This window comes from Halichoerus grypus, chromosome 1 (genome assembly GCF_964656455.1).
Source record: "Halichoerus grypus chromosome 1, mHalGry1.hap1.1, whole genome shotgun sequence".
Lineage (NCBI taxonomy): Eukaryota > Metazoa > Chordata > Mammalia > Carnivora > Phocidae > Halichoerus > Halichoerus grypus.
The window spans coordinates 144567641-144691702 of NC_135712.1; the positions used below are offsets into that span (position 1 = coordinate 144567641).

General features: G+C 43.2%; 4 protein-coding genes and 1 pseudogene across 24 annotated transcripts in view; 2 read left to right on the top strand and 3 right to left on the bottom strand.

Annotated features, from left to right (window-relative positions):
* The window catches only part of ZBTB47 (zinc finger and BTB domain containing 47), a 17459-nt gene extending 14264 nt beyond the window's left edge, over positions 1-3195 (bottom strand). For 3 of the 10 annotated variants that reach the window (XR_013448139.1, XM_078073002.1, XM_036080258.2), the window contains exon 1: positions 2975-3189. Coding sequence is in view for 8 of the 10 variants with exons in the window: in XM_078073002.1 (XP_077929128.1) it covers positions 2975-2977 (3 nt within the window). In the remaining 2 variants the exon portion in view is untranslated. Of the gene's footprint in view, positions 1-2974 lie in introns of all 10 variants that reach the window. The other 7 variants (XM_078073009.1, XM_078073011.1, XM_078072978.1 and 4 more) reach the window with 5 other exon arrangements.
* Positions 3196-8509: 5314 nt separating this feature from the next.
* On the bottom strand, positions 8510-62249 carry NKTR (natural killer cell triggering receptor). 7 transcript variants are annotated; one of them, XM_036080252.2, is made up of 17 exons: positions 62120-62249; positions 61854-61934; positions 40685-40759; positions 39850-39957; positions 39320-39364; positions 37469-37556; positions 28838-28867; positions 28164-28309; positions 27005-27227; positions 26471-26626; positions 21662-21749; positions 21061-21206; positions 16913-19783; positions 14230-14325; positions 13434-13490; positions 12814-12915; positions 8510-11324 (listed from the first exon to the last, which is right to left on the bottom strand). In XM_036080252.2, the coding sequence occupies exons 2-17, from the start codon at positions 61909-61911 to the stop codon at positions 11237-11239; spliced, it is 4377 nt and encodes a 1458-aa protein (XP_035936145.1). In that variant the 5' UTR covers positions 61912-61934; positions 62120-62249; the 3' UTR covers positions 8510-11236. The 7 variants fall into 7 exon arrangements, 5 of the variants coding, with proteins under 5 accessions (XP_035936145.1, XP_077929163.1, XP_035936147.1 ...); XR_013448150.1 differs by having other exon boundaries at positions 11278-11324; positions 12814-13120; XM_078073037.1 differs by lacking the exons at positions 39850-39957; positions 40685-40759.
* Positions 62250-62456: 207 nt separating this feature from the next.
* On the top strand, positions 62457-110830 carry SEC22C (SEC22 homolog C, vesicle trafficking protein). Of its 6 annotated transcripts, XR_013448172.1 has the most exons (8): positions 84745-84877; positions 97503-97711; positions 101411-101574; positions 103648-103827; positions 105988-106106; positions 107520-107585; positions 108903-109137; positions 109486-109560. XR_013448172.1 is itself a non-coding variant. In XM_036080282.2 (7 exons), the coding sequence occupies exons 2-7, from the start codon at positions 97530-97532 to the stop codon at positions 109684-109686; spliced, it is 912 nt and encodes a 303-aa protein (XP_035936175.1). In that variant the 5' UTR covers positions 62457-62474; positions 97503-97529; the 3' UTR covers positions 109687-110830. The 6 variants fall into 6 exon arrangements, 5 of the variants coding, with proteins under 5 accessions (XP_035936175.1, XP_035936173.1, XP_035936172.1 ...); XM_036080282.2 differs by lacking the exons at positions 84745-84877; positions 108903-109137 and adding an exon at positions 62457-62474 and having other exon boundaries at positions 109486-110830; XM_036080280.2 differs by lacking the exons at positions 84745-84877; positions 108903-109137 and adding an exon at positions 84438-84528 and having other exon boundaries at positions 109486-110830.
* On the bottom strand, positions 74049-78917 carry SS18L2 (SS18 like 2). Its single transcript, XM_036080288.2, has 3 exons — positions 78714-78917; positions 78345-78421; positions 74049-74588 (listed from the first exon to the last, which is right to left on the bottom strand). The coding sequence occupies exons 1-3, from the start codon at positions 78780-78782 to the stop codon at positions 74501-74503; spliced, it is 234 nt and encodes a 77-aa protein (XP_035936181.1). The 5' UTR covers positions 78783-78917; the 3' UTR covers positions 74049-74500.
* Positions 75577-77554, top strand: LOC144381923 (heterogeneous nuclear ribonucleoprotein A1-like; annotated as a pseudogene).
* Positions 110831-124062: the final 13232 nt, after the last annotated feature.

The following is a 124062-nucleotide window of genomic DNA, read 5'->3' on the forward strand; positions in this document are numbered from 1 at the left end:
TGGAGGAGGCTGGTGGGATCTAGCCAGCCCCTTCCTACTGGGCCAGGCGGCTGCCCATGGCCTCGGGCCTGGCTGCCGGCAGCTCCCCCCTCACACAGGGGTTCTGTGGGGGTAGAAGGACAACTGTGTTTTCTGTCCACCATGCTTAGAGACAGGAGGCCCCCAAGGACCGCCCTAGACCCTCTTCCCTCTAGGCCCCCAGACCCCAGGTCACGTGTGGTCCAGGCGCAGAGGCTCTGGGCCCCATCTTGGAAGCCACACTACCTGGGGCCTTTGGAGCCCCAGAGAGGCCCTCAAAGTCTGATGGGTCAGATTATCAGGCCCTTGAGCCACATCCAGCACCTGTGAATTGTCCAGAATAAGGGCTGGCTTAATCATTCCTGGCTCCTCCGCAGCAGCTTTCCCAAAAGGTGGACGGCACCGAGAGGCAGGCTGCCCACTCCCTTGCCTGGGTCCGGGGCACAGATGTTCAGTTAATATCTATCGATCAGCTGCCTGGCTGGACCAACCCCGCAGGTTCCAGTTTCTGGCCGTCCTCAGGCCCTGTCGAGCTGGGTCAGAGCCTCCTATATTTGAGGGGTACCTTGCCCCACTGCCACAAAGCCATCAGCTCTTCTCCCCCAAGCACCTCCCTGCAAGCCCGGGATGAAACCCCAGTTCCGTCCATCCACAGCCCACCCCAACCCTCCATGCTAGTCCTTCCACTGCTGGGGCAGCAGTAGGGGGCCCAGACTGGGCTGGGGCGGGGTGGGGGGTGGTATCTATGTTCAACTTCTCAGTCACCTGAATGAGAAGCAGCCCGGGGCCTCAGGATGAACCTCGAGGAGCCACAGGGGCAACCTGCTTCCAGATCTGCCCCTGCGCACCCTGCACCCCATCCCCCTCCGCATACCCAGCTACTCGGGGGGCAGCGCCCACCCGATGCTCTCTCTGATCCCAGGCTGGCCAGACTCTTGACCATGGACGCCATCTTCCTTGAGTTCTCCCACACCTCCTTCCCCTCCGCCAAGAAGCCAACCATCTGCCCCCTCTGTCTCAGGGCTGCTGGCCTGTCCAGGGCTGGCCAATCTAACAGGGATATGGTGCCAAGTCCCTCCCATCTCCCTCCTCTGACTCATTCTGATTCATCTTCTGGGACCAAACTCTATTGCACAGATGGGGAAACCGAGGCTCGGAACGGGAGGGTCGCACAGTGGGCAGGAGCAGAGCCCCTGGACTCCCAGCTCTGCTAAGGCCACCCCTTCCCTGCTGGACTGGACTGGACACTCCCCACAGATGGATTTCTTGGCTCTCAATGCCTTACAAAGCAGGAAGAGGCATCTGGGGAACCTCTGACTCAGGGGACCCGCTGTGCTTGCCCAGAACCCCACCGTTACCCCCTGCCACCTGCAGCCTCCTCCCCTGAGCTACTGCCACCTGCAGGTCAGTGAGGGGGCAGGATGCAACTGCGGTTGTGACAGGACCCCTAAGGGCCACCAGGGGCCAGACAGTGGCAGAAGTGGCTTGGATAAGGGCTCGTTAAAGCCAGGCCTGTTGAGGGGAGCACATCCGAGGCCACAGGGTCCCCAGTCCACTCTGCTCTCCCCTCACAGAGTGCCCTCCAGTGCCTACCTGGCATTGGAAAAGAAGGGCAGTGCCTGACCTTCCCGTGTGCAGATCTGGTCCCAGGGCCCTCTGGCCTCAGCAGGGAAGGAGGGGTTAGCCTGGAGGATACTGGTGCCCCAAAGACTCCGTTCCCACGGCAGTAAGCCCCAAGCCAGGGCCACCCTGCACCCTGGAGGGGCCCAAGAGTCTCTGCCAGGCACCCTGGCTGGACTTCCTTGACAGGGCACACCCATGCTGCCAGAGTTCATAACCCGTCAACCACCTCAGCAGGGCTCAGCCACCCCTCTGCCTGGCACCTCCCATGCAAGGCCCACCAGCTGCGCTGGCCCCCCTCCCCAGCCAGATGTGCCAGTTCCCTGAAACTGCACCCATCCCTCCCTATCGGCTAAGCCAGCTGCAGCCATACACCCCACCCTCAGGTGCAGGCCAGGTCGGCCTATCTAAGATGCAAGACCAGGGGAGTGGTCAGGCACTCCCGTTGCCAGGGGGTTTCAAGCCCTCAAACTATACCTGCAAGCCACATTGGGGGTGGGAGTGAGGTGGGGGGGGAGGCCAGGTGCCAGGGACACCTGCCGAGACTGCTCTCCAGGGCCAGAGCCTTCTGCATCGGAGGGGTACCCGGTCTCCATGCCATGAAGCCACCGGCTCCCTAGCCTGTCCCAGTGCCTCCCTGGAGGCCCTGGGATGAAACCTGGGCACGCATCTGCAGCACTCCCCCCCCCCCCCACAAACACCCACGCCAATCCTCACTGCCGGGCAGCCGGGGATGGGGCCCACACTGAGCAAGGGGACACAGGTTGATGACTTCCAGATGCCTCCTTTTGGAGAGGGGGTGTCTGTACCAGCCTCTTCTGCACTCATGGCCCCACTCCCTTCCCAGGACACAGGCCCAGAGAGGGCAGAGGACTGGCCCAAGGTCACACAGTAGTTTGGACCGGAGCTGCGGACGTCCCGCCCCAACACACCCCGCTTGGCCCAGTAGCCCCAAATCCCCAGGCAGGGCGGCTCCAGCGCCCACGTGGCCCAAGGCCCAGGCGGGAATCCGACCTCCCCCCTCCCCCCCATCACCCAGTCCGAGGGCGGCGCCGTCCCAGGCTCAGAGAAGCGCCCCCCTCCGCCGGTGCCTAGCAAGACCTCAGCCTCTCGCTCCCGGGCCCCCACCCCAGGAATTTAACCCCCTCCCCGCCGAGGGCCGCACCACAGCGCCGCATTCCGGGCCCGCGGAGACCCGGGAGAAGGGGCCGGGGAGACCCGGCGAGGGAGAAGATCCCTCCAACTCCTCCACCCGGAGCCGGCGGGCCGTGCGCTCGGGAGGGCAGAGCGGGCAGGTGGGCGGATAAGCGGGGGGACAGGCAGGGCCTTTGCGTACCATGGTGCCGTGGCGCTGGGGGCTCACAGGGCCCCGCGGGATCGCGCTGCCCCCGGCGGCCGGGCCGGGGCCGCTCCATGAAGCGCCGCGCTGGGGGCCGCCCCCGCGCAGGGCCCCGCGACCATGGCCCCCGGGGGCGCGGCCGGGCGGGCGGAGGCGCAGGGCCGCGGCAAGTCCAGCCGCCGAGCAGCTGCGGCCCCAGAGCCTCGGGCGCGGCGGGCGGGGGGCGCGGGGCGCCGATTGGAGCCCGCGCGTCAGCTGGGGCCGCCGTCTGGACGCTTAAAGGGCCAGGCCGCCCTGCGTGCCGGCGGGGGGCGCGGACACGCGTGGTGTGCGCGGTCCCAGTGCAGTCTGCTCTGCCTCAGGCCGCCGGGGCCCCCAGCCAGGCCCCACCGCTCCCATCCCAGCGGATGGGCCCCGGCCTCACTGTCCCGCGCCGAGCCCCCTTTCTGCCGGGAAGTTCGTCCCAGAGTCTAATCTCGGTGCCTTCCAGCTGCGCCACAGAGGCGGGGTCGGAGTAGGAGGCGGCCCTGAAATAGGGAAGCTGGGCGCGCCCACTCCCCAACCAGCTGCAGAAAGCCTTCCACCCGCTCCCTTGAGACACCGAACCCCCGGACCCTAGCCTCGCTCAGCACCCCCACCCTCTGGCCTGGGCTGCTTTGACCTGAGGGTGACTCTGGGATCTCCAGCTAGCCCGCGCCGGCCTACCCCAGGACAGCCCAGGGCTCATTTTGCTCCGTGCTGGGTGACCCACACCTACCTGGTGGCCTCCTCTGACTGCTCACGCCCGCCCCAGGGCAGGAGGTACCAGAACCCAGACCACAGCTGCAGCAGCGACCAGGCCTTTAAGGTGACCGGCCCAGGCCCTGGAACAGGCAAGATGAGAGGAGTGGGGGGCCAGAGGCCCGGGCCGCACCGTGCCCCTCAGCCGGCTGACCGGACCACTGCTGGGGAGAGGCCTCCCGGCCTGCGGAATGCTGCTCTGGCATGGGCACCGGTGGGGGCAGGGGGCTAGCCGGGCTGGCAGGAGGCTGCAAGGGCTGAGCGGGCAGCAGCGTGGAGAGGGGGCCTCCGTGGGCCTCTCATGTGGCCCATGTCAGCATTCCGATGCCCTCCTGCGCCCCCACCCCCACCCCAAGCTGGCCTCTGCCCCATCCTCGCTCCCTCTGATAGTGCCCTCATCCCCGGGGTACCCGCACCCCTCCCCACACGTGGGCCCTTGTGCTTACACAGCAGCCCCCGCCCCTGGGTATGTCACCTTCCTCATGAGAGGGCAGGGGCTCTGGGGCCTGCTCAGAGTGACTTGGTTCTGGGTGCCAGGGGAGGAAATGGAGCAGAGGTGAAGATCCCAGGCAGGCGCCATCAGAAAGTCTGGTGGTCTGTCCTGTAAGACGGCAGGGCCTCCTGACCCCCGGGGCCAGGGAGAAGACATCTCAGGGGCACAGATGGCGGTGACCAAAAGAGTGCCAAGACGAAGGGGAGGAATACGCAGAGCTAGATGGAGCGTGGGGAGAGCCCCTGGTGGATAAGGGCATGGGAGGAGAGTGGGGGCGCAGCCGGGGACATGCCCCCAGAGGCGGCCACTGCAGACATCCTGCCATCCTGCACCTCCGTGGCCGTGGTGAGTACACACAGACAGCCGGTGCAGATCCTGGAGGCCTCAGGCTGAGGCCAGGCCAGAGTGGCCAGCATGCCTGACCAGTGGGTCACCTCAGTGCTGCTTTCTGCCTCGTCCTCCGTTCCAACCCACCTCATCTGACTCAATGGATCCTTGCAGTGAGCTGGGAGGTGGCGAGGGAAGGATTGCGTACCCATTAGTTGGACACAGTGAGGCCCGGAGCAGGACAAATCAAGCAGCCAGGCACCAGTGTCAGGAGCTGGGGAAAGGAGAGGTTGGGAGAGGGTGCCCCCCCGCCCCCCGCCTCGAGGCCTAGGAGGAGCCTGGCAGAGAGGACTGCACGGGACACTCCTGGGCCCACTTCCAGCCAAGGCTTGGCAAGGGGGTGTGGCCAGCGTTAAGTAACCAAGGTAGGGCTACTGGCCTCCTTGGGATTGGCCTTGGCTGCAGCAGTCAAGCCAAGGAGGGGCTGGAGGTTGGGGTGAGAAAAGAGGGAATAGGGGTCTGTCTCCCTGAAGAGCACAACTGTTCCCCTGCTTGCTTCTCTGGTCTCTAGCCCATCTACTAGGGGAGCCTGGGGACAGAGGCCGCTCTGGGAGAGGCTACTGGCACTTGAGTCACATCACACCAGGCAGGACGGGGCTGTTTGAAGAGCCCAGTATGGTGGGCTCAAAGCTCACAGCTGAGGCCTGAAAGTTGAGTTAACATTAACTAGAGCAGAGGGAGAAGAGGGGTACTCCAGGCAGGGAATGGCACCTGCAAGGGCCAGGAGAGGGGAGACAGGAGAGCATCTGCAGGGAACTAGAGGCGATTTGATGTGGTAGAGTCAAGGTTCTAGTCAGGTGGGAGTGAGGGGCTGGATAGGGGTGGCAAAATTGCTCAAAATTGCTTGGCTTTGGAGAGGGCCCTGCCCTGGGCGCTTCACTTCAAGGTTGGTCAAGGCAGGCTTTCTGGAGGGGGTAGGGTAGGACTGGGTTATTAGGGAGGAGGATTCCAGGCCAGAATCCCAGGCCCCATGGGTAATCCAGGAGTTTGTGGAGACAGGTGCAGAGCTGGATGATCCTTCCGATACGTGGGGCTGGGTGCTGGCAAGCTCAGCAAAGCCATGCCCCTGCCTTGAGAGGCCAGCTCATAGGTATTCTCACAACTTCCTGAAGCATCAGCCCCGTTTCTCTCCCATGTCAAGGAGGAGAAACAGACACAAGCTGTGCTAGGGCAGTTCCCAGGCTTGCTTGGGGACACCGGACTCTCCCCTACTGAGCCTGGAAAGAACAAACAGCCCAGGGGTGTGTGTGCGCGCGAGCCCGAGCGCGAGTGCAGGCCTCGGCCTCCCTAGGCGGGCAGGAGCCTGGTCTAGCTGCTGTAGCCGAGACAGGAGGACAGCAGAGCGGACAGTGCCAGAGAACGGAAGGGAACAACACAGCCTGAAGTCAGTGGGATGGTAGGGTTCAAGCTACCCGCTAGGGGCTGACCCAGGGCCCTGCAGGGTTGGGGAGCATAGAGCTCTGGGTGTGGAGTGGGGGTGTTGCTCCTATGTCCCGCCACCACTGAGCACCACACTAATAGGCTACAGCTGCTGGGGGGTGGGGGCCTAATTCAAACCAGCAGGTTGCCCAGTTCCCTCCTGCTGTGTAAACGTCACAGCCTTGGCATTCGAGGCCTCACCAGAAGCTTCCAGGGTCCTCTCCCACCCTTTTGGTTCAAGGGACCCTGGGCTTTTCATTTGTGTTTGAGCCTGGCCCTCCACATGAAATCTATGGGCTCCTACCCTCCTCCTGGAGGCAATCCCAGGGGCCAGCGTCCCTGGAGCTTTGATGTGTGCTTGGTTCTAAGCATTTAATTCTCACTACTTCTGAGAGGGAGGCCTTGGTATCCCAGGTTTTCAGATGAGGAGCTGAACTATAAAGGTCAAACAATTTATCTAGTTACCCAAACTAGGAACTGACAGAGTAGAACTTGCACCCAGGCAGTATGGCTCTGGCTCAAATCCCTTAAGGACTGTACCACAGAATAATTGCTCATAGAGGTCCTTAATTCAAAATAAAATCAAATTAGGCCAGAGGCATTGAGATTAGCGGGGTCCTTCTCAGCCTTTCTCTGGGAACCTGGCCTGCCGGTAGAGATGCTGGTTGCAGGAGGACCTGGGTAACCATGCCTCCGCCCCCTGTAGGCCCTCTGGGAGGCCAACTCCTCTCCAGGCAAGCCTGGGAAGGGATGGGCACCACCGGTTTCCATGTCCAGTTGCGCCAGGTGTTCACACCCTCTTTCAGGGTTTGTGAGCCAAGCAACGGGCAGTCCAAGTCCTCTTAGTACACATGAGCAGTCAGAGGCTCAGGGTCAGGCCTCCAGATGCAGAATGCAGGTGTCTCTGTTGCAGCCCCGGGTCACTCCCTTTTTACCGATTTTCTCAGGGCTCTAGGCCGGTTGAGACCAAACAGTCCTCAGGCTAGCCCGTGGAGCTGTGAATGGTGGACCCAGGGTCTCCAAGAGGCAGAAGTACTTGGCCTCAAGCTTGGCACAGCCCCAAAGTGGCCTGGTGATTCACAGGGAGGAGAAGGGAAAGGGGCAAGGGAGCACTGCCTCTACCCTCTACCGAAACCTTTAAGCGGACCACTAAAGCCTCCTGCCCCTTTGTGTCGTGGCAGTGCGCTGCCCCTGCCTCGCACACACATCGGCCACTGACCAGAGCTGCCCAGAGTCTGTCCCGAGACAAGCAGGTGCCCTGTTCTTCCAGGATACCCCGCTCCTACCCCTGATCTCTCCGACGCCTGAGGCTGCCTGCCGCCTCTAGAGCATCCAAGGACTTCTTCCTGCCCAGCAGGATTCCTCTCAGCTTGCGTCCCAACTCATTCTATCACAAGTCCCTCCCCGGACTTCTTTCTAGAAACCAGCCCTGGAGTCCAGGCTCTTCCAGCGTGTGAGGCGTGGCTTCCAGGCCTCACCTGGCCAGCTAATTTGCATCACTAGCATGGCAAGTTTCTCTCTATGCCAACTACAGCTTCCTCTCCCTTCCCAACAGTGATGCCAAGCCAGTTTTCATGGTCACTTGTGATAGGGGCATTTTTCTTGAATTCTCTTAGCTCTTATTTAATGCCCAGCTAATTCAGAACAGCCAAGACCAAAGTCCTTGACACATTTCCCTCCAGTACTGCCCAGCTGATCAAAGCGATCATTATCAGAATATGAACAAAATGCTGGAGCTCACTAAAAAGGAACCTCACTTGGGGAGTTCCCTACAGCAAAGAGGCTGTAATTTTCTTTAAATTTTAGTGCATCTAGATCTGACTATTGTCAGGGATTCTGACTTGGGGGTCTACCGTTAATTCTGAAAACTGAATCTCTGCAAGTCTGAGAGAGGTTATGTTGTATTCACAAAGAAAATACAAATTCCTCTGAGTTCTGAGGAGAACAAAGTTAATTGTACTTGCCCTGCAAATTCTCATGTGGACACTAAAAATATCACCAAGAATGTTCTCTCTAGGAGCGAGTGATATGTGCCCAGCGAATGTCAGGGAGGGAAGTGTGGGGCTGTCGGTGGTAGAGCTGGTAAGTGCGCTGTCCCTAGGCAGCAGCTCCCAGATGAGACGGGACCTACTCCTTCCTCGGCAGAGACATCTGTATGCAGGTCACCTCCGCGGAGTGACGACAAAGCCGGGAGGAAATCCGGAGTTTGCAAGGGAAGAGAGACCAAGCACCATCAGTGCTTCCCTGGGGAGGTGAACATCTTGATCTCTGCCTGAGGTTCCCTCCAGCTCCACCTCATGCCCCACCACTAACACTCAGCGACAGGATGAAAATGAGCTGCCAAAATGAAGTCTCTTTACTGGCTGGGTCAGCAAAGGGACGCAATGGCTCCTTTTTCCATTTCAGAAAGATCTGAAGTCTGGATGGGTAAAGAAAGATGAAACAGGCACAGATTTAGACTAAGTATATATTTTAATTTCTACAAGGTCCCCCTTTCAAGTTTTAGGAACATTTAAATGAAGTGTATACAAATTAGACATTGCCAATATGTACAAAAGTATTTTCTACAGGTTTGAACAATACCAGCTATATCATGTTTCATTTGCAGTAAACAAGACGTTACAAAAACAGTCCAATACATTTTCTATTAAGAAGCACAATACACAACATAATTAAATTGTATTAAAAAATAACTTAAAATACAGAACAATCCCCTCTAGGCAGAAAAGCTATTTCTGTAGTTCATTCAGTAAACACAATTGAATGCTGCGGCTGAGGGCTGTTCTTTTCCACGGAGGAAACAATCGAGGCTTCCAGGGCCCACCTTTTTTGGGATGAAAGTCCCCCCGGCCGCCCCGGAAGTGGGCAGTTATTGTCTGGGGTAGGCAGGGTTCTAGGACGGCCCGCCCCACCCGCACCCCTCGCTTTGTGCCCCGATCCGAGCCTGTGCCTGTGCAGTCACTCCTGTGATTATGCTATGTTCTACGGCAGAGCCAACCTAAAAACAGGGAGACTTGATCAGTTGGCTTGATCTAATCACACGAACCTCAAAAATGAAGGAGGAAGGCAGAGGGATGGGAAGGCCACTGAGGGTTTGAAGATGGAGGGGAACGGGCAAGAAGGAATGCGAGCAGCCTTCAGGAGCTGAGGGAGAAGCCTCCGGCTGACAACCAGCAAGGAACCAAATGAACTTGGAAGTAGATGCTTCCCCAGAGCCTCCATAAAAGAATGCTGCCCTGCTGACCCTTGATTTCAGCCTTGTTGAGACCCTGAACAGAGAATCCAGCCATACTGTGCCAGACTCACAAGCTACAGAACTGTGAGCTAAGAAATGGGTGATGTTTTAAGCTGCTAAGTGTGGGGTAATTTGTTACATAGCAGTAGAAAACGAATACATTGTCCAAGGGTAACTTTTCTTAACCTAATTAGATTTGGCAGTTTCTGTTTGAGTTCTGAATGTAGGGTTTTTTTCACGGAGTGTTACAGGCAACTTGAAAACCCTTCACATGAATCATGCATTGTTCTGTACTCACTAGGAAGTACGTCTGTTTGACTTGGGTCTTTTCCTAATGCACTCTCGTCTATCAACCTGGCAAACAGCTGACCATTTAACCCTGTTTATGAACCTTTTATGGGTGATGGTTTTAATATATCCAAGGTCACCCCTCCACCCATCAAGGTTGTCAGATCCCTCCAACTGAGGGCTCTTTCCCCCTTACCAAGTACCCCAAGCAAGGCCTGGGGAGGGTGGAGCAGAGTTCCACATCAAACATCCAATATGAATTTCTTCTGCACAACTGGCTTAAACTGGCACTAAGGTGATTAAGTACACTTGGGGGAAAAAACTCAAAGATTAAAAAAACCCCAAAACCAAAAAACACCAGTTTTTACAGGTCAAACCATTTTTGGAGGAACCACCCGAAACTGAAAAAGTGTGATTTGTGCAGTCCTGTACACCCCTCTTCCCCTGGACTTATCATGTCGTGTGAGCTTCACGGAGTCAGAGTGGGTCACAGCGGAAAGAAGACAAACGTGCTGGTGCTTAGAACAGCTCAGCCGCTGTTGTGGTAGAGCTCCCTTAACCTGAAAGACTGGAAAGCCCTCCAAAATGTCCCCGGGATGTGGCAGTGAGGTCTGGCGGTACCCTGAATTCTACTCTTCAATCCGCTCTCCCAGAGGCACGTGTGCCAGTTCTGTGCAGCAAGCCCGAGGGGCCACGCGACCCTCTGTGCCAATCCTGCCTGTTCCAGGGGGCCCCAAGCCACACCTGAGCTTGAGAGAAACCCTCCAGATACTTAAAGTGAATATAGCCCAGAAGGAACCATGCCTGGTGCCAGCAAATTAAAAAAAAAAAAATCACTTCTCTCTCTCCTCTGAGATTCTAATGTAAAGTATACTTGAAGAGGCACCAAAAGGTACCGAGCACCCAAAGATGAACCGGAACAGAATTGTTTTTTACAATCTAAACTTCTGATAGTATTTATTAAAAAGCACATAAAACATTAGGGCCTTAGAGACAGTGCAGGTATTTATAGTTAAGGCTGATTTATTCTTCCCAACCTCACCCGCCAGCCTGGAGTAATACAGACGGTGGGCTGTATGATGACCACTTCCCTGACCCTCTGAGACCACCAAGAAGGAAGGAATGAGTTAAGAACTCCAGAGCCACTGCCTTAAGACTCCTGGCTACCATCAGTATCGATTCTGGGTGGTTTGTTTCTAAGAGCACATATGCATAAGACGGTGTAATTGGTATATAAATATTTGGCCACCTTTAGCAGTTCTTCACAGTTCTGGGCTTGGCAGCATATACGCTAAAACCTGAAAAACGGGCAAAAATAATCTGTATTCTAAGGAATACATGAGATGGAAAGAAATAATCTGTCTAAAATAATATTGCAAATTATACTTAAATTTCATGATTTCTTGATTCAAGAAAATGAAATTCATTCCCAAAGTTGGCTACTGTAAAATGTGGCATAAAAATATTTTTAGGAGACATATCTGTATTTTAAATTCTGTGCACATGTAAATGGACAATAACAATTAAGAAGTGCCTATTTTCGAAACTTATTTCTAATGTTGAAATAGAACAACAGACTGCCATTAAGTTTCTTAAACTTTTAAGTTACCAGATATTTACAAATAAGATATAATTTGTATCAAAAAAGGGGACATTTTCAACTATATGTGCTGCTTTCACTGGGGCTCCGGTGATGAGAGTAACTTCGGTCACTTTCACTGTCAGAGCCGTAAGATCTACAACTCCTGTGTAACAGAAGAAATATACAGACACCTTTTAACTTCAACCCTCTGAATTCCTCTTGAAGCTTCTTTTTTGATACGAGTGGCTTGAAAGCAATACTGATGTGGCATAGCACAGTGGGTGGACGAGTGGGGTCCTGATGGTGGCAACAGTGTAGACTTTTCAAAGATATTTTAAATGACACATGGCAGTAATATCAAGATTAAGATAAAGAAACATCGCATCTTGGGAAATTACTTGAAATCCACTCATGCAAATGAGAATAATTTTCCATGTTACCCAAAATGAACATCAATATTTAATTAGACCGAGGAAGCAAGGGATAAAAAAAGGTACATGAAGAGTTTCATTAAAAATATGGAAACCAAAATGGGGATCCCATGAGGGGTGAAGGTGGGGAAGACATGGACAGGACCACTGGGACACTGCGTCAAGAGGACCTGGCAATGGTCACCAGTTATTTTGAAAAATATTCAGGGAGCCAGTCACTTTGCTAGATGCTAGGGACATACACGGTAGACCAAGTATAGCTTCCTGGGGCTCAAGGACCACACAGAATAGTGGACAAGGCAAACAGGGCACACCGCAGGGAGGCGGGGGTGGTATAACTCAGGGTTATCAGTCAGGACGGCCCCCTGAGGCAGCGGGTTGCAGCTGAGACCTATAGGGTAGGTAGGTGGGAACTGGCCATTTCAAGAGGTGTGTGTATCTCCAGGCAGAAGGACAGGTTCTAGCACATTAAAGGAGGGAAGACAGAAAAGCCCCAGCTGGAGTTGGTAGGCGGAGAGGCCTTACATGGGATGCTAAAGAGGCTGGACCTGCCCCTCTGGGCGGTAGGAAGCCCTTCAAGAGTTTCAAACAAGGGAGGTGTCTAGATCACACTGATATTAGACAAGGATCACTGACTGTAGCTGCAATGGATGGGGGAGGGTAAGACCAAAAGCGACCAGGAAAGGGACATTACAAAAAGTCGCCATTAAGACTTTGGCAGTAGCAGCCCAAATAGGTTATATAAAATGTAATATCTATAAATATCTGTAATACATAAAAATATATTTTTACTAAAACTGATGATATAAACCTCAACCCTGCTGTTGAAGCAAATGATGACATTTTAGTATACTTTTTTTTTAATTTAAAAAACTAATAAATTGGTTTTGCTATTTTTAGCAAGTAGCCCTATTTAAAGGAGTGGGGCTTGGTCTGGGTGGCCTTCTCTCTTTACTCCTTCCAAAGAAACTCTTTGTCCAAGGGTATGTAAATATTACGGAATCCATTTTAGATTCAAACACGAACAATAACCAACAAACCTGACCCAGCAACCCTTAATACAAAAGCCACCTCTAGGAGATGCCTGGGGGTTGCTGAAACTCAAGAGGAATAAGTATTTCTGACCTCGGAAGATTACGCTTTCTCTTCTACGAGCCGTGTGTCACCTCCCACACCAAGTGCCCACAGTACCTTGCAGTAACCTGAAGGAGGGAGACGCACCTGGATCGCCTGCTGTACCTTCTGCCTCGGCGGTAACTGTCACTCCTCTGGCTTCTGCTGCGACTCCGACTCGTGCTGTAGTAGCTATCGTAAGTGCAGGACCTGCTCCAACGGTAACCACACACACTTAGTCCCCACTCCAACACTCACAGGCTTCCGTTTCTTCTTACGGTCTCTTCAGTGTTCTCTGAGGACAGGGGCACTCTATGACTGTGTGAGGACACATGTGCACAGCAAGTACTGGAGACGTTTAACAAGTGCCCCAGTGAGACTTACCGCATGAAACAGAAAAATGTTCATTTCTTTTCTGCATTGAAAAATATCACAAAGTTAACACTGACTTAGTCTGACCGAATCTGGTGGATCTTCGGCAATTATATTCAATAAATACCTGCCATTACAACTGGACATCAATTGTCACTCTGACACCAGAGTACAATGGGCCAACAGATAAAAGCTGTCAAAAAAACCTCACGTAGATAGGAGATGATTTCATGAAACAAATACATGTGTTTAAATTTTTCAATAGACTACAACACTTTTTAAAAGGGAATGAAGGGTTTTTAAAACAAGGCCTTTCAATTCTGCCCCCACAGGTGGTTCCCACACCCTGTCCGTACCTGGACCGACTATGGGGGTCGTACGAGCTGCTCCTGGATCTGCTCCTGCTGGATGTCCTAATAGGAATCACATGAGGGACCATCATTTTGTGGCTCAGGACAGGTTATATCAAAAATCTAGACTTTTATTTGCCCATCAAGGAAAAAACACAATGAAATCCAGTAGGTGTATTTATTTCATTTCTTTATCAAAAATATGTTGGATTTTTTAAAAGCATGTTGGATTTCATTCTGATTAACTTTTGTTCTTCTATGAGGTGCACATAGCAAAGTCACTGGGGAGGTTCTAACTGGGTGGGGAAGGGAAGTCTGCACAGGTCAGATACTTGCAGGTAAAGATGAAGCTGCAGCAGTGGAAAATACCTCAGAGGCAAAAGAGGGTTTGATGAAGCTGGGAGAAATACAAACCTGGGGTCACCCCCCCACATGCTCCATCCCGTGGCCCCCTACTAACCAATCAGTCCTCCTATCCCAATCCCTAACCCAAGCCAAGAGGTGACTGCAGATATGAACTGAGGTCAAGGAAGATATACTGGAGGTCGGGGGTGGGGAGATAGTGGGCAGGGCCTTTTTAAAAGATTTCTACTGCTTCTCTTTCCTCACTCTGATAAGATCACATCCTGAGGATAGCCAGTGAGAATCTGACAGTTCCTAGAAAGAAACAACTAGACGACAGGCCTGTCTGGTATTCAGCAAAGACAGGATTCTTCTCAAAAGCTCCCCCACTCTGCCTGTGCAGGCCTTGAAAAGCAGACAGGATGAAGACCACGCGGCAGGGTGGGGCTCCCACACTCACCTATGACTTTTGTAACTGCGGTAGGAACTGCTCCGGCTTCTTGTGCGGCCTCTGCTGTACCATCCTCTGCTCCGACTTCTAGAATAGCTTCTTGATCTACAATTGAGAGTGAAAAAATATAATTATGTTAACTCACCATGCTGTTCAAATGATTACTAGTAGGACAGGAAGGGGAGAACACAACAAGGAAAGGTCGTTCACAAACTCTTCATAGCGGGTTTGACAGTGACAGCTAATGAAGGTTTAAATTGAACAGAATGAAATAAGCCAGAAAAGGCTGGTAAAGGTGTATTCACTGGAGTCCTACTTGTAAGACCAGAAGAAGAAATAATCCAAAGCTCCACTAATGATAGAATGGGGGGGGGGGGGCGCGCAGAGAAATTCAGTAAAATACTCTCAAGTAGGAAAATGAAGTACAGCTACATACATCAACAGAGACATCTCTTAGAACATAGTGTTGAGTGAAAAATGCATAGATAGAACATGTATGTAGGTATGCATATCTGTAAAGATTTTGTTTGAAGACATGCAAAAACACTGTATACAAATAGAAATATCTGTGGCAAAACTAAAGAACAACAACAACAAAGGGGTGCCTGGGTGGCTCAGTCGTTAAGCATCTGCCTTCAGCTCGGGTCGTGATCCCAGGGTCCTGGGATCGAGCTCCACATCGGGCTCCCTGCTCAGCGGGAAGCCTGCTTCTCCCTCTCCTACTCCCCCTGCTTGTGTTCCTGCTCTAGCTCTCTCTGTCAAATAAATAAATAAAATCTTTAAACAACAACAACAACAACAACAAAACTACAAAAAAAGTTTATAATAATGTTTAATTCTAGGAGAGAAGAGAGAAAGTAGGGTGGCATTGAGTAGTAGGGATATATCAGGTATGTCAAAGCTCTATTTTTTAAAATCTACATGACATTTTAAATTATTTATTTATACCTAATCATTTATTTTTTTTAATCTACTTAGTATTTAATAAAACAAGGAACTTAAGTAGTACAATTCTGCCCCTCTGCATTCACTTGGCTCCCCACTCTTCTCCCCCAATTTTCTGTCATTTAGGACAGAACGATATCCCTATGTCTAGGCTACTTATGTAACATCTTCAAAGGTTTTATTTTATTTACTATGTACTTATGTTTTAGAAGACATGATCTGCTTCCAGTTTATCTACAAGAGAATGAACGCATTATGTTCTAGTAAGATTCTAGTCATTTACTCGACAAACAATTATAGAGCAGATTCTGTGAGGTAACAGAAAGATGAGTAGAAAATGGTCCCAGACTTCAGTGAGTTCACAGCCTAGTAGGGGAGGCACGGCCAGGTGAGTAACCAAAACAGGGAGGCAAGGTTAGCTGTCTGGTCTACTACCCATTAGCTGCATAACTTAAAGCAAATTCCTTAGGCTTTCTAACCCTGTCTTCATTTATTACATGAAATGCCACCCACCCCAAAGGCAGCGGTAGGAAGCTAAATGAGAGTGGCCAGCATCACCAGCAGCTCAGAACTGTCAGAGCATGAATGGAAGGCAGATGTTAAGCAGACAGGGGGGCTAAAGTAGCTCAATTGTGCCTGCATCTAGGAATATGAACCTAGAGAGAAAAGGCCAGGATTCACCAGGTCTCTGGGCCTGCTGGGATTCAGGGCAGGAGGAAAAAGAGCCCGCAACACAAGCATGGAATGGTCTGAGAGGGACGAAGAGAGCTAGCTAGCAGGTTCCAGGAGGGCCAAAGGGACTGAAAACATGCCCTGGCACTCATGCGAAGGAAGTACCTGAAAATAGCCCTTTTAGGAAGATGTGGGGGAGGGAAGGCACAGAAGACAGACTGCAAGCAACTAAAGAGTAAATGGGAAACAGTTATTACAGATGGCAAATGTTGTTTCCTATCTTTAAAGAAATCCAGGTGAGAAAGGGAAGATAAATAGCTAGAAAGGGGGGGAAAAAACCCCAAAGATTTTTACTATATTATTAGGCTCAAGTGATGAAAAACAAGCACAATATACTAAGGGATATGAGCAATTAAGAGATAGTGAGGTAAAACCATGAAATATTTACAAGGAAAAAAAGGAATACAAATTACTTATTAACTTCATATCACCATCACTGATTTTGTAAAAATTCTCATTCTCTGCACAATCCAGTCTATGCTGATGACAAAAGTTAGATGCAACCTGAACCAAAATAAATAAATTTTTACCATGCCCCTTCCCGCTAACCCTTGAATAAAGATCAACTAGATGCAGGTCTTGGGCAGGTTAACTTGGCCTCTCTGGCCCCCACCTTCCACTTGTGTAAAATGGAGAGTTAGATTAATGATCTCTAAATCCTACATAATTCTGTAAATTCAGGATTTCCTTCTAAGGCATCACTGAGAGGTGGGAGAGCAGCGTCACACCGTTAGAGAGAGAGACTTGCCACCTATCACGGCAACTCATTTCTACCGCCAGAGAGCTTTAACTGACAAGCAATAGTTTTTGACATTGAGCCCACATTTCTTCGCCTAAAATCCCCACTTCCTATGTCCTCACAATTGGCTCTTAGTCACACAGCATGAGACTTCCCCTTATTCCCTTCCAGATATTTGGAAATAGTGATCTCGTCTCTAATTCTGGTGTTCTTCCAAGATAAACAGTAACAGACTCTCCTTTGGGGGGGGCGGGGGGAAGAGACTACATTGCTCACCGATAAGATGATGTGGAACTTCGCGATCGACTTCTTGAGTGACTGTAGGAGACAGACCGTGTTCTGTGTCTTGATTTGGTTTCAGATTTGCTTCGAGATCTGCTTGGACTCCGGGACTGGCTATCCCCATCCCGACTAGGCGTCTGCTCATCACTTGAACTCTCCTGATTCCTTGGCCTCCGGTTTAAGCGTGCCGTCTTTCTTACTTCATCAAAGAGAGACCCAGGCCGAACTTTATTTTTGCTTTTAATTTCTATCCTCAAGCCTTGTGGCTTCATCTCAGGAGCAGCAGTCAGTGCCTTCACCTCCGTGGCGCTGGCCGTGGGGGCCGTCGGTACCGCCAGGTTCCCCACCCCTTGCAGGGGCTTCCATTTGTTATCCAGGAGGCCCATCTGGCTCTTCTCAGCCGCCTCTCTCTTCACGGCGCTTTCTGTGGCGCTGGCCAGGCTAGCAGGGCTGCTGTCCCGCTTCCCCACGTCCGCCATCGTTTTGCTTTCCTGTTTTCCCTCCTCTGTCTCAGGATGCTCTGCGTGCATATCCTGTTGTAGAACAACGTTTACGTCTGGGGTGGCAAGCCTTGAATTTCCTAGAGGGGATGCCTCCTTGGCTGGGGAACTCCTATCAGGAGTGCAAATCTCCATGTTGTCATCTGTCTGCAGCACATCCTCCACTCCGCTTGGGGCCCTTTCTGCAATATGCTGAATGCTGGAGGGAGAAGCGGCTCCCTGTTCGTCAGAACTGAAAGCTGTGGGAGAAGCACCCAGTTTACTATCCTCTTTAGTAGGCTGCCCAGTATCTGATGAAGTCATGATGAGATTACATTTACCTGAAAGGCGGCCCTCTTCGCAGGACCTCTCGGTGTGCGAAATGTTTTCTTTCATGGTCTCACTATTTTCAGAAACTTGTTTTTTCTCTTTTGCCTCTTGAGTAACTTGTTTCTCATTAGTCTCCTCCTCCTCCTCCTCACCAAATTCTAGTGGAGGCTGCCAGTGAAATGCCTGTTTTCGTTTTGGAGCCTTGTGCTTTTTGTCTTTTTTCCCTTTCAGTTTCTCCTTTGCTTTTTTGGTCTGTTCCCGTCTAAGATTTTCCTTTGACCCGTGTTTGTGCTTCCGTGCCTTTCTTGTAGTGTTTTCTGAATTGGAATAGGACCCCTCGGAATCAGAGGTTGAAGACCGCTGCTTACTTGATTTCCAAGCACCATTACCATCAGGCAACGAAGTACTTGCCGAAGACTTTGTTGGGGGTTTGGCTTTGCTGTGAATTTCACCAAACTCTGACTCAGAATCTGACGTAGCTTCACCTTCCTCCTTATCAGAAGATGGCCGGGAAATATTTTTACTGTTTTTGGTTACATCTCGTTCAGAGTTTGACTCAGAGTCCCATTTACTCCCAGCATAATTCTTCCTTTTGGGCTTACTGCCATTTCTAAGGTGATCAGAAAGATTCTCCTTCAAGGCCCTTTTCTTTGAACGAGGGCATTCCTGTTCAGGCTTGGATTTCTCTTCATCTCTGTTCTTCTCTTGCTTATTGTTCATTTCCATCTGGACTTGCCTCTCTTTTTCCTGGGCTGACTGTGTAATCTGAACACTTGACTGTTCACTGTCCGAAGAATAATCTAAAGATGACCTGCTTTCGCTATACTTCCTCTGACTCGAAGATTTGTCTCTGCTTTTCACATATTTATTGCGAAGTCTCTTCTCAGAGCTGCTGCTGTGCCTCTTATTTGAAGTGTTACTTTTTTTCCCATTGGATCTAAATTTTCTCTTGGCTCGTCTTCCATCATCACTGCTAACAGAAGAGTATGACGATGATCTACTACACTGTGAACGATCACTGTATTTATTTCGTGAATGAGATCTAGATGAGGCAGACCTAGATCTTGAATGTGAACTAGCTAGACTTCGTGACCTTGTGTATGATCTGGAATAAGATCTACTCCTAGAAGATCTGCTCCTTGACCTTGGTGAACTTTCTGAACTTCTATCACTGTATTTTGAATAAGCACTCCGATCACTTTCTGAATTTTTTTCTCTTTTATGGTAGGATGATGAACTTCCAGTGTCTTTGATATTTGCTAAACTGTAAGTGCTTTGGAGGGGCAGCAAATGGGTTGTTTTAGCTTTCATTTCCTGAATTCGCTCATAAGAGGGCTTCCAGGGCTTCTGTCCCGGCTTCCACCTTGAAGGAGGGGGACTGTCACTCAGTGGTATTACAGGAATATTTTCCGCTACCACTGGTTGTACTACGACGTTTTCATTTTGTGGCACTGTTGCTCTTAAAGGTTCCGTTTTAACTGGCTTATTTTCACTTAACTGAGAGGTTGTTCGTCTTGGTGATTTTGATGCTGTCCTTTGGTGCCCTGACTTGGAAGTAGATCTGGACTTTGATCTACTTCGAGAATGTGATGAGGATTTTGATGGAGTCCTTGATCTTGAGCTTCCTCTAGAATAAGACTGCGAGTGAGATTTAGATCTGTAGGAGTCTCTGCTGGAATGGGTTGAAGAGCTCTGGTCACCCTTATCAGATTTAGACCAGTCCCTCTTTGATGAGTGATGAGATGATAACGAGGAAGAACGAGATCTCCTTTCTCTGTCACAAGAGGATTTCATTCTTCGGGTGGAAGATTTTGAGGATTCTATGTCTGATGGTACAATAATCCTTCTCTTCTTGGTCTGCTTGTGTCTTCTGCAACGTTTCTGCTTTTTAGCTTTCTTTTTATGTTTAACCTTTTTCTCTTTCCTGCGTTTTTTATGGTGACCGTCGGAGTGTCTTGCTGTACTAAGGTCTGAATAATATCCATTATAGGACCACGATCTGGATCTCTGGGACAAGCTTCTCTCATCCCATCGGCTTGAACAGGGGTCACTTAATCTATTGAAAAGAATACAGTATGCATGCAGTTATTTACAAGCATGTTTTCTAGGCTTTAAGTTTAAAACACATTTGTTGTCAATACAAAAGCATTGACAAAAGCCTAGTTAAGAACAAAGTACTGACTCCATCAACACTTTAAGCACAAGTAGGAAGGATACATCAAGGGGTGACAGGCCTCATCTTGACCTCATAATTTCAGAGATACACACTGACAACTACTAACAGATTCACTAATAAAAGGATTTTTTAACTAAGCAAAAGATTTCAAATTTGACAGAAAAACGGTTTTGAACCAAACCAAACCAAGAGCACTGCTGATATACTGAGTTCCTTGGCTAGGATGTTCATGACCCTCTGGCTCCGGGAACAATTTTTGAGGGAGAGTCAAATCAAGTTCCCAAACAATTCTGTTGATTCCCTGCAGATACAGGACAGCTGCCTGAACTTTAAAGAGGAAGTCTCTTAAAAAGCTAGCATGACTATTATTTTATTTCAGCTTCATAGAGGTAATTAAGACTTTCTCTTAAGGTTATAGTTAAATCACCTCCTACAGAAATTGAGGAATAAGCACATGAAAATAGATGCAGGCTTTACAATCTTAGTGGTAATGGGTAATGTGAGGGCTCAAAATAGAGAGTTCTCTATACCACTGTGTCTAAATCACTCTCACATAGCAGACGCGTTCCCTCTTCCGACTTCTAACCATTCTCCTGGACACCCACAGAGGAGAAGAGACTACTACCATGAACAATTATAGAGGGGTCCCATGGTGTTATTTTTCACTAGCTATTCTGAAGCCAGCCCCATTTCTACAAGAGATATTCTGCTGTGGGGTGTTACAGAGGGTAAGAGAAGGGTACACTTCTGAAGAAGCAACAGTCCGTGGGGTCAGAAGTTAATGCACATGCCAGGTACAGATTTTCCTACCTACCAATTCATTCATCAGTGACTAAGAGACCTGGCTAGGAAAGAATCTGCTATATGATTTTTAGGTCCTGATTATTTCTAAAATTGTACAAGATATCTTTGAGAGATTCAGTAGGTTTATAGTTTTGTGAGGGAAGACAGAATTCTGATTTAAAAGCACCCTGAAGCCAATCAGCCCTCCTACTTAATAGCTCTCTTTTTGCCAAGTATTCCCAAAGGCATTCTCTTTGGTCACAGTCGCACTTTAAATGTTAAGTCTTTAATGAAAAGTCCAGAAGTAAGTCTCTAGCCTCTTAACACTCAAAATATAGTAGACACAGGATTGTGCTCATACTCAAAGCTCTTACTTATCTCCTTTACTCCATTTTTCTCCACTAGGTGGTCTGTATGCTCTTAATCTCTGCATTTCTTCTTTCCAGTGAGGAGGAGTTTCACTGCTATCATCATCGTCTGATTCAGAACATGACCTTGATCTTGGAGGAGTGTGATAGCGCTTCAAAAACAAAGATAGGAATAACTGTTTTTAAAATACTGCTCAATTACAGTCTGCTATAGGACAGAGTCAGGTATAAAACCCAATCTCAGATGCCACTCAAAAGCAATAATAATTCAAGTACAAAAGGATGATATGAAGTTATGTCATGACAATATAAGACACCAAAAGAAATGGGATTTTTTCTTAAAGTCCTAATGATTACATTAATTAGCCTAGACTATTCAACATACTAAGATTTCTCAACATACTCACTCACTGTTTCACATGTCATTTCATACTTAAAATGCAGCAATAAATTTTGATCTAATAGCAGTATCTTCATATACCTATGGAGAATACAACTAGCTCCTTGAACAGATCTTGGATTGTACCTAAAATTAAAGCTAGGATTTTGCCTATACTGCTTACTTAGATAAGTAATTTGAAAAAAAGAAAAGTCTTAACACACATACAATTGTGCCCCTTCCTTTAATCTTCCGTCCAGATTTTGATACAGATGGTTTTTGATCACTTACAACAGGTGTAACATCAGGAATCTTCCTGGAAAAGAAGACTGAAAATTAAAAATAAGCAAATGCTGGGCAGTTTTCTCAATATTTAAATGCAAAATTTATGCTCCTATAATACAAAGTCATTTCATTTAGATCCAACACTTTTGCAGAATGAGGCACTCCACATAACCTGATTTTCTAGGCAAACTCTTTAAATGCCAAACCTTAAAAAAAAAAAAAAAAGGGTAACTCAATTGGGTAGAAATGTATGTATGATACTATGCATCTTTTTAAGCATAGTACTACTTTTAAACAAAATCCCTTTTTACCTGTCTCTTGTCAAAAACAGTGATGTTCTAAGGGAATCCTAAGGTATTTCTGACTCTGATGCTTAAATTGTTTTTAAAACTATATTTTGTTATTTTATTTTATATTTTTAATAACTCATTTGTCTTCCCCACTCTACAATAAGCTGCCCCTCCTTCAATGCTCTGAATCTGCTGCCTTATGGTAATTCTAAGAGTACAGAGTTTGTGGCAGCTAGTCCTCCATGCATGAGAAGTCTTCATACCTCAAGTTTTTTACCTGTTACTAACATGATGGCTAGCTCTTATTGAGTACTTACTATGTGTCAGACATTATGTTAATAAGCATTTTTAACATAACTGAGTCAAATGTATGTAATGTAAAGCTGGCCATTTTAGCCAATTTTAAGTGTACAGTTCAGTGTCTTAATTACACTGATGTTGTGCAACCATCACTACTATCTTTCTAAAACTTTTTCATTACCCCAAACCCAAACTCCACCCATTAAGGAATACCTCCCCATCCCTGCAAATTCCCTCAGCCTCTGGTAACCTCTAATTTATGGCCAAATAACATTCCATGATGTATGTACACATCACATTTTGTTTATCCAACCATGTGTTGGTAACTTGGGATCTGTCTCTTCCTTTTCGCTACTGTGAATACGCTGCAATGAGCACTGACATACAAATATTGTTTCATTTTCTATTTTCAATTCTTTTGAATATATACCTACCCATGGAATTGCCTGGTTACGTGGTAAATCTATGCTTAACTTTTTGAGGAACAACCAAACTATTTTCCCCAATGTCTGAATCATTTCAGACTCCTGCCACCAATGTATAAGGATTCCAATTTCTCCATACCCTTGCTGACACTAGTTTTTTGGGGTTTTGTTTTAAATTATAGCCATCCTGGTAGGTGAGTATTATCTCACTGTGGGTTTGATTTGTATTTCCCTAATGACTAATGATGTTAAGCATCTTTTCATGTGCTTGCTGGCCTTCTGTATGAAACGTCTATTCAAATGCTGTGTCTATTTTTAAATTGAGTTGTTTTTTTGTTATTGTTGTCCATGCTTTTGGTGTCAAATGTAAGAATTCACTGCCAAACCCAAGGTCATAAAAATTTACTCCTATGTTTTCTAAGAGTTTTATAGTTTTAGTTCTTATATTTAGGTCATGGACCCATTTTCATTTTTGTGTATGATGTGAGGTAGGGGTCCAACGTTACTCTGTTGCATGTGGAAATCCAGTTGTCCCAGCACAAACATTTATTGAAGAGACAGACTTCTTTCTCCACTGAATGGATTTTGCATCCTTTTCTAAAATCAATTGGCCATACATACTGCTGCAGGTTTATTTCTGGACTCTCAATTCTATCCCACTGGTCTATATATCTTTATGCCAGTACCACACTATTTTGATGACTGTAGCTATGTGTTAAGTTTTGAAATCAGAAGGTGTTGAGTGCTCCAACTTTGTTCTTCTTTTTCAAGACTGTTTTGGCTATTAGGGGCCCCCTACAATTCCGTATGATTTGATATTACTTTTCCATTTCTGCAAAAAGGCTGCTGAAATTTGATAGGGACTGCATTGAATCCAAAGCTTGCTTTGAATAGTACTGACATCTTATCAATATTAAGTCTTCCAACCCATGAACATGCAAGGTCTTTCCGTTTATTTAGGTGTAAATATTTTGTAATTTTCATTGTACAAGGCTTTTACCTCTTTAAATTTATTCCTAAGTATTTTATTCTTTTAGATGTTGTTTTAAATAGAATTGCTTTCTTAATTTCCTTTTCAGATTGTTCATTGCTGGTTGTTAACAAACACTTTAAAGGCATTAGCTCACTGAACTCTCATAACAACACTATGAGGTAGGTACTATTAGCATCTTCATTTTAAAGATAGAGAATTTTAAGATTAAGAGGTTACAAATCTTGCCCTAAGTCACAGAAAGAAATGCAACTTCACTCTTAAAGCCAATAGACAGGGTTTTCTAAGCTCCAGGAAATCGGGGTCCAGGTAAACATACAAAAAAAATACAATTCTTCTATAGAAAAATCTTAACTACAAAGTATACGTACAGTTTTTTTCAGTAATTTCATGACATTACTTAATTCTCACAGTGAGATAAGTAGGTACTCTTGGTAGACAACTGTTAACCCCATTTTCCTCATGAAGAAAAAGGACTGAACTTGCCTACACGTGTTCAGCAAAAATTAACGTTTACCTGGGAACCTTTTAGGTACTGGTCCAATGCTACCATCCTCCACCTTCTCCCCAGAACATTCTGATTTGATTTGCTGTATGGCCCAGAAGCTGGTATTTTCAAAAGCCTGCAAATTATTCTAAAGTACCACTAAGGTCGAGAACAAATAAACTAGAGCCAAGTGTGGTACCCAAATTCCGCTAAGCAAATTACTAATGATATGAGTTTAACCGCTGATAAATCAGTAACGTGGCAGGTTCACTATGGCTAAGAGCCCCTGCTTCTTAACCTTGCATATGTTGAGTTCCTGAAGCACAATTATAGCTCCCAAACAACTGATCAAAATCTCAAAGATCCTGATAAAATAGATCAATTGTGCTATCTTTGTATGACACAACTACCAGCCAATTATAATTTAAAGTAATTCTGCAGAAAATAACTTCCATAGATGTTATGTGACCAAAGAAGAGTGATGACCAAACAAAATTATCAGCACTTTTCAGTCACAAATGAAATCACTGCTTTAACACCACCAGATAAGAGAGGTCAGCAAACTTTTTCTGAAAAGGATCCGAGAGTAAGTATTTTAGGATTTGTAGGCCAAGAAGAAAATTAAGGCTATTATTCAGGTACTCAGATAACAAGAAAGAAAACAAATTTTCACTAATGTTTTATCAGTAAAATTTGAAACATGACAACTGAGTATCATTTCTTTGTAATAAAGATCTACTAACGAGAGGAACAGAGTTCTTTTGGAGGGGTGAATAAGCCTGCTTCTCCCTCTCCCACTCCCCCTGCTTGTGTTCCCTCTCTTGCTGTTGTCTCTGTCAAATAAAAATAAAAAATAAAAACATTTCACTTAATTAGGATTCACAGTATTTCCTATCAAAATAGATAATGCTGTTCATCCGGTAATGCTGATCTGTAATGAGCTTGTACATATTTTATCTTTAAAAATACCTTCTCGCCTACAGGGGTGGTATGTGCAGTGCCTGAAATCCTGGAGAGCTGCAAGGGCATCGCTGCGATGCCGCTTGCACCAAGCAGCTGTGTGAAGCAACAGAGCAGCCCATACAAACCGCCACGACGACGCAAGTAGGCTGCTATAGCACAGGACAGCCCTTCTGTATCTTCTTACAGTGAACGAGTGGATGCAGCTGTGTTCCAGTAAAACTTTACGCACACTGAAATTCGAGTTTCATTTAATTTCCACACGTCACAAAATACTACTCTTTTTATTTTTTCTACAACATTTTATCATGCAAAAACCATTTTTTTAAACCTCACAGGCTATATAAAAATAGGCAATAGACCAAATTTGGCCCACGGACAACACCTGTCATATGACAGAGAAACTGACCTTTCAAGTTTCCTGCCTTTTGAAAGCCAAATAGATTTGATCAATGAACTTGGTGTCTTATATTTTAATAAAAAAGAGTCCCACTAAAATTTAACAAGCCAGAATTTGCAATGAAAACATCAACATGTTAAACTTTTAATTCAAAATACATGCCATTTTATAACAGCTTTTTTAAAATGAGACAATACTAGGCTTTAAAAATGTTTAATGAACTAAATAAGGCCCACCTTATGTAGAAACCTGACTGTAAACAAGGCATGTGCATCATTTCTCAGCCTTCAACAGAACTCTTCATAAGGAACTTATCAATGATTTGCCACATTATGGAATTTTTGTTCAAACAACATTTAATAGTTCTAAACTTGAGGTAACACAAAATATACTACATAGTATTTTTTGAGGCCAAATCTAAAGCCACACATTATCTTTCCCAATGCAGAGAACTTATCACTGAGCAAGTTATTAGCAAGAGTCACATATTTATGATGCTAAATTGTACCCCAATCACCATGCAATTAATTTTATACTATTCAAATTGGAACACATTTTATCATTCCATTGAATCCAAACAGTTCAACTGACCCTCTGTTGTGGCAACCAAATCTCACCTCTAATGAAAAGCCAAGAAAAAAAAATTAGTAATGAAATCTTTCCAGAGCTCCAGTTAAGAACTTCTCCCCTGGCCTATGTGCCCAACCCCCTTCCCTACTAGTAGAATGTGAATTCTGAAAGGTAGGGTATGTGTCATTCATTAACCTGGCATCTCCCACAGTATCGTTCAAAGCGCTTTGACTATAGGTCATGCTCAATAAATGAGTGTGGAACCGCAAGGTGCTGATGGAATTATCATTCACAGAAATGAAAACACCAGGGTTAATCACCCTACTTACGGTTCAGGTTCCACGGTGACAAGAGGCATATCTCTTCTCAGTAAAAATCGGTTCTCAGGAACTGGAGGAATCTCCTCTGGGCGGACCACAGGCTTTTCTCTTTTAGCATTTGAATCAACTGACCTTTTTTCATTGGTATCACTCCTCTCTGAGTGACTTAGAGAGAACAAAGCATGCCACCAATTAAAATGTAAAATGTTTGCATTTCAGATAATATTAAAGAACATATAAAGCATGACCACAGTACTAAATACCACAGTACTAAATTCTGCTATGAAAATTGTCAAATGATTCTAAAACTTTTTTAAGTTTCAAGGATTTTTTTTTTCACCTGCAAACACGTAAATCTTTGCTATGAAATGTCTGTGCTACCCCTAGAATAGTCAAATTTCAAATTAAAGTCCAAAAAATATTATCCTTTTTCAACAATAGGTTATAAAGCTAAGTTTACACAACTGCACATGCTTTCCCTATCAGGGTGTGTGTGTGTGTGTGTGTTTTTAGCTTAAGATTCCCCTGGTGTTTCACACTTACCCTTTTGGGCTCATTATATGTTTATTCCTTGGCTCTTCTGAACTGCTTGCTTCCTTTCGTCTCTTTTTAGAATGTTTAACTTTTGGCCGCCTCTTATGTTTCCTTCTTCTGCTTCTCTCATGTTCAATTTCACTTTCTGAAGAAGATTCTGAAGAGGAAGAGGAATTGGAAGAGGAATCCGAGTCTTCTGAATGAGTTGGTTTCTTCCTTTTTTTCTCAAAAACTTTTAAGAAATATTAACAAGAATATTAATACTGGATTTCAGTGCCTACCATTCAGAGTAAAACATGTGACTACCTAGTATCATAAAACATGCTTTATCAACAGAAAACTAAAGACAGAATTTAAATAAACTTTTCTTCATGTTGATAATACAATGTGCTGCTGAGACTGTAAGGTAACAAAGCCCTTGCCTCATGAGGCCTATATTCTAGTTGGATCAGGTAAGAAAATAAGTAACTGCATAATATGACAAATGGTTAAGTGCTAGGACAGAAACACAAAAAAAGCAGGGTAAAGGGAATAGGGAGAGTCAGGGGGTAACTGAAAATTACATTTGAACAGAGACCTGAAGGAAGTGAGGTAAGGGGTCATGCAGATACTTGGATGGAGAGTGCTGCAGATAGTGGGGACAGCCAGCACAAAGGTCCCTGCGTGCTTGGCGTGTCTGAGTAAAGGTCAACGTGGCTGGGAGGACAATGAATGAAGGGGAAGAGGTGAGAGAAACCGCAGAGCAGACTGCCTTACGGACCAAGTAAAGACTTTAGCTTTGGCTGACTAAGGGAGCCCTTGGAGAAGATCACTCTGGTTGCTGTTAAGGACAGATTACAGAGGATCAAGAGTACAAGCAAGGAGACCAGTCAGGAATTTACGCTGAGAAAAGATTATAGAGAAGGACAGAGGTAAACAGGACAGGTCTGAGGCTACTGCAATCGTTCAGGTCTGGACAAGGCTGATAGCAGGGGGAAGTATAAAGAAGGGAGATTTGATAAGATTTGTACATGACTTGGATAGAAAGTATGATAAGAAGCATCGGGGCTACTGCCATACAACTTGTATAGTTTCCTCCACTACTAAAATCCAGTAAGTATGTTTAAGTTATAGTCTTCAACATGTTTTACCTATATCCTAGCTCCCTCCACTCCCCAAAAACCCTTACCATCTTTTGTTGATTTTGTGGCAAGCACCCCACAATCAATAACTCGCACATCTGCGTAAGGTCTACTTGCAGCATCCGTTTTCAGATTTTCAATCTGTTCGATTACTTCAAAACCAGAAATAACTAATCCAAAGACGACATGAACCCTGTCACAATACAAATTCGAGAAGGAACTGGTTTGATCCCAATTAAGCCATAAGCAGTAATCACAACTGTTATAAATGACATGTCTACAGACCTCAATAGAAAAGCAAAGTGTCTGATGAATGAAACAACTAGAAGGGAATTAGAACTTGACATCTGCTTCATAAAAGGAACATACAACAACAATTACTCAAATTGAGCCTCAGTTTTCTGCCTAAAACAGTATTTCTTTTTTATGGTAGAGTCTGAGAACAGTCAGATTGCCCTTAATACTCAGAAACTATTGTTACAGAGTCACTCAAGAGAGCACGACTGGGAGGTCTATCCATAGGCCCAGATAAAGACCCCATTCAGTGACATGACAGCTATGAGGTCTCAAGACTGACTAACCTGTGATCCTTAAGGAGGGGCCTGGCTTTGAGAGATTAACCCAGAGATCAAGAGCACCCCCTTGAGGTTCACCCATGATCCAACCTGTATTGGACTGGCCACCCAAACAATTCCCCAAGGTAATAAAATGTCACTCTTACCCATCCAGGTGTGGAGCAGGTTTTGTGGTACTGTGTAAGAAACATCAACACAAAGATGGCAAAAACCAGGTGTTCAGGTGAACAGAGCAGAAGGGTTTAAAGCACAGCATGTAGAGAACAAAGAGGTAAAGATAAAAAGATAGGGAAAAAGTTAAATGTGGTATACATCTAAACTTAAAAACCTTACAAACAGCAATAGTAGCCATTTTACTGGTTAAAAAAAATCACTCAAGATTATAACAAATTACAAAGTTGTATTTACTTCTCCAATATGAAGACTATCCTTATACATATGTATGAAACAACTTTGAAATAGCATAAAAATACCTTAAAATTAAAGTTATTCTCGAATCCAAAACAACAAAAGCAAAAACAAACTCAAAATTTATCAAGATAATTAAAGAGAATAAAAAGTACTATCATTTGCCCTAAGGAAAGAAAAGTATGATCAATACTTGGCCCCTACACTTAAATGAGTTCTTCTATTTGTTATTTCTCATACTGAGTCAGTCTGCATCTTTTAGGCAGGCAGATGGAGGTAGGCCTTAGGAGTCCTGTTTTCAGAACTTCCTGCCCCTCCCACCTAAGGTGAAGCTCTGCCGCTCACAGCAACCCTAAAAATGCAATAGGGAGCAAACCTTCCCTTTGTCAACACTTCTGACATGGTAAGTAATGACGGATAGCATTATAGACACTTTACATTTCTATGGCCCAGAAAATGCCCAACCTGCTTCTTCTACAGTCACGATCTGGCCGACAGTCACTCTTGGGAAGCCTATGGGGTATATTTGGTTAAGACATTTCGAACCCAAACTGGTTGTTTCCCTTAGCATTGTCACAAATCTTCACAATATGTGAATTGCAGTGAAAATTCAAAAGCAGATAACTAGACTCAGAAGGCTGTACCACAAAAATCTTAGTTTGTAAGAATGAGAAATAGAAGAATTTGAGAAAGAACACTGGCTATCAGATCATGCTTAAAGCAGTCAACTGTGCTAGGAGCTCCCATATCAATTTTTATATTCATTTTAAGGCAATTCTAAGATACGTGATTCAACAAAACACAATTTTAACCTTCACAACAATGTTAAAAATCATTATTCTACAAGGAATGGTAGCATTTATACTTACATTAAGAATATTCAGTTCTGTAAAAGCACTACAGAATTTAATTTTAATAAAATTCGTCAATTTAAGAAGTTCCAGAATTTAAAGCAATCCTGAGTTTTAAAACCACAAAGTCTCAAATTCTCCTTAGAAGACTGAGAAGTTGTAATTCAAGCCAATATAATAGTAAAAATGAGTAAAAACAGAAGAAAGAAAAAAAGACAGAAAATCTGGCAAGCAGGTGAGGAACTAATGCTTAAATAATTAAACTAGCATCCGGAAACTACTTTGGATAATAACTTTAAGACGGAAATGTGCTTCCCATATATATAAAACTTTACCAAAGCAGGCTTATGATAGGAAGATATGAGTACATATGCTAGACAATGATTCCATTGTATGAAAGATGTAAGAGGTAAAATTTGTAAAGATAAAAATGTCCTACAATGTTAAGGGATTGATTTCAAATACGTAGCAGTGAAAACAAGGAGTGGTTTATTGATTAGGTATATTCCTCCTCCTTCCTTGATCCTTTCTCTCACAACTCTCACATCTTTTGGGGAAAAGCTTACAGATTTTTCTAAAACACACAGAACCCAATTCAGTTTGCCACACTGGCTAATAGGAGTCCTGTAAAAACCACCTGATGGCAAAACTGGAGCAAATGGTGAGAGATGAGAACACTCTAGCTAACTGCAGTGAGATAGCAACATACCCCTTGAGACTCAATTGGAGGATGGTACAGGAGGATGGTACTACGTTTATGACAGATTCCAGTTTTGTTTTGAATTCAAGTGACAACTGAAGACAAAAAAACTTGGTCTTTTACTGCAATAGTGAAGAAAACAAATGAAGATAAGAACAATTATTGCAGGGGCAAATTTCAGCTAGCCTGCTGTGCCTAAACTGGTGTGGATAATTAAGTCCATCACTTGCATCCTCAATTCAGGAGGCAGAAATACAAATGTATACTTAAATCGGGTTAGGCTACATATTAAGAATACTGAAAGTACCTTAACAAAGAAGCCCCTCGGGGTTCTCAGTCTACATTCCAGGAGTAGAAATAACAGTGTAAAGCAGGCATACTGGCACTAGGCTGACACCAGACGGGGATAAACAGAGGACACTGCCAAACGGGCAGGCAGGAATGATATACTTGGTCCAAGCTATTCAATCCTACTCAACCAGACAAAGAGATCTCATCCCACCAACTCTTAACTGTACTGATCTTTCAAAACTATACAGTGGTAAAGACCCATGCAGTGGTGACACTCAATAAATTCAGACCTCACGGCCAGAGACTACCATAAATATTTAAGTTTATACATGCTTATGAAAACATACCTAAAGGAGAAAGAACCACAAAGAACATTTCAAATTATAAAAGCCTTCAGTATTTTCACATTTCCATTTTCTCCTGTCACTTAGACACTGATTTTCCAGTTTCCTCCACCCCCTGAACGTACTTTAAAAATATATGCATAAGGATTCATTTAAACTTTGTAAATCCTAGACATTGAAAAGTGTCACTGTTACTCCAAAAAACAATCTACATTATTATACCATTATCAAAGAAGCTTTTGGCCTTATACAGAAATTAACAGTTCTGCACTGAAATGAAATCTAAACCATTATATACAATACACCCTCTTCCCCGCCCTCCCCCAGAAGAGGTGTGGAAACATGGTGGGAAATGTACTTCCCAGGATTAACCACGAACAATAAAACACACTTGTTTTACATGTATTGCTGCCATAAATCAAGCAGAAAGTTTTTCTTAAAATGGTTCAATGCACATAACAATAGGATTAAAGAGATAAAGGCAAAGAAAGAAAAAGAGAGCCTTAGAGTAATGAGACATTACCTTTGGAGCGCACGGTGTAACACTCTTTCTGTAAATTTTACACAAAAATGGCAAGAAATAAATTGTAATACACTTTTAAGACAAGACTGAATCTATGTTTTAATATCAATATAACTTTGAAATTAAATATTTTCAAGTTTTATGCAAAGCAAGAAAGCTTTTTTAAAATGGAGGGCTCTAAATTTTCTTTCACATAGGATATGTATGTAGAGACAAACTATGCTTAAGAAAAACACTGTGGTGAAGGTGGGAATCTGCTCAGAGCCTTAATATTGTAACACTAGAGTGTGAGTAACCAAACAGTGTATTTCGCTTTGCAAATCCTACAAACTAGCTAAGTCAACCAACATCTTTCTCAAAAAAAGAGTAATGTATCCTGAGTACATACATGAATATAAAAATCTGAATGCCTAGGAGCAGTTACTACCAGTGGAAAGCAAAAATGTCAATGAAAAGGACTGAGTTAAGAGAATTCAAAACAAAATTTCAGGGAACTTTCTCTTCTTTTTTTAGTAATTCACTTCAAGTAGTTAAAAATCTTTCATGTGTCTACATTTGAAATCTTTTTTTCATCACACACAACAGACCACTATTAGGAATAAGTGAGCAAAATTTGGACCATAGTTTCTGTTCGACACTTCTGTAGTTGTTAAGCTCCCGAAAATAATAATAATAATAATAATAATAATAATAATAATAATAAAACAATAAAGCAGCATAACTAGAATTTTTAGGATCTTCTCAAAGGATAAAAAGGCAAGAGATGAAAAGTATAAAAGTATGCTATCAAATTTTGGCCATGATACTTGCTTTTCCTGCCTAATCTCTGATTTTCTCCATTGTAAAAAATTTTTTTTCAAAAAATACACAGTCTAACCAACTTTAAATCTATTAAACTTTAAACATATCTACATACTCAGACCAAAATCCATATTATATATAGTGGACAAAATTCTTTATAAAGGTTTCAGACTATTGAATCTTGAAATATTTAAAAACAAGCTTTAATTTCTTATAAAGGCATTGATACATGAATTACTGTCAAAAAGAATATGATGTTTCAAATAATGTGGTGTTTTCAATGAACGTTGTAAAAAAAAAAAAAAAAGTGACTCCAGGTGTAAAGTAGTATGAACATAAAGATAACCTATTTCTGTCTAATGTAGCCTTGAACATGCAATTTTTTCCTTCAACTCCTGAAACTACCACACCATCATGGAAGAGGCACCAAATGATAGTGAGAGACACAGCTTGTGTAAGGGCCATGGAAACTACCCAAGCCATGATACAGAGCTCTCCCTATGTGTTCCAAAAGTCACCAAATAGAGAGCTTTCAAAAATTCAGGACTAATGTTAACATAATACACATCAAACACTACTAGATACAAAATTCCTTCCAGGTTGCTAATACATATGTCACATAAACACTAAGTGACATTAAGACTGGATGTTACAGATGACACTTGATACTCAGAGAACTTGGTTTATGGTTAAGTTTCACCAACATCTTTGCTGATGAAAAATCTTGCAATGTACACAAAAAGATACTACGCCCAAAAAGGAAGGAAAAACTAGAACCTCCCAGATTATTGACACTTACTAGCATTTCTTCTCATACAGATTCATGAATATGTGGAAGGAAAACCATTTCTGCCCAAATTTACTTTTGCTACCCCAAATTGCAGCATAGCTTTATAAACCCCTTAACACCAAACCGGTCTTCACCTCCCCTTGCTCTGCTCTGAAACGATCAGCACTTCTCTCCCACTCAGGTGAGCAGCCATTTCTAAATCTGGTTAGGACATATCCTGGAACTACTTTATATTTTCCTCCCACAGTCCTATTTATACGTGTTAACACTTTTTGTTTAAAGTTTGACTTTTCCACATTATCTTGTTATCTTAAATTTTTGTAATTATCATGACCACTGACAGTGGCCAACGACAGAGACTGTTCTCCAAAGCTCTGCAGGTCCTTCTACTCCATGGCTGTACATAAAGTGGCACAGACCAAGTGAAGGGAGACAAGTGTACCACCACGTCAACGTTCTGTTCGCAGCTGATGAAGACTGCTGCCTAATTTAGGCAAATGAGCCTGAAGCTTCTTTGCAGCACCTTTCAGACTGATGTAAATTAGGCAATTACAACTGCTTTCCTTTAGGCAAGACAATGTTTGCACACAAATCATTCCACATATTCAGAAATCGAGGATCAACCTACAAAACACTTTCTTCCTTTTATGCCTACATTTTCATGCCAAAATGTTTACTTTATCTTTGAGAATGGGACAGGTACTTCATAAGCCAAAAAGGAAAGACAAACTAACTCAAGGTAAATAGCAAATAAAACTAGAACCAAGGTCTCCTCATAGCTAGAATAGTAGCTCTAACCCAAGAGATAGTTATTTAATACAAAGCTATAAACCACCTAATCTTTTTAATGACTACTTCATATAATACCTTCTTTATCTTGTTGATGAATGTATAGAAAAACAATGAAAATTAGAGAATTAACAGACTGTTATTACTAGAAGCCAAAGGAAATGAAAAATGTTTCCGTGTGTCATTTTATCTTTGCATTATTTATACAAGGAAAAGGTTGGATGAGATGATCTTGAAATCCTTTTCCACTCTAAGACTTTATAATTCTGTAGCTTTTATTATGGTTTCTTCCTAGTGTTTGGCTTCAACAAATAAATAATAAAAAGAACAAAAAGACTAAATACTGAGTTAACTTGGTTACTATTTTGGTTCCAGGTCTTTGAATTCCTTCAGAAATACTTCAACATGAACAAACCATTATTTCCTCAGTGAATCATGGGGACAGTATCACTTCCTCCATGTTTCTTGAGCAGTACTATTTCAAAAAGAAATAGTAGGCCCCCCAAAGCAAAATCATTATGACTGATACAGCAGGAGATATAAGCAGTTACTGCAAAAATCACGAATGGCTTTATAGAAGAAAATCTGGTTTTTACATGATTGTTACATCCAAAGAAAGCAATATGTGCACAATTATGTTTAATAAAAATTATGTATGCCTTAGGAAGGGGAGGTTTTAAATTCTTCAGTAATGAAGACAACAGTTACTGCACAAAGCACAAGAGTCCTTGAGGAATATTTTGCAAATACAGTAATAGCACCAAATTTACTCCCTGGGAATGACAAAGTAGTAGATTTAGAATATGAACTACAAATATAATTGTGGAAGGATGTAGTAAAAGTCCTTGTTAAGCCTATAAAACTGGACCTATCAAGGCAGTTCTTGGCATTTTCCCACCCATTCTCACACTACTCTTTCCTGTCTGGAACGCAGAAGAGCTGTTTGAGGCGCCCCAGGAAGAGCTGTGGTGAGAGGGAGAAGCTCAGCACCACTCTCACCACCCTCACCACCCTCACCACCCTGGGGCGGCCCACAGAGGGCTCTGCCACAGCCCGCCCTCGCAGCCAGCCTCAGCTTTTAGAGTTTAGCTGGGATCACAGACACAACTTGAAGATAGTACATTATACTTTTGCACTACTTCCAACTCCAAAAGGATTTGGGCTTGCAAGACAGAGATTTTCAAAGATTTTTCTTTTTATGGGCCATCATCTCCATTTCCCCTTTCTATAACAGAAAGGAAGTGTTTTGTTTAGAAAGGTGAATGTTAGTTTTATTTTATCCTTCAACCGTGGGGAACCGGTACTTTCAGCCAGCACAAAAAAGCACATGCCACAAAAATTTCTTAAAAAAAGATAATTTTTTTTGTATGTACAAAAATACTAAAATACTTCCAAGACTACTTTTAACTGCAAACTCATTTCCAGAAGCAAATTTCAAACTAAAAGTAGAAAATTTTCTTTCAACGTAAGTTCAGAGTGATTTTAGTGCCATCTACCGTTAATTATGAAAACAAGCTTAAAACTTTTAATCCTAATTCACGGATGTTACAATTTTCATTTGGCATTCCTTGCCAAAAATAGCAGTCCAATGTAAAATTAAACTATGTAGAAACAGCAATGGCCGTAATTTTGATACTAAGCATTCCTACAAAAGACTTAAGCAAGTACTAAATAACACAGAAACAAAATAAATTTTTTGAAGGGACAACCTTGTCATATACTGGATGTTAATTAATGTATGTACCTGCACACCGGTTTTTACTCTTCACGTTTGATTAAACAAGCTAAATGGTATGTAACAATGGGAAGAAGCTGCTGCTACCTGATAAATTTTAATGTACTGATATAAAAAAAGGAAATCTAAAAGAAACTTTAGAGCCCTCAGATGGTAGCTTCTTGACCAATGAACTTCATTAGTTTATCATGTTCACAGTTCAGATAAGCTTAAAAATGGAAATGGGAAACCTCAATCAAAGAGTAAATAGCTTTATATTAAATTACTGTAAAGAAGTTTTTCAAAATATTTCCCACTACTTTTTTTTGGCCCTTAAGAAGGTTAAAGAAAGAAAAATACCCTAGTAGAGAAGTATTAATAACTACTGCTCTATGGGATCACAACACGATCTAGGAACAAATTTCGGTCTTCCTTTTTTCCTGCACAGCTCCAAGCACTGTCATCTTCCATCAGCTTTCCATTTTTAGGACATTCTTAGGAATAGAATGCCCCTTATCTGAACTTTATCAGATCATGTTGGAAATCTATTTTGCAGACAAGTATAAAATGTGAGATTTATTTTACATGAATAATTTACTCCTTTAAAGACAGGGAAGCGCCATTCATACTCGTCCATTCAGAAAGATGACAAGAACTTTTTCTGGCAAAGCATGAATAAAATCTTTCTCCAACATATATAGTACAACTGTAGAGATTTACTTCTAATCAAAAGCATTAAACTTCACGCTAGCTAATTATCTTTCCTATTTTAAATCCTGGGATTATAATATAAATAGGTTTTAGAGTAGCTTTAGATAAGAATATAACTAAAAATATGCTAAAAATAAAAATATAACTAAAAATATAACTAAACCAAGTAAGGTTTTGGTTGTGCCTGTACATACATGAAAAGGTGTTTGTTTTTTTTAAAATGCAAATTTTAGCATTCTGAAGTTTCCTGAGTGCTAATCTCATAAATTTTGGTGGAAATGACAGCAATATTGGTTTAACTCAATTATGCATAGAGATCTCAAGAGATTTAAGTTTTTTACAATGCTGATGCAATAGCAAAGTCACTCATCTCTGTACAGTATCAGAAAATAATGGTACCTCTCTCAAATTAGCTCAAAGAGCAACAGTAAGAGAAAAAGCAACCACACAACGGTTTACTCAAAACAACTGTTCTCCAGGCCAAGGGCATTAGTCCTAGTCCACGAACAATTTTTAAATGCTGATCGATAGTTTATGTTCCAATCTAGTTTTGGTAAACTGAGCCCCCAAATTTGTTAAGTCAAAGCCAATTTCCTTTCCTAAGACGACAACATACTTTGAAAATAATGTACATCTTCAAGTTACATCTTTTAAGTACCATTCTTCAAATGGAGGATATATGCTGAACGCTGAGGCGGTTGTTAGAGCCTACCAGGTTCTGTAACGTTAGAAATTAGTAACAAAGTCCAATTTGGCAGAATTCTAGCATTTAAACTTGGTTTAACTATACCATCTTTCTCATGAACAGCGCTTCTCTGTTTAAGAAAAGCTCATCTCTGAATTATGCCTACTCACATGAAAAACTGGGAACCATTGGTATGTTTCCCTCGATTTGCCATTGACAAAAGGAACGCTCTGTCATGTTTGAGAATAAAGTTTTCATCTGTTTGAAGAAAACACAAATTCGTCAGTCTCCAATTATAAGCCACTTTTAAAGTGTAATGTTCACAGTAATAACTAGAAAGCAAAGGATGAAATTCCTCTTCTGGTCAGTATAGATACTTGTCTGAATATTTAGAAAAAAATTTTTTTAACTAATCAAATAACAAAAGCATAAAAAGATCAAAAATACTACTTAAAGCCTTGGGGAAAAGAACATATATTTAATGCTTTATACAAACAGCCTTAGAATAGTCACTTTTAGTAGTAACATACTTTGGCTAAATGATATATAAACTATGTATTAACTTTAAGGGAAAACCAGTAAAGAGATTTTAGAAAAATCTCTACGGTAAAGCTCAACTTTCCAATTATCTTGCTTAATGCACTATATATGGGAGAAGTTTAATAATCTTACGTGCTTAATTTCTATATGGTAAACTTATTATTCAACCGTATTGAAGCTAGACTATGAAAGCAAAAACCAGAAAGTTACAATTTTAGTTGTAAGGATGTACATAAATTAAATAATGTATATAGACTCCTAATAGATAGGATCAAAAATTATCTAAGGAGGCAAGTCCCATAAAAACAAAAACTTAAAGGGCAAAATATAATTTTAAGATACACAAGTATCTGCCACAGGAACAACCACATTAAAGTGGCCTACAACATTAGTTTCAAATTGCTACAAGATGATAGAACCAGCTAATGATCTGCTTCCTACTGGTTCAAAGGAAAAACTGTTATGAAGATCACTCAGAGATTATTTTAATATACTTTATATATATAAATTATATAATGTAAATAGCTTCAAAACTAATTTAAATTTCCTTGTAACATTCATACAAACAAATCTTTCTTTAGAACAAACAGAAACACAGAAAACTTTAAAAAATGATTACCTTCGGAACAGGCTTCTGAAAAAGAGTAGTAATCCATTTTCCCCCAAAAGAAATATAAAAGACTATTATAACACTGAAGCTATCATGGCATTTAAATCTAGTAAGATTGGATCCCATTATAAATCTCTGCAACTGACTTTTCTAAGGCTTTTTGGGGCAAGTGCAATAGTTAGAGACTTATGCAAATACTACTACTGTAGGAATAAAACACAATCATATAGTTCTAGTATACAAAAGAAAACATACAAACCTCTGAGGAAGTAGGAAATACCAACTTTTATTCAAAGAAATTGCTTGGTTTAGGGGGAAAAAAACATAACTAGATTTTTTTCCCTGATGTAGAATAACCCATTGGGAAAAGAAAAGAGATAGAGATGCATGTATGAAATAGTATACAGAATTTTCCAATTCTTCAAGCAATATTAAGAAATCCAGCCACAACCTAACCCAGGCTGTCCATAAATTTATTAGGAAGGGTGCAAGGGAACAGAATTGGAGTTTGTGTTACTGAGCTTCGTTCTCTTACCTTTTCATTTTGCAAAAGACCACATTCTCTATAAACAAAAGAATATGTTGACAGTTTTAGGCAGGAAGATAGGAGTTTTCATGTATATAGTTGCCTAACCTCCATGCTGAAAGTCATGTTTAACCATAAAGTTAGCCTTAATTAATCTTGTCAATTAAAAGTTACATATTACAATATATTTTATCCCCAAGTTCATGCAAATAAAGTATTCTCATGCAGCATTAGTTTCATGCAAAAAGTGAACTATAAGTAAACCTCTCCTCATTAAAAAGTACATGATCAAATTTGCTTTAATATCAGAACTGAAACAAAGGACCATAAAATATTAAGCCTTACCTTTAAAATATCCACCATAAATTGATTCTCCGCCTTTTCCATTACCTGCAAATAATGTTACATTAAATTATAATGAAAATTAAAATATATTAATACATATAAATTACTTTTTATGCTTTCAATTTGCTAAAGAAGCTAACACCTTGTAATTGTTATAATCAAAATTCTACAAATCCTCAATTAACCTCATCTTGAAAATAAAAGTCCAAAAAAAGCCCATTCCTATTTATAATAAATACTATTAAAAATTATCTCCATAACCCATTTATTTCAAAAAGTAATCACACCAACAAAATTCAGGAAGAATAAAAATAATCCAAAAGTACTTGGCATTCATTGTAAGGGAATTCACCAACTATTTATATTATTATTAAAAGTACAAAAAAACAAAATACATTCTTACTCTACATATCTACTCACTGACCATTTAATATTTATATCATACTGTGACATAATATTTATAATGGTATAATGAGATAGCTCAAGAAACTGACTGATGGAGTTTTTAAAAGTGCAACTTTTAGCTCTACCTTCGCTGAAGTCCCCACCCTGAATCATAAAGTTTTTAACCACACGATGGAATGTAGAACCTTTGTAACATAACTTCTTCCCAGTTGTTTTCCCAAGGCCCTTCTCTCCTGGAAAAAAAAAAAAGAAGTGAAATTTAGCTACAAACATCTTTCCATGGAAAGAACCATCCAATTAGTCCTTTGTGAAGTCCCTCCTGTGTGTTGGCACTGTAAGAGATACAAAACATAGGGCAATGAGGCAACACACAAACTAAAATAAGTATCAAGCAGCATGTAAATGTTAAATTGTGTGGCATAGACTCTACACGCAACAGGAGAAAAGAAGGATTAGAAATGGTTATCACTCCAGTAAAAGAGGGCAATCAAGGAATTGGTGCAAAGATTGTCTATGTATTTAACTGTATCTGTTATTTTAAAATAACATTATAGATGTTTTTCTTATTTTTTTCTACTTTTAAAAAATATAAATCCAATTAAAGATAACAAAGAACAACCACATTATGTTTTGTCTATCTTCTAATCCTAAATTTCTTGTGAATCTGGAATGCTAAATTTGTTTAAAACAATGAAATTTAGAATTTATGAACTACAATGTTTAGAGATGACTTTAATACACACAGTAGTACTTTCTTTTTTACTTTTGAGACCATTTCTTTGTCCTTTCTACCCTTTAAGAAATGCTTCCCTGATTTCCTATCAGTGAAAATATAGTATTTTTTAATGTGCTAAACTCGTTTTACAGCCAGTCACTTTTTACAGAAAACATCTAACTGTTAAGCAAGATAAAACTATAAGCCATGACTTCTCACTGGAAATAATTTAATAATTCATTTACCTGAGCATAGGCAAAGGAAGTTTTTGCATGTTTTTGGACATATGTCTGAGAAGAGCTGAAACATAATGCGACCAACTGAAATAAAACACATTAAAAAAAAAGTAAGCAAGATGATTAAATATGCCACATTTTATATGAGAGAAATAAAGTAAATAGAATTAACAAATTGAAAGGTCCATTTTTGTAATTTAATTTTTCAAAAAACTTAACAGGAAAAAATTTAACTGAGCAGTACCAACTAACAAGAATTCCACTCTATTTGTTAGTGTTAGAATTCACAGGCAGCCTAAGTGGTTTCAGCCCTAAAACTGTAGGATTTTAAGTGTCTTGTAAAGGGGCTTTACATTATTATTTTTTTTTTTTTGTCAGAGGGAGACAGTGAGAGAGGGAACACAGGCAGGGGGAGTGGGAGAGAGAGAAGCAGGCTTCCCGCTGAGCAGGGAGCCCAGTGCGGGCTCGATCCCAGGACCCTGGGATCATGACCTGAGCAGAAGGCAGACGCTCGACTGAGCCACCCAGGCGCCCCAGGGGCTTTACATTATTAGATCCCTTTTAGTACAGTTACCTACCTGAACACTATTAATTTGCTTTAAAATATTCTCAATAATAGTTGTCTGATCTATGCTTGAGGCCCTCCAGTGATGAGAGCACATCATATCACAAGACAGTCATTGTGGCCAGTACTGTTAGAAGAAAGTTCTTCTGTCCTCTATATCTAGCTTTCTTTATGCAAGAACTATTTAGAGCCAGCCTCCTGAATTGCCACCCACAACTAAAACTCACATTCTATTCCCTGAGAGAGCATAAAGAGAATAGTTTATGGTTCCTAAAAAATACCAAAACCACACAAAACAGACAAAAAACATACAATACACAGGAAATGATAAGGAGCAAGCCTACAAATTTGATTTAACTATGCCACAGAAAAGTGCTTCACAAACTTTTTGTTCTCAGGACTCGTTCCAACTCTTAAAAATCACTGAGCTTTTACAATGTGGGTTATATCTATTGCTATTTACTGTATTATAAATTAAAACTCAGAAATTTTTAAAACACAAGAATATAGAGCACACATGCTATCAGCTGTCAGAGTGGTGACATCATTACATATCGTGTAATCTCTGGAAAATTCGACTTGTGAATGAGAGCGCAACAGACAAATTGTATTATTACAAAAGCAGTTTTGACTTTGCAGACCTCACGAAAGGTCTCAATAAAGTAAAAGATGATATTCTGATTTACAATGATATTCTGATTTACAATCACTTTCCTGAGTCCCCTTTCCCTTTATTCTACAAAATCTTTTCCATCATGAATGAACACTTTTATTTACTCAAAGGGACTTATAAATAAATCAAAATTAACTGTGGACCAAATACAAGTCATTTTCAGCACAGACACAAACTGATTTGATTTACTCTCTATCACTAAGAATTGAATTTATTCTTGGCCCAGTCAGTCAGTTCCTCTGAGGACAAAACAAAGCTACAAAGCTACTACATAACAGACATCCTTAAGGGATAAAAAGTGGAATAATGGCATCATATAAGTCATTCTGTCTATAGCTTCAATGGAGCCAAATTTTAAAGCAATTTCAAAATGTTCTAGCTGATCTTTATATCTAAAGGAATGAAGAAAAAGATAGGAAATTAGAATTTTAAAGATATTATTTATTTTGAGAGAGAGAGAGCACGCAGGTGCTATTTTATAGAAAACAGATACTTTTTTGAAAATATTCTGATGTATAGTCTTTAAAGAAAAAATAAGTCCATGTGGTTCAGTAGTTTACTTATTTTCAAGTGATAGCAGGCATTAACTGTGATTACAAAACATTGAAAAGAAAAATGTAAACTACAGTTACTTAAGGAAAAGACAGAATAAATTTGCAGAAGAGAAGATTCTCTGGCTCCCAAACTGATGAAAAAAATGACTATGATAGCAACCCCATTTCCCAATTGTAAATGCCTGAGGTTTACTGTCTCCTGTAATAAGTTAACATGCTCTGCTGATGCCTCTTCAGAAACTGATGCTGCTTTTGAATGAATGAATGAATAAGATCTCGAGGAATATTGTTAACACTACTTACACTTTAGTGGGATTTAGTAATCTTTGTTAATCAGTCATTACTGTCAATAATATTATCTTTTTTTTTTTTTTTTAAAGATTTTATTTATTTATTTGAGAGAGAGAGAATGAGAGCGAGCGAGTACATGAGAGGGGGGAGGGTCAGAGGGAGAAGCAGACTCCCCGCTGAGCAGGGAGCCCGATGCGGGACTCAATCCAGGGACTCCAGGATCATGACCTGAGCCGAAGGCAGTCGCCCAACCAACTGAGCCACCCAGGCGCCCAATAATATTATCTTTTATATATACTAAGATTTCTTCCAAGGAACTACCACTGTGCCAATAAATACACTGCTCTATAACTGTATAACTAAAATCTTAAATTGGTTTATGTAAGCATTAGTTTGTGTAAGCATCAGTATGGTGTTTTCAGGGCAAAAAATATATGATTAAGGACAAAAATGACAGAGCGGGAATGGCTTCTGACTTTAATACCAACATACCAACACACAGATCCTTAAAAATAGCCAAGACAGGGGAACAATACTGAGATTACTCAGGTAGGATCAACACATTTTTAAACACTGGCACAGCCAGGAAAAGCCAAGACACACCTATGTCATGTTGTAATCCTGATTTGGCCACTAGGTGGCAGGAATAAAATTAGCAAGTACCCAGAATCTGGGTAAAATCGAACATCACCTTTCAATAATATTACTGTTTCTTGTTCTTAGAAACAGCTGCACTGGAATTACACACACAGTAGTGAAAAAAGAGACATATATCATGGACATAAAAGATACGGTAGTTGGAAAAGTGAGCACTGGTTGGAAAAAAATTTAGGAAATGTTGTACTACACAGGGCAAAGAATATCACATACAATTACAAGTAAGGGATGAGGATTAAGAACAAAGGTATGAACAGATCATAGTGGGTAGGCAGAGAGCAAAATCTAAGAGGAAATTAAGGAATGGGTGCGCCATTTCAACAAAATCAGGCCATTTACCCATTTAACTGAGATCCTCCCCATGTTCAGGTTGTCCAATAGTATATAAGACACAGTGCTTACTTTGGGGAGCTCACAGCTTAGCTTGGAATGACAGATACAAATTCTTAAACAATGTGATGAGTCATCAGTGGTATGAACAAAATACACTTATATCCACCCTAGGCCTGACTGACGTTGTGTGAGGGCAGAGGGATAGGGACCGTATCTGTTTTACTCACCATTCTATCCCCACTGATTTGTACAGTGTCTGGTACATAATAAGTACACAATAAATACTTGAACAAAAATAAGAACACTTAAAACCAAATTATTCAGAGATAGGGATTAACAAAATAGAAACGAAGGAATACCTAGATATACAGATAAAAAGTATTCATTACAGACCAGGAAAAGTTATTACAAGTGGCATGACATCAAGACATAGCTTCATAAAAGCCATTTTCAGAGGTATAAAGGAAAAGAATCCTTTTAGCATCCAGGCAATAAAATCATGTCACCTACAGGGAAAAAGAAATTAGGCTGACTTTTGACACTTTACATTAGAAACTGAAGACAACAGAATACTGTCTACCATCTTAAAGGGACTGATATGCTGTGAACAAAGAATTCTATATATAGCAAAGGAAATACATTAATTAGATTTTATCCTGAAAAATCTATTTGAAGGGCACCTGAGTGGCTCAGCCGGTTAAATGTCTGCCTTCGGCTCAGGTCATGATCCCAATGTCCTGGAATCAAGCCCTGCTCAGCGAGGAGCCTCCTTCTCTCTCTCTCCCCCCCCCCCCCGCTCATGCTCGCTCTCTTTCTCTCTCTCGTTCTGCACTCTCTCAAATAAATAAGATCTTTTTAAAAAATCTTATTTGAAATATAAGCCTGAGATATGACTCAAAGAACTAATGAGAAAGGCTATTGGGAAAAGAATGGCATTGAGCATTAAATCCATTACAACACATAATTAAACCTAAATAACTATAGTAATTATGGTTACAAAATATAAATGTTACAGCTATTGGGAAACAAAGTATGTATTGGTAAATTCTTTTTTGTTATTTTTAAGAAGCTTCTAAAAATGTTCTTTTTCTTTTGAATAGGCAATGTTTTCATGATCCAAAAATCCAACAGCAGAAAAAAGTAAAACGAGTGAGAAGTCTTATTCCCACTTCTGTCAACAGGTCTGTCAATACTTTGATTAATTTCATGTGTATGCTTCCAGTCTTTTTGTACACACAGGCAAATATTGATATATTCTTATTTTTCTTGTTTTAAAAAGATAGCATAAGTTTGCTAAGAGAGTAGATCTTAAAAGTTATTACAAGAAAAAAATGAAGATATCACACAAGAAAAAAAAATTTAACTGTGTGGTGATTAACAAGACTTCCTGTGGTGATCATTTTGCAATATAAACACATATACTGAATCATTATGCTGTATACCTGAAACTAAGATGTTGTATGTCAATTATATCTCAATTTTAAGATAAATAAAAATAAGCGGTTCCTTGGTTAAAAAAAATAGGTAGCATGTTAGGCACACTGTACTATACTCTGCTTTACACACTTAATGAATATATCATGAAGATACATATCACAGTACATTAAAACCAACAAGAGGGGTTAGAGTTGGTTAGAAAAAGTCCATTTCCTGATTATTTCACAGTGCGAGTCAACAGGTAGGGGAAATAGGGTTTAGGAATACTTAAACATGTAATTCACCTGCAGAACTAAAAATATATTAAACATCTTTCAAATTACTGTGGCGGAGCAACCCACAGTAAAAAGATACAAAACAAAGAAAAGCAAATAGCAAGAAAACACAAATAAGATTTAAGATAAGACCAAACAGCTCTATAATATTTTTGGCACATAGAGCTTTTTTCATGACAGGTCAATCAACACCCAGCTAAGGTACCCTGCAGATAGTACCAGCAAAAACTCAAGAGAATTTATTGGCTCTATAGTTAGTTGACAAGGATATGGGCAGAGATCAGAGAATCAAAGAACTGTAGGAACCAGGATGTCAGAGTGAGGGCAGATCTTAGAGCTTCCAGTTCTCAAAAGGCAAAAGGTTCTGAATACCACTTCTTTGTCCCAATCAATGCATACAGCTCTAAATATTTTCATTAATGATTATATATATTAATCACTCAAATGAAGATAAAAAAGCAGTAAGCAAACCTAAGAAAAATATTTTAAAAAGCTTTTAATGAAAGTACAAGCAGAAATTAATAAATTAGAAAACAAAAATATTAGACTTGATAAATAAATTCTGAAGCTGGCTCTTTTGGAGGAAAAATAAAAAGGAATACCAAAATATAGGAAAAAGAATTATAAGAAAGTATGGATTTCAACTCCATGCTGACAGAGACTAAAAAACAGAGCCAAGAAAGAAACAAAAATGCTGTTAAGTATCCATCCAAAAGAGCGTTGTTAAATAATTCTTCATACTGAAGTAAAATGTCTTCTCAACTGTTTCACAGCACAGCAAAAGATGAAAAGCTTTAACAAATTTTATGAAGCAAATTAAATTGATACCAAAGCCTAGGAAAGATGATATAAAACTTTAAAACCCTACATACTGGGGCGCCTGGGTGGCTCAGTCGGTTCAGCATCTGCCTTCGGCTCAAGTTATGATCCCAGGGTCCTGGGATGGAGCCCTACGTTGGGCTTCCTGCTCAGCAGGGAGTCTGTTTCTCCCTCTCCCCCTCTGCCCACTTCTGCTCTCTCTCAGGTAAATAAATAAAATCTTAAAAAAAAAAAAAACCCTATATATCAATCTCATTTTTTAAAAGATACTATTAAATATTAGGAAATCTGGGGCGCCTGGGTGGCTCAGTTGGTTAAGCATCTGACTCTTGGGCTCCTTCCCCTGTAAGCAGATGTGTGCGTGCTCTCTCTGTCTTAAAACAAATGAATAAAATCTTAAAAAAATAAATATAAGGAAATCTATTAATTTATTGAAGAGAAGGAAGAACTCTATAAATATCCTAAGACAAAAAGCAAAAGACCATTAGAGGAAATTAACATTCATCCCTTAACATAAACACAAGAATTCTCAGACATCCTTCAAATCAATAGCCAGCATTATGTTTAATGGTGGAACATTAGTACAGCACTAATGTCATTAAAGTAAGGAACAAGTTAAAAGTGCTTGTTAGCATCACTACTGTCTAATGCTGTTCTAGAAACTCTAGGCAATGCAGTAGACAAGAGAACCATATGAGAAGTACATATATCAAAGAGTAAGTTTATCATTATTTGAAAGACATAACTGTAAATCTAAATAACCTAAAAAACAAACTGAAATATTAACAGCGACATTAAAATTGTTAATATTTACCTTATGATCAACAAGAACTAGTAAAAAAAGGTAACAATTAAAATCACATTCACAACACCAATAAAAAAAATTCTAACTACTTAGCCTTAACAGTGCAGGGCTTATAAAAATTACAAACCTCTGACAGGCATAAAGGCAACCTGAATAAAAAGAGAGGCATACCTTGTTCTTAGACAGGAAAACTCAAAATTGTAAATGTGTCCAATTTTCCCTAAAGTGACCTATAGTCATTTAATTGCAACCCCCCAAAAGTAGTGAGATTTCTAGAAGAATTTAACAAAATGATCCTGAAGGTTATCTGAATGAACATGCAATGCCCCTCGCCCCCAGTACAAACTGAAAATTAAAGACACTGTTACACTTCACCCCAATTACTTCTGTAAATACTCCTAAAGAACAAAGATAATCCCCTACCTAGCCCCAATACCATTATCACACCACGTTAATAGTGATTAACACCACAGTCTAATACACAGTCCATATTCAAATTTACCCAACTGGCTCCACCTGCCCTTTATATCTTTTTTATTTTTTTAGAGACGAGACAGCACACACATGGGGATATGGCCAAAGGGAGAGGAACAGAGAGAATCCCAAGCAGACTCCCTGCTGAGCTCGGAGCCTAACATGGGGCGCAATCTCACCACCCTGAGGTCATGACCTGAGCTGAAACCAAGAGTCAGAGGCTTAACTGACTTTGCCACCAGGGCTCCCCTATACCTCTTCTCTTTTAAATCCAAGAATCTAACCACAGATTATGTACTGATTTGGTTGTCATGCCTTGGTCTCTTTTAATCTAAAACAGTCCCCATCTCCATCCCCCCCCCCCTTTTTTGCATCCCATCAGGAAGTACAGGTCAGTTTGACACATTACTGGTAATGCTGAAATATTAGCCAGATCTGTTATAAAAGTACTTCCCCCCCACTTTTACATTAATAAGTGGAATGACATTTTGAAACTTAAGAGCATACCATGTTCTATAACAACTTTTCACCTAATGGTTTGGCCACTGATGATCCTTTTCTGAACCAATCATACTGAGGGTTGCAAAATGTTTCTTCTAATTCCATCATTTCATCTGTATTTATCCAATTTGAATTCTTCTGTTAAGAGCTTCACCCACCCATCCACCCTATGACAGAGTTATTAACAAGACAAAGCCTGGGTCCCTGACATCATCAGCCTGGATCTGCTGGGAGCCATGTAAGAGGAAACTTCTGTCTTAAATTTAAGTCCCCATTATTGAGCCTTTATGTTTAGCAACCATCACCTTCATATATTCTAACAATACAGATATTTTCATACGATGGTAAACTATATAACCACTAGAAGTGATTACATAAAGCTCAATTTATTAAAATGGAAAAAAGTTGAGAACATGTTGTTTAACAGAAAAAGGCACAACCAGAATAGTATGTAGCGTATACTATTTTTTAAAAATTGTGTAGAACCAGTATACAGAATTAAGATAAAATGTTCAGAAAAGGTTAGTTGTGATTATATCTGCATGGCAGGATTTTAAGGCAGGTTTAACTTTTTAAATATTACTGGAATTTTTATAATGAGCATGTACTATTTTTACTGACAGAAAAAACAATGAAGGCCTTTTCAGCTTAAAATGTGCCAAACAGATGCAGCAAGAGTTCAGGGCACATAGTTTAGAACTTGCAAATTAGCTTTACTGATTGTAATATTCCTTTCTTTCCCTAATGTGTCATTTATAAACATTGGCAATCTCCATCTTAAATCTTACATGTTTAAAAAACCATTTTTAAATTGGTGGTTTGGAATACGGAAAACATTTTCTAACAGAAACAATGTTATAAGTGGTGATTAAGTTCTGAGGATAGCCAAGAAAGCCTATCTGATCCATAATTCTGATGTAATTAAGCAAATAACTAATAGTATTAGCTAAAATTCTAGGAAGGGAGGAAGAAGCAAAAGTTTTTAATCCCTTCCTGTATACAATGATAATGGAAGATACATTTCAGAAATACTTTTTTGTTTAAAAATTCCCTACTGCCATATCCAACCTCTTTCCTATCTTAGGTGCTCCACTCCCCAGCCAACAAATATCCTAATGCTACCCTACTCAGCACTCGCCTCAAATCTGACCTGCTCTTCAAGGAACTTCACAATACTACCCCTAGGTTTTGCACAGCAGCCGTGGTATAATGGATAAGAAAGAAAACGTAGGCTAGAGCCCTGGCTTTCACAATTACTAGCTATATGATCTTGGATCAATCAGTCCCCCTGACAGTCTCCTCATCTGTAAAATAGATATAAATCTTACATCGTAATATTGTGTGGACTAAGACACCCTAAAAATATATGGTATTGGGGCACCTGGGTGGCCCAGTCGGTTAAGTGTCTGACTCTCAATCTCAGCTCTGGTCTTGATCTCAGGGTTGTGAGTTCAAGCCCCAAGTTGGGCTCCACACTGGGCATGGAGCCAACTTTAAAATACACACACACACACACACACACACACACACACACACACACACACACTCACATACATATACTAATATTATCATAGCCAAGATTATTACCAGGTTTCAAACACAGTTGGCTATTAGTAATGTGACTTATCAGAGGCCACCTATATAGAAATGAGCAGAGCCAGAACCACAGCCTGGTCTTCTGAGTCCTCATCCAGTGCTCTTTCCAATATACTGAGCTGTCTTCCCAGGTTCTAACATCACTGACTTTCCCTTGCCCCAAACACAACTCCCAGAGTGGCTCTCTGATTGAGCAATTAAAGAAAGCAGTCTTGCTGCATAAGTTCAGGTCATGTATAAAAACAAACCTTCCCAGGGGCGCCTGGGTGGCTCAGTCGGTTAAGCGACTGCCTTCGGCTCAGGTCATGATCTCAGGGTCCTGGGATCAAGCCCCGCATCGGGCTCCCTGCTCGGCGGGAAGCCTGCTTCTTCTTCTCACACTCCCCCTGCTTGTGTTCCCTCTTTCGCTGTGTCTCTCTGTGTCATATAAATAAATAAAATCTTAAAAAAAAAAAAAAAAAAAAAAAACCTTCCCAGAAATGACAGCATTCTTTAAAAGGGGACACTTATTTGCCCAAGTTGATCTTACGTACTTCAGCATAAAAGAACTGCAGTTTGCATGTAACAGTTAAGTGGAAACTTTCAGGCTCTCTGGGAAAGATGATTGTCTTGGGGCAGAAGCTAGGTACCCTTGGTTTATTCCTGCTTTTCAGTCTCCTTCTTCTACTCCCAGAATCAGACTTCTAAAAAAAACACCAAGTTTTTCAGGTGGTGACAAGAGCTAGGTAAGAGTAGGGGGACTAAGAGCAGCAGCTGTACTAGTTCGCACTGTCTGCGTTGTCTGTTTGGGTCACTTCCAAACTACTAGTGTCACTGTAGTTTTGTGATGAAAATGTCAGGGTCTTCGTATTAACTACATTACCTATGAGGATCCCTTCTTGGACCTTAATTTAGGGACATAACTATTCCCTTTTCCCCATCATATTGGGTACCCAACCTGAATACAGAGATCTACCCTTTTTAGCCCCTCTACTCACCCAAATTACCTAATTAAGAATAAGGCTTCACTGATTTGTGCAAATCTGTAAGGACTGCAAACAGGAATTTGGGATTTCACCAAATAGCAATCTACTTAAGACACAGTCTCCTGGAACACAATGAAACTAAAATAGGGGGTTACCTGTAGCAAGGCTTACAATCAGGCATTCACAGCTAGTGGTTTTGAATGCAATTTTTGAGATAATTTTTTAATCATTACCTCAGTTCTAGATAACTTTGTCAGTCACCCAAATCTTGCCTGAGCTTTTTTCTGCCTATTTAAAGATATCGTTTTAGTTTCCATCTGCTTTCATTCCCAGTAAGGTGTTTACTGAACACCTGACCAGTTGTGTAAGTGCTGTATGTTCTACCAAGGGTTCAGGCTGAAAGATATATTCCGGGAAGCTTTAAGACTACATACACGATGTGCAAAACACAATTGTAAGGAATGGTACTGGACGGCTAGTTCATACCACTAATGTCAGAATACGCTTGGCAACAACACTGACAGATAAATACCAACAAAGGTAGAAAAATAACAGGAAAGCACAGGGATTCAGTGGGGGGGCGGGTAAGGGTAGGAGGTACGAGTTAGACCAGGAACAGCCATCTTACGTTAAAGGTAGAAAAGGGAAAAAAATGTGTGTATATTTCACTTGGGGTTTTGAGGAAGAGAAAGGGGAGGGAAAGGAAGATGCTATGACGTCAACTTTCTCCTCTCAAAGTCCCCATAAAAATCCGTGCCTGCCTTCAAAACCATCCAATGAGGTCTGGTGTTATAACTGGATTCTTCAGGCGCAATTTCTAAATGAATGAATGAATGAATAAATAAATAAATGAAAAAAAGGGAAAGAAACCACACCAAACCCTCTTGCTTACAGAAACCTGAAAACAAGCCTTTTTCCTAAAATGTAAACAAAAAAGGCCTTATCTACAAAGGTCTGTCTAAATAATACCTTAATATGAAAGCCCTGTACTTGACTCAGTGCACATGCTTATGTTCATTCACATACAATAATTAAAGCAACTTAAAAAAAATATGTCAGATACCATGCTAGGTTCTTTACAAATAACAGTCTGCTCTACAAATAACATGTATCATTTAAAGAAACATTGCATTATCAAAAATAACATATAAAAAGAACTGTTTCTATGGGAAAACGGGAGTTGAGGGACAAGGGAATTTAAGGTTTCAGTAAGAATGATTTTTTCATTAAAAGTATCACTATTATTAAGGCATGTTTTTAGCTATAAGAGTATACTGTAAAACTTCAACATCACTGTGGAAATCCTACAAATGATCATACTTCACTCTGTTCCCCCTTCCCCAGCGCTATCACTAGCATAGTCCTTATTGTTTTTCAGATTAGTCAGGACAGAGGAGAATAACTTAGAAGAGCAGTGCTGCTCAATTGCCCTTGCTTCCTACACACTAGCTCCCTCCCTTGTTATCTGATTATTATAACACAAATCGTAGTCTGCCTAATTAAAACCATGCTCCTTAATTAATCCATGCCATCACAATAAATTCATGTTACAAAAACACAATCTGTAAGATAGCTGCTTGTATTATTTTATTCTTCTTCCCAACTACCTTACTACACGGGCACTACTACACTGGAGTCCTTCCTATTTAATTTCTGAGTATATAAAAAGGGAAGAAATCATCTAAATAGTGCAGACCACTGCATCCAGTCACTCTATTCACAAGCTCAGGACCAGGGTGAGATTGAGATCGCAAATACATTTCTCCTGTTCCCTCAGTACATATCAGATCCCCACATGCCTCACTCTCAAAGTAGAAACTATCTTAAGTATGATGAGTCTAATGTTTAAAGAGAAATTTTGAATATAAGCCAATTTTGCTGTGCTATCTTTAGGGCCACATTAAGACAAAACTGATAGTATTTCTGTTCTACAAAGAGGTCAGGTGGCTTGCCCAAAGTCACAAGCAGTACTCCATTTTCAATTCAGTTTCTTGGATCAATGAAATAAAAACACCAATTTCAACTACATACCCATTTTTATCTATTTTGATGAATTGCTAGGGTTTTATGATATTGCTCTGAGGCCCACATAAAAAAAATTTCCAAAGTCAAGCATTCCTCTAAAGAAATACCCTGGTTATCACTTTTGAGAACAAACTTCGGGGCACCTGGGTGGCTCAGTTGGTTTTCGGCTCAGGTCATGATCTCAGGGTCCTGGGATCAAGCCCCGCATCAGGCTCCCTGCTCCTTGGGAAGTCTGCTTCTCCCCCTCCTTCTGCTCCCTCTGCCTGTGCTCTCGCTCTCTGTGTCAAATAAATAAAATCTTAAAAAAAGGAAGGAAAAAAAAAAGGAGGAAGGGCACTGTATTCCTCTAAAATGTCAATGTCCTAAAAAACAAAAAAAAGGTATAAAAATGGAGGATAAAGTGACATGGCAGCTAAATGTAATATCTGATGCTAGACTAGATTTTGCATTGGAAGAGAAAGAATGCTATAATTGACTTTTTAGGCTCAATCACAAAAATGGAAGGAATACAGAGATGGTAGATTAAAGTATCACATCAATGCAAATTTATAAAGTTGATAACTACATTGTGGTTATGTAATAAATATCTCTATTCTTAACAAATATGCTAAGAAAAATACACTGAAGTATTTAAGAGTAAAGAGCCATGGTGTAGGTAATTTACCCTCAGACTGTTCAGAAAAAATTGCACATGCAGAAAGAAAAAGCGAGAGCAAATGGTATAAAATGTAAACGGGTGATTTATAAAGAACAGATGGGTGATTTTTACTAATTTTATTTTTCAACTTCTTATAAATGTGAAATAACAGCCACACGAAAAGTTCAAAACACCTGTAGATAAAGCCCAATGCTTGCATTCTGTGAAAGCATAAAGAACAGCAGTTCTCAAACTTTTTGGTCTTAGAACCCCTCTATATTCTTTTTTTTTTTTTTAAGATTCTATTTATTTATTTGAGAGAGAGAGAGTGAGAGAGCATAAGCAGAGGGAGCAGAGCGAGAGGGAGAAGCAGACTTCCCAATGAGCAGGGAGCCTGATCTGGGGCCCGATCCCAGGACCCTGAGATCTTGACCTGAGCCGAAGGCAGCTGTTTAACTGACCAAGCCACCCAGGCGCCCCACCCCTCTATATTCTTAACAATTATTGAGGACCTTAAAGACTTTTTACTTAGATTGTATCTATTGATATTTACTATATTAGAAATTAAAATGGAGAAACTTTAAGAAATATTAATCAATTTTCAATAAAATAAACTCATATGTTAACACAAATATTTTTAATAATTTATATTTTCAAAATTGAACAAAAAGTTTTAATGTGTCATTATTTTACATTTTTGCAAACCTCACTAATGTCTCGTGTAGAAGACAGGTTTTCTGACTGCTCTTGCATTACATCTACTGTGTCATCACACATCCTGGAACCTGTGGGAAACCACTGCGGACTGACAGAATGTGAGTGAACAAATGGGTGTTTGACACCCTGGGGGCTCATGAAAGCCAACCATCTTGCAATTTGAAAACAAAAGGCCTACATCATTTTACTACTATAATGTAGTATATCATAACTATAATTTACTTTGAAATACCTTACATAAACACTGATATAAAAGAATCATGAGTTTTTAAATTAAACCTTAACCAGAAAGAAATACCCTCCAAAAGTGAGAATCAAAGGCCACACCTCAGAGATGGTTACTAAAAATACTTCTATCTTTTCTCTCTCATCACCCAGGGGCTTTATAATCAGCAACATAAATGTTAGAAATGGGTTTTTACTGGTAAATTAGTGATGTTCAGAATTAGTGATATACAGATAGAATAAAAATATTTGGAGATACTCCATACCCTTGTATTAACAGGACAAATAAATCTGGAGGGTCACCCATCAGATTAGAACCTGAGGCTGGGTCCACCAAAAAAGTCCCAAGTCCAGCCACATGTTTAGAGTATTCTGGTGCCTGACAAACATTTGCATGACAATTTTCAAGAGCAGGAATCTTTCACATAAAAAGTGCTTGGAGCACTGAAAAAAACAGAACTGGGACTTCATCAAGCTTATAGAACTGGTTCTTATGTGTGGGCATACTTGCTTGCTAATGTCTATGTATGGCAAAATGTGACTTTTGGTGTACTCTGGTAGCAAGGTTGTGATAAAGGCAATCTATGGCCCTCACCTAACTTATTGGTGACTCCCCGATATGTACTTAAAAATCCCCTAATGGCCATTCTTGACTAACCTGGCTTAAATCAGTTTACTGGTAGATATCTAAAACCTGGTTCCTTGGACTCCAATTTCTTAGTACAAGGATCTGAATGATAAGGCAAGGAAAAAGCGAGCTTCTGAGGCACCAAAAGAGGGAAAAACAAGATTACTACTTCATGCCCACCCTGGGAGGTTCTAACAACACTAGAGAACATTTAACCAGAGAAGGGTGAGTCTTAGAAAAATGAAGCTGTCAGTGAGGATTTCATATATACATGTACTTCCAAACTGGGTATCACATTTCATACAAGAAGCTAATGCCTTCAGAAAACACGAACTTATTTGTAAAGACAATGAAAAATGACTGGCTAATTTCTGCCAGCTATAATCTTTAGAAATTTATAAGGAATTCTAGGTTCAATCAAAATGGAATAAATATACTCCACCCTATCTTTTTCACTGAATGCAACTAAGAAACCTTGGACAGAAAGCATGGAACAATTATCTAAGGACTGAAAAATAAATGGAAGCAGGCAGACTGGGGAAGTAACACAAAAAAAGCCCACCGAATTCGTAATGAATTTTGTTTTCCTACCTTATCTTGTGGCTCAGAATCAAAAGCAATCTGAAACCCAGAATTGCACTGTGGGTACAGAAAGAGCTCTGAGGAAAGCCCTGTATTTCTAGGGACCCCTACAGATGACAGTGAACAAGGGAAATCTCATTTTCTTTCTGTTCTTTCCATTCTCTCCCGTTCTAGCTCCTAGGCAATTCCACAGGGATGGTGGCAAGAACAGTGGTGACCAGGCAATCACATAAAACTTCAAGGCAGGCAAAGAATCTTTCTGACTAGAGGAACTGTGCTCCCAAGAGCATAGGAAGAATCCCTGCTGCTCTTTTACTCTCAATTCTCTTGCCACTTAGCCTCAGAGACGGACACAGTTGTAAGAAGGACATGGCAGAGTAAGGACACTAAAACCCTGGCTTTCTGGCCAGATGACCAAAAAAGGGAGTTCCTAAGGGCCAGAATATATTGGGGAAATCTCAAAGAGGGAGCTCCCTCAAAAAAACAATCCCATGGAGTATGAACTCCAGGGCTTATCCATGCATTATGCATGTGTGGATCTGACTCTTAACAGCAGAAGGTGGTTGCTGGCCGAACCTAACCAGGCTGTCTGCCTGCTACAATATCATCGTCACCATCATCAACAACAGTGAACATTCTCCACAGGATTTTAAACTAGACCCAGGGTCATGTAACATAATACACAAAATGTCCAGGATACAATTCAACATTTATCGACTTTTAAAGAACAAGAATCTCACATTCCTTACGGGAAAAGACAAAAACGGCAACTCTATGATAATACAGATGCTGGAAATGTGTTAGACAAAGACTTTAAAGATTTTATTTATTTATTTGAGAGAGAGCATGAGAGAGAGAACAAGAGCGGGGTGAGGGGCAGAGGGAGAAGCAGACTCCCCACTGAGCAGGGAGCCCAATGGAGGGCTCGATCCCGGGACTCCGGGATCATGACCTCGGTTTAAGGCAGACGCTTAACTGACTGAACCACCCAGGTGCCCCTAGACAAAGACTTTAAAGCAGCTATTACAACCATACTACGTTAAGTACAAATACTCTTAAAATGAATGGAAAAACAAAATCTCAAGCAAAACCACAAGGAAAATTTTTTTTAAAGATTTTATTTATTTGACAGAGAGAGAGAGAGAGAGAGTGTGTGTGCAAGCAGGGGGAGCAGCAGGCAGAGGGAGAGGGATGTGGGGCCCCGATGTGGGGCTCAATCCCAGGACCCTGGGATCATGACCCGAGCCGAAGGCAGATGCTTAACCGACTGAGCCACCCAGGCGCCCCACACAAAGAAATTTTATTATTTTTTTTAAAGATTTTATTTATTTGACAGGGAGAGTGACAGCAAGAGAAGGAACACAAGCAGGGGGAGTGGGAGAGGGAGAAGCAGGCTTCCCGCTGAGCAGGGAGCCCGATGCGGGGCTCGATCCCAGGATCCTGGTATCATGACCTGAGCCAAAGGCAGACGATTAACGATGAGCCACCCAGGCGCCCCCACAAGGAAATTTTAAAACAAAAAATACAATGGTCAAAATTAAAAATTCACTAGGTGGGCTCAACAAGACAATGAAGATGACAGAGGAAAAAGTTAGTGAACTTGAAGACCAATTAATAGAAATTATCCAATCTGAAAAATAGAGAGGAAAAAAAGACTGAAAAAAAATTGAACAAAGCCTTAGACTTGTGAGGTAACATCAAAAGATCTGATATTTGTGTCATCAAAGTCCTGGAAAGAGAGGAAAAAGAGTGCTGGACAGAAAACATATTTGGAGAAACAGTAGCTGAAAATGTCTTAAATTTGGCAAAAGACAAAGATTCAAGAAGATCAGTAAACCCCAAAGAGAATAACCAAAGAAATTCACACCCAGACACATCACAATAAAACTGCTGAAATCTAAAAACAAAGTAAATATCTCAAAAACAGTCAGATGAGAATAACACACTACATATGGGGCAACAACAATTTGACTACAGATAATCGACCAGAAGGCAGTGGAACATTTTTCAAGTGCTAAAAGAAAGTAATTGTCAACCCAGAATTCTGTAACTAGTAAAAATATCTTTCAAGAATAAACGCAAAGTGCCTGGGTGGCTCAGTTAAGCATCTGACTCTTGATCTCAGCTCAGGTCTTGGTCTCAGGGTGGTGAGTTGAAGACCCTCATTGGGCTCCATGCTGGGCGTGGAGCCTACTTAAAAAAAAAAAAAAAAAAAAGAAGAAGAAGAAAGTCAAAGTAAAATTCTCAGGTAAAAAAACCAAAAACCGAACGAAGAGAATTTGTTTCCAGATCTGCTCTAAAAGAAATGCTTTAAGCAAATTCTTCAGGGAAAAGGGAAATGATACCAGAGGGAACCTGAGACTTCAGGAATGAATAAACAGCAACAGAAATGTAAACATATGAGTAAATAACGAGAGTATTTTCTTCTCCTTTTAAGCTAGTATGTGTGATGTTTGAAAGCAAAGGCTTTCAATGTTTGCAGATATAATATATATGACCAATACAGCATAAGGTTGTAAAGGGATATTATATGGTGGGATGGTTTCAACATTTCACCTGAAGTGGTAAAATATTAATTCTAAGTACACCGTGAAAAGCCAAGTATATATGCTGTAATCTCTAGAGTAACCACTAAAAAAACTATAGAGAGATCATCAAAAAAATCAATAGAAAAATTTAAAATACTAAAAAATATTCAAATAACCCAAAATGCAAGAAAACAGATAAATCAAAAACAAATATTAGACAAATCCAAACAAACAATAATTGCATTAAGTGTAAATAGCCTAAGTATACTGAGTAAAAGATTATGAGAATGGGTAAAAAAACAAGATCCATCTATTTACTGTCTATAAGAAACCCACTTTATTTAAGGTTTTTCCGGGGGGGGGGGGGACGGGGCGGGGCAGAAGGAGAGGGAGAGAGAGAATCCCAAGCAGGCTCCATGCCAATGCAGAGCCCCACATGGAGCTTGATCTCACAACCCTGAGATCATGACCTGAGCTGAAATTAAGAGTTGGACACTCAACCGACTGAGCCACCCAGGCGCCCCAGATTTTATTTTCAAGTAATCTCTACACCCAACGTGGGGCTTGAACTCACAACCCCAAGATCAAGAGCCTCATGTTACACCGACTGAGCCAGCCAGGCGCCCCAAGAAACCCACTTTAAATATAAGTTAAAAATAAAAGGATAGAAAATGACCTACCACATAAACACTAACAAAAGAAACGGAGTAGCAGTATTCATATGAGACAAAGTAGGCTTCGAAGCAAGGAAAATTACCAGAAATAACAAGGGTCATTACATAATGATAGAAGGGTCAATTCATTAGGAAGACATAACAATCTTAAATGTGTATGCATCCACCTAACAAAAGAGCCTCAAAGTAAATGAAGCAAAAACTAATAGAACTGAAGGAAGAAATAAATCCACAATTATCGGTAGAGACTTCAATACTCCTCTACTGGTAAACAAGAGAACAAGGAGACAAAAAATCAGCCAGGATATAGAAGAACTGAACAACACTATTAGCCAAATGACTCAAATTGACATTTACAGAACACTCCACACAAAAACAGCAGAATATACATTCTTTTAAAGTGCACATGGGAAATTCAATAAAACAGAACATATCAAACCTTAATAAATTTAGAAGAACTGAGATCATACAAAGTATGTTCTCTGACCATAAATGGAATTTAAAGCAGAAAACATTAACAGAAAAACAACTGAAAAATATCCAAGTACTTAGAAATTAAAACACTTCTCCATAATTCATGAGCCAAAGACTAAGCCTCAAGGGAAATTAGAAAATATTTTGAACTGAAAGAAAATAAGCAATATGTCAAAATTGGTGGGGTCCTGCATACAGAAGGAAATTTATAGCATTAAATCCTTATATTGGAAAAGAAGGGTCTCAAGTCAACAATCCAAATTTCCACTTAAAGAAACTAGAAAATGAGCAAAGTAAGTCAAAGCAAACATCAGAAAAGATACGTCATTAAAACTGGAAGAAAATAGGGAAAAAAATCAACAAAACGAAAATTCAATTTTTTGAAAGGATAATAAATATGATAGTGATAAACCTCTAACCAAACAGACCAAGGAAAAAAGACAAAGGGCACAGATTATCAACATCAGGAATGAAAGAGGAGCTATCACTACAAATCCCACAGATAAACTCACTCAAGAAGAAATGACATGAACAGTTCTGCAACTATTAAAGAAATGAAAATCTTAGTTAAAAACCTTCTGAAAAGAAATTCCTAAGGTACAGTCCTGGAATTATTTCAAATAGGAACCATTTTATTGGATTCACAGAGAAAAGCTCTCTATATAGAGACTCCTCCTCTTCTAATATACACTTATACTCATTTTGTAATTCAAAAGCCTAACTTACTATAAAACATACAAATTTCCATTGATAGTAATAGAAATGAATACATACGGTGTTGTATTCAACTCAATTTTTATCAGTACTTCTTGATCTCTCATTAAAGTGGTCATTATGGCCACTCCTAAAGGATCTTTGATACTTTGTATTTACGTTACCTATTAACAATACAAGAAGTCAAGACTATCACTTGGCTAAGTACTCAATGACATACTTACTAATGGTTAAATCCTACAAAGTGGGGTACCTCACTTCAAATAGCTGAAGTGATCCTTAAAAGTTGTGTAAAAATCAAGTACCTACTATTTAGATAATATACTGAAAAGTTCTAGAAATATTATGTATGAGATTGAACCATATGAAATTGCCAATTATCAACTGGTTTAACCCAGAACAGTATAAGCATTCCTTGTATGATTCAGTGTTTTAAAAGTGCTAGTCACTTCTATCGGAATGGCATTATAATGAATTACCTTGAACGCTGGGGACTGAAGTTCGTTCAACATCTAACAAACATATTCTGGAGATTTTCATAACAAAGGTTATTTGCAAATCTAGGATATGAACATGTACTAGGAAAGGAGTACTTTACATGGCTATAGAACCTTTGTTTTACTTTTCACGAGTCTGCTATTTTTTTTTTTGACAGTGGGAAATAGCTTTATTTTTTAGTATGTTCAATTTGCGTTTTTAATTCTTAAAAAAACATAAGCCCTGTTTTCTGAAGCATGGACTCACTATAGAGTAAGGATTAAGATCCATCAAGGCTCAAAATATTAGAAACAGAGAATGCAACAATATTTCTAAGATCACAACATTCCTTTGCTCAAAACCCTTAAATATCTTATCTCACAGTGTCAAAAGTCCTTACTATGGTCTATAGCATTTCCTGCTACTCTCATCCCTCCTCTACTCCACCCTGGGCTTCTGGCAGTTCTTCAAACACCAAAGTACACTCCCTCCTCAGCGCCTTTGTACCAACTTCCTTAGCCAGGACTGCTCCTCAAAGATATCCACGATGGCTTACCTCCTCATCTCCTTGAGATGTCTGCGTTAACTGTCATCTCAAAACAGCCTTTTCTGATCCACATTTAGAACAGTACCCCTACTACTAGCCACTGTATTTTTTTTTCCTTGTTTATGGTCTGCCTTCCCCAAATAGAATACAAACTACAAGGAAGAGAGTCCTTTGTTTTATTCATTGCTATATCCCCAGAGTCTTGAACAGTAGCAGGCTCTCAATAAGAATGTGCTGAACAAGATGCTGCACAAAGACTGCATATATGTTTCCAACTAAAACTTCTGACACAGATACAAAAAAAAAAAAAAAAAAGGGCTAAGGAAACAGTTCGGTACCCGGCCGGCTCTGCTACTTAGAATGAAACAACTACCCTTTAGAAGAAAGTATTTTCAGTAATATATACTAACGAATGGCTGGATTCCCTAAAGACGAAGCATTAACGCTAAATGCATGCGTGCTGCAAGTCTCTGTTGGTACAGAATACTTTCTTTTATCACACAAGACTTTCACTAAGTCATTTTCCCATGAACCAAGAAATTCTGGCTAAAGATACTTAACGGAAAAATAGAAGTGGGAGTTAACCTACTGATATACAAGAATTAGGAAATACAGAATATACGAATCCAAACCTCACACAAGAGAAAAATACCAGAAAAAGGAATTGGAGTGTTTGCCCCCTTAGAGACACTAAGAGAAAAAAAGTCCGAGACAGATTGCACCCCTTTCCTTGGCGCCAGGGATGGTACGAACACTCAGTCCGGGGGTGCAAGGCGTGAGTGTCCCCGCAAGGGGCTTCGGAGGGCGAGGCCCGGACTCTGAGTGGGATAGGAGTGGTGGATCCCGTTCACTCTCCTCTCCCAACGATTTTCGCTCAGGAGCAAAGGTAGTGCTGACTGAGCCTACCCGCTCCCAAAAAGGCTTGGGGGAGGGTTGATGAGGGTAGACCCCTCCCCTTCCCCAAGGATTGTCCAGGCCCCCGCAGGAGCCCAGTCTCCCGCTCACCCGGCTCCCGGTTGATCTCGATGTCGAAGTGGCACTGCGGCCGGTCCTGCGCCCCCATCGCGACCGAGGCGGCGGCAAGAGCTAGGAGAAAGGGGGAGGAAAGCGGTCAGGGCGGGAGCTAGGGCGGGGGCTGGGGCGGAGCCCGCGCCACGGTCGCCTCGCGCCAGCCTGTCGCGACACCACGGGAGGCCAAGCCGGGGTTCCCTCCAGCCCCGGGTCTCCCGACTCCCAAGTAGCGCGCACACACATGCGGGCGAGCTCTTTACCTGGTTGGCCTCCAACCTGAGCAGCTCTCCGTGAGCGGAGGAGAAAGCGCTGCCACGGTGGCGGCCGGAACCCAACGCCACTAACGGACCACCACCCCCTCCCCCGGGCCGGCCTCCCCGCGCCACGCTAAACCCCGCGAGAGTCGGGACAAATACCGCGAGAGCACAGGCTCGAAGGGGGTGTTTAACCGAAGGGTGAGCGCGCACGTGGGCGTGTCCGACGCTCCTATACCTGATCTAGTCTTTTTTGCCCCGCCCCTTCCGCCCCCCTCCCCCCGTTAGAGTCAGTCCGCCCAATCTGGGAGCCCTGATCACGCCTGCGCTCTCTGTTTCCTCTCGTCCTCCCTTAAGATCCGTGAGTGCCCGCGCGTTTTCCGGCATCGCGATGCTTCCGTTTTATCTACACCTGCGAGCAAGCTGTAAGAAACGAAGTCGAGGTTTAGTGAACGGACGGATCTTTTGACCTGTTTTCCTTTTCTCAAGGCGTAGTTATGACACTCTCCTCCTGCTAGACTGTTTCACTTCAAAGGCCTTAAGTGGGCGTCCGTTTCCTCTTTGGCGTCAGCGTCGCAGGGATAGTCTTTGTTCATGGCCATTCATCTTTTGTGAAGAGTCAGTTCGAGACCTTTGCCCATGTTTTATTCGTGTTCGTCTTATTATTGAATGCGGGAGTTCCGAGTACAAATGTTTTGTTAAACAGGTGATATGTGTATGTTCTAAATACAAATCTTTTGTTATATATAATTCTGAGTATTTTCTCCTGAGCTGGGTCGTTTCATTGTTTTGATGGTGGTTTGTGCAAAGCAGTTTTTAATTTTAGTGAAGTTACTTGATCAGTTTTCTCGTATGGTTTGTGCTTTTTCTGTGCTAAGAAATCTCTGCTTACCCCAAACTCCTGAAGATTTTCTCCTGTGTTTTCCTCTAGAACTTTTACGTGTAAGTCTAAGATTTATTGGAATTTTTCATTGTGGTGTCAGGTAGAGGTTGCGGTTCGTTTTGGTTTTTGGTTTTTTCCCCTATGGAAACAAAGAGTAGTTTCACCACCATTTGTTAAAAAAAACTTGCCTTTTGTCCGTTGAATTACCTTGGCTTTGTGTGGTTCTGTTTCTGAACTCTATATTTTGTTAACTGTTCTATGTATCTTTATGCTAGGGCTACACTGTTTTGTTTTTTGTTTTTAAGTTAATTTCTTAAAACTGTAAAATACACACTTTTTAAATATTTTATCAAAATTATCATTTAACTTTTTAAGTGACAGTTCAGAGGCAGTAAGTACATTTCACATTGTTGTGCAATCATCACCATCTAGCCACTGAACATTTTTCATCTTGGAAAACTGAAACTCTGTATCCATTAAACAATAACTCTGCATTCTTTCTACCCAGCCTCAGGCAACTACTCTACTTTTTTTTTTTTTTTTTCAAATTTATTGTGGTAAGAACACTTAATGTGACATCTATCCTCTTAACAGATTTAAGGTTTTATTTATTTATTTGAGAGCGAGCAAGTGAGTGGGGGGAGGAGCAGATAGAGAGGGGCAAGCAGACTCCTCGCTGAGCGGGGAGCCTGCATGGGGCTGGGGGCTGGATCCCACAACCCCAAGATCTTGACCTTAGCCAAAATCAAGAGTTGGACACTCAACCCACTGAGCCACCCAGCCCCCCCTTTAACAGATTTTCAAGTGTACAATATGGTATTGTTATCAATAGGCACAATGTTGTACAGCAGATTTCTAGGACTTATTCATCTTACATAGGTGAAATTTTATAACCATTGATAGCAACTACTTTCACCCTCTTCCCATCCCCTGGCAAACACTCTTTTATTCTTTGCTTCTATAAGTTCGACTATTTTAGTTACCACATATTAAATGGAATCATGCAATACGTGTCCTTCAGTGACTGACTTGTTTCACTTAGCATAATGTTCTCAAGTTTCATCGATGTTCTCACATATTGCAGGATTTCCTTCTTTTTTTAAGGCTAAATAATACTCCACTGTATGAATATACCATAATTTCTTTATCCATTCATCAGCAGATGGACACTTGGGTTGCTTCCATCATTTGGCTATTGTGAATAATGCTGCTGTGAAGATGAGTGTACAAATATCTCTTTGAGATCCTGCTTTCAATTCCTTTGGGCATATACCCAGAAATGGAATTGCTAGGTCATAAGCTAATTCTGTTTTAAATTTCTGGTTTTGTTTTTTTTTAAGATTTTATTTATTTGAGAATGAGAGAGCACAGGAGCAGGGGCAGAGGGAGAGGGAGTTGGAGAAGCGGAGTCCCCTGCTGAGCAGGGAGCCTGCCTTGGGGCTTGATCCCAGGACCCTGAGATCATGACCTGAGCCAAAGGCAGGCGCTTACTGAGGCACCCAGGTGCCCCAAGCTAATTCTGTTTTTATGGGGAACTGCCGTTCTGTTTTCCATAGTGACTGCACTATTTTACATTTCCATCAGCATTGCACGAGGGTTTCAGTTTCTCAACATCCTCACCAACACTTGTTATTTTGTTTTGTTTTTTAATAATTGCCATCCTAATGAGCGTGAAGTAGCACACTGTTTTGATTACTGTAGCTTTATAGTAAATTTAAAAATCAAGGTCACTTAGGTAGTTTCTAATCTGTTTTTGCACCTGTGCCACCTTGTGAAGTGCAGAGACCTGCACCATCATGGAAGTGCTATCCCTGTTGGAGGTTGCCAGTTCTACCTCTCTAAAAGTACAGTATCTCTATCAGAGCAACAATCTCCTGGGTTTCACATTTGTAACCTAGACTGAATTGAGAAGCTAGTGGTCCTGGGTCTGATTTTGCTTACACTGTTACAGCTGACCATTTATAGGTTTGGAAAAGACGAAATGTACATGCCTATTCAGAGATGAAATGGGTTGGTAAAGCTAACTTTCATACACAGACTTGTGAAAGGAAAAGAAGGGGAGCATTGCCCAGGGAAGTAATTTGTAATTACTGTGCTTTGAGCAGCTGGCTTCAGTGTAAGTTGGCTTTAGGGCTCTGGGATGAAATGCTTAATTTGGGGAGTATTTAAAATACTTTAAATCTCCCAAAATTCGTTCTTATCTTGACACTCCACTAAAGTTTCTTTCCTGCCACTGATTATATGATGTGGAGCAAACCACTCTGATCCTGGAATTCAGTTTCTTTGTCTGCAAAATAAGCAGGATGAAATACCTTCTAAGTTCCCTCCTTGCTCAAAATTCTTTTGTTCTGTCCTGTGAGTTGAAATTATATTTCAGATGATTTGAGGATAAAGTATGCTATTTGGTCTGTGGTCAAGGGGAAGAAACTACTGGGACAAGGCAGGCCTAGAGCTAACATCCACCAAAAGGATACCTCCTCCCTCATCATCAAGAGTAGTAGAAAATTATCCAAGCAGTTTACAAACTCAGGCTTAATTTGGAGAACGCTTAGTAGTAGGAATTTTCAGGTAATGATTTAGAGTGGGATTATACCAGCAGTTGGCCCTTCAATGGATAGGGCTCTGGCAAAACTAATCAGGAATGCTAGTGGAGAAATTTAGATGAAACATAATTTTTTAGAAAATAGAAATTACCAAAATTGACTCAAAGAAATAGAAGGCCTGAATAAACTAGCAACCATTGAAGAAATTGAATTAGTAATCCCTAATCTCCTTCCAAACAACTGTGAAGGACATTTTGCCATAACCAGATGGGAAATTTGATAATGGTCTAAACATTAGGTGAAATCAAGGAAATATACTTAATTTTGTTAGATATCTAATGAAGATAAAGATAATGAAATTTTGGTTATGCAAGAAAATGTTCTTAGTTTTTTAGTGAAGTGAAACAAATGTGGCAAAATCTTGGTAATTGTTATATCTAGCTGAGAGGTATATGGGGATTTTTGAGCTGTGTTCGGTATTTTTATATTTCTTTGCAATTACTCTTAATAAAACCAGTAAGAACAAACATAGTCTTTCCAAAAACACAAGTTCCACATTGTTTCATAGGCATATTTTACCAGACCCTTAAGGATCAATAATCTTTTCTCAATCAAAGTATTTTAGAAAATGGAAAAAGACAGCTACCTAACTTACCTTGTGATACCAATACCAAACAAAGATAGATAGGGCAAGAAAGTTAGAGACCAATCTCATTATAAACATGGATTTAAAAATCCAAATAAAATATTAGGAAATGGAGTTTAGCAGCATTTAAATCCCAAAATGTTCATGACCTAGTTGGCTTTAATTCAGGAATACAAAGATGGTTCGACATCAGAGAATCTATTTCTATAGTTCACCATATTAACAGATTAAAGAAAAGGCATATGATTATCCCAATATATGGTGTATTGGTTATCTATGATCTATGTATTGCCTCTCAGCTCCTTCAATATATCTTCTGTAATACACAGTTTAACCTCAAGCAGGGATCTGTACCAAATTAACTTTTACATTTGTATAACTTAGGGAGAAGACAAAAAAGGTAAACAAAAGGAGAGAAAAGGAATCCAATGAGAAGATAACTACACATGCAGTTCTACCTTATTTGCTTACACCATTTTTTAAATAAAAGGATATCCTATATCTTAAATGGGAAATTGCAGAAAAGAATAGGTCCAAGACTGCTATCTTTAGAAAGACCTGCTTAAAAGGTTGGCCTGTGGGTGGAATCTGGGAACCTGTATGATAATCAATTTCCTACACTTAAAGAAAACTTCAGTTAAATGATTAGAGTGCTTCACTCTGCCTAAACTATTTGAGCAAACAATATGGTTTATGCTGAACACCTGCTTTCCTTCTGGGAATCTGGAAACTTGGTATGTACCAGGCAGAGGATGCATACATATGTGACCATCCCCCAGTAAAAACTTTGGGCACTGAGTCTCTAATGAACTTCCCTGGTAGACATTTCTCACATGCTATGATTCGTCCCTGGAGGAATTAAGCTCATTCTGTGTGACTCCATTGGGAGGGTGAAGCTTGAACCGGGTTTCCTCTGGGCTTTACCCTATATGCCTTTTCCCTTTGCTGATTTGCTTTGTGTTCTTTTGCTATTGTAAATCATAGCTGTGAGTACAATTAAATGCTGAGTCCTGGGAGTCCTCCTAGCCAATCATCAAACCTGCAGGTAATCTTAGGACCTACAACACAGCAACAAATATTACCAGAATTTGATAACAAAATCTATATTGAAAATCTGAAACACATTTTTTTAAATCCTAGATTTCCTTTTTTTGTGGGGAAACAAGTAGACTATTTCATTTTACAGAAAAATATATATTTTGATAGAATAACATTCTCATGATATTAGTCAAGAACAGATGGGCTTTCTCCATCAGCGTCAGGGGAAATGGCCATAGCAGCTCCAAGCATCCATCCTTATACCATGGAAGTCTGAGGGGAGAGCACTTTTCCTGCCGGCACCAGCGAGAAAAATCCCAGCGAGAGAGCTGATTGACGATGAGGTTCATATGCCCATCAGTCTTGATGGCCACAGTAGTGGGCAGATACCGTGACTGATCAGCTTGGGGTGGGGCCACAGGAGAAGAATGGGGTATGGCAGCACGGAGATGGCCCCTGAGGCAATGGCTGCCTAGTAAGAAGTCTAAGAAGTCGAGTTCGATCGAGAGCTGAGAGCGGACCCCAGAGAGCCCTGAGTAGTCCCGCCGCCGCCGCCGGCCTAGTTGCCGTCACACCCCGGCGGAGCCGCAGCGGTGGGGCCGGCCGCAGTCACCATCACTGCAACCATGATCAGCGAGGCCGAGACCCAGCAGCTGCCCGCCGCCCCGGCCCTCAGCGCTGCCTACGCCGAGCCTGGCCCCAACGGCAGCGCAGGGAGCGGCGGCCTGGGTGGCCTCACATCTGCGGCACCCGCCGTCGGGAACAAGAAGGTCAAAGCAGTGAAGGTTTCAGGAACAGTAAAATGGTTCAATGTAAGAAACAGATAAGGTTTCATTAACAGGAATACCACCCAGGAAGATGTATTTGTACACCAGACTGCCATAACACGAAGAAATGAAGATGAAATTCCAGCAATAAGAAATGAACAAAAGATTGGAGCTAAAGACCTTAAGTACTTGCTTTTTGCCCATTGACCAGATAAAAAGAACTATCTGCAGCATGGGGTTTTTATTATTTTTACCTAAAGACGTCTCTTTTTGGTAATGCCAAACTTTTTTTTTTTAAGATTTTATTTATTTATTTGACAGAGAGAGAGCACAAGCAGGGGGAGTGGCAGAGGGAGAAGCAGGCTCCCCGCTGAGCAGGGAGCCCGATGTGGGGCTCGATCCCAGGACTCTGGGATCATGATCCGAGCCGAAGGCAGACGCTTAATGACTGAGCCACCCAGGTGCCCCCTTTTTTTTTTTTAAAAAGATTTTATTTATTTGACAGAGAGAGACACAGTGAGAGAGGGAACACAAGCAGAGTGGGAGAGGGAGAAGCAGGCTGCCTGGGATCATGACCTGAGCCGAAGGCAGATGCTTAACGACTGAGCCACCCAGGCGCCCCAACTTTTTTTTTTAAAAAAAAAAAGCCTGATTTTTCTCAATACAGCTTTAAAGTCTTTTAAATTGTTTCATATCTGGTCGAGATTTTTAAGAACCTCATTTTTTAATTTGTAATAAAAGTTTACAACTTGATTTTTTCAAGAAAGTCAACAAATGGCAAGCACCCATTAATAAAGGTCTTAAATAATTTAAAAAAAATCACCTTAATTGTGGATACTGCACCCACCTTTTGGCCTTTTAGGCAAGTGGCTTTTTTCCCACTAACTTGCTTTAAAGTATGACTATGTGTTCACAAATGTCTAATCCTTCATTGTCTTTAGTGGGGAGCTTGTATGCCATCAAATTCATATGAAAAACTCACTACAACAAGCACTTCTTGTCAGACAGGTTCCTTACTCTATATTGATCAACTTGTTCTCTGATTTCAAACTCTAAATTCTGCTGAGTCCTTGGCTCTGATGCTTTTTCTAGACACTAGCTTTTGCAAGTAGATTGGGTTTTGGTAAAAATTTTTCATCTGCTGTGGTGCTAATGGAAGCTACATTTGCTCAGCCAGTCCATCTGGGTCTACCCACCCAGGGTGTGGTATCTTGGTTGTTTCCCTCAGAAGAAGACTCTGACAATAGTTTGAGTGCAAGTTGCTTATTTGAGAAGTGGCCCTAGGAAACTCCATCTAGAGGGTGGAGAAGTGAACAAGGAAGATAGGCAGTAAAGTGTGTGCTATTAAGCCAGTTACCATAGTTGCGATTAGAGCTTAACCCTGATGGGGAACTCTGGCAACCAGTACAGAAGAAGAAACATCTTGGAATTGTCCCTATGGAGGGGTGAGGGAGCTGGGATGCTCAATTAGAGTCATTAGTTGAGAGCTGTTCCCAGAATGGTAATCCCCAGGTTCTTCTGGTCTGCTATGCCTGGGCAAGGCAGACTTCCTGTTTTAGGAAAAAAGTCCTCAGGATAGAGATATGGATATGGACTGTTGGGAGTCAGTTGCAACACAATTAAAGGAGTACAGTTCAAGGAATGAGTGTGGGATGCTGAAAGCTTCTGCTGCAACTGGCAATTTTTTGTTTGCAGACAAAAGAGTGCTCAGGAATTGAGAAGCATAAACTTTTTCTATGATATATAAGAAGCATTTGATAATTTCCACTTGGAATCCCTGCAGCTTCAATATGAGGACACTTTCTCAGCATCCTTGGTCCTGCATAGTGCCCTGGTCCACGCCTGGGTGTGGGTCTCTTTTGTCTTGCCAGGCTTATTAGGAGCTCCCTGAAAGCAGGGCCCAGTGCCCCTTCTCCTCTATTTTCCTCACTGTAGAGCCCAACACAAGGCCTGGTCAACTGAGAACTCATGTTATAATTGAGTTGATGACCACATAGGTGAACACTGCTCTAAAATGGACTCGAGAGAGAGAAAAAAACCCGGTTGGAATGAAAGGTCTTTGCATAGCCCTTGTTTCTGCCTGCACTGCTAGGTCCCTTGATGGTCACGGTCAGGTTCCTTGTTATTCATCTCTCAGCTACAATGTTACCTCCTTGGGTCATTCCTGATTCCATAATTTAAAGTAGCCACCCAGACACTCTCCAGCACATGACCCTATTGTAATTCTCTGCACAGCCACTTATTACCATGTGAAGCTTTCCTTGGTTGTTTATATATTTTTTGCCTGTCTCCCCCATAAATACAGGTTATTTATACTGTGTTGTCTTCTTTATATAAGAATAAAGTTTCCACGAGAGCAGTGACATTGTCTGACTTCCTCACTGCAGTACCTTCAGTGCATACTAGTGGATCAGTAAATAGTTTTTGAATGAATGAGTTTATCACAAACGGAAACGAAAACAACCTCCCTTTGGACCCTAGACTCTTATTTAAAAGATCTAGGAAGGAAAGAAAGGTTCCCAGTGACTGAACAGAACATCTAGATTCCAGAGGAATCTGCAGGATTTTCATTGGGAAAAGAGGTAACAGATTAACTTCTTAAAATTGCTTTTATTAAAATGGAATCAAAACCATATTACGTGTAAGGTAGAGTAACAATAAAATGAAGATACTATGTACCCAGCTTAAGAAATATACTCAGGATCACCTTTAGTAACGGAAGTTTATTACAGAGGTTCAAGAGCATATGAGATAGCACTGAACTTCCTTTCCTCCCTAGCCATATTGTGACTTGGGGTCCCCAAAAGTCAGACTTGGATGTCAAAAAGCCTCATGAGGAAGTGGAAAAATAGCTTCACATCTTGTGGAATAAACCTGACCTCAAATTATCTGCTCTCTTTGTTTTAGCTGCCATATCCTCATCTCAGGAGAATGTGGTAATGACAGAAGTCAGTCACCACAGTTGCAAATCCTGGGAAGCAGGCTTGGAAACCCCAGAGAAAGGCTCAGGCCCTATGTAGGCTGTTCAGAGATCAGCTTGACCCTGAGAGTTGGAAAAGGGCAGACAGGCTGAGTAGAGGCTTAATCTTGAAGTAGGAGGTCCTCTGAGAAGAGAGCGGTTAAGACATTCTGGCCAGGTTTGGTCTTTACCTTTTTAAATCACCTTTCACAACTATATTGATTTCTGGGTCCTTTAAGAGGGATGGCAGATACTTGTGCTTCAGGCGGTCTCTGAAGCAGACAGGTAGAGGTAAGCTGGGGCACGTATGATGACAGCTAAGTGGCCTGCCCCAGTTTCTCCAGTGTATCTCCCCAGAAAAGGGTCCTCTGGAGAGTAGGGTCATCTGTGGCTTAAATAGCCTTGGCCATTTCCAGAGGCTTGTGATTTGCCCTGCTTCGGTCCTCTACACGTGGACTGAAATACCTTCCAAGAGACAAAGGGAGGGAAACAGCAGGTCACAAACTCCTTCCCCCTGAGGGAGAACTGAACTTTGTCTTCAAGGCTATTGCCTCTGCTACACTTACCTACTATAGGCCCTACTGGCTTGCTCAGAGCCCACACATTGGAACCTCTGATGCTCTGTCACAGACCCTTGCCTACCTTGCCAGTAGTGGACAGTTCCTACAAGGTCAGGCTCACCTTGTGCTGGCAGAAGCCCCCCTCAGGGGCTGCCATGCAGCTTTTTACTTTCTTCCTCCTCTGACGTCTCGGAGTTGGCTGCAAAGGCTGCTTGTTAGTCCAGGGGACCGAACTCCCCTGTAGGGAACCCCAACTCAGGTGGACACTTCTGGGGCATTTGTATGCTTTTGAGATCATCCCCCTACCCCCTGGATTGAGTCCTTATTGCCTATAGCAGTAACTTTGGTAACACACACATTTAGTGGCTTTTCCTTCTTCCCTGTCTCACTCTCCTTATGGCCTTATTCCTGCTTCCTGAGATCATCCCCCAAATAAACTATCTGCACCCAAGGCCTTGTCTCAGGCTTGAGGCGAGACCTAAATTGAAACATCAGCTGATGCTCTCATCCCAGCTTGGGCCAAGCCGTATGTAAACAAGTCAAGGTGCCTAGTAAAGGGAGACAGCTGCCATCCAACTCCAGCTGATGGTTGCCATGTGGACCTGCAGGCCCAGCATTGCTAGAAATCCAGGCTATAATGGGAAATCCTCTCTAAATGTTAGGAACTAATTCAAAACTAAAAACATTGCATAGTGCCCACCATATCTGCTGACCAGGTCAGGCCCATGAGCAGCCCACTTGGCATAGTATATGGGCATCAACCCCATGAACAGTGGGGGGAGGAAGAATCCGTTAATGGGCTAGGACCCTAAGGATGGAAAAATGGGTGAGGGAGCAAAGAACAGGCTTCTTCCCAGATTTGAGAAGGGCCTGAAAGGGCCAGAGCCCTCAGATAACACATCAGAGCACACATTAACACACATTGTTTACTTCATGCCCAGCTCTCAACCACAGTATCTCAATCTCACAACCTCAGGAGGCAGATATTACTTTCATTATCCTCATTTTATAGGTGAAACAAGAGCTCTCAAACGCTGCAATTGAGCTGGGACTCAAAATGAGGTCTCTCTTCACTATTTACACATTTAGTCTCTCTGGGTTGCAATCCTTGATTCCTACAAAAGGAGCCAGGCATCGGAGGTTCTAATTTTGGGTTCACTTAGGAAAATCTCCTTGCCTCATTTTACAGATAAGTCTCAAAGAGGGAAAGTTCTTTATTGAACAAAGCTAATAAAGGCAGAAGGGATGATAAAATAGGAAATCACCAGTATCCAATCCCTAATGAAGTAATAGATCAAAACTAGGCAGATCATAACTTAAGCAAAAGGCTATCAGGCACCTGATTAATAAATCAAATCAGGTCATTCCTGATGTGATGCAAAAGCAAGTACCTCTTACCTGCTATGATGTATACTTGCCAAAAATATTAGAATCGGAGTCTGAATGAGCCTCTAGATCTACCAGTTTATAGGAAAAGTGGGCAATAGTGGGACATATTTAATGACACCATAGGGATACAACTAGGTGAATGCAGAATATGAGAAATTTGGGGGCAAATGACCTAGTTTTTCCAACAAATGGCAAAGAAGAAGGGGAACTGCTAAGTATTTTCACAGAGACTTAAGGGACAGAAACACAATGCAGTGTATGAATCTTGTTTGGATCCTGAGTTAGAGAAATCAACAAAAAGACATTCTCTGATAATTGACGGGGCTCAGGACATGCTACTCCAAACTATGGCACGTTGGCTTATTGAATATTTCAAGCTGAAGAATCTGAGAAATGGCACATGCTGGAAGGACTTTCTGACCTCGCATGAAGCAGGTCATAAGACCCTCATGTGAGGGGTGCCCTCCCTATACTCAGAAGAAAGGAGCATCCTGGGGCGCCTGGGTGGCTCAGTCGTTAAGCGTCTGCCTTCGGCTCAGGTCGTGATCCCAGGGTCCTGGGATCGAGCCCTGCATCGGGCTCCCTGCTCCGCGGGAAGCCTGCTTCTCCTTCTCCCGCTCCCCCTGCTTGTGTTCCCTCTCTCGCTGTGTCTCTCTCTGTCAAATACATAAATAAATAAAATGTTTAAAAAAAAAAAAAGGAGCATCCTTATCTCTTAAAATGGAGCAACACTGAGAATTTGAATGAAAAGACCATGTTAAGTTTCCCCAATTTACTACACTTCGCTCATATCCTTCTGTTTTCCACTTTTCATCTAATCTCATATAAAAATACTCAGGTTTAACTGTTTCTTTGGGTCTTCATTTCTTTATGAAGGCCTCCCATGTCACATAAAACTTTCTTTTGTTAATCTGTCTTTTGGTATAGAGCCCCAGCCAAGAACCTTAAAAAGACAGGAGGAAGAAGGTATTTTACAAAAGTATTTGAAAAGATATTAGTAGATGACATTAAGTAATAATTAAGAATTACTATTGATTTTGTTAGCAATGATAATGGTGTTGTTACATATATTTTTTAAGTCCTTACGGTTTTTCCGGAAGACCAAATGGAACACTTATCTTATGAAAATCTCTATACCTCAATATGAGTGTTCTGTGGAAAGGCAAGCTTTATTTCAAAGCAACCTGAAAACAATGGTTAGGTCCACGACTACAACTGGTAGGGGGAGCACACAGTTACATGTCCATTTGGCAGCGCCTCTAGGAGTCTCGCCAATTGCTGTTGATTGCCCACCACCTAATCAGTTTCATCTTCATGTTGAAACTGAAAAGGTAGAATTGAAGATGCCCATGATATCTCTGTAATCCAAACATGCCCATTTCAGGAAAGAGAACATCTGGAGTCAACTTAATCTGCTTAATTATTAAAATAAATATTTACACTGAGAATATAGTTCATTTAGTAGCTTTCTTCACATTTTCACATTTTTAAAAGAGCCACAAGGGTTCATCCATGTTTTAAGCAGTTGAGTTGGTAAAGATCCTGTCTTTACTTCATAGGACATGGATTACACTCAATTACTCCTCATGACAAACTGAAAGATTATTCCATTGCTTTTGAAGCACTGGTTGGGTTGGCATCTGCGATGGTAGCCAAATAAATGAGATTTCTGTGTAACACATGCTGGTACCTATGGGTGAAAAAGAGGCAAAAATTAGAGGCTTTGTTTTGCTGAACATGAACAAAAGACTGGGAAGGAATTTACCCACTCTACTGGAATGGTTCATCTATTGATTGGATGATTCAACATCATCAACCTCCTTGATTAACACCAATGAAAATATATCTAGAATCTATCTGTTCTCACTTATCACTTTCATAGCTACCTCTCTGGGTCAAGCCACTATCCTTGCGTACACTGTTGTATTGGGCCAGTCTCCTAACTGGTCTCCCTGCTTTACCTTTGCACTCCTACTCTATTCCCCACATAGCAACCCAAGTGATTATTGTACAGTTTAAGTCAAGACTTGCCATACCTCTGATTAAAACCCTCCAAGGGCTCCCCTCTCATTCTGAGTAAAGCTGAACCCTTCTAGCCCTTCTGGCGGCCTACAAGGCTCTACATGATTGGGGCCTCTCGTTATCTCTCTGACCTCAGCTCCTACCACTTTCCCTTCACTCTCTGAGTTCTGGCTGCAGTGTCCCCTTTGCTGTGACTTGAAGATAACCAGTGTGCTCTAGCCTAGGGGGTTCTTCCACCTGATGCTGTCTCTGCCTTATATATTTAGGTAGCTGGCTCCCTCACCTCTGGTGAGGACATCTGAGTAGATGTCCCACCAGAGATACCCTGTGTAAAACAGCACCCCTTCCTGCCAATTAGCCTGCTTTATTCTTACTCAAAGCACTTATTAGTATGTGCCTAATTGTATGATTTCCTCCCTTTAGATTCTAGACTCTAGGATGTAAAGTCCATAAAAGCAGAGCTGGTACCTGATTTGATAAAAAGCAGAGCTGGTTTTGGTACTGATTCCCCAGTAGCTGAAACAGTGTCTGGTACTCAGTAGTAGTTATAAAATATTTGTGGAACAAAGTTAAAGAAGGAACAAGGCACTTCTATGGTATCAATATGAGCTTACGATAGTAGTGATTCTCAATCAGGGGGTAAAATTCTCTACCTAGGAAGACAAATCAGACTGGGGGGGTGGGCAGGAAGCCCACCGGAAATTTTGGTAACTTTCTTACCCATAGGTTGAGAATCACTACACCAAAAGGAATGTTTTGCAACTGTTTTCCATATAGAAAAATGGAGTTTACTATGAACTGCAAAAAAGCAAATTACCAGATGCCAGAACCAAATGTAAAGACTTACCCAAAGATGGATATCTCTACTATTTCATTGACCTGTTCAGTGAGGAACTATAGGTGATTTTTTTTGGGAGATGGGAAAAGGATGGTTTTCTTAAAGATGTCTTCAGTAAGAATGAAATAATGTATTTTTCTATAATAAATGGAGGATAATTCCTGGACTACATTTAGAAAAGAGACCATTTTCAAGATACGTTCGTTAGATCACTCCTTTCTGCCCGTGGACACCGCCGAGTAAGCATCGTTAAAGTCTCCCCTCCCTCCGCCGTCATGTCTAAGTCAGAGTCTCCCAAAGAGCCTGAACAGCTGCGGAAGCTCTTCATCAGAGGTTTGAGCTTTGAAACAACTGATGAGAGTCTGAGGAGCCATTATGAGCAATGGGGAATGCTTATGGACTGTGTGGTAATGAGAGATCCAAACACCAAGCACTCCAGAGGCTTTGGGTTTGTCACGTATGCCACTGTGGAGGAGGTGGACGCAGCCATGAATGCAAGGCCACACAAGGTGGATGGAAGAGTTGTGGAACCAAAGAGGGCTGTCTCAAGAGAAGATTCTCAAAAGACCTGGTGCCCACTTAACTGTGAAAAAGATTTTTGTCGGTGGCATTAAAGAAGACACTGAAGAACATCATCTAAGAGATTATTTTGAACAGTATGGGAAAATTGAAGTGATCGAGATGACTGACTGAGGCAGTGGCAAAAAGAGGTTTTGCTTTTGTAACATTTGATGACCATGACTCTGTAGACAAGATGGTCATTCAAAAATACCATACTGTGAATGGCCACAACTGTGAAGTAAGGAAAGCCCTATCTAAGCAAGAGATGACTAGTGCTTCATCCAGCCAAAGAAGTCAAAGTGGTTCTGGAAACTTTGGTGGTGGTCGTGGAGGTGGTTTTGGTGGGAATAACAACTTTGGTCATGAAGGGAACTTCAGTGGTCGAGGTGGCTTTGGTGGCAGTCGAGGTGGTGGTGGATACGGTGGCAGTGGGGATGGCTATAACGGATTTGGTAATGACGGAAGCAACTTTGGAGGTGGCGGAAGCTATAATGATTTTGGCAATTACAACAATCAATCCTCAAATTTTGGACCCATGAAAGGAGGAAATTTTGGAGGCAGAAGCTCTGGCCCCTGTGGTGGTGGAGGCCAATACTTTGCCAAACCATGAAACCAAGGTGGCTATGGTTGTTCCAGCAGCAGCAGTAGCTAGGGCAGTGGCAGAAGGTTTAATTACTGCCAGGAAACAAAGCTTAGCAGGAGAGGAGAGCCAGAGAAGTGACAGGGAAGCTACAGGTTACAACAGATTTGTGAAGTCGGCCAAGCACAGTGGGGGCAGGGCCTAGCTGCTACAAAGAAGACATGTTTTAGACAATACTCATGTGTATGGGCAAAAAACTCGAGAACTGTATTTGTGACTAATTGTATAACAGGTTATTTTAGTTTCTGTTCTATGGAAAGTGTAAAGCATTCCAACAAAGGGTTTTAATGTAGATTTTTTTTTTTTGCACCCATGCTGTTGATTGCTAAATGTAATAGTCTGACTGTGACACCAAATAAATGTGTCTTTTTTTAAATGTGCTGTGTAAAGTTAGTCTACTCTGAAGCCATCTTGGTATACTACCCCAGCAGTGTGAAGTTAGAATTCCTTCAGGGTGATGCCAGGTTCCATTCGAAATTGATTTGCAACCTGCTTGGGCACAGAAGCCATTGTCTCCACAAACCTTGGTGTAGTTGAACTGACAGTTAATGTGTTGTGACCTGGAGTTCACCATTAAAAGGGTCACCCAAGCAAAGTCTTGGAGTTTATTTGGTTATTAATATGATTGTTGGCACATCCTATGCAATATATCTAAATTGAATTATGGTATCATATAAAATTATAGATGGGATTAAAGCTTGTGCATCATCCATTATCATGTGTAATCAATAAACGATTTAATATTCTCTTGAAAAAAAAAAGAGACTATTTTCTTTAATTTTGGTATATAGCTAGAGAGCACATTCAATTACTGTGCAGAAGTTGCCTTTGGCCTAACTTGTAAGTCTTATTGGTCCCTCCCTGCGTGCATTACAGACTGACTGCAAGTTAGAAAATGAAGGGGGCGGAGTGCTCAGCTCAGGTCTTGATCTTAGGGTGGTGAATTCAAGACCGCGTTGGGCTCCATGCTGGGCGTGGAGCCTACTTAAAAAAAAAAAAAAAAAAAAAAAAAAAAGGAACTTAGCAGTCAAATGGTCTAACGCCTCTCAGAAAAAGGATAAGCTGGGGATCCATGAGGAGAAAGGAGCCAGAGCTCACATCTCCTGAGACTAGTTTTTCATGTGCTCCCTCCCCCATCCCTGTTGTCATCAGCTGACCTGTCTACGTGAAGGAGGTCTGCAATGAGCATTATCCAAATTTTGAAGAGGGTGCCACGTCTGACTCCAGGCTTCACAATGTGCTGTCTGTGTAGTCCTGGGCAGGTAAGCAACCTCTGTGAATCATCGGCGATCAATTATCCAAGACTCCTAGTTCAGGACAGCTGCTGTATCACCACCCTGGTTTCACCCTACACTCAGAAGTCGGGGGGTGGAGCGGGTACTTACTGGACGCACTCATTCGCCCGGCCTTTGTTCTGATACTCCACGATACAGCGGATGAGCTGGTCATTCTCCTCCAAGAGCTGAAAGACCAGAGAAAGGGTCAGTGCAGCGCGTTAAGACCAGAGAAAGGGTCAGTGCAGCGCGTTATCCGGACGGCCGGGAACACTGACCACCAACTCTCTCCAATGCCGGGCTGTCCTGCCCCGGTGCCTTTGCCAACTTTGTTCCCATCTCACTCCATACCCTTGCAAGTCATGCCCCTACGCACACCACAAGCCTCAGCTGGGATGCCGCTCATTCCAGGAAGCTTCCCGCACCCGCAGCCCTTGGGATCTCAACTAAGGACGTCTCTCGGCCCGAGTTAGCGCTCACCCGCTGGATCGTCTCCTGATTGACTTCCGCCTTGCCTTTCAGCCAGTCCGGTACGAAGGCCACCGACATCCCGGAAAGCCAGGTTAGACCCTGGCCTCAGGGCCTGCGGACCCCAGCGCCTCTTGACCGGAGCGAACCAGCAGGTCCGGACGCACTACGGCCGCAGCAGGGACCTCGATAGGTGGGGCCTACGCTCTCGACGTTGATTGGGTCCTCCCGTTGACTGGGAACAGGCGGAACGTCATTTGTGATTGGGCGCGCATGAGCGAAGCTCAGAGCGCCGGCCTCGGCCCCGCCCCTCGGCTGTTTGCCCCTCCTTTGCATTTGCGCAGTCTAGAGGCTAGCCTCGGGGGGCGGGGCCGGGGGCGGGGCCGGGGGCCGGGGGCCGGGGGCCGGGGGCCGGGGCCGGGGGCGGGGGCGGGAGCGGGGGCGGGCGGGGCCGGGCGTCGGCTCCTCGCCTCTTAGGCACCGTGTCCTGTCTGTCTGTGGGAGTACCTTGCCCAGGATCACACGGGAATCGTGGCCGGAACCAGATTTCTGGCTCCAAGTCCACTCTTCCCTCTTTCGACATCACTCTGGTGCATCCAGATCTGCGTCTGGAGCGTGAACCCTAGCCTTTGCCTTGAGCCAAGCCAAACCCTGCAGGGCCTAGGAAAACACTGGTGTTTGCTTTACTCTTGGCTGAGGGAGAAATTCGCACATATGCCTATTTTTCCTTTGGGTGGTAATAATGCTTATTAGGCTTACAACCCTAAAAAACACTATTATTTTCTCCATTTTACAGGTGAGAAAACAGGTGAAGTCACCTGCCTAAGATCTCACAGCTACCAAGGGCAAAGTGGGTATCAGTCCACAGGCAGTATGACTTTATTTTTTTATTTTAGATTTTATTTATTTATTTGACAAACAGACAGATAGCGAGAACAGGAACACAAGCAGGGAGAGTGGGAGAGGGAGAAGCAGGCTTCCCGCGGAGCAGGGAGCCCGATGTGGGGCTCGATCCCAGGACCCTGGGATCATGACCTGAGCCGAAGGCAGACGCTCAACGACTGAGCCACCCAGGCGCCCCAGCAGTATGGCTTTAGAACCCTTGTTCTTAACTACTACCCCATACTGCCCATGCACCATACTGCAGAGGTGGTTTGGTGCACGATAAAAGAAGGAAGCTGGGCCCACCCACCTGGACCACATATGCTGCTGGCAACCCTGAAACTCAGAAGTGGTTGTCTTCTCTCTTGTTCAGCCCATCCACTGTGGACATGGGGACAAGACTGGTTTTCCCTGCAACACAGAGTGAGCAGTAGCCGCATCATTTAGGAGGAAGATCTTGGAAGCCTTTACTCAAAAGGGGTCTGGGGCAATTCTGCCTCATAGAGCTTCATTTCCCTGAGCAGGCTCATCTGCTTTTGCTGGGCTCTTCCTCCACAGTCCCCTTATTCAACCCTGAGAGGAGGCAGCTTTCATCCCATTTCACAGAGGGATAAACCCAGTGAGAAAAGTGGGGCAACATACCTTCAGGGCTTCCTGGTTCCCAGCCTGTACTATTAACCACACACCGGGATCCCTCCCCAGGCAAAGTCCCCAGAGGTTCTGCAGAAAACAGAGTGGGCAGAGAAGGAACTATCAGGAGCAGAGTGCAGGCCTTGCTTTGTCCTATGCAGCTCTATTGTTGTTTAGACAAATGGTAACGACAGTAACAGAGATGGTGTTAAGCTGAGGCAGGTGCAGTGGACCAACCTGGTCCAGCATACAGAGAAAACCCTCCAGGAGAGTAGATGTTTCAGTATGAAGAGGAAGTTACCCAGGTGACAGGTATCCAGAGCCTGGACTCTCCCCTAGGAAAAATCAGAGCCATAGATGGTTTTAGGCAAAAGAGAAATGAAGTCAGAGATGCATTTTAGAGTTTTCCTGGCTATCGTATGGTGAAAGGTAGGGCAGCCAGACAAGAAGAAGAAGAAGAAGAAAAAACATGGAGAGGGCTACTTGCTGCAGGTATGCTGGCCAGAAATGGTGAGAGCAGTGAAAAAAAAAATCTGTGCATTTGAAAGACATTAGGAATAGACTTGGCGGGCCTTAGTGAATTAATGGGTGGCGGCGGGGGAGAGGAGTAATTAGGGATGACTTCTGGTGTCCTGGCTTAGGCAACTGAGAGACTGGTGATGCCAACTGGTGATGCCATTTATGGAGAAAGGGAATAGTGAAGGAGAAACTGACTGGAAGTGAGAATGATAAAGTCAGCCATGGACATGTGCATGCAAGGAGATGTCAAACGGACATGTTGAAGTTTGTGGCTACTTGGGTCTGGAACTCAGGGTCAAGGGCTGGGTTGGTAATCTAAGCTTTGAGAAGCACCTCTTGTGGAAACTGACTGGAACCTCGCAGTGGATAAGGCTGCCCAAGGAGAGTGAGTTGGTTTCTCTCATGGCCAAGGAAAAGAAAGTACAAAGGAGAACAGGGGGTGGGGAGACTAGAGATATAAGAGGAAATCCAGGAGAGGGGGGCAGTCATATAAGAAATAAGAGAAAGCAAGATAGGACAGCGGATACAAAGGCTGTTGAAAGGTCAATCTAGGTAGAGAATAGATCTTTGATGTCCTTAATGAAGGAAATTTCAGTGATGTGTCGAGGCAGCAGTGAGAATTGCCAAGGACAGTGAAATATAGGAAAGGTGAAGCAAACAGAACCTTTACAGCAGGCCACTTTCCCCAAGAAGTTTGGCTGTAAACGGGGAAAGGGAATGAAGGTGGTAGTTGGAGGGACAGAAGTTGGTGGGAGCTGAAGGCTATCACTTTAATGGTTGCTCTTTCCTCAGTGAAGGAGGCACATGGGAGAGCGAGGGGGATGTTGAAGAGTGGAAGATCTGGGGAGCATGAGGGAGATTTTTAGGTTGGTGTTAGGGAGAATTGGAGAGAGGCAAACATAGGACTGCTGGACAGTGTTGAGGACCTGGTGGAGGCAGGCAATGTACATACATAGCACTGATCTGTGTGGTTTTGAGATTTTTTTCCAGCAAGACTTATAGCTCAGGAACAGATTTAGAGAAGCCAGAAGACTGGATTTTTTTTTTTTCCCCAGAGTTGGAGTGCTGCCAGGCAGGTGTGACAGAAGAATAACCACACAATGGAGGTAAGCATATTGGGAAGAAGGTGATGGAAGTGATAGACCTTGGACTTTCAGCTGATGGGGAAGGAAAGAAAGATTGGAGAGAGGTGACACATAGAACAAAGTAAAAGGCCAAGTGGACTGGAGGTTTCTGCAGGCCAGAGAACAATGGGCAGACTTCTGAGAACAGCCCAGGAGCAGTCAGAGATCAGGTGTCTGCATTTACAACTTCGGACTTGGAGCTCTTCTGCGGTGATACAGCAGTCCAGGGTGTGACCTTGGAAGTAGAGGGATGAAGAAGCCTGAAAGAGAAACCCTCTGGAGTCAGAATGGCCAGTGATTAGAGAGGAGGGCTAGTACTTCAGACATCACAGCTCACCATCTCTAGCCCAATCCACTGTGGTGCCTGAGCCACTCTAGCTGCACCAGTCAGAAGGCACCAAGCCCTACTATAAAGCACTCACATTGCAGGTTCTGAGAACCTGAGGCTCCACATTCAAAAGCTCTGGGTTTTTGTGGGTCTGGTGCCAATTTTTTCCTTCCCCATCCAAGCCAGAGCCTTGCTTTCATGACTTGTGGTGAGAAGAACCTGTCTTCATTCACTTGTGAATGCACTTTGAGAAGGGAATCCTAGCCTCTTTCCTGGCCCATACAGTGAAGGGGTTTCAATCTCCTTTATCAATCAAATCCCATTGATTTTATCCTTTGTGCCTTTTATGACCTAGCTTCATGATCATTCATCACACAGGCCAACCCTGACTTAGTGTGGGAGGGGACTACACAAGGGTGTGAATACCAGGAGGCGGGGATCCCTGGAGGTCATCTTGGACTCTGTCATAAGTCTCTTCTGTTTTCATTTTGCAATTTTTCTCTGGCTATGTAAAGCTTGCTTCAATTTCCACCCATGTGGTAATGACTTTCAAAAGTCTATGTCCAGCCCAGACCGGTACATGGAATGTATATTCATGTATACATTATATATTCAACTGCCTACATTGACATCCCAACCAGAAATCTCAAAGGTGCCTCTAATTCAGTTTGTCTAAGATGGAACTAGTGATCATTCTTCTTTCCAAAATCACATCCTCTTCCAGTGTTCTCTATATCTATGAATCCCTCCACTAGCTACCCATTCATTCAAGGCTGAAGAGTGGCATTACACTCGAAGCTCCTTTGTCGCCCCTTCACATCCAAATCATCACCAAGTCTTGTTGATTTTGCTCCTGTGAGTCTCTGAAGACTGCCCAGTTCTCTTCCTCCTCACCATGGCTCCAGTCCAAGCCCAAGCTCTAGCATTATCCTCTTATGCCCAGATGGCCTCATTGGCTTCCCAGCTGGTCCCGTCAGAGCTTCCATGAGCCTTCTTCATTTTGATCTTAACTACAGCAGCCAAAGTGATTTTACAAAATGCAAGTTTGATCAGTTTGCCACTGTCCTAAACTTTCTACCGTGGCCTACAGGATCCTACATGTCTTAGCTACAGGTCTTAGCTCTTCTCTCCAGTGGCTCTCACCCTATTCCTTACTCTCTAAACTCTTGAGTTTTTTTCTTTCATGTCTTTTTTTTTTTTTTTTTTGGTGGTAACATATATATAACATAACATTTACCATTTTAACCATTTTAATTTTATTTATTTATTAAATATTTTATTTTTATTTTTTTAAAGATTTTATTTATTTGAGAGAGAGTGAGTGAGGGAGAGCACGAATGGAAGGGAGGGGAAGAGGGAGAAGCAGACTCCCTACTGGGCGGGAGTCCGACCCTGGTATCCTTTCCAGGACCCTGGGATCATGACCTGAGCTGAAAGCAGATGCTTAACTGACTGAGCCACCCAGGCGCTCCCATTTTAACCATTTTTAAATGTACACTTCTGCGACATTTAAAATTTTACATTGTTGTGCAGCCATCCCTACCATTCATTTTTCAGAACTTTCTCATCTTCCCCAACTGAAATTCTGTGCCTGTTAAACACTAGCTTCTCATGTACTACCCTGTTTCTTTTCATCCCTCCAAGGAGACCTACTGCCTTCCTGTTCTTTATACATACTCTACCCTCTGTTTGAAACACTCTTCTTTACCCCTTTGCCTAGTTAGTTACTAGTCAGCTGGTGTCACATTCTCAAGAAAGCCTCCTCGGACTCCCAAGTTCAGACCATAAGCTCCTGTAACTTCTCTGAAAAACCTTGTTCCTCTCTGAAGAGCACATATCTCAGTTTGTATTTGAACACATGTGTAACTGTTTAATTGTTTGATGATGGGTGCTCTCACTCTGCCCTCTCTTAACATAGTTTTTAGTGTCAGGAGCTCCTCGTTGTGTCCCCAGTGCCTGGCATAGTGTCTGGCACACAGCAGGTGCTCGCAATTTGTTGGACGAAAAATAGACGAATTCTGCTTCCCTGCATTGGGCCATCCATCTGTGATAACTGTGAGTGCCTCCATCCCCAGACTGGGGTGTGTCCCTTCGGGGTCGGACTTTAGCACCACATCCAGGGTGGCAGGAGGCTGTGCTCTTTGGTTTGCCTATCTCGAGCTTCCCGCCCAGCGGCGCAGACAGCGGAACCCACAGCTGGGGCGTGTCGCGCAGTTACGCGGAACCTCCCTGCCTCCGCACGTCAGTTGTGTACTCTACCCCGGCAGGAATCGAGCTAAGACCGAGAAGTCTCCTGGCACTTCCGGACGTGGGAATTAAAGGCTTGGACATCAAACCCACGCGGGTGAGAGCCAAGAGATGGGAAGAAAGTTGGGAGGCGCGCGCGCCCCTGCCACACCCCCTTTGCATTTGGGTCGCAGCGCTTTAAGAACCCGCTCATTCAGGACTCCTCCGGGACCGGGCGGGAAAAGCGCTCCAGGATTGGTCGGTTCGGGTGCGGGTGTCGCTTAGCAGCAGCGAATGGGGATTCAACGCTTGCGCATGCGTACCATCGCCTACCTGCGCCTGGGCCGCCAGTGACCTGGGCCGGGTCCGCCCGGTGGGCCGAGGTTGCAGAGGAGGCGGCGGGTGGTACGGTGGCGAGGCGGCGCGACGGGCGGGTGCCGACTCCCGGAGGCCGCCGTCGGGGCGAGGTGAGGGCTCGCGGGCGGAGGCGGGCGCCGCGGCCCGTTAGCCGAAAGCAGGCGGGGTCGGGTGTGGCGCAGGGCGGGCCAGGAGATGGAGGCGGCCCCGGGCCCGCCCCGCCCTCAGGCCCGGCTTAGCCCCACCCGGTTTCGTGGGCCTTCCCGGAGTCATCTGTCCCCCTTTCTTCCCCCGGCTGCTCTCCAGACTCGAGGATAGCCGAGGCGCGCGCCTGCAGGAACCCTAAGCTGACAGATGCGCGTCGAGCGCTGTTCCCAGTGGGAGGAGAAGGGGTGTGTCCAAATGAGAGAGGGGGCGATCGTTTCCTTGATTATCCACGAAGCCCCTGTCAGAGTACTGTTTAATTTTAGTAGCAAACTTTCCTTAGCATGCCGAGATTATACGACTTGGTTTACCCAATACTGGGTGCATTGGACCAGCTTTTCCGAACATCAGGTGTAGGAGCTGATGGACATTTGTGTCCATGATAGGCTTACATCTAGACCTCCAGAGCCAGAAGGATAAAAGCACTCCGGGGAAAATTAGGTTTTTAGAAATCAGAGCCACAAAAGAATATTCTCAGTGGCGAAAAGTAATCGGTAAAATTTGTTACATGGTCAGAACAACAACAACAAAAAGCTCAGACTGATGGGTAAGATAATCTTAATTAAATTTTACAAAGGAGTTCATCCTGATAAGGGTAATTTTAGTAAAATTAAAATGTAAATAATTGGAAATGTATTAATATTGGTAAATATAATTAAATTGATATCATAGCGTTTGCTCTTGAAAATACATTTTAGACAATGATTGTTAATAGCTCTACGTGTTAATGTTTACAACACAGAAGACATCTTGGAGTCAGAAAGTTTTATTCTTAGAAGGAGCCTCAGAAACCAGCTGCATCCAAAAGGTGATTGATGGTCCAAGAGGAAAACTGACTTAATCCAAGTAACACAATGAGTAAGGAGCAATTGTAACAAGTGTAACCCTAGGCCTTTGTTCCTTCTATTAGCAGGTCTCTGACTAGTTGAGTAGTAATGCTCTAGGAGAAAGAGAATAGCTGTAATCCCAAAGATTGGATTTAGAGAGGCAGAATAAAGTGAAAAGGTTACATAGGCTTTTGAATATTTTGAGTAAGGGAAGTTTGGGTTTGAATCCTGATCTATCACTTATGTCTTTGGAGCTACAGTTTTCCCACCTGTCCAGTGTAGATTATGTCTACCTTGTAGATAGTTATGAGCATTAAATAACATTATCAGTTTAAAAGTTCCTATCACAGTGCCTCGCATGTAATATTAGCTGCTATCAAGTTCAGTCCCGTACTCCTCTTAACTCCTATCAAAGAGTTGACCTCTTACCCCGCCCCCCCCACACACACAAACACTATCCCCAACCAACATGGAACAAAGGAGCCTGAGTGATCTACAAATTGGGTAACCAGTTCTCAAGTCTTGTGGCTGAAGATTAATTCAGTAAGGGTGACATAACTCAATATTGTTTTCTGTATTGTATATTCGAGGAGTGGATAATATGCCTTATGGTGAAGACCTTCTTGAATATTTGAGTGCCAAATGAAACTTGTTTTGCTTGTTTATGTTACTCTTTTGCAAGGCCTTGTCATGGCCTGGTCATTTAATGCTGTTTTTCTCTCATGTTTTCTTTCTCTCTCTCTCTTTTGGAGGGAGGAGGGGGAGGAGTATATGTGGTAGGGATTTGGGAGAGGGCTAAGTGTAAGGGGGGAGGAAAAAAACCAGTGGGAACAAGGGTGGCCTCCAGGTAGGCACAAAGTCTTTGCTGGTAGAATAGGGATAATCTATGACATGAGCAGTTTATAAATAGATGCTGAGAAGAGGATTTAGGAAATGGGGGAGGTAGATTAAGATATAATTTTTATAAAGCCTAATAGTAACTTGGGTGCTATATATTTGATTACTAATTCAGTTTCTACTTTAAAAAAATTCTATTTTTATAAATTTTTTTTCTCTCCAAGTAGAAATGTATTGTGGAACGGTGCTCAAAATATAGATCAGAATATGGCAAGATCTGCAAACCTGCATTTCTTGTCTCAGTGGGCAAAAATAAGGCAGCTCTTAGGTCATTCATTCATTTGCTTAACAGTTTTTACTGAGGCCTTCTTCATGTGTGCCAGGCATGGTGTCAGGTTATGAGGCCTACTGGCCTGTAGAAGGAGCTGGGAAGACCTGGAAGACAGACTAGGGTCTCTGTGTGGGTACTCTGAGGGTGCTTTTGTCCTTGTATAATTGATAATATTTTTTTCTCTAATTGTGGCATGATTTTCCAGATTTATACCACTACTTCTTGTTTTTTAAACTGAATACTAATTATCTGCAAACAGCTTTTATTTTAATTAGTTCTGAGATTAGAGCACCTTCCAGTTTGGAAATGTCATGTAGTTATGGAGCTGCTCACTATAAAACATGTTTTTCAACATTCAAGCACAAATCATTGAAACTACAGTTAATTAGGGGCGCCTGGGTGGCTCAGTCGTTGGGTGTCTGCCTTCGGCTCAGGTCATGATCCCAGGGTCCTGGGATCAAGCCCCGCATCGGGCTCCCTGCTCGGCCGGAAGCCTGCTTCTCCCTCTCCCGCTCCCCCTGCTTGTGTTCCCTCTCTCACTATGTCTCTCTGTGTCAAATAAATGAATAAAATCTTAAAAAAAAAAAAAAGAAACTACAGTTAATTAGCAGAAGAGATTATTGATCTACTTATAGAGATATTTAAAAGTGACACAAACATAAAAAGCAGGTAGGAGCATCATTTAAGTAAGTGGTATAAAGACCTTAAGTTAATCCTTTTTTTTCAAATTTTATTTAAAAGTAATTATAAGAAGTTGCCAAGATAGTATAGAGAGGTCCCATATACCCTTTACCTAGTTTCCCCCATTGGTTACATCTTACATAATAAGTATAGTACAATGTCAAATCTAGGAAATTAACATCGATACAAAGTGTATATAGTTCCATTCCATTTTACCACAGTGTAGGTTCCTATAACCACCATCACAGTCAAGATACAAAATTGTTGCATCACCACAAAGATCTTCCTCTTGTTCTCCTTTCTAGTCGCACCCATTCCCCTCCTTCCCACCATCCCTAACTCTTGGCAACTACTAATCATTTCTCCATCTCTAATTTTGTCATTTTGAGAATGTTACATAAAAGGATTCCTATGGTACGTGACCTTTTGAGATTGGGTTTTTTTCCTTCAACACAGTGCTTTTGAGATCCATCCCAGTTGTTTTGAGTTTCAATAGTTCCTTTCTTTTTACTACTGAGTAGTATTCCATGATATGAATGTACTGTTATTTTTTTTTAACCATTCACTATTTGTAGGATATTTGGTTGTTTCCAGTTCTTGGCTGTTATAAATAAAGCTGTTAAGAACAATTGTACAGAGTTTTTGTGTGGACATAAATTTTCATTTCTGAGATAAATGCCCAAGAGTGTGATTGATAGATCATACGTTAATTGCATGTTTAGTTTTATAAAGACACTGCCAAACTACTTTCCCGAGTGACTCTACCATTTTATAGTCTTACCAGTAAAGTATGAGAGAGCCGGTTCCTATGCACACCTTTCCAGCATTTGATATTTTCACTTTAAAAAATTTTAGCTGTTCTCATAGGTATGTAGTATTGTCTCATTGTGATCTTAAGTTACTTTTCCCTTAATTGCTAGTGATGCTGAACATCTTTTCATGTGCTTATTTGCCATCCATGTATTCTTTTTGGTGAAATGTCTGTTCATGTACTTTGCCCATTTTCTAATTGGATTGTTTTTTTACTGTTGAGTTTTGAGAGTTCTTTATAAATTCCAGTTATGTAGATATCTATATATCAGATATGTGGTTTATAAAATATTTTCTCCCAGTCTCTGAATTGTCCTTTCATCCTTTTCACATGAGGTTTTGCAGATTGAATATTTTTAATTTTGACGAACTCCAATTTACTGATTTTTCTTTTGTGGATTATGCTTTTGGTATCATGTCTAAGAACTCTTCGTCAAGTCCTGAAGATTTCCTCTTATATTTTCTTCCATTTTTATAGTCTTACTTTTTAGATTTACATTTATGACACATTTTGAGTTGATTTTTATGTAAGGCGTGAGGTTTAGGTCAGGAATTTTTTTTCCCCTGTAGATATCCATTGCTTCAGCACCAACTATTGAAAAAACTATCCTCCCCCCATTGAATTGCTTTTGCACCATTGTCAAAAATCATTTGGCTGTACTTCTGTAGGTCTATTTCTATGTTCTCTGTTCTGTTCTCTTGATCTTTGTGTCTATTCCTCTGCCAATAGCACACAATCTTGACTAGTGTAGCTATAGAATAAGTTGAAATAGGGTAGCATGGTTCCTTCCACTTTATTCTTTTTCAAAGTTGTTTTAGCTATTTAAGTTTCTTTGCCTTCCCACACAAATTTTTTTTTTTTAAGATTTTATTCATTTGAGACACAGATACAGAAAGAGAGAGAGAGCATGAGCAGGGGGAGAGGCAGAGGGAGAGGGAGAAGCAGGCTCCCCACCGAGCGGGGAGCCTGATGTAGGGCTCGATCCCAGGACCCTGGGATCATGACTTGAGCCGAAGGCAGACGCTCAATGACTGAGCCACCCAGGCGCCCCTTCCCACATGAATTTTAGAATAGTTTTATCTATCTCTACAAACTGTCATTCTGATATTTTTATAGGAAGTGCATTAAACCTGTGTATCAATTTGGGGCAGAATTAACATCTTTATTATGTTGAGTCATCCATTCCATGATCATGGTATATTTCCTCATTTATTTAAGACTTCTTTGATTTCTTTCAGCAGTGTTTTGTAGTTTTCAGCATAGAAGTCCTGTAGATTGGTACCTAAGTATTTTATTTTAAAAATTATAGCTTCATTGAGATTTTTTTTTGGTGTGATTGTAAATCGTATTTTATTTTTAATTTTGGTTTCTATGTGTTCTTGCTAGTTTATAGAAATACAGTTGATTTTTGTTGTTGATTTTATGTCTTGCAACTTTTTTGAACTCATTAGTTCTAGGAGGTGTTTTGGTAGGCTCCTCAGGATTTTTCATGTAGATTGTTATGTCATCTGCAAATAGGAGTAGTTTTGTTTCTTCCTTTTGTATCTGTGTGCCGTTTATTTCTGTTTCTTGCCTTATTGCACTGGGTAGAATTTCCAGTAATGTGTTTAATAGTAGCTGTGAGCACGGACATCATCATTCCTGATTTAGAGGGAAAGCGTTCAGTCTTTATTAAGTATGATGTTAGCTGTAGGCTTTTTGTAGATGTTCTTCACCTAGTTGAGGAAGTTCACCTCTATTCCTATTTTGCTGAAGGTTTTATCATGAAGGGGTGTTGAATCTTGTCAGATGCTCTTTCTGTATTAGTTGATATCATTGTGTGATTTCTTTTTAGCCTGTTAATATAATGGATTATAGTGATTGCTTTTACTATATTAAGCCAGCTTTGCATCCTTGGAATAAATCTCACTTGGTTATGGTGTCTAATTCTCTTTATTATATTGCTGAATTCTGGTTGCTAATATTTTGTTAAGGATTTTCACATACAAGTTCATGAGGATTATTGGTCTATAGTTTTCTGGGTTTAACATCAGGGTAATATTAGCTTCATAAAAAGGATTTGGAATTGCTTCCTCTTCTTTTATTTTTTGGAAGAGATTGTGCAGAATTGGTGTTAATTCTTTTTTTTTTTTTTAAAGATTTTATTTATTTGAGAGAGAGAGACTGAGAGAAAGCACATGAGATGGGGGGAGGGTCGGGAGGGTCGGGAGGGTCAGAGGGAGAAGCAGACTCCCTGCTGAGCAGGGAGCCCGATGCGGGACTCAATCCAGGGACTCCAGGATCATGACCTGAGCCGAAGGCAGTCGCCTAACCAACTGAGCCACCCAGGTGCCCAGTGTTAATTCTTTTTTAATTTTTTGCATGTTCAGTAGAATCCTCCAGTGAAATCATCTGGGCTTGGAGATTTCAGGAGTTTTAAAATTACAAATGAAAATTTCTTAATACGAAATTTGGTTATAAGATTGTTTAAATTATCTATTTCATATTGGGTGAATTATGGTAGTTAGTGCTTTTTGAGGAATTGACTATCTCATCTACATTGTCAGATTTATGGATGTAGAGTTGTTTATAGTATTCCCTTATTATTTTTTCTAATATTAGCATTTGGTGCTATAAATTTCCCTCTTAGCACTACTTTAGCTGTGTCCCACAAATTTTGATATGTTTTCCTTTTTATTTCAGTGTATTTTTAAATTTCCTTTGAGATTTCCTTTTGGACTCATGGGTTATTTATTTATTTTTTTTTTTTTTTAAAGATTTTATTTATTTATTTGAGACAGAATGAGAGAGAGAGAGAGAGCACATGAGAGGGGGGAGGGTCAGAGGGAGAAGCAGGCTCCCTGCCGAGCAGGGAGCCCGATGCGGGACTCGATCCAGGGACTCCAGGATCATGACCTGAGCCGAAGGCAGTCACTTAACCAACTGAGCCACCCAGGCGCCCTGGACTCATGGGTTATTTAAAAACGTGTTGTTTAATTTTTAAGTGTTTGGAGGTTTTTAATACCTCTCTATTATTACTTTTTAGACTGATTACATTGTGGTCCCAGATCACACTCTGTATGCATTTTGATGGGTATTAAGGAGGGCACGTATTGCATGGAGCACTGGGTGTTATACGCAAACAATGAATCATGGAACACTACATCAAAAACTAATGATGTACTGTATGGTGACTAACATAACATAATAAAAAATATATTAAAAAATTAAAAAAATAAAAATTTATTGAGGTTTGTTTTATGGCCCACATCTATCTTGCTGTATGTTCTGTGGGTCCTTGAAGGGAACTCTATTGTTGGATGGTGCGTTCTGTAAGTGTTGATTACATACTTTGGTTGATAGTGTTGTTGAGATCTTCTGTATCTTTGCTGGTTTTCTATAGATTTTTGATAGAGTAATGTTGAAGTTTTCAACTGTAATTGTGGATTTGTCTATTTCTCCTTTCACTTTATCAGTTTTGCTTCACCTATTTTACATCTCTGTTTAATGCATATACGTTTAGTTTTGTCTTCTTGGTAGATTTATTCTTTTATCGTTATGTAATGTCCTCCATCTTTGGAACTTTCTTTGCTTTGAAGTCTGCTTTATCTGATATTAATATAACTCATTCTTTTTTTATTATTTGAGAGAGAGACAGAGAACATGGGCAGGGGCACGGGCAGAGGGAGAGGGAGAGAATCCTCAAGCAGACTCCCTGCTGAGCACAGAGCCCAATGCAGGCCTCGATCCCAAAACCCTGAGATCATGGCCTGAGCTGAAATCAAGTGTCAGACACTTAACTGAACTGAGCCACCCAGGTGCCCCACTCTTTCTTTTGATTAATGTTTGCATGGTATATTTTTTTCTATTCATTTACTTTCAGTCTACCTATATTTTTATATTTGGAGTGAATTTCTTACAGAAAGTAAGTAATTGGGTCATGTCTTTTATCCACTCTGTCCATTTCTGTCTTTAATTGTATATTTAGACCATTTACCTTTGATGTAATTATTGCTATATTAGAACTTAAGTATGCTCTTTTATTTTTTGTTTTCTGTTTATTATTTTTTGATTCTGTGTTCTTTTTTCCTTCATCCCTGTGAATAATTCAAATTTCTTTTAGAATTCCATTTTTATTTATGTATAGTGTTTTTGAGTGTATCTCTTTGTATAGCTTTTTCAGTGGTTGCTCTAGTATACAGCTGTGTACATATGCATACTTATATATGCATGTATGTACATCTACGTTTGTGCATATTTATGACTTATCATAGTCTCCTGGAGTCAGCATTTTACCATTTCAAATGAAGCATAGAAACTTTACCTCCCTTTGTATCTCTGTGCCCTCCCCATTTATAATTGTCTTAAATATTTCCTCTAAATACATTGATAGCATCAGAAATGTTATAGTTATTGCTTCAGTCATCAAACATAATATACAAAATGTATGAGGATAGTCTCTTGTATTTTCCCATGTTTTTATTCTTTCTGTGGTGTTTTCTTTTTTCCCAAGATTCCTTCTTCTACTATTTCCTTTCTGTTTGGAGAACTTCCTTTAGCCATTTTCTTAGAGCAGGTGTGCTGGCAACAAATTCTTTTAGTGTTCCTCATCTAAATATGTTTTAATTTTCCTTTCATTCTTGAAGGATATTTTTGCTGAAAATACAGAATTCTGGCTTGGCAGTTCTTTTAGCACTTGAGAAATATGTTTTCTTTGGGCCTCCATGGTTTCTATGAGAAATTTGCTGTCATTTGAATTGCTTTTCCCCACTCTGTGTTATTTCTTGCTGCTTTCAAGATTTTTTCTGTCCTTAGTTTTATTAAATTTGAGTGTTATATTTGTTGGCATGGATTTCTTTGGGTTTATCCTTTCTGGGGTTTATTCTGCTTTTTGAATCTGTTGGCTTATGTCTTCTGTCAAATTTGGGAAGTTTGCAGACATTTCTTCAAATACTTTTTCAGTCCTGCCCTCTTTCTCCTCTGCTCCAGACACATGTGTGTTAGATAATTTGTTATAGTCCCACAGTCCCTGAGGCTCTGTATAATATTTTTCAATCTAATTTCTCTCAGATTGTTCAAATTAAGTAATTTTTATGTTCTGTCTTCATGTTTACTGATTTGAATCATTCTTCTGTCCCCTCCCTTTTGCTGTTGAGCTCATCTGTTGAATTTTTTACTTCAGTTATTGTATTTTTTAAATTCTAAAATTTCCATTTGGTTCTTTATATCTTCTATTTCTTCGCTGCGACTTTTTTCATTTGTTTCAGGTGTGTTTATAATTGCTCATTGAAGCATTTTTATGATAGTTACTTTAAAGTCTATCATCTTGGTCTTAGCATCAGTTGATGGTCTCTTCTTAGTCAAGCTGAGATTTTCCTGGTTCTTAGTATGGCCAGTGAATTTTGATTGAAACCTGGACATTTTAGGCATTATGTTACGAGACTCTGGATCTTATTTAGATCTGTTTTAGTTGGCCTTTGTGTTAGCAGGGGGGTGGCAGTGCTATCTCATTACTGCCAAGTGCGAGTAAAAGTTCAGGTGTCCCCACTGGGCCTCTTTTTGGCTCCTTGAGGGCAAGGGGCTGCTCATTAGTCCTGGGCAGAGATAGGAATTCTGTCTCCTTAATGATACAGTGGGAGAGCCTGGCTCTTTGCTGCCTGTAGCTCCCTGCCTGGTCTTCTCTGACACCCCAGCAGCATGGAGGGTTGGGGGGGACACCTCATTACTGCCAGGCAGGAGTAGAAGTCTGGGCTCTTAATTCAGTCTTTGTTGTGGGTATATGATGGCTACAGGTTTTTCTGTGGTATTTGACTGGGGTGGAATGCTTTTGTCTAAAACTTTTCTGTTTTGCTAGGCTGCATGCACCATTTCTGCTTCTTTGGCTGGAGAAAGAAGGCCTTTTTTTCATTGTTGGGGCTTTTTTTTCTTCTTCTTTTTTTGTCTACATTCATTGGCATTTTTGGGTTGCCAGCTTCTCTAGCACCAAGACCAGGATATATGAGGCAAAAAGAAAACTGAGCAAGCTCACAGCTCTGACATTCCTCAGTTCCCAAAGTCCCTAGCCAGTCTGCCTTTTTCTCTCCACCTTTCAGATGTTTATTTATGTCTCTTTTATATATAATGTCCATGGTTTTTAGTACTATTAGTGGGAGTAGGAAAAAGTACTTAAGCTCCACCTTTTCAGAAGCAGAAGTCCCCAGTTCATCCTTTTTCGAGCAGTAGTCAGATCTCTTATTCAAGTATAGACCATCTCATTTATAATCTGAGTTTGCAAACACCAGATCCCTACAGTATGCAAAGCTCTTACCAGGCCCTGTGAAGACACAGAGATGAGACTCTCCCTATTTGTATTAACATTTTTTCATCTTGTGGAATACAAAGTACATTTCACAGAGGAAAAAAATGCTGTTGTCTCTGTCCTTAGACACTTCCACAGCAGTGTGTAAAGTCCCTCCACTCCTCAGGAAGCTGTCATCCTGTACACTCACACACTCATACACGTACACAAACACAGGTAACACTTAATATCACAGTGTCCCCTTCATTTAAGCATCATAAAAACTTTAAAGTATCTTAAGTGGATGTGGGTTTCACTAGTTTGCAGTACTAGGAACTTGATAGAACTGACAAATGCTTTTATTTAACTTGAATGCTGTTGTCTGAGGAGAAGCAGGTTTTATCACCAAAAGGATCAATGGGTGAAGTAAAGAGCCTGGAGGGGATGTTTGGGTCCTTTAGAGAGTGGTAGAACTGGTTCTTAGATTACTATCACTTGGAAAGGTCACTGTTTTCCTTTTTACTGGTTTAAATCAATACCTGGCACATAGTAGATGTTCTATAAAAATAGTACTAGAGAGGATATTTGGGAGTTGACAGTTGGAAGAGCATAGAATTTACTCAGCCCGCTAGAAAGTACCTTTCTTATTTTGCCTTGGGGTGTTTCTGTCCTGTCTGACTCCCTTGGTATCTCATTGATTCATTCTCTCTCTCTCTCCTTTTTTTTTGTGGGGGGGCGGGGGGCAGTACTCAGTGTCTAAATCTTGGCCTAGCATTCTTGTTGAAGTTGTTGTTCTTTCTTAGCAAGTAGTGTCCTCAGAAACATCTTCATTACAGGTATTCTTAAACACTTCTCTACAAGCATTGCAGAACGGCTATACCTTGCATTCACCAAAATAACACTATTCTCAAGATAGCAGGCAAGTTGTGGTTCTTGTTTCGCGCCTAAGCCCTAGTCTCACATTGATCTTGTAGTCTTCCCCTGTCTTTATCAGGGCTTTGTGCCCGTAAATCTTTAAAAAATTATTTCTAAATTGAATATTTCAAACATTCACGAAAGTGTAAGAAGGTAATGAGATTAAGCCTCCATACGCCCAAGCGCTGATGACCTCTTGGGGGCTGGAGGTCTCATCATGGGCCAAGCAGCTGGTGTACAGCCCACAAGGCCTTAAGGCAGTTGGCCAGGCCCTGCCAGCAGTGCTGGGAACTTAGCAATTTTGTGTGTGGAGGTATTTTTCCTGGGGCTTTTCACATTTTTACTCCTTGATGGAAAGTGTGGGGAGATGGGACAAATGGACTTTGTAGGATCTGTTGGCTAGCAGACAAAGTTTTCTTTTTGCCTTCTCTTGTTCTTATACCACTGCAGTCTCTTCATGGGTAAAATGGGAATAATTATTCATTTATCCATTCTAGATATGGTCTTTATTCTTAGAACTTACACTTAGGTAATAGAAACGATAAATTAGTAAAATAGAGAACAGAGAGATAGGCTCTCTGAGAATTTAGAGGAGGTAGAAGTACTTCCGGCTGGACAAGTCTGGGAAGGTTTCACGGAAAGGGTGGATGGGAGACAGTCCTTGATGTGGATTTGGATATGGGGAAACCAGAGGAGTAGCAGACATGGGCCAAAGAATGCATCAAGGCACAGAGGTGAAGAGAAAAGTGTACATCATAGGGGTTCCCCTTTCCTCCTGCTCATAGGAAATGAGAGGTCAAATGAGGTTACATCTTTGGAATTCTTTTGAAAGAAAAGTCCACCAGTGTATGTACCTGTTACAGCCTATCAAGTAGAGGAGCTCACAAACCCAGTCTGTGAAACAGGATGTGTGGGTGCATGGAAAGACCCATTAAAGCTGCAGTGGCCACCTCACTAATCCCTGGTGTCGGGTCTACCACGGCCTACATGTATAGGTTATGCCCTGGGCCCGCACCTGCAGAGTTAACGGATGGGGCTAAACCCAGCCAGGCTCTGCCAGCGGAACTGGTCCAGGCTGTTTCCACCCTGAGAAGCACCTTGTTCTGATTTTCCAAGGGCACCGTGAGGGCTCAGAATCTGTTTCCTTTTGTTTCTTACTAGTGCCCACATATCATGGCCAAATATTTAGGATCTCACTGTCATATAATTTGCTAAATGACTTCCTTTAGCCATCTGTAGGGACTCGGTCATCATTTTGAAGACTGGCATGGTATCAAACATTTGCAGAAATTCAGGAGGACATACTCTACTCTCTGAGTTCCATTTTTGCCTTCCGTTCTCCCTGCCACCAACTCAGGTTGGATGCTCAGAATCCCTCCACCGCAGGTGAGGATGAGACAACGAAACTGCTCAACACCTGCCTTCCCAGGTGACCTGAAATGCACAGGGCACTGGACCCCCCCCCCCCAACCCCCTGGCTTCAGGGTCAGGTGCTTCCTGTCCCTTTGGGGCCATCTTGCTACCTGTATCCTGGCGACCCCTTGTCTTTGCTGTTGCTCCTGAGCCTTTCTGGCGCAGCTTCCTTGCTTCTCTATTCCTTTCTCCCTCATCCTGATTGGTTTCGTTCTGGAAGGGGAGAGATTCGTTAGAGAGAAGGAAAAGGAGGATTACAGGTAAGGAAGAGACAGGAAGGAAAACAAAGGAGGAAGATAGGGAGCAGCATAGTAGTAGAGGCCAAGAAAGTTGTAATACATGCAACATTTGCAGTTCCAGTGGGGGTGAAGGTAAAACCACCAGAACGACGTTTCAGGTGCAGGGACGTCTCTGTCACCATCATCTGCCCTCAGTAACAAGATGACCTTGCTTTCCTCAGGTGTCCTCATGACTTCCCCTGCAGACCATGTCTATGATCCTTTTTGCCTGTGTGGTGAGGGTGAGGGATGGACTGCCCCTCTCGGCCTCCACTGACTTTTACCACACCCAGGATTTTCTGGAATGCCGGAGACGGCTCAAGACTTTAGCCTTGCGACTGGCCCAGTATCCAGGTCGAGGTTCTGCGGAAGGACGTGACTTCAATATACAGTAAGCAAGCATGTTCACTTTTCCAGAACATCTGCAAACTTCGGTTTACTTTTAACCATATATCGGGGTAACGTTAGGCTGATCACATTGCGTATTATGAGTGGGTCGGCTGTCAGACAGTGGTCTGGAGGTGGTGTGTATTTATAGCCATAGAATCAACGGAGCATGATTGTCCCACCCTTGCATGGAGCATGCTGCTCCAACTCCTGCCCTTCTGTTAGTGGAGTGCTTGGGAGCATCGGGAGACCTGGGTTCAATCAGTTTTCATGCCTTTAGTTTGGTAGTTTATTGTGCCTTAGATGGAGAGGGAGAGAGTCCAGATTATAACATCAGGGAGGGAAAAGGATGAGAGTGGGAAAGCCAGGAAAATAAAAGACTTATGGTTCTTGCCTTTAGTTTTTGCTTTTTAAATTTTTCACCTTTTTAAAAAAATTTAAAACTTTTCTCATTATGTAACAGGAGCAGGGGAGTGAATAATGAGCACAAGCAGGTTCCTTTGCAAAGTCTCATGAGGGAACAAGAGCGATAATCTAACTGAATATAATACAGTGGAGAAGATGCTCCAGCAGAAGTAGGAATCAAGTGGTTCCAATAATCCTAGTAATAATGGCTAGTGTTGTTGAGTGTTTTCTATATGGCAGGCACTACCCTAAGCTCTTTATTGGCTTGTGAGGTAGGTAATAGTATCCTACCTGTTTTACAGAGGAGGAAAGTGAGGTTGAGGGACTTAGCTGAGGTTGTCCTGTTAGTACGTGGTAGGGCCAACTTTCTTGGCCTCTACTACTATGCTGCTCCCTATCTTCCTCCTTTGTTTTCCTTCCTGTCTCTTCCTTACCTGTAATGCAGGCAGCTGGGCCCCAAGGGCTGCTCCTCATGTGTTCTATCGTTTCTTATTCTAGGACTTATTCTTATTCTAGGAAAAATTGTTTTAAATGTGTAGCTGAGCTTGAAAGAAAGAATTCCCAAGGTGCCAGAAATGAAGGGGAACAGAATATCAGGGTGCTGAGTGTGTGAGCTGACACTGAGGCTCCTGGGTAACCAGTCATAAATTTTTATATAGAGACTTCCAATTATAAAAAGATGATAGAACAATAAAACCTAAAAACCCTTTGCCAGAAGCCTTTTTGCAGGAGAGATCAGGGGCTAGGCAGGGTTTGAAATCTCAAAATGGCTTGTCCTAGATTTTTACATCTTTGTTTTCCATTATTTAGGCCCTCACTTACCAAGTCCCCCCTGTTCCCCTTGAACAGTACATTTTTAGCTGACCTGATAAGGTGGGGTCCTTTTACGGGATTTCAGCCTCAGAATCAGAAAACCAAAGGAAAAGTCCAGGCTTCACTCCAGGCCTGGTGGTGCGGTCAGGCGAGGAGGGACCGGACAGAAGGGGGTGGCAGGAGGCGAGCACGTGCAGCTATCACCCTGTGGCGTGGGCTCTGGGTGCTCAGGAGCGAAAACCGAGCTGCATCTGCCTGCATTTGTGGCTCCTGTCTCTGGGTGCCTGAAACCACCTTCCTCCATGTCCCTTCCTCATTACGCTCGGATTATCTAACATCCTATGGGGACTTGGTGCTGAACTGCAAATACGAAAAATTTTCTCTCATAAGAAAAAAAAGAGGTCTGTGACTTCAAATGACATTCTGGGTGCTTCAGTAGTTTTTTGAAAACTGGAATGTAAAATGTTCTGTTCGTTCATATTTTGGATTAAATATTCACCATTATTTTTCACAGATGAAACAGGTTTGTTTTTTTTTTCTCCCATACAGGTAAGCAGTACTATAGCTTATTTTATAGTTAAGGAGTTGAAATATTTTCCCACAGTTACATTAACAAATTACAACAATAGGAATTTATTCTCTCACAGTTCTGGAGGCCAGAGGTCTGAAATCAAGGTGGCGGCAGGGCCATGCTCTCTTGGAGGCTCTAAGGAAGACCCTTCCTGTGCCTCTCTACTACCTTCTAGTGGTTGCTGGCAGTCCTTCCGTGTCCTGTAAAAGAGTTATTCCAGTCTCTGCCTTCTTGATTACGTGGCCTTCTTCCCTCTGTCTCTAATGAAATTTCACACCGGTCATTGGATGGAGCTACTCTAATCCATTATAACCTTATTTTATCTTGATTGTATCTGCAAAGACTTATTTCCAAATAAGGTCATAGTCACAGGCACTGGGAGTTAGGACTTCAGCATATCTTTTTGGGAGACACAAGTCAGCCCACAAATAAGGGTCCTCTTTCCAATAGAAATACCCATCCTAGAGAGACTTAACCCCTTCTGGAAAGTTCCTCATATAAGGAGGAGGTTATTCTTTTTTTTTTTAATTGACAAAATTTTTATATAGAGACTTCCAGTTATAAAAAGATGATAGAACAATACAACCTAAAAACTCGTTGCCAGAAACATCCTGAAATGTGGGTAAATGTCTATGAAAAATTGTTTTAAATGTGTAGCTGAGCTTGAAAGAAAGAATTCCCAAGGTGCCAGAAATGAAGGGGAACCGAGTATCAGGGTCCTGAGTGTGTGAGCTGACACTGAGGCTCCTGAGTAACCAGTCATAAACTTAGGACTTGAGTTTCAGGACGCATGAAGGGAGAGGCCTTTGGCTTATGTCGGGCGAGGTGTTGGAACAAGAGCCACGCTTGAAGAAGGCATTCTTGTCAGGCGACCCTGGTGGCACGGTGATAGGTGAGAAATAGCTGCCCACCGGTAAGGAGTTGCTCATCTTTACTTGGCTTTGAATGGAAAGGAAAAACAAAGTCTCATCTAAGACATTGAAACCCTGCTTCTGTGGCTCATGTAGGATTGGAGTTTAAGTTTATACTCCCCACGGTCTAGGAATTCCTAAGCCAAGGTTCAATGATCAGTATTGGTTCCAGACTGATGACACTCCTGGAGTAGCTGGCCAAAGCAAATGGAAAACCACTCTGGAAGGAGTGCCACAACTCAGTCCTTGAGAGATTCTTACAGAGAAAAAAAGAAGCTCCACGCTGGCGCCCCCTCACCAAAAATTACAGAACACCAAAGGAGCTCTCCTACAATGAGTGGGAGTCAGTAGACACCAGAGAGAGAACTCGGGTCCCCAGAACCTGAAATGATAGCACGACAGTCTGAAAAGTAGTAGAAGAAGGAGAAAACCCTGCATCAGTTTTAGGAGCCCAGAATAACCCAGTACCACAACCAGATGGAGACAGTGCAAGAAAGGAAAATTGTAAGCCAGTCTTACTTTGCATAGACACAAAAGTCCTAAATGAAACATTAGCAAACTAAATCTAGCAGTTGTGTGTATGTGAATATGTACAAACTATCCCCCCAACCCCTCCGCCAAGAAGACTTTATTTCAGGATGCCGGGATGATTGAACATTAGAAAGCTATTGATGTCGATTGAAGAAGAAAAACAGTTTGCTCTGTAGATGCAGAGAGGTCTGAGGCTGTCTCTCCCTAGTGGAACATGCGTCCCTCGTGCAGGAATCGAGAAGAGTGATCACACACTGTCAGTGGCAAATTACTGCTCTCTAGTTTAGAAGAAGGACCAGAAAGGCGCAGTGCCGGGTAGCCCCAGCTGAAGAGACAATATACACGCAGCAAACAGCTACAGGGCTGTTCAAGGCCAGGCAAGTGCAGGGCGCAGACCTGATTGTGTCTGAGTATGGGGCGGGAATACAGGGGTCTGCTCCCTGCTAATGCAGATGTTGCCCTTTTGTTTCAGTTTTTCTTCTTTGCGGGATGTGGCTTGCATGGCTATCTGCTCCCGCCAGTGTCCAGTGGCCATGGCCTTCAGCTTCCTGGAGACCGTGTGGTGGGAATTCACAGCTTCCTACGACACCACCTGTATTGGCCTAGCCTCCAGGCCGTACGCCTTTCTCGAGTTTGGTTTGTAACCTTCTGTCTTCTATATTGCTCTCTTACGGCATTGTATGGGTCGAACTGATAGTTTAGATTTGGCTTTGAACATCAAGGAAAACCCCTGGCGGTGCTATGACATGTCACTAGAGATCTGCCTGGTACCCTGAGATTTCACAGTGATTGAAGTGGCCTGGAAGCTTCAAGCTTTAGCACCGGCTTCCCATCTCCTTGGGGCCTGAGGCAGGGCTGGGGAATGGTGGAACCCGTCTCAGTTATCCACCATAATCCCCTGAAGCAGGGGTCAGCAAACTGGTCCGAGGGTCAGCTGCCTATTTTTGTAAATAACGTGGAAGGCAGCTACGCTCATTCTCTTACGGGTCACCTGTGGCCGCTTTGCCCCTCACCGGCAGAGTTGAGTAGTTGTGACAGAGACTGTACGGGGTCTAGAAGCCGAAAATATTGATGACATGGCCCTTTAAGAGGGTTTGCCACCCTGCTCTAGAGAAGTGCTGCTCAGCGGGTGGTGGGTGAGCTCGTTCCTCCATCGTGAGGTAGGTACCGAAAGTGAGAATAAGAAGTGTTTAGAAATTCATACAGTAATTTGACATTCCTGCAGTCTTTTTTTTTTTTTTTTAAAGATTTTATTTATTCATTTGACACACAGAGATACAGAGAGAGAGAGCATGAGCAGGGGGAGAGGCAGAGGGAGAGGGAGAAGCAGGGTCCCCGCTGAGCCGGGAGCCCGATGTGGGGCTCGATCCCAGGACCCTGGGACCATGACCTGAGCCGAAGGCAGACATCCAACCATCTGAGCCACCCAGGCGCCCCACCTGCAGTCTTTTTATTGCATTTTATCAAAGTATCAGTCTGCAACCATTTGGAAATAAGAAAAACTGGCCCTTCGCTCAGAGGTCTGAGAGATACTCCTCTGGAAGAGGATAGTTTTTTCCTAGTCGTTGCCAGAGAGGCCTCGTAGAGGCTTGATAATTACAGTGTACGCTCTGTTTTTCTCAGGTGAGTCAAGTCATCCTGAGCTCTTGGGAGAACAGGAGTTGAGGTGGGAGTTGGGGGGCCTTCTGCGGCCTCTGTGTAGGCAGCTGCCATCTCTGTGATGCTCTCGAATGAGGGGCTGGCCGCAGTTGGTGGGTGCAGAGAAGTGTTGCCACGTGTGCTTTCTGGAGCTCCTGCCAGAGCCCTCAGACTCCCTCATGGGGCCCACCGGCTGGTGCATTTCTTTGTCACCCAAGAGGTGCTGGGGAAGTCCCTGGCACGCAGGCCTCTGCCTGGTAGACCTGTGACACAGGCAGAAGGTTCTCCCCAAGTCTCCCTGTGAGGCCTGGTTCACTGGTGCTCTCAGCCCCACTTCTTCCTGCAAAGAGGGCACTCTGGCCCCGGACAGACCACAGCTGTGGCATCCCTTGGCTGTCAGTCCATTAGCAGCTATGGACTGTTCTTCCCCCTCGGCTCTACATGTGCCTTTCTTCTAAAGTGCTGTGCTTGATCTGACAGCAGACCCTGCCCCAGCGTCATGCGTGCTCCCTACTGAGTGAGAGGAGACTATAATAGTAGTGATTCTAGGTATGCATTATGCATCATTTTGCTTTGCCAATGTGTATGAAACTCTACTTCAAATACTTATTAAAACTTAATGGATTAATACTTTAAAATATACAATCTTAGTTTACACAATATATTCACATTGATTTGTAATTTTTTTCTCACATGCCTTTTTTTAGGATAATTAGTTCAAGAATAACTCTCCGCTTTTTAAGCTTTCAAACAGTTGGTGAATTGCCCTGGGTTGTACTACCAGTAGTGGTTCAGCTAAGACTCAAGCCCCTATCCCTTGACTCCCTCATCACTGAGGTTCTGGAAAGCATTGTTGCCTTCTCCATGGACACTCATGTTTTAAGTATTATGCACTGAAGAAATCGATGAGACCAGTGATGACGCGTAGTAATCATTTGACCTTTAGGTATATCTCGATACTCTGGCTGACCTACTAGCTTGCTTAGAAATGTAAACTTCATTTTGCACATACTGTTCTATGATATCCATTTGGTTGCAGCTGCTTAACTTGGGTTGCTCTCTTTTTTGCAGACAGTATCATTCAGAACGTGAAGTGGCATTTTAACCATGTAAGTTCCATTCAGATGGAGAGCAGCTTGGAAAAAATTCAGGAGGAGCTGGAGTTCCAGCCTCCAGTGGTTCTCACTCTGGAGGACACGGATGTGGCAAATGGGCTAATGAACGGTCACACACAGATACACTTGGAGCCTGGTAAGTGGTTTGCTGTGCTCTGGTGTTGATGAAGATGAGGTGACGTTAGGTATTTCAAATGGACAGTGACTTTTTTTTTTTTCCAATCAGGGAGGTGTTTTTTGGGGGTGGGTATATAAAATATGTGGGGAAATATATGGACTGATCCTGTTTCCAGGTGACTGTTACAAAACACTTGACTGTTACGATAGTGGGTTGACTGGGGGAGGGGGCAACTCATGATGACATTCAGAAGAGTGACTAGGCAGGTTGTTTTCTTAACCAGGATGAAGTTTACAAGTTTAAACATAAAGGATGTCACTTCCTTAGATTTGTACATGCTCTCTCTCTCTCTCTCCTCTCTCTCTTTTTTTCCCTTTGACAGTGAATCCTTATCTCATCTTATCACTTAGTGCAACATTGCAAATCTCCACTGAGACACCCCTGTCCCCCTTGACGGAGGGAGGGAAGGGCCGCGGGGATGTGAGTAGGCAGGACCAGAGCTGTGGCTTCTAGTGCTCTCACTGTCTGCTTCCCCGTGAGCCCTGGGGACGTCCCTCTGTCCCTGTGGATTTCCAAGCTGAGTGCCTTGGCATCCCGTGACGCAGTCTGGCATTAACACCATTAGCCACTCAATACCTAGCACGTAACAAAGCATGATTTTTTTTTTTTTTTGCATTCCCTGTTACAATTACACACAATTAAACCAATTTTTAATTAAAGTAGATATTTACATTCTAAGTATTCTGTAATGGTGTAAGAACTGAATCCTTCTTTGAGAGATAGAGTTGTCTACACTATAACAGTCTAATTATTTTAACAGTTTTTATACTAAACTCATTGCTTGAACTTTAAAAGTGGTGTATTAAAAATGTTCACATTTTTGGCTTACCTTTGCGTTTTGATTTAATCTGTTTCAACCAATACATTACTGGATTGGCTCTTATGCCAATCAGTAAGTTGTCATTTATATTGGGAATGGACTTAACTTTTGTAGAAGGAAGACTGGGTATTTGAGCCCCAAACTTCTTCTTTTGCCTTATGTAAAGATGGGGTAACTTTGTAATATGTGTTTTGTTTTTTAACCACTTAGACAAGAGAAGCAAAATCCAGAAAATGTCAACTTGCTTATCTTTCTAGGACATTTTACTGTGGTTTGACTCACCCTATTGTCCCGAGGCTAGAATCTTTACAGGTAGCATGTTCTGTTCTAACAGGAACTTTGATAGCTCAATGGAAATTCTAACACACTAACAATAGGCATCAGTTGGGTTGTGGCTAGATATTTGTATGTGTGTGCGTGTGTGTGTGTGTTTGTGTGTGTGTGTATGTGGGAAATGTGGGACAAGAAAGGATGATTTTAAAAGATCACAGTAAGAGAATGGGGGCGGGGGGGAGTCACCATTTAATTGTGTGACCCGGAATCAGTCTTAGCAGGTATCTTTGAAGAGAGAATGATCATTTGTTCTAGAGTTCCAGAAACAGCTTATAGCTCAAATAATCAATGTTTCCCTCCTCTTCCCAATTATTTTAGAATTTAAGAAACTGCATGTGCTGCAGATTGCTTTAGAAGCACAGGAGACATTGAATACTGTCCTTGTTTAGAAGTTGAGAGTTGAAGTATATGATAGAAATGCTGTCAGAATTTGACAACCCATTTACAAGTAAAGCCATAAATTGCTTTAAATCAGGATTTCTCAATCTAAGCCATATTGACATTTTGTACTGGATAATCCCTCATTGTGAGGGGCTGTCTTGTGCATTGTAGGTTGCTGAGAAGCCTTCATGGCCTATACCCACTAGATGCTGGTAACACCCTGTCCACGGTGTTGACAGCCCAAAATGTCTCCAGGCGTTGCCAGATGTCCACTGAGGGGCTAATCGCCGCTGGCTGAGAACCACTGCTTTAGACAGAAAGAAAATCAGGCCTTGAAAAACCTGTGCTTACTCAGAGAAGGACCTCTTTCTGGAAGAACTCACTTCGGATTCCCAGTTCCATTCTGTCCTTCATTTCTCGCCTTTTATGCTCTCTAACAGCAGCTGCTTTTAATTAATATGTTTGTAATTCTGTGTTTAACATACTGAACCTATCATTAGTGGAGGTCTAGTTAATGTCTTTGTTTATTTTTCTTTCATATAGAAATTATTTTCACTAGACACTTATTTTTTTTAATTGTGAAGCTCCTAATTTCCGAATGGAACCAGTGACAGCCCTGGGTGTCCTCTCGCTTATTCTCAACATCATGTGTGCTGCTCTGAATCTCATCCGTGGTATTCACCTTGCAGAACATTCTTTACAGGTAACCTTTTTTATTATAGTTTAAATGGAAGGACCTATGATGGAAGAAACTGGTGGGGATACACTTTACTTACAAGGTTATTATGCAGAAAGGTTTCAAAAATTTTTAATTAAAATATGATTTTTATGTTCAAGTTTATTCTTTATAGTAGGTTGAACAAATATGAAGACTTGCTCTTTTGTGTGTGTTGTCCTCAGAAGCCCTCTAGAGGGGCCTGCCAGGGGAGCTGGTGAGAAATAGCGTGCTACGGGCATCCTTGGGGCCCCCGGGAGTCACTGCAGGGGCCCGATTGCTCAAGAGCAAATTTGATTCTCAGACTTTGAGGTTCAGGCTGTGTCCCCCTGGGAAAAGTTGCCACCTACTCTGATTTTTCTCATGCAGATGCCACCCTCCCTGTGTCTTTGTCAGAGAACTGTAGCACCAGGAAGCTGATTTGCCAACCTGCTCCAATCAAAGCAACTTTCTATTTCAGTGCTTTTAAAATAATTTTTTTTCTAAATTTTCAAGTATTTAAAACACTTTTAAAAAGTACAGAATCATTGTGGGCATAAACAGATAGATACTACTTTTATTTTTTTTATTTTTTATTTTTTATTTTTTAAAGGTTTTTTATTTATTTGACAGAGAGAAAGACAGCCAGAGAGGGAACACAAGCAGGGGGAGTGGGAGAGGGAGAAGCAGGCTTCCCACTGAGCAGGGAGCCTGATGCGGGGCTCGATCCCAGGACCCTGGGATCATGACCTGAGCCAAAGGCAGACGCTTAACGACTGAGCCACCCAGGCGCCCCTAGATACTACTTTTAAAAATAGAGCCATAATGCTCACAGCCGTGACTGTGGTAGCCAAAGTCCGAAGCACAGCTGAGGCTAAGTCTCAGGAGACTAATGTAGGCTGACCTGTGTGGAGAGTGGCAGCAGTGACCGCCTGTCACCACATCCTGTCTTTAGCCAATGTGTGCTATGGTTCCCACTCCTATTTTTTATGATTATTCACACGCAGATACTTAACCAAGCGTCTGTACGCACTAGAACAGGTGCCTGGCCAACAGGATGGTAAAGTAGAGTGTGGTGACATCACTAAGGAGGTAGCGGTGCCTGGAGGTGGGCAGAATTAGGGAAGGCTGAGTGCTGACGGATGAGTAGGATTTTGAGAGGTAGTGGTGTTGGGGGGCAGTCCAGTTTGGGGGCTTAGCACAGATGCACAGGGACATGAGGGCGCATGGTCTGTCCAGGCTGTTGAAAACAGTTGCATGCCAACCCTTGTTCTGGTCCATAAACAGGGACTTATGTCTCCTCCAGCCAGCGATTTTGTAGTATCAACCATACCAGAGTGAATGAGGTGTGAAGGGCTTCATGTCCTAGTGTTTCCATTCATCTGCATATTCCTTTTCTTGTGTTTCTTATATTTGTTTTAGGTTGTCCACGAGGAAATTGGAAATATTCTGGCTTTTCTTATTCCTTTTGTAGCCTGTATTTTCCAGGTGGGTGAAACATTAACATTTCGGTGAGTGGGTTGAACCCCATGGTCCTATTTTGTTCTTCTGTTGGAACCATCAACAAGTTTCTTGATGTGATTTTGTTCCACCAAGGCACAAATGTTATGGGCAATACCAGGTCCTTCCTGGAAGGACCCTAGGCCCATCCTGTCCAGCTGTCTCATTTTACAGAGGAAGAACATTGGGCTCAGAAAGGGAAATCCACTTGCCCTAGGCCACAGAGCCTTTGACAATGGCTGAACAGAAGCCAGGAATTTGGATTCGACTCCCAAGAAGGGAGGGATGAGATTGCTGTGGGGATTGGGTTGAGCCTGACTAATGTGAAGCAGTGTCTTACTTATTGTCAGGGCAGTCCAAGTATAGAAACGTCTTTCTGCAGAAGTAACAACTACTTATATGTGCTTTTTTTTTTTTAAACCAGGACTAGATTAAAAAAAATTTTTTTTAAAGATTTTATTTATTTATTTGAGAGAGGGAGAGAGAGAGAGAGAACATGAGCAGGGGGGAGGGACAGAAGGAGAAGCAGACTCCCCGCTGAGCAGGGAGCCCCACACGGGGCTCGATCCCAGGATCCTGAGATCATGACCTGAGCCAAAGGCAGACGCCCAACCAACTGAGCCACCCAGGCGCCCCCCCAAAAATTGTTTTTAATAGTAATGCCATCTGACTCAAATCTGTCCTTGGGAGGTGAGATAAACATTACAACATTAATAGTGGGCTTTGATTGTTATTTAGTTATTTTCAAGTAAACTTCATGCTTAAGGGGTGGAGTAAAATGGAGCTTTTGAATCTCCTATAGGCAGAGTTAATTCTAGTAGAAAAACCTGACTGTAATTTTCTTTCCTCATCCTCCACAAAGGCTAGGACTTTAGTACTTTCTCTACATTCTTAAGCTTTTTTACTTTTTTTTTTCCCCTTTCAGTTAAAATTTCTGTTCTCAGGACACTTCCTCTCTCTTCCACATCTGTCCTAGAATGGTCTGTTTTTTAAGAATGACATAATTGTGTCAAAAGAAATTTTCAACCCAGGACTGAAAATGCACTCATTTTTGAGAAATCAAGTCTCCAGAACCTTGGGTGTTGCCATTTGAGGTGCCCAAAAGCCTGCATTTCAGGGCTGTGGGGTCTTACCCCTCGGCCTTCATTCCCTCAACTGCATTCATGTACTTGGATAGCTCTTTCAATGGGGACCTCTCTCCCACCCACTGGAGCTTGAGCCTTTGTTGAATTGCTCTGGGTTTTGAGAACGTGCTTCTTGTTTTTTTTCAACGTTGAACCAAAAGCTGCTTTTTACCTTTTGCAGAACAAGAATGGCCTCTTTTCTGTGTGATAGCCCTATACAAAATACCAGTCGCTCTCCCGGCTGTGAGACTTTCCCTGTGTCAGAGATGTTTTTGAAGACATGATGAGGGGCATGTCTGGGGAACATTGGTCCTTGATGTAGTTGTAACTCAGGAAAAACGAATGATAAAAGCATGGCTCTTTTCCCTGGCTTTCGTGCCTGTCATGACTCCCCTGAAGGAAGAATCCAGTTGGAGGTCAGTCAGCCTTGTTGGGGTGTCTTGGCCTGGCTCCCTTCCCTTTACCTGCATCTCTTCTTTCTCCACAGCCCCCAGCTAGGGCATTTCTGTCTGTATTTCTTAAACGTGTTAATGAGTGTCGTGTCCTCATTCCTCCTGTGACATCTATTTCACTTCTCTTCTCTCTTCTGAATCTCCACTTTCACCCAGTGATTACCAGCAGCTTACCCAGCACGTCCAGGCTGCACTGTAATGAATTCGGTTTAATAAGCTAATGTGAGTGCGGGTGCGAGACGTGAATCTTGCGTCTGACCCATGGCCATTTCCTCATCTCTGATTGGACTGCCTCTTATGGTGTCATTTCAGTGTTATTTGTACCTGTTCTACAGTCCAGCCAGGACTATGAAGGTGGTGTTCCTGCTGCTCTTTATCTGCCTGGGCAACATGTACCTGCACGGGCTGCGGAACGTCTGGCAAATCCTCTTCCACATAGCGGTGGCTTTTCTGTCTTCGTATCAGATACTGACCAGGCAGCTTCAGGAGAAGCAGTCTGACTGCGGAGTTTGAAGGCGATGCTGTATGACAAATGGATCCTTTGGCTTTCTCAGGAGGGTCATCTCTGTTTCCTTCTGGCTTCTCGACTTCACCTCAAGTTTCCACCCTTGAAGTCCCCTTCGACCAAACCAGGCCGAGCCCGAGAAACTGGGGGATTTTTAACAGGTGCAGTGGAAGGCAGGAGGTGGCTTGAGACCCAGGCCCGGTTTTGTGCTGAGCGTTATGGCCGAATCTCCAGGTCCGCACCTCTCCTTAGGTGAGAATCTGGGGGCTCACTCCCAAGGAACATTATTGGAAGATCAGAACGGAATTGTTTTGGTCTTTAAATTGAATGACGCAATAAAGCACGAGATTCAATAACACTAGTTTTAGTAGCTGGCAGTTGTCTCTGAGGAAACTTACTTTAAAACCCGTATCAGCTTTTCAGTCTAAATGTGACTTGGTTAGTTTTTTGTAGAGGGTCAGTACAGGGTGAATTAAAGATTTCAAAATATGGCTCAGAAATATAAGCTAGATAAATTTTGTTTACATTTTTTGATAACTTAGGTCCGATATGATACCTTTAGAATATTTAAATGTATTTTGGATATAAATTGTGAACTTATCTTCATTTAGGGAAAGGACAAACTTAAGCTGAGGAAATGGTTAAGAAAGCTGAATTTATTTAATTTATATATAACTTTTTATGGTGGTGGGTCTGTGGGTACAGAAATGTTTTGTATTTATCTGCAGGGTATATCTGAATATTTTAAAAATTGAGTGACCAGTGTTACTGGATCATAGCTTATGAGTATGAGCCTGAGCTTATAAGCCTGAGAATTTCAGGATTCTTTGCAGTGGGCCACAGACCAGAGTAGGTGAATCACATAGATTCACATAGTGGCACTTTACAGATGCAGGTGGTATTGAAAAAAACAAAACCAAAACTATTGTCATCAGCCTTGTCCATGGCAGCCGAGTGCCTGTCATCTTAATGATGATCAGTGCCTGACCCTGTGTACCTGTTCCCAGAAGCCCTCCCAAATTAATTACTCCTCGACACCTTTCCCAGTCATCATAATTAGATCGAGGGCCTCATTCTTTATGAACAGGAGTTAAGTAGGTGTTAACTTTTTTAAAGCTTCATAAAGATATAACTAACCCTGTGCTCTGCAAAGTTACTTTTCTTGTCTCATTGTCAAAATAGTTGATTGATCACAGCTTTCCGAAATGGGGCTCTAAATAAGATCCCTTAGGTCTCCAGAAATTTCAGCCTGGGTTGTCCAGTACCATTCAGGACGCCATTTTCCGAGCTTGCCCTTTGGGTTCTTCTTGGTAGAAGTCTGGAATCTGAATAGCTCAACTGCAATTGCATGGGATTTTGGATTGAATTATGTGGTCTTGATAAATGAAAAAATCCCACTTTGATAGTTTTTAAAAGTTGAAAACCATTGCAAGAGTTATTAAGTACGTGGGGAAAGCAAGAATATTATTTTAGGGAATTCAGTTGTACTTGGTTGTATACTGTTAGTGCATTGCTATTGAGCTACTTGATGTCACTTTAAGAAAAACAAGTTCATGTGACTGGCAACTGTTGGGAAAATGTTGCCGCAGTCATTTTATTTTCTTATAATACAGTTTTCTGTTTTTAATCAAACAGTATCTGGATGTGAAAGCTATATTGGCACCATCCTCAGATGTCAAGTTCACAGTTGTCCCTCCTTCGATTCTGTATCTGCATAATCTGCATACCCAGCAGGTGAATCTAAAGGCTTTCTGGGACATAATTTTGAAGAGATGGTAAAATAGAATGGGAAGCCAAGGAAGGGAGACAAATCCTTGTTAACATTAGAAGCACCAAAAAAAAAAAAAAAGGCTTTAAAAGTTGATAAGAACAGCTTACAAGTGAATTGTGGGTTTGTTTGTTTTTTTTCTTTTTTCAAGCCCTTGTGTTATTGGTGTTGCTGTGTAGCCCTGTACCCCAGATGCGATTGCTCTTGGGGTCTGAGCCTGTGATCCACATCCAGCAGACCCTGAAGAGGAGTCCCTCCTGGTGAATGCTTCCTACACCAGCAGGGAGGTTATCTACACTTGGTTGAATGTGGTTGTCATCAATTACCATCTACATGGGGTTTGAGATAGATTTTTGCAAACAAAAGGAAAAAGATGCACAAACAGTACAAAACAATGACCACATAAACATTGTTTAACTAGAATCCAGCTGAAAGAAGCCTCAGCTCACTGGAGGAAGAGACAAGTGATAGGAAAGAAGTTCTGGGAATATTGTCCAAGGGAAATCCCAGGCTGGTTCAGGCCTGGAATTTTGTGCCCCCCCCCCCCCGTGTCATCCTTGATGCCAGAAAGCTGGCCCCCCATCGCAGGAGTTATCCTCACTACCCCACAGACTCATTGCTGTTCTAGCACTTTGTTTTCCCAGGGGTTCAATGCTACCTGCCCAACCGACCTCGCAGGGGTAGATCTGGGAATAGATGAAATCATGTTGGAAACAAACCTTCAAAGTGCCTTCTGGGATCAGATGCTGCAAGATCTTAATATCAGAGTATGTTATTCCCATCTACTGTATCGGGCTGGGAATGTGGCTCAGGGCTCTTGACCAGGGTTTCCCAACCAAGGGGCCAAGGCCCAAAGGGTTTTCCCTTCCCCAAGTATGCTGGTCAAAGAAACACGCAGACTCTGGTTTTCATTTCCCTAGGCTAGCCTTACTGCGATGAGGATCGTTCCTGAGTTTCTTTTTCCTGGGTGGAGACAATCGGGGGCATATCTGGGGTGGCACTTCCTCTCAGTACGGGAGGCCCCACCGCCGGCAGCAGAAGGAATGTGACCGGAGGCTTCTGGTTTTGCTTCTCAGGCTTGCACTCTTACTACCTGTGAACTCTGTTGCAGGCATCGTGAGGCAAGGCCCACCATTTTAAAGCTCCTTAAGGGGTCGGCCAAAGGGTGTCAAGAAGAGTGCTGAAATTCAAACATTCAGCCTCATTTCCATCACCTCACCTGGAGCTCCCTGTTCCTTTCGTAGGTGCCCCCATTCTCCAGGACTCCTCTGCCTCTTTCCATGTCTGTCCCACACATTCCAGCCCTGGACACAGAGGCTGAACCTGGAATCTCTGGAGGGCTGAGAAAGCCATCTTTGAGTGTAGTTGCTGGGGTGGGTACAGGAGCTTCAGAGTGGGGGCAGACTGCACTGAGGCCCAGCTCTCTTCCTCTTTGCCCCTGGGAGCTGCAGCACACACTTAGGAGTCCACGCTCAGAGGGGAGTAGCACTTTGGTGCTCAGAGTCAAAGATGACACCCAGCAGGGCCAGCTGTTGGGGGCGTGGAAAGCAGGAGACAGATGGGGAGCAGAGCCGGGGGCATGTTGGGGCCGCATGCGGCACCATCCAGGGCTGCTATTTGCTGTTCCTTGAAGGAGTCAGCCACTCATTGTAACATGCGGGACGGGTGGCCCTTAGGAGCCTGCTGCCATGCGTGCCCAGAGCAGCACAGGTGAGGACCAGTAGGCATGGGAGTGTTTGCGGGGACAGATGTGTGCCCCTGCTCTGGTGTGGCTTGCATTCCAGATGTTCCTGCACAGAATCCTGCCCAGGGACAGGGAAGCTCCACTGTGCACTGTGTTAATAATGGTGGAGGAAGAGAGAGGAGATGTGCCCGTGAGAGATGGGGGAGGCTTGGGGATCAGCTTGACTCTTCCACTCAGCCCTGCAAGTCATGCCCATGGGCCTCAGTGTCCTCAGCTGGGCAGTTCCCCCGGCATGCTCTCATGAGGCTAAAAGCCTAGTGCAGGAGAGTACTGGGTAAATCCCTTGGTCGCGGGCAGGAGGAGAAAGACTTTCACCCGATACAAGGAGGTCCATACTTCAGGCAGCACGGTGTGGCCGTGTCTTCCAGGTGTTACAAAAACGGGCATTTTATCAAGACTGCAATGTAAATGGACTCATTCTTTCACTCTAGAAAGGAAGTGGCCTCTCTTTCTCCTCCTTGAACCTGCCTCCTGCCCTCCGGTCCCAGAGCTCTTGGTACCATTGGCGTTGGGCCCTCCAGGGTCCAGGGAGGCCGGTTCTGCGGGTTGGAGCAAACCTCAGGGTCCGTCCCCAACCCAAATGAGGAGAGCTCTGATTCTGCCATCTGGGAGCAGTGACATCAGACTTCTGTTTCTGGGGAAACGTCTTGGCAGGAAACCTGTGGAAAAGGGCTCGTCGGTGAGGTCTGGGAATGGCCGGATATGGAAACATCTGCCCATGTGTACTGATGGCAGAGCTGCCGCCCACAAGCGCCTTTTATTTAGGGTAAAATGATCAAATCCATTGTTCTAACCTGTGCTTGGTACATATGACCTTCTTTAACCCTCGTGTGATCCCAGGGTTAGTTACTTCAGAAGTATTATTTCATAAATTATTCATATGACTTGACCCCCCAGAATTCTGTTTTATTTAATAGACTTTTCTACTAAGAGCATAAAAGGTTGCGGCTGATTTAGCCAGGGCAAAACCATTGACTTCACATATTTGTTTTGAACGCTTGCTGTCCATGTTGTACAAGCTTCTTACTGTTTTCATGTAATAACAAAGATCTATTTTGAATAAATGATGAGTATGTTTTAACAGACTCTCACACAGTAGTAAAGCCTAAACTCGTGTTAACGTATGTAAAGAATATTGTATAGCCATTTATATACCATGTATATATAAATCAAATAAGGTGGCTTCAGAAGTGAGAGGAGAATAAATCTAAGGTGCTTATTAACTTGCGTGTATTCGTGTAAAAAGTTCTGAGCGACAGGTCTGTTTTCCAGACGGTGTGATGTGGGCCTGGCATAATGGAGAGGGGATGCTGAGAGAGGTGGACTTCAGGTCCTCTGTCCAGTGTCTGGACAGCTGCACGGCCTCAGTCCTTAGCACTAATGCCTAGACTCTGGAATGCAATCATGGGTCCAGGAGACACCCTGGCAAAGCCAACATAGCAGCCCTCGGGGTGGGGGGGTGGGTAGGGAGGCCTGCCTTCTCTGCAGGCTCTGCTCCTGCTTCTCTGTGCCTGTGAGCAGGCCCTTACCCTGCGCTAGATTTCTGAGCACCGGCTTAGTTTTCCTCTCCCAGGACAGCCCCGCCACCAAGAGGCCAGCAGGAGGCGCAGCGGCCTGCCGGTCGTCAGGCTCCGGGCCCAGGGGACGGCCCCCTTCTGCAGAGGTCCTTCCTGCGGCGGCCGACAGAATTCCCAGAAAGTAAGCAAGTGCACCAGCCTCTCCTGCCCATATCCCAAACACCCTGGGGGAATGCGTGCTCCCAGCTTCTCTCCACCATCTGTCCTGAGTGAAAAACTCGGGGGGGTGGGGGGTGGGGGGGGAGGGCAGAAGCTTCCAAAATAAACACTAAGTTATTGGGTTCTGGGATTTGTGAGTTGGCAGAGCCTTGGGACACCACCCGGTTCAACCCCCTTGTTGCTCAGGTGGGGAAGTTGAGGCCTGTCCGAGGGGGCCAGTGACAGTGCAGCCGAGAGCTGCGTCCCTGGGCTGGGAATAAGGTGCTCTACGTACCGCAGCACCGCAGAGAGGAAAAGGGGATGTTGGCCCATGAAAGATGCCCTTGCTGCGCCAGGAGGGCCGCGTGCCAGTGCAGGCTGATGAATTGCCTTCCTTTTTCTTGAGCTCCACCCGCTAATGGGGCCCGGGAGCAGAAGCGCCGCGTGACAACTGCCAAACAGCCTCGAGCAGTGCCAGTGAGGAGTGAGGCTCAGAGAGGAAGGGGTCCCCCTGGGTGCCCCTGGCGGGGAGGCGCTGCCTGGTTCTGCAGTCTGCTCTCCGATGTTGCTGGGTCGGATGTGCAAGGCAAACACTAGGAAGTTCACGGAAGAACAGGAAGGAAAGTACCTTTGTGACCTAGGATGGAAAAGTGCTCTTAAAGAAAAATGCTACAGGTACAACCCTTGAGGCAAAATGATTAATCTCATTGCATGCAAATAAGGATGTCACGGGCAAAGTTAAACGAATGGGAGGAGATCTTTAGAATGTCTGAAACCAATAGGGATCACTATACAGCTTCTTACTGTTTTCATGTAATAACAAAGATCTGTTTTGAATAAATGATGGGTATGTTTTTTTTTTTTTTTAAAGATTTTGTTTATTTATTTGAGAGAGAGCACATGAGAGGGGGAGGGTCAAAGGGAGAAGCAGACTCCCTGCCGAGCAGGGGGCCCGATGCGGGACTCGATCCAGGGACTCCAGGATCATGACCTGAGCCGAAGGCAGTCGCTTAACCAACTGAGCCACCCAGGCGCTCCAATGATGGGTATGTTTTAACAGACTCTCACACAGTAGTAAAGCCTAAACTCGTTTAACGTATGTAAAGAATATTGTATAGCCATAGGTCAGCAAGAAAGACAGCAAGCTCAGTAGAAAAATGAACAATTTACAGAAGAGAAAAACCCAAAAAGCTAAGAAGCATAGGAAGATGTTTAAAATCATTAGAACTACAGAGAATCACATATTTAAACAACAGTAAAGTATCACCTCATGCCTATTAGTTTGGCAAAACTTAGAAAGCTGGATGGCATCAAGTGTTGGAGGGTGTGGGGGGATATAGGACTTCGTGCACAGGCCATCTGAAGGGCAATGCCACTGTCGTGGGCTGAACTGTGCTCTCCCCGCATGCATATGTTGAAGTCCTGACCCCCACCCCAGTACCTCAGAACGTCTGTATTTGGAGGTAGGGAGAAGGCAGCCATCTGCAAGCCAAGGAAAGAAGCATCAGAAGAAACCAATCCCGTCGATACCTTGATCTCAGACTTCCAGCCTCCAAACCATGAGAAAATAAATGTCTGTTGTTTAGGGGTGCCTGGGTGGTGCCGTCGGGTAAGCATCAGACTCTTGGTTTTGACTCAGGTCATGATCTCAGGGTCGTGAGATTGAACCCTGGGTGGGAATGCACGCTCAGCATGGAGTCTGCTTGAGATTTTCTTTCTCCCTCTGCCCCTCCTGCTTGTGCTCTCTCTCTCTCAAAATAAATAAATCTTTAAAAAGAATTTCTGTTGGGCGCCTGGGTGGCTCAGTTGGTTAAGCAACTGCCTTCAGCTCAGGTCATGATCCTGGAGTCCCAGGATCGAGTCCCGCATCGGGCTCCCTGCTCGGCAGGGAGTCTGCTTCTCCCTCTGACCCTCCCCCCTCTCATGCTCTCTCTCTCTCATTCTCTCTCTCAAATAAATAAATAAAATCTTTAAAAAAAAAAAAGAATTTCTGTTGTTAAACCACCCAGTTTGTGGTACTTGGTTATGGAGGCTCTAGCAAATGAATCTGGCTACCTACCCGAATTTCATGTGCACACTGGATCCTTCACTCCTGGTTCTATGTCCCTGGGAAATGCTTTGACAGATCCTTGAGGGGATAGGTATGAAGTTAAATTTTATGGAAGAATTACTTGTGTTGGTAGAAAGCAGTCTGTGTCTACCATGGACAGATAAAGTGTGCGGGCTCACCATAGAGCACCACACTGCAGGCAGAAGTACCAGATTTAGATGTAATGCAGCAGCATGGATGGATCTCCAAAATGTAGAAACCGAGTAGAAAAATAAGTGTATATGATTAGAAATATATGCACACGAAATGATAAAATACTTTGTAAGAACATATTTTTAAAAAAGATACGTGTTAAATACATTTGAGTGGTTGCCTACAAGGGGCCAGGAGCATGTGAGTTAGGGATAATAAGGAATTTAAAGAAAAGAGAGAAAGCTTGCTAGAGTCAGGGGTCAGGTCTGAGAGCCCTGGGTAAACCCCGGGGGCCTGCACTGCCCCTGGCGATCTTGCCCTGGGTGCGCCCAGCACTCACTGGACTGAGGCCCAGAAGGCCCACCTCTGCAGGGGCTCTAGCCCCAAATGCTGCCAGAGTGTTTGAGCCTCCAGGCTTTTCCAGTGGGCGAGGTGGGGGAACTGAAGCCGAGGCCAGGGGCTATAATGGTCAGGGAGGGCTTCTGGAACCGTGGGGGAGGGGAAGGGCAGAAAGCAGAGAGGAGGGGACTCGAGGGGAAAGTAGATGGGTGAGCCAGCTCTGGCCACCGGGGACTCCCTCCTTCCCAGATTCTTGCTGTCTGACCAGTAGTTTCCTGGCGGAGACTCTTTCCCACATGAGGCACTCAGCTGAAGGACTCTCACAGGGGATTCTCAGGAAAAAAGGAACACAGCTGCAGGAGGGACGGAGGTGCCCCCAAGGCAAGGCCTTCCTCCCACCCCAGAAACAGTCTGTTCCCTGGCATAAGCCTGGGGAAGTGAAGCTGGAGGGGACTGAGTCTGGGCGGGTGAAGCTAACCAGGACCACCACTGCCCTGAGGGGTTATTCTAGGCACATTTTCTGAGGCCCCAGGGGTAAGAGCAGGGGCCAGAAGCAAGGAACACAGGGCTAGCCGTAGGATGAACTTTCTCACAGGGCTGGTGAGCAGGGCTCAGGGAGATAGTGAGCACTCCACTGCGAAGGTGTGCAAACCGAGATGCGATGAGTCGGCCGGGACCTTGGAACACGCTGTCCCCATCTCGGAGACCTTGTCTCGTCCTGGGTGCTGGTGTCCGCAGGGACATCTGCCTGTCTCCCGTCGTGCCTCCTGTTGCGTCCATCCCATGAGGCGAGCCAGACGCCAGTCGCAGGAAACGGCCTGTGCCCTCTTCCGTTTGAAAGAGTAAATATTAGTCTTTTCGAGAGCTGCCTGTTCTGTGTCACTGGGCACCACTGGGGACACTGAACTGGGATTTGCAAGGGTGGGAGGCGCGTGCTCTTGGTCCCCACGCCCAGACGGAGTCTGTGGGCCTAACTGGTCACTGTTGCAATGGAGGGCAACAAGAAACAAGCCTCCCCGTGTCCAGGCGGGCATCCCCTCCCGGTCACTCAGGAAGCAGTGAGCCCCCGAGCCCCCAAGATGCGCTCTCCTCACATACCGCTCAGGCTGCTGCTGCAGAGGCAGGGGGCTGCATGTTTTGACCTGGACCTTAAGGCCTTGGGCCCTGGCTCTGGTGTATATGGTTTAAAATCCTCTGATTTTGCGGCATTATCGGGAGGGGGGAATGACTTGCTTCTACTTCACTGTCACCCCTTGGGGAGACCTCCTCTGACCATCCCAACTAACAGAGCACCCCCTCACTCTAGCCCCTCATCTTGCCTTCTTCCTTCTGTAATTTTCTTCATTTATTTTTTGTGAGCATCAATAGTTTTTTATTTTTTGATTATTGGAGTATCATTGACCTACCATGTTACTTGCAGGTGTACAACAATTCTGTACATTACTCGGTGCTCACCGCACTGTCACCATCTGTCACCGTATGTTATTACGATACTATTGTCCACATTCCCTGTGCTGTACTGTTCATCCTCGAGTAATTTTCCTCATTTATGATCTGACTCCTCTGTTAGGGGGGTCAGCGCCGTGAGGGCAGGGCCTTGGTCACGCTGTGCACACTGTCAGCGCTCGGTAGCTATTTGCTGAATGAATATTATGGCATCCATACCTTGAAGATATTAAACCGATATAATTCTCATCTCCTCACCCTCTGGAGCCACTCCATCATTATGACCCAGGGGACAGGCAGGGGTGGGGGATGAATGCCATCTCAGGGAGCAGGAAAGGAGGATGGGGGTGGGGGAAGAAGGAAAACCCACCTTCAGCTGGTGAGGAAGGAAACTCTCAGACATGTCCTGTTCTCATCCTCTGGGATGAAATCTTGAGGTGGGGGGGGAACCCTACACTATGAAAGTGGAGGGGGCGTGTGTCCCACTCTGCACTTGGAATCAGCCTCCCACGCAGCCCGGTGCCCCTTAGGTGGCCCTACTGGGTAAAAACGGTAGAGCTGTGGATTTGATCGCAAGAAAGTCGGAGTGAGCACCACCCAGCCTCCCTCAGCTCCCAGAGGCCTGGAAGGGATCCAGAAGCTCCTGCGTGCTCCCTGGGGCATGAGGAAGATGGCCGAGTTAGAGCCGGTGAGCCTGGCGTGATGGCGCCGCCACGGCCAGTGGTGAGGTGAGGGGGGCTCGCACCCCGGGCTGGAGAGCGGCTTGGCTGAGGGGCCACAGTGAGCCCAGGTGGGGCTGGATCTGCCAGGGCAGGCCCCGGGGCCCCAGCCAAGAGAGCAGGCTGTGGGTAGCTCGGCCACGGTGAGGATCCTAGTACACAGGGTAGCACCAGGACCTTTGTGCAAGGCTCCTTGTCTCTGCCAGCAGGAGGCCACCCGTACTGGACTTGCTGCCTCGTATCCTATTGACCTACTTTTTCCAGCTCCTACAGGAATAACCTGTTCCCTACCTCAGCTATCAACACTTTCTGCCCAGAGTTCCTCGGAAGCCATGGTGGGGACCCACCGGAGAACTCAGGCATGGAAGTATCAGGGTGCTGACATGGGTGGACCTCGAGCCCTTGATGGTGGGAGCCCACAGGTAATGCTGTCCTGACCCTCGGGAGGGCGCTTCTGAGGGGCACCCGACCTGCTCCTCATAGACGATCAGAGCAGTGACCGGCACAATAACCCACCTTCCCTTTGGCTTTCCCCATCTCCGTTTCCCACTTCTCTGTCCCCCATTCCTATTTCCTGGCCACAGACTTCTGTCCCTGGCCACAGACTTCTGTCCCAGGCTCTCCCTCTGGGGACTCAGGCTACATGGCCACCTGGGCCTCTGTGCTAGAAAGCATCCATTGGCACCCGGCATCCCTCTACCCCTTCCATATTCCCATGTGTTGCAGGGACTGGAAGGCTGAAGGCTCCCTTTCCCAGCAACCCCTTGCTGCTGGGGATCTGGACGCAGCCTAGGCTCTGCCAGAGGGATGCACAGCAGGAGGGGGTTGGGAGGCAGAAGGGAGGCCGAGGCCATTCTCCTTGCAGCGTGGTGGCTGCTGGGTGGGATCTGACAGACATGAGTTTTTGCAGCAGCCAGACACGGTGCTCCTTCCACTTTCTTGTCATCAGCTTCGTGGATGCGCAACTAGGAGGTTGGCAATGATTTTCTGCAAGGTGGCAGCTGGGGTGACGTGACCTACCATAGGGCAGAAGTGTGCCCTAACTTCCACTCCAACCAACCTTTCTACATGTAATTCCCTACATTAAATATCTTTCTGCACAAAATACCCAGAGTGTTTTCTGTCTTCCCTGCACTTAACCTTGACTGATTGGGCTTCCTCCCCTCTACCATATGCTGTGCCACCAGGCTCAGGTAGAGGGAAGCTGAAAGGCCACATATTTACCCAAAGAGACGTCCAGAAAGAGACTGACAAAGAGACGTCCAGAAAGAGACTGAGAGTCAGCAGCCTTCCCCACCCCTCCTTCCTTATTAGATCAACTTTCCTTCTGGAAGTTGTAACCAGGGCTTAGGTATGTGAGCTGGTCCTGGCCCAGGACCCTGAGGAAAGTGTGCAGAAGATGGGTTCTGGTATAGCTTCTCTTTCTGATAAAAGGAGTCACACAGGAGACATTCTCTCTGCCACTGGATGGGGTTCTGTGAGAACATGATGCTTGGGGTGCTGACAGCCATCTTGTAATCATGAGGGGATACGTCTATGGATGAAAGTCAAAATACAGAGGATGCCAGAGGAGACAGACAGAAACTACTAGGTTGAGCTACTGCATTAACCCCAGAGCTGCCTACTTTTAGTAGGCGTCGCCCAGGCAGGACCTTTGTCCTCTGAGCCACGTAGAGGCTGGTTCAGAACGCTTCAGTTTTTTCCACGCTGACATGCTGGGACCCAGGGATGCTAGGACCTCTGGGAGCTGGGCTGGGACCAGGCTGAGGCAAATGAGGCATTTGCCTTAGATGCAAAATTTAAGGAGGTGGCAAAAAATAAAAAATAAAAATAAAAATTCAGTAAGCAGGATAAATAAAATTGTAATGCAATATTAAAAGAAAAAAAGCAATGCAAAAAAGACACAATGAACAAGATGCCGAGATTTTTATAAAGAGACTAAAGAATTGGTGTCTCCTGCTAGGTCTGCTCTTGTGTTTCCACACAGGGCACTCTGGATGACTCTCACCTATGACAATACATATGACGAAGCAGGGCTCTGGGATTTTGAGACTTGGGTTCAAGGACGGGCTCTGCCAATGACCTACTGGCGATTCCAAGCAAGTCCCTTCCGTTCTCTGGACTCTGGTTACCCCAGCTGTCCTGCGTGGAGTCTAGGGCATTGCCAGGATGGCCTCCTGACCCGTCCTCCTCATCCCCATGGCCTGCCGAAGTTACTGTCCCTCTCCCTGGGAGGCTGTGTCTCCTGGGCCATTGACTCCTGGCTATTTATATCTCCGCCATCCCTGGCCTGATCAGGGTGTTTAATGACTGTCAGCTGTGGCTCCGGCCCCCGCCCTCGGGAGAGATAAGAGCAGTTCCTGTTCCCACATGGGGGGAGCTGGGGGGAGGCAGGGTCATGGCTCAGGAAACAGGCCCTGGGCAAGTGGTGGGAATGCAGGGCCTGACGCTGACTCCTCACCCCACTGGGCCCAACGCTGCTAGATGGGGGTGCCCGCAGCTGGGCCCCCTCCCCCGTGGGAGTTGTCCTGGTCTCCCCACCCCTGCCTGCGCCTTGTTGCTTTAGATCCTGAGCTCAGTAGCCTTAGGGCTCTCCCCAGACATCCCACAGACATTACATAAAGCATGTGCCAAACGGGGTCATCATCTCCCCAAGCCCCCTCCTCCTCCTCCCTCACCTGGATGGTGGGTGGGCACCTTTTTCCTTGACTTACCCTTGGGGCCCTTCTCGGGCAGCCAAAGCAGTCTGCCCCAAGTCCACACTCATCCCCTTAGCCTCATTTAAGAAGCCTTCACTGGGTTCCTGCTGCTAAGGGCCAACCGCAGACATCTGCTTACTTGGATTTGGGTGTCCCTGGCATCCATCATGCCCCCTTGGGACCTAGAGATCCCTACTTAGTCCTCAGAGACGCCCCGATGTCTCTTCACCTGGGAAGCTGCTCCCTATCCATTCAGCTGGCACACTGGCCCACCCTCCTTGTTCAGCCTGTGTCCTAGAGTGGCAAGCACTGTCCACATGGTGGCCTCTGCCATCGAATTGATGCTGGTCCTCTGCACCGGGATGGTGGGGGGCTCCTTGCTCCTCTTTCCAGGAGGCACCCACCTGAGTTAACTGGGCTTTGCCCTCAGGAAACTGGGGTCAGGGCTCAGTCAAGGGTCAGGGCCTAATCCGCGCCTGAGAGGCCCAGCTCTGCAGCTGGGACTCGGACAGGGATCACTGTGTGCCACAAAAGTCAGGGACCTGGGTCTGAGGGCCAGGCCCTGGGTCTCCCTAATCCTAGGCTGCCCCTGGGCTCACCAGTCCTGGGAACTCACTCCCTCTTCCCTCTTGTATTTCACTCTGAAATGGAGCTGAGGAGAGAGGCCTGCCCTCTGTGTCACCTGGCCTTCTGGGGAGGGGCCTGAACCCTGGTGTTTGGGGCCCAAAGGCCAACCTTGGTGAAGTCCTTAAGGTACCCACCAGGTGGCAACAGAGATGAGCTAGACTGGCCTGAGGAGTGCCCTAGGAGGCAGGAGAGAGACTGGGCAGCTGGAGGGAAGAGAGAGCACAGGAGAAATTCTGTTCCAGGGTCACCCCCTCTCCATAGGCAGCTTGGGATGTCTGCCCATGGTCTCTGCTGGCTTCAGACATTGTTTCAGCTTCTCTCTGTTCCTGAATGCCCAATACTGGGCTTTTCACCTACTGCCACCTCTCAGGGCAGGACCCCACCGATAGTCCTCCCTTTTGCTGCCCGTGTCTTGGGTCTCTCCATGTTTGCTTCACTTGCCACCCTCCTGGCTGATACATCTGGTCTCCCCAGGGCTCTCTCCTTACCCTGAAGCCATGACTCACTAATGGTCGATTTCAGGCACTGTGGTGGACGGGCTGGGTCCAGCTTGGTTTGGTGGCCCCTCCTGGCCTTCCCATAGCCCAGGCAGCCTGTGGGGTCCCTGACTTGGCAGGCGAGGTGCTGCCCTTTCCTCTGCAAATGCCCTGCTTCTAGGATCTGTTAACTCTTTCCATTTGTTTCCCCTCCTCCCCTCGCCACTCCTTCCACCAGCCTGAGCTCATCCCTCAGTTCCAGAGAACTGTTCCTTGTTCTCTCACAGCCTCTGTCCTCTGTGCATCCCTTGTTCCCAGTCTGCTTGGAGGTCTCCCTCCCATTGCTGTCCTCCCCGAGCCCAGAGGACAGAGCTGGTGGCAGAGGGCTCTGGGCAGCCCCTTCTTAGCCGCTTATGCCTTAGCCAGGAGCTAAGTCTAGCCAGCCACCAGGTGGAAACACTGAGGCCCAGAGAGAGACGGGGAACTGCTCAAGATCTATGAGAACGTCTGAATCAGAACTGGGACTAAAAGATTAGGGCTGGGTCTTCTGGACCTTACTGGTAGACAACGTCTCTGGAACCAGCCTGCAGCAAGACAGCCTCCTTGCAA

Bases quoted from the DNA above. Each gene is read 5' to 3' on its own strand.
- SS18L2 (XM_036080288.2), bottom strand. From the start codon at position 78,782: ATGTCGGTGGCCTTCGTACCGGACTGGCTGAAAGGCAAGGCGGAAGTC. The intron at 78,422-78,713 runs GTGAGCGCTAAC...CTGGTCTTTCAG, and splicing joins ATCAGGAGACGATCCAGCGG to CTCTTGGAGGAGAATGACCA. The intron at 74,589-78,344 runs GTAAGTACCCGC...TTTCACCCATAG, and splicing joins CGGGCGAATGAGTGCGTCCA to GTACCAGCATGTGTTACACA.
- NKTR (XM_036080252.2), bottom strand. From the start codon at position 61,911: ATGGGGGCGCAGGACCGGCCGCAGTGCCACTTCGACATCGAGATCAAC. The intron at 39,958-40,684 runs GTAAATGAATTA...TTTTTTTTCCAG, and splicing joins CTTCCTTTGCCTATGCTCAG to GAGAGAAGGGCCTTGGGAAA. The intron at 28,310-28,837 runs GTAAGAGTGACA...GTATTGTGACAG, and splicing joins CCTGCTCCACACCTGGATGG to GGTTCATGTCGTCTTTGGAT.
- SEC22C (XM_036080282.2), top strand. From the start codon at position 97,530: ATGTCTATGATCCTTTTTGCCTGTGTGGTGAGGGTGAGGGATGGACTG. The intron at 97,712-101,410 runs GTAAGCAAGCAT...CTTTTGTTTCAG, and splicing joins GGACGTGACTTCAATATACA to TTTTTCTTCTTTGCGGGATG. The intron at 101,575-103,647 runs GTTTGTAACCTT...TCTTTTTTGCAG, and splicing joins GTACGCCTTTCTCGAGTTTG to ACAGTATCATTCAGAACGTG.